The 144,179-nt window shown below is 29.8% G+C and overlaps 11 protein-coding genes, 2 long non-coding RNA genes and 1 pseudogene across 17 annotated transcripts; 6 read left to right on the top strand and 8 right to left on the bottom strand.

Annotated features, from left to right (window-relative positions):
- The first annotated feature begins 2,948 nt into the window (after positions 1 to 2,948).
- LOC133035551 (aspartyl protease family protein At5g10770-like) lies at positions 2,949 to 12,510 on the top strand. The gene is made up of 2 exons (XM_061111396.1): positions 2,949 to 3,225; positions 11,508 to 12,510. Exons 1-2 carry the CDS (start codon positions 2,949 to 2,951, stop codon positions 12,338 to 12,340), a joined length of 1,110 nt encoding a protein of 369 aa, XP_060967379.1. The 3' UTR covers positions 12,341 to 12,510.
- Positions 10,803 to 13,502, bottom strand: LOC133035577 (mitochondrial import inner membrane translocase subunit TIM22-1-like). 2 transcript variants are annotated; one of them, XR_009686715.1, is made up of 3 exons: positions 13,182 to 13,502; positions 11,512 to 12,705; positions 10,803 to 11,073 (listed from the first exon to the last, which is right to left on the bottom strand). XR_009686715.1 is itself a non-coding variant. In XM_061111500.1 (3 exons), the coding sequence occupies exons 1-2, from the start codon at positions 13,345 to 13,347 to the stop codon at positions 12,527 to 12,529; spliced, it is 345 nt and encodes a 114-aa protein (XP_060967483.1). In that variant the 5' UTR covers positions 13,348 to 13,502; the 3' UTR covers positions 10,803 to 11,073; positions 12,493 to 12,526. The 2 variants fall into 2 exon arrangements, 1 of the variants encoding a protein (XP_060967483.1); XM_061111500.1 differs by having other exon boundaries at positions 12,493 to 12,705.
- A 15,619-nt stretch (positions 13,503 to 29,121) lies between these two features.
- On the top strand, positions 29,122 to 30,421 carry LOC133035579 (uncharacterized). The gene is made up of 2 exons (XR_009686717.1): positions 29,122 to 29,412; positions 29,497 to 30,421. It is a non-coding gene; the product is annotated as an uncharacterized LOC133035579 (long non-coding RNA).
- Positions 30,422 to 31,218: 797 nt separating this feature from the next.
- On the bottom strand, positions 31,219 to 32,016 carry LOC133035578 (uncharacterized). Its single transcript, XR_009686716.1, has 2 exons — positions 31,847 to 32,016; positions 31,219 to 31,753 (listed from the first exon to the last, which is right to left on the bottom strand). It is a non-coding gene; the product is annotated as an uncharacterized LOC133035578 (long non-coding RNA).
- Positions 32,017 to 41,613: 9,597 nt separating this feature from the next.
- Positions 41,614 to 44,308, bottom strand: LOC115710209 (GTP-binding protein BRASSINAZOLE INSENSITIVE PALE GREEN 2, chloroplastic). The gene is made up of 4 exons (XM_061111503.1): positions 44,035 to 44,308; positions 42,599 to 43,942; positions 42,210 to 42,373; positions 41,614 to 42,113 (listed from the first exon to the last, which is right to left on the bottom strand). Exons 1-4 carry the CDS (start codon positions 44,135 to 44,137, stop codon positions 41,778 to 41,780), a joined length of 1,947 nt encoding a protein of 648 aa, XP_060967486.1. The 5' UTR covers positions 44,138 to 44,308; the 3' UTR covers positions 41,614 to 41,777.
- A 2,355-nt stretch (positions 44,309 to 46,663) lies between these two features.
- Positions 46,664 to 53,036, bottom strand: LOC115709126 (uncharacterized). The gene is given in 8 exon segments (XM_030637162.2): positions 46,664 to 47,253; positions 47,532 to 47,697; positions 47,774 to 47,962; positions 48,052 to 48,193; positions 51,483 to 51,942; positions 52,195 to 52,360; positions 52,479 to 52,667; positions 52,758 to 53,036. Coding segments are annotated over 8 exon segments (1,929 nt in total). The 5' UTR covers positions 52,971 to 53,036; the 3' UTR covers positions 46,664 to 46,849.
- A 4,269-nt stretch (positions 53,037 to 57,305) lies between these two features.
- Positions 57,306 to 59,067, bottom strand: LOC115711133 (agamous-like MADS-box protein AGL80). The gene has a single exon (XM_061111273.1). It carries the CDS (start codon positions 58,764 to 58,766, stop codon positions 58,041 to 58,043), a length of 726 nt encoding a protein of 241 aa, XP_060967256.1. The 5' UTR covers positions 58,767 to 59,067; the 3' UTR covers positions 57,306 to 58,040.
- A 14,454-nt stretch (positions 59,068 to 73,521) lies between these two features.
- Positions 73,522 to 74,588, bottom strand: LOC115711131 (agamous-like MADS-box protein AGL80). The gene has a single exon (XM_061111505.1). It carries the CDS (start codon positions 74,411 to 74,413, stop codon positions 73,781 to 73,783), a length of 633 nt encoding a protein of 210 aa, XP_060967488.1. The 5' UTR covers positions 74,414 to 74,588; the 3' UTR covers positions 73,522 to 73,780.
- Positions 74,589 to 76,570: 1,982 nt separating this feature from the next.
- LOC133035552 (agamous-like MADS-box protein AGL80) lies at positions 76,571 to 77,525 on the bottom strand (annotated as a pseudogene).
- Positions 77,526 to 83,794: 6,269 nt separating this feature from the next.
- On the bottom strand, positions 83,795 to 84,479 carry LOC115711138 (agamous-like MADS-box protein AGL80). Its single transcript, XM_061111504.1, has one exon. It carries the CDS (start codon positions 84,312 to 84,314, stop codon positions 83,940 to 83,942), a length of 375 nt encoding a protein of 124 aa, XP_060967487.1. The 5' UTR covers positions 84,315 to 84,479; the 3' UTR covers positions 83,795 to 83,939.
- Positions 84,480 to 94,240: 9,761 nt separating this feature from the next.
- Positions 94,241 to 95,389, top strand: LOC115711274 (probable F-box protein At5g04010). The gene has a single exon (XM_030639610.2). The coding sequence runs from the start codon at positions 94,458 to 94,460 to the stop codon at positions 95,196 to 95,198; it is 741 nt and encodes a 246-aa protein (XP_030495470.2). The 5' UTR covers positions 94,241 to 94,457; the 3' UTR covers positions 95,199 to 95,389.
- A 1,189-nt stretch (positions 95,390 to 96,578) lies between these two features.
- LOC115708982 (uncharacterized) lies at positions 96,579 to 101,233 on the top strand. 2 transcript variants are annotated; one of them, XM_030637000.2, is made up of 14 exons: positions 96,579 to 96,704; positions 96,789 to 96,890; positions 96,972 to 97,034; positions 97,119 to 97,216; positions 97,313 to 97,410; positions 97,520 to 97,571; positions 97,763 to 97,855; positions 98,212 to 98,322; positions 98,767 to 99,118; positions 99,413 to 99,930; positions 100,033 to 100,142; positions 100,481 to 100,539; positions 100,624 to 100,811; positions 100,903 to 101,233. In XM_030637000.2, the coding sequence occupies exons 1-14, from the start codon at positions 96,650 to 96,652 to the stop codon at positions 101,089 to 101,091; spliced, it is 2,088 nt and encodes a 695-aa protein (XP_030492860.2). In that variant the 5' UTR covers positions 96,579 to 96,649; the 3' UTR covers positions 101,092 to 101,233. The 2 variants fall into 2 exon arrangements, with proteins under 2 accessions (XP_030492860.2, XP_030492861.2); XM_030637001.2 differs by having other exon boundaries at positions 99,416 to 99,930.
- A 1,299-nt stretch (positions 101,234 to 102,532) lies between these two features.
- On the top strand, positions 102,533 to 106,404 carry LOC115711136 (peptide chain release factor PrfB3, chloroplastic-like). 2 transcript variants are annotated; one of them, XM_061111506.1, is made up of 6 exons: positions 102,533 to 102,896; positions 103,315 to 103,532; positions 103,939 to 104,136; positions 104,222 to 104,416; positions 105,491 to 105,668; positions 105,958 to 106,404. In XM_061111506.1, exons 1-6 carry the CDS (start codon positions 102,704 to 102,706, stop codon positions 106,245 to 106,247), a joined length of 1,272 nt encoding a protein of 423 aa, XP_060967489.1. In that variant the 5' UTR covers positions 102,533 to 102,703; the 3' UTR covers positions 106,248 to 106,404. The 2 variants fall into 2 exon arrangements, with proteins under 2 accessions (XP_060967489.1, XP_060967490.1); XM_061111507.1 differs by having other exon boundaries at positions 102,534 to 102,896; positions 105,855 to 106,404.
- Positions 106,405 to 133,440: 27,036 nt separating this feature from the next.
- LOC115709681 (folylpolyglutamate synthase) lies at positions 133,441 to 138,685 on the top strand. Of its 2 annotated transcripts, none has more exons than XM_061111509.1 (17): positions 133,441 to 133,720; positions 134,405 to 134,573; positions 134,684 to 134,895; positions 134,992 to 135,057; positions 135,287 to 135,396; positions 135,769 to 135,829; positions 135,994 to 136,077; positions 136,206 to 136,262; positions 136,423 to 136,483; positions 136,592 to 136,638; positions 136,796 to 136,873; positions 137,012 to 137,170; positions 137,259 to 137,582; positions 137,669 to 137,747; positions 137,847 to 138,002; positions 138,111 to 138,310; positions 138,387 to 138,685. In XM_061111509.1, exons 2-17 carry the CDS (start codon positions 134,432 to 134,434, stop codon positions 138,444 to 138,446), a joined length of 1,896 nt encoding a protein of 631 aa, XP_060967492.1. In that variant the 5' UTR covers positions 133,441 to 133,720; positions 134,405 to 134,431; the 3' UTR covers positions 138,447 to 138,685. The 2 variants fall into 2 exon arrangements, with proteins under 2 accessions (XP_060967492.1, XP_060967491.1); XM_061111508.1 differs by having other exon boundaries at positions 133,446 to 133,720; positions 134,417 to 134,573.
- Positions 138,686 to 144,179: the final 5,494 nt, after the last annotated feature.

Genomic DNA, 144,179 nt, shown 5'->3' on the forward strand with positions numbered 1-144,179 from the left:
ATACATTAACATGTGAAATAAAACCTTACCTTGATCTTTATTTTATACAATTCTTTTTTTTTACCACATTGTCTAATTATCTATTTTATGTATAATTTAGAAATTGTGTTTGATTTTTCTCGAAGATCCAATTTTGATAATTTGCACAATTTTATAACCAGAGTGTTTATTGGAGGAGAAAGGAGAGTGAAGTATTATTTGATGCTCGTAATAATCTCATTTAGCTTTGAATTTATTTGGTAATTATTTTGATTTGGCTTATATTATTTTATAAACTCTTATATAAGTGAGTGTTAAATATATAAAAGAGAAGAAAAATAGTTTCTTTGAATCTAAAACAATGTGGGACTAGAAAGCTTTCTTATAGAAAGAGTTTCTATTTTAGATAGAGAAGGAATTTTATGTCATCCAAGCCATTATTTTTTAAAATAATAAAATAATAATTATATACTTTATTTTACTTATTCTCACACATTAACTAGTTTCAACATCATATACCAAGTTATCTACTTGTGTCCTAATTAACTCATATAATAATAACTACAATTAACAAAATTGGACTTGATTTGGTGTAACTAAATTTTACTTGTTCTTGTGTCTTGGAACAAATGGTAGGAACTAGAAAGGAAACTTAATCTGTTGAAAAATAGAGTGGGAAAAGAAATTAAATATCAACTAATAAAACTAATAAATTCTTTTTTTAGGAGGGATTTACGGTAAAAATCCCTAAAAATGTCACTTTGATGCAGATTAGTCTCCAACATTTAAAAATAGTGGTAATAAAAATAATAGTCTCTTATGTCTGTCAGAACCCAATTTAACAACTCTGTTAAGTGCGGACAAAAATGCCACATGTCAAAAATTTATTAGTCCACATTATAATTTTTAATTAAAAATTAAAATTAAATAATAAAAATTACTAAAATAAATAAATAAAGCTTTAATTACATAATTTAAAGAGGTAAACGAAATGTAATTGGTTACCTAACATTATGTTTGGTAAAGGGGAGAAAAGGAAGGAGGGGAAGGGATAAAGGTATTGAAGATGAATCATGATCGCGAAGATCCGGTGGCGTGTGTTTGTGTTTTTTTTAACCCTACTTCCCAAGTTGGCAAGGTTGTGTGAATGAGCTCGATTTGTGAATTGAAGGAATCGTCATTGCAATTCATTTTTAAATAATGAATTGACAAATAAAAAGAAAAGTATATTTTTTTTTTGTTATTATTTTGCATTATTTTGTTATACTATGTTAAAAGTTACATGTTAATTTGTTTAGATAATGTATAATAATTTAATTAAATAAACAACTTTATGTAAAAAAAATGGTTAATATAAAGTAAGAAAAATAAAATATAATAGCATTTTTAAATATATATATATATAAATAATAGCATATATTATCTGAACATATTGTATTTTATGCTCTTACCTAATATTTCTGTTTTTTAAGAGCATCTTCAATCATAATTACTAAATATACTCCTTAACTAAAATAATGAGTGAGATTGATTTTAATCGTACCAAAAATAACTCTCGATGAATGAGCTCTCTCAATGTAAGTAGTTTCTACTATTTTATTAATTTTTTTTTTGATAGTATTTTAATTAAAAGTATTATTACTTTTTTATTATTTATTAAATTAAAAATTTAAACTATAAAATATTATTAAAATAATTAAATAAATATATAATTAGAACAATAATAATAAAAATGATTTTGTTTTAATTTTTCTTTTTTAATTAAAATTTGGAAAGTACACTTGGAGATAGGGGTGTTTATTGGATCACATTCAATATTTTTAGGCTCATCCAGATCCGATCCAATTATATATTAGATGTTAGATTTTACCATCCGATCCGATCCAATTGATTTCAGTCATCCAATCGATCTAACATCCATTGGATGTTGGATTGGATCGGTTGGATGTATTTCATATATATTTATTGGTTCAATTTGAATTTATTCAATATTTTAGACTAGTATTTTTGGATCGGATCGGATCCATCCAATATTTTAGATTCAATATGTATTGAATTAGATTGAATCCATCCTTTTATTTATTTATTACAATACCGACTGAAGGACAATATGTGGCCAATACCGACTGATTCAATTACAATCGAATCGACTGCTAAATATTAGAAATACAATTGTAATCGGATCAAATTTGATGTTATTTTACCTTTTATAGACTTAATTATTATTATATGATTTGTGAATAAATTTTTTTATACATATTATATGTTTATCGATTATAAATATTAATGAGTTGTATTAATTACGGAATATTATCTTTGGAAGAAATTAATAATATATATTTTTGTTGCTTTTCTTCTAATTTTGAATTTTGATCACTGCCTTTTATTTAGATTTAATTAATCTAATATATTAATATGTATCTCCAAAATTTAATGTCGGCAATTTTTTATTCTTTAATTTTTTAATCTGGTGATACGAATTCTGACTTCACTAAAATATCTTTTGGTCAATTTAATGAGAAAATATTTAAATTTTAATTAATATAATACAGATTTTATGTATTAATTTCATATAATTAATCTAATTTAGTATATAAAAGCCATATCTAATCATTTTTATTTATTTATTCATTTGAGAAAATCTCAAACGTAGTATTCTTTCAATTTAAATAAACTTAATTTAAAATGAAATATCAATAAAACTGAGAAAAATCCTATTTTTTTCAAATTTAAAAATAAAATAGGATTATCTTTTAATAAAATGATACATAATATAGAGAAAGTAGGGTTAATTTTCGTTCAAATTAGAATCCTAATCCTAATTCAATTAAGACAACTACAACTCTTTATATATTTACTTCATAATATTATTATAAGCCATCTATAACCTAACATCGATAATAGTATAATTTAATATTAAATCTCACATAATTTAATTAATTATTGTATTTGTTTTGGAGTACTTTGTAATGGATTTTTCAACAAATGATGAAGAAAACGATCCCGACCTTTTCGATAAGTTGATGACATTCGTGAGCAAAATGGTAGAAGCGCGAAATAGTCGTTTGGGTCGGTTAGAGAACTACTTGCTAGTTGTTCTAACGTACATAATCATGTGTTGGGGTTTGACATTTTTGTTAGTAACAATGGTGATTAAAGCTTTCAATAATGGTGGATTGGAGTTAAGTCATCAAGTGATTTTCGCTGTTCTTTTCATAATCTCAGCTACTTTATTTTTCGTCTCGGGTTTATTTTTGTTAGTTGAATTTTATAATAAGGTTAAAGATTGGGTTATTGAGAAAAATATTAATAAATATCATAATAATTTAGACATTGTCTAGATTATATTTATTCTTCTTTATTAATTTGTCAATTTAACAAAGAAGAATACTTTTATTTTTCATTATATTAATATGTAATTTTTTTTTATTAATTAACGTGTTTGATTGTAATATATTATATGTGTTTTTGGAGATTTCTTAAATAACTAAATCGGTTTTTTTTTTTTATTTGACTTTTTTATTTTTACACTTCAAACTACTTTTTTTTTGCATTTTTGCGAAATTCTACATAGAAACCCCTATTGCAACTAGCGCTGCAACCTAAATTGCAACAAAAAATCGTATAGAAACTCCTATTGCAACTAGCGCTGCAACTACTTTAGAAACCTAAACTGTAAATTTGAAAAAAAGTTAAAAAATAGTATATGTGGTATTTCCCCCTTTTTTTTTGGCTAATTAGTAATTTTTCCCTTTGAACTTTGACCTGTACTAAATCGTGCCTCCTGAACTTTTTTGGCCGTTAAAAACTCCCCCCGAACTATTGAGATTGTTAAATTTAAGGACTTTTGTCTAATTTCATTCAATTTTACTGTTTCAGTGATTGTTTATGTAGTAAACCATGCTCCACAGACTTTGATATCTACCAAATCATGCCCCTCAAACTTTGATATGTACTAAATCATGCCCCTTGAACTTTCATCCATGTTAGAATTTTTTTTTTACTAAAATTAGACAAAAGTCCTCAAATCTAACAATCTCAATTGTTCACGAGAAATTTTTAACGGCCAAAAAAGTTTAGAGAGCATGATTTGGTATATGTCAAAGTTCGGGGGAAAAAATTACTAATTAGCTTTTTTTTTTTTTTTGTTAAGTGAAAAAATAAAAAGAAAATAGATTAGTGACAATTCTTTTATAAAAATTTAGATTATTAAACGTTTAATTTAATTTTAGTATTTTATTGTAAGTTTTATCTTTAAAAATATACATTTTTAGTTTAATTATACATGTAGGAGTGATGTATAATGTTATATTACTACCCAATGTATCAAATTAGTATTTAGCCTAGTATATAAAACGGGTAATTTGTGGTCAAACTCTTAGACTATTAATTTAGTATGGTTTAACCATATTGAAAAAATTATAGCTAAACTTCATAACCATATATTGCACAATTTCATAAGTGTTTGTTGGAGGAGAAAGGAGAGTAAAGTATTATTTGATGCTCGTAATAATTTCATTTAGCTTTGAATTTATTTGGTAATTATTTTGATTTGGTTTATATTATTTTATAAACTCTTATATAAGTGAGTGTTAAATATATAAAAGAGAAGAAAAATAGTTTCTTTGAATCTAAACAATGTGGGACTAGAAAGCTTTCTTATAGAAAGAGTTTCTATTTTAGATAGAGAGGAATTTTATGTCATCCTTAAGCCATTATTTTTTAAAATAATAAAATAATAATTATATACTTTATTTTACTTATTCTCACACACTAACTAGTTTCAACATCATATACCAAGTTATCTACTTGTGTCCTAACTCATATAATAATAACTACAATTAACAAATTTGGACTTGATTTGGTGTAACTAAATTTTACTTGTTCTTGTGTCTTGGAACAAATGGTAGGAACTAGGGGTGTTCAACAAAATTTACAAACCGCTCAACCTGAATAAACCGTCCAAACCAAACTGAATAAACCGATAAAAAATACAACCTGAAATAATACAATGAAAATCTAAACCGTCCAATAAATATATTGGGTGGTTTACAAATTATTCTAAACCGCCCAATTAACCTGAATAAACTAAATTAAACCGATTAATATATTTTTTTTATAGAAGTGTATATATTATATCACATAAATTACATTTATTAGTTAAACTATTTTGTATTCAAAGTTTAGACATTTTAGTGTTTAACTTAAAACTTAGACTTTATAGTTAATAATTTTTATTGTATTTGGATATTGAAGTTAAAGTTTAAAATCTCTACCATATTTTATTACTTTTTCTAATCATTTTATTCAATTATTTTATGTTTACTCAATTATATTTATCTTATATTAAGGTTCTTAAAATTAATTTAAACTATAGTATTTTTTAACTTGAAATATGAATAATATATTTTTATTTTTTTAAAAATCTAATTATTTGAATAGTAGAAACTAACAATGATAATTATAAAAAAAAAAAGTGAAGAACGGTTTGGACGGGTTAACCCGACCAAATTGATGAATTCATTGGGCGGGTTGAACTTTCTCTAATTTTTGATTGCGCGGGTTACGATTAAATATTTGCAACCTGATATTTATATTAGGTTGATAAAAATATGCTATAACCCGACTAAACCGACCGACGTACACCCCTAGTAGGAGCTAGAAAGGAAACTTAATCTGTTGAAAAATAGAATGGGAAAAGAAATTAAATATCAACTAATAAAACTAATAAATTCTTTTTTTAGGAGGGATTTACGGTAAAAATCCCTAAAAATATCACTTTGATGCAGATTAGTCTCCAACATCCAGAAATAGTGGTAATAATAGTCTCCTATGTCTGTCAGAACCCAATTTAACAACTTTGTTAAGTGCTGACAAGAATGCCACATGTCAAAAATTTATTAATCCACATTATAATTTTAATTAAAAATTAAAATTAAATAATAAAAATTACTAAAATAAATAAATAAAGCTTTAATTACATAATTTAAAGAGGTAAACGAAATGTAATTGGTTACCTAACATTATGTTTGGTAAAGGGGAGAAAAGGAAGGAGGGGGAGGGATAAAGGTATTGAAGAATTCTTTTGTTCGACAAGAGGAAGAGGAGAGATGGAAGGAGAGAGTCTCCCTCTAAACACACAATTTTTAATCCCTTCTAATATGAGAAAATTCAAGAAAAAGATAAAAAATTATATAAAATATATTTTCTACAATTGAAAAAAAAATATATAATTGAATTAAAAATAATAAAACAACCATTTTAATATTTATTTTACTCTTCATTCTTCTACATATACTTAATACCAAACAGCATGAAGGAGAACAAACATCATCTCCATCCCTCTTACTCGTCATTCTTTCTATACTCTTCATCTATCCTACTCTTCCTCCTTCCTATCAAACATAAGCCTAAATTGTTATTCCCATATTTTTATTTTTATTATTTATTTTTTTTTAAAAAAAAATTCTTATTAATTATAAAATATGTAATTACACTATTTTATATTCTAACTCAATTACAAGGATTAATTTGTAGTTGATTTTATAGTTTTACATCATCTCATCATCTCCAAACGACAATCTCCTCTTTCAAAGATAGATCGTTTAACTGCAACACTAATTTCCACAATTGTCTTTCTAATTTCATCTCTTTCTTTCGAACCCATTAAATTAAAGCCCTAACACCTTTGCATGAGTGAAGTAACCAACTCCTATTTTTCTCTTTGACTCCACTCCATTACTTTACACCACTCCCACCTTAAGCAACTCTGTAAATTAGCAAACCATTCATGGGTTGATTAGAATGCATTGGAATGATCTTATGAAAAGAGTGGGAGGGTGAGGCTTCGACGATGTGGCTACTACAGACAAGGGCCGAAGATCACGATGTGGACTAATAAACCTTTGACACGTGATATTCTTGTCAGCACTTAATAGAACTGGTAAATTAAGTACTAACGTATTTACAAATGAAAAGTAACTAGTACTATTACTGTTATTTTTGAAGATTGAAAACTAATCGTGATATTTTAAAGATTTTTTGCCGCAAATTTCTTTCTTTTTTTTTACAAGTGATGAATCACAATAAGATAGATCATAAATGTAGATTTCGATCCAAAAAACTTATTTATTCGAAGATAGACATAATAAAATGCATATAAAAATTTAAGAGTAATTTACGGTATGAATACTTAAGTTTAACTCTGAGTTGCAGTTAAATATCTCTCATTTCTTAGCGATAAAAATACCTTCGGTTAGGGTCCTATAACTTCCATAAGTGTCAAGTCATTACGCACGTGGAACGTTGTGATTGATCCAGGTGGATTTATTTATTCTTTTTATTTTAAACAATCATCTAAAGATTAAAAATAAAAAAAATGTTTTTTACTTAAAAAAATTAAAAATAATACAAAAAAAAAAAAAAAAGAAACACTAATTTTGTATCCCTTCATTATTCCGATGAATCCCAACAATCTTCTTCTTCATTTATCAATGTCATCAGATTCAACAGAAGAAATAATGAACAACATTTTAAATTTGAGAAAAAGAACCTACAAATTATTTAATTTATTGTCCCAACAAATTTTTGTTTCACAAAATCTTTTACAAGGTCGAAATAATCTTCTGCAAATAATTTTATTTTATATATGATTTAGTTTGGTCATCATCATTTATGGGATAGTTATCAACAAGTGTTTTTATTTTATTTAATTAAAGCATGATCAACCAAAAAAATTCACAAAACAATTATCTCAAAAAGGAATACCCAAAAGAAAATCAAACCTAATTTTAGAGCTTCAATTTTGCTACTATTTATTCTGATTTTTTTTTAATTGTTGCTGAAATAACAAACAACTCCATTCGAGTCACCATAGGCCATAGACAGAGAGAGTAAAAGAAAAAAAATATTTATTATTTTTTTTTAAAAAAAACTTATGATTTAAAATTAATTTTTAAATTATTAAATAATAGTTTAAAATAAAATATAAAAATAAATTACTTAAGAATTAAATTTTAAATATTTACCCGCAAATTTCATAAAATTTAAATACATATTTTATAGATATAACATATAAATATATGTTTGATTATTTTTATTTTATTTAATTTTTTTTTAAAAAAAAAAAAACATAAAAGATAAAGTGAAAAATTGTGAAATCGTAAACTGAAATTAATTTATAATCTCTATATTCTAATTAGACTGAAATTAGAATAATGATAATAAATTAAAGATAATATATCTATTCTATATAAAGTGTGCCTATATAACTGAATTCTTAGTTTATGAGAAATTCATGGTGACTTTTTATTTATATTTAATAAAATAATAAAATATTATTTATATATAATAAAATAATAAAATAAAAATAAAACAAATTTCATTAATATTTGAACTGATATTTGATGCTAATCATTTATCTGTTTTATTTTTTAAAAAATACTTAAGCTTACCAAAATCTATAAGAACTAAACTAATGAACAAAATTTTAACAAAAAAAATGAACGAAGAAAAAAAGTGTCATAAACATTATTGAATAATGGCAATTGCCAACACAAGAATTTCAGCACAAAAAATTATACTTGATCCCTAGACAAGATTATCATCTTCCAATCATAATAATATAAATAATGAACAACACCTCATTAGTTATTCTAGGAGAATGACGCATGGTAATGTCAAAAAAATCATTAGATGATAATAATATTTCTTTAACAATGATACCCTAAGTAAGAACTAAGAAGTATTGTAGCGTTTTATTTTTAAGAGCATGAATAATATTAAGATAATTGGATTCTACAATCAAGCTCTTATTCTCCTATTAAAAAAAACACATTAATATACATGTAAATGATTCTTAGTTTTACAATAATAAATTATTAATAAACTCACAATTTCATAAAATTATAAAGTAGTAATTTCAATTAATTTTTAAAAATAATTTATAATTTTTTTTCAAAGTATTGGTTATAATTATTATTTTTAATTTTATAAAAAATTCATATAATTTTTTTTTTTTAAAAAAATAATTATTAAAAATTTGCCATAAAATGTTACTAGATTGTTACCTTATTAATTTTTTTTTTAGTGCCCATCAATGGGTATTACCCATTTAGAAGTGTTTCATATATATATATATATATATATATATATACTAGGTAGGAGTTACGTGCCGAGGCACGTAAAGATTAGTTTTAGGTAAAGTTTAGTTATTTTTTTTTATTTCTTCTTATTTAGATTGTATGTAAAGGTATGATCATACGAATAATTTGTTTTATCAAATTAATATTTGTGCTATTATAATTGGTTGGTAAAATATAATTAGGTATATATAAATCATAATAAAATAATACTTATTATTTACTTTTAGAAAATTGGGTATATGAAATACTTGCATACACTACTCCATGTAAATCCATAAATAACAAGTCAAGAGAAAGAAAAACAAGCTCAGCAGCAAGAAAAGTCTCAACACTAAATAAAATAAAATTACTGTAAAAAAAAAAAAAAAAGGTAACTTCTTCCTAATCTTCCATTGGTTCAACTACTTGAATGGTGAACTGATTGTACTTTGAAGTCATTGTTCGGTTTGCATCTAAGTTTTTTGGACAAACAACTTATGTTCGGTTTGCATCTACGTACAACTGAATTCTCCATTCTAAAAATATATACTTGTCGAGTATAATATTATTAAGTTATTGTTTAGACACACAAGGATATATATAGTTAATGGCCTAATTAATTAAGAGATTAATTATTAGATATATGTGAATATGAAATAAGAATGCGTAATGACCTTTCTTGAGAAAATTATTAAAAAGAAGATTAATTCAAGATTACGTATGATATGTATAGTTAATGGCTTAATTAATTAAGAGATTAATTATTAGATATATGTGAATATGAATGAGTTAATTAATAGAAGATCTGTGGAAAATTGAAAAACTAAAAATTAAGAGATGGGAAGAGAAGAAAGGGTACCTATGCAGTAAGAACAGCCTTTTGCTCAAAATCTTTAAGTTGGAAGAGACACTATAGTCGATGACTTACTGAGCTATATATATAGTAGACATACATATATGCTAGAGTATAGGATTAAACCATAGAGTATAATTGGGTAGACATACATATATGCTCGGCACGTAACCATAGAGTATAGTTTACTGAGCTATATATATTACTAACAGGAGTAGAAATAAATATCAGGTGATATTATATTAAAATATCAGGTGATATTATATTTATTTAATACAAAAAATATATATTTAATTCAAATTCATATTTAAACAAAAACAGAAAAACAGAAAAATCTATATCTTGTTACATAAAGTTGTTTCCTGAAAAATTTATATCTACTATCAAACCACGTATATTATAATTGGACAATGACAATTTAAAACCCAGCAAATCTCTTTACAAAATTCTGGGTAAGAAGTGCCAATGACTTTTCCCTTCTATTTTCTGCCAAGAACAAAAACTGTACTTAGTATAAGGAAAAAAATTACAAGTAAAACCCAAACTAAATGCAGTAATTGGCAATATCTATCAATCTTTGATTCAACTCATATGAATCTACGGGTGAAATATATTAATTAATCCTTTAGACATGACTAATAGTACATAGCCAATTTCCAACCAGCTTATTCAAAAGTGTAAAATATTGTGTAGTAATATACAAAATATAGCTTCATCAATAAAAATGAAAAGCATATGTATGTATAAAATTAAAATTACGGAATTACCAACTATTGTTAATGTCTTGTTAGTTAAAACATAATTAGTGTACTTAATCAAATATCTACATTAACATTTCAAGGAAAATATTAAGAAAAACAAGAAACAATTCATCATCAAACTGTTTTCAGAGCATGAACGCATTATAAAGCCCTAATCATAGTCCATTACAGCTATATTAACTCTGTTTGGTTGCTAAGAAAATACATATTTTCCTGGAAAACCAAAGACAGCCTTGAACTCAAAAATATATTTATACAAAAACATATATGTATGTGTGTTGGAGCTCTTACACTTCCAAAACGGGCCATAACTCGATGAAGAAGAGGTGGAGCCTCCTAAACTTCAATAAACCTCAATCTGAACAGAGTAACCAATAATAAAAACACGATAAGGATCAATAGGGCAACAATACTACAAGAAATTCAACAAAATAACAAAATCACAACACAGAACTCTACAAAAACAAATATACTGGTCTAGGATCGATAGCAATTTTCCAAAGCCCCTCTAAACAGCTAACTTCACCACATTGTTGATTTGCAAATAAAAAAAATTCCACATCTCTTTTACCAAGCTCCTCTATCGAAAGCTCGGCACCAATTTTCTCCCAAAATAAGATAAGGAACAATGCCAAAGAACTTCAAAGTACACAACTCCTAATTACTTGCTACTGTAAATAGTATCAGTAAAGCATATCAAGCAATTACTAACTCTGGCAGATGAAAACCAAAGTATTGAAGGAAAAAAAAATACACAATGTGTAAGTTTTTACTGTAAATTGCACAACCAAGATACCTTGGTTAGCTATGGCGATGGATCATACACAAGTGGTGAAATTGGTAGTGAACATCTCAAACTCGGAACAACTCCTGTAAATGGCTTTGTTTTCGGGTGTGGTAGAAACAACAAGGGCTTGTTTGGTGGAGCCTCAGGACTAATGGGGTTAGGAAGAAGTGATCTCTCATTAATTTCTCAAACTGATTCATTGTTTAAAGGAGTTTTCTCTTATTGTTTACCTTCAAGTACAGAGCCTAATGCTTCAGGCTCATTAGTTATGGGATTTGACTCATCTACTTACAAAAATTCAACACCAATTTTATTTACCAAAATGGTACAAAATCCACAACTGCCCACTTTCTATTTTCTCAACATGACTGGAATTAGTGTTGGTGGAGTGGCATTATCACTTTCAAATTCTTCTTCTAATAATTCTTTTGGTAAAGGTGGGATTTTGATTGATTCTGGTACAGTCATAACAAGGCTAGCTCCATCAGTTTACAAGATTGTGAAAGAAGAGTTTGTGAAACAATTTTCTGGGTTTCCTTCAGCACCTGGATTTTCAATATTGGACACGTGTTTCAATCTGAGTGGGTATGATCAAATCAACCTTCCAACATTGAAAATGCAGTTTGATGGAAATGCTGCTGAGTTGAGTATTGATGTGACTGGTGTTTTGTATATGGTTAAAACTGATGCTTCTCAGATTTGTTTGGCTTTGGCAAGTTTGGCTTATGAAGAAGAAATTGGTATTATTGGAAATTATCAACAGAAGAATCAAAGGGTTATTTATGATACTAAAGGCTCTAAACTTGGATTTGCAGAAGAGATTTGTAGTTTTAATTAAATATCATACATTTTCATTTAGATAATTTGGTTGGGTTTTGTGTATATATTATTTTGTTGTTGTGAAAGAGAAAAATAAAAAGAATAAATGGGTTACACAGTATATGCAATTTGTGAATTGTGATTATCTTTTTTTTTTGTGTAATGAATTACTTTTCTCTTGCTAAGTTTATATTGTAAAGTTTGCTTATCTAGACGCAGAGAAAACAAATCCCATAACAGCAAATGCCTTTGCAGAACTCCAGCTCCTGCGCCCCATCTGCTTTGCCTGATAAACAAATTGCTGCTTACCACTCATCTCATCTCGAGTTATAGGATTATCTAGAGAACCTATAAACAAACCCATGGCCAACCCAAGAGCGCCACCTACAAAATTTACACCATCCAACATAATTAAGTAAATCTAACTTACTGAGTACAATGTTCTTCAATTAACAGAATCAAATAATACACAAAAATTGACATGTTAGCAGAAAAAAATAAACAAATTGAGGTTCCAACATGAATCAAATTCTTGATTGTCACGAGTTTGTAAAAGCTAAAGTTACAAAACAAGGTTTTGCAAGCATTGTTGATAAATCTAATTCCACAAACCATAACAAAACTTGAAAAGGGAACATACTCCTGGTGTTTAACAATGGTATTAATTTTTTTACATCTTTTAATAATTGTACATAGTTTAAGACACCAATATAACACCGAATACAGATTCGGCTACAGTGAGATCAAACAAGCCAAACTTTTCCAGGTAATGAAAGCATAAAGAAGTATAAAACTGAAACAAAGGAGCAAATAAACAAAAACAGATTAGAAGAAGAAAAAGGGTTTATTTTGGGGCATACCCATGACTCCACTAAAGACACTACGAACAGCACAGTTGTTCCAAATGTCTTGGCCGCGAATTTCCTCAACAGTGGGCAACCTTATGGGCTCAATCGGAGGCTTCTCTACTTCTTTGGGGATGGGAGAAGCGTTGGGAACTTCATTATCGGGAGTAGAAGTAGCCATTAGAATACGAAGGAGTCAAATATGGCATCAAAGGAAAACCCAAGTCAAGAATAATATCAGAATTCAAAAGAAAAGGAGGGTTTTGGAGTTGGCCGCCAGTGAAAGTGAATGGTAATAATGAGTACTGTGTGTGTGGATCTCTAATCTCTTCTCTTTATAAGGAGGGTTTTGGAGTTGGCCGCCAGTGAAGGGTTTTAAACGTGGACGATTATTTTTAGGGTTAAATTTAATTATTTTTGGGATTAAATTTAACAGAATATTCTTTTATTTGTAAAGCATATTCTGTTAAACCAATAATTGCCGTTACATAGGCACTTTTAATATATAAAGATATAAAGTATTTTAACTAAAATATTTCACATTATAATTTGTGAAAAAAAGATTTTTTATCTACAATTTTAGATAGATGTTATCTTCAATAATCAATAATTTAGAGATTGATTTTTAATTTTTTTTTTATTTCGCACACATTTAAGTTGTGTTTTCTTTAGTATTTGAACATAAATTTTTAGTTTATTTTTGGATTATCTTAGGAACATATTACACTTAAATTATCAAGTTTTCTTAAACACTATAATATATTACATCATGTATTTACTTTTAATTGTCAAAATTATAAATTACATTATTTAGATATACATAATAATAATCTCACCTAATAAGTAATAATATTTTTTCTTTAATTGTTAATTATATCTTTTAAATAAAGTAAAAAATACATAACATAAAATTAGTATACGTGCATCGCACGTAACTTTTTACTAGTATATATATATATGTATATCTTAGTAGGATTAGGATTAAAGGCATATAAAATTTAAATATATATTTCATAAATATAACGTATAAATATATATTTAATTATCATTTTTTTAAAAAAAAAGATAAAGTGAAAAATTCTGAAATCGTATAAACACATACTTACGGATTAGCAATTTATTTATAATCTATTTTCTAATTAGACTCAAATTAGAATAACGATAATAAATTAAAGATAATATATATCTATAAATCTTAGTAGGATTAGGATTAAAGTAGGGTTATATAAATGCCCAGCTAATCTTCGATTTCATTACTCACATTACAACTCACTTCACTTTGGAATAAAAACAATTGATTCAAATTTTCCATCAATTATTTTTTTTTCTTTTTTTGTTCAGAGATTAGATATGAAGATTTTAGTTAGAAGTTTTTTCAATAAGTTGAATACACTAACAGGTAAAATAAAAATTTTATTTTAATCTTTATTTTATACCATTCTTTTTTCACATATTCTAATTATTTGTTTCATCTCTAATTTAGGAATTATGTTTGATTTATTCCAAAGATCCAATTTCGATAAGTTGAGGAATTTCATCACCAAAGTATTTATTGGAGAAAGGAACAATTCCAATACTCGTCTGGATAATTATTGGTTAAGATTTTTTCGGTATTTCACCATGTATTATTGTTGTTCAGTATTTTTATTAACAATAATATGTGAAGCATTGTGGAGGATTGGAGTAGAGATAACTGATGTAAAATATTATTCTATGCTCGTAATAATTGCATGGATTGTGTTATGGGTTTCAGCTATAATGATTCGAATCGAATTGGAGAAGAATGGAGTTAAAATACCCTACTTAAGTAGTGAAGATAACAACAATAATAATGTTAATGTTAGACCTCGAAATTACTTAAATGTATAAAATAGGAGAATAATTCGAACAATTTCTTTATATAATTTAGTTTTTTTTTTCCTAACTATCTTTAATTTAGAGTATGTTTTATTGTTATTTTAATACTTAGTATAATCATAAATCAATTTAAGAATGTATGTTATCAATAATTTTGTTTAGTAGAGTTTATTTTTCGTCTCGGGTTTATTTTTGTTAGTTGATGAATTTTATAATAAGGTTAAAAATTGGGTTATTGAGAAGAATATTAATAAATCTCACAATAATTTAGATATTGTCTAGATTATATTTATTCTTCTTTATTAATTTGTCAATTTAACAAAGAAGAATACTTTTATTTTTCATTATATTAATATGTAATTTTTTTTTTTTTTTTATGAATTCACCTGTTTGATTGTAATATATATTATGTGTTTTCGGAGATTTCTTAAATAACTAAATCGTTTTTTTTGGTTAAGTGAAAAAATAAAAAGAAAATAGATTAGTGACAATTCTTTTATAATAATTTAGATTATTAAACATTTAATTTAATTTTAGTATTTTATTGTAAATAGGAGCGATGTATAATGTTATATTACTACCCAATGTATCAAATTAGTATTTAGCCTAATATATAAAACGAGTAATTTGTGATCAAACTCTTAGATTTTTAAATTTAGTATGGTTTAACCATTATATTAGAAATATTATGGCTAAACTTCTTAATCTCCATAATCGTTTTGATCAACACTCCTTCCGTTAATTTTTAGCTGTTAAGTGCCAAATAAATCTGCCAATGTGCCAAGGAGCTTTTAATTTTTTCAAAAACTATACCAGCCCGTATTGTACCATTTAATTTGATTTACAGCAAAGACAAATATGGCTTGACTATCACTCCATAGTCCATTCCAAATATCTCCATTAATTTAAATTTCATTCATAATGAAATAGCATCACAAAGAAATTATTCCCTTTAGAAACTTTAAAACACTAGTGAAAAAAATAACATTAAAAGTTATTAATAATTTGAAAAAAAAAAAAAGTTCTATTCAATAATATGAATTTTGAACAAAAAAGACTGAATATTCACTTTGTTACAATTGTATTAACATTTTCCTTTAATTTAAGTCCCACAACCATTGCCGATAGTTTGAGGTTCTGTAATTGAAATTCACTAATTTTAATATTTTATATTATGTAGACACATAGACAAAAAGAAAAGGAAAAAAAACTAAAAAAATATAAATATCAAGGGACCTAAAAATAAATATTAATTGCTAAGAAAATTTTATTTAATATGTTGAATAAAAAATAATAATTTATTTTAAATATTGCATAATTAATTATTAATTTAATTTTATAAATAGAATTTTTTTTTAATAATCACCTATTACAACTCATTGTAGAAAAATGTATTTACATTTTGAAGGTAACCATGGAAACCTCTAACTATATATTATATATATAAATATTTACAAAGCTACAATATTTTTTTAATTATCTAGGGTTAATAATAAATTACTCTTAACAGCTATTGAATTCTATTTATTTTGCCATTAATTTTTTTATTTTAAGAGATCGGTTATGGAGATTTCAATTAGAAGTTTTTTCAATAGGTTGGATACATTAACATGTGAAATAAAACCTTACCTTGATCTTTATTTTATACAATTCTTTTTTTTAACCACATTTTCTAATTATCTATTTTATGTATAATTTAGAAATTGTGTTTGATTTTTCTTGAAGATCCAATTTTTGATAATTTGCACAATTTTATAACCAGAGTGTTTATTGGAGGAGAAAGGAGAGTGAAGTATTATTTGATGCTCGTAATAATCTCATTTAGCTTCGAATTTATTTGGTAATTATTTTGATTTGGCTTATATTATTTTATAAACTCTTACATAAGTGAGTGTTAAATATATAAAAGAGAAGAAAAATAGTTTCTTTGAATCTAAAACAATGTGGGACTAGAAAGCTTTCTTATAGAAAGAGTTTCTATTTTAGATAGAGAAGGAATTTTATGTCATCCAAGCCATTATTTTTTAAAATAATAAAATAATAATTATATACTTTATTTTACTTATTCTCACACATTAACTAGTTTCAACATCATATACCAAGTTATCTACTTGTGTCCTAACTCATATAATAATAACTACAATTAACAAAATTGGACTTGATTTGGTGTAACTAAATTTTACTTGTTCTTGTGTCTTGGAACAAATGGTAGGAACTAGAAAGGAAACTTAATCTGTTGAAAAATAGAGTGGGAAAAGAAATTAAATATCAACTAATAAAACTGATAAATTCTTTTTTTAGGAGGGATTTACGGTAAAAATCCCTAAAAATGTCACTTTGATGCAGATTAGTCTCCAACATCCAAAAATAGTGGTAATAAAAATAATAGTCTCTTATGTCTGTCGGAACCCAATTTAACAACTCTGTTAAGTGCTGACAAGAATGCCACATGTCAAAAATTTATTAGTCCACATTATAATTATAATTTTAATTAAAAATTAAAATTAAATAATAAAAATTACTAAAATAAATAAATAAAGCTTTAATTACATAATTTAAAGAGGTAAGCGGAAGGTAATTGGTTACCTAACATTATGTTTGGTAAAGGGGAGAAAAGGAAGGAGGGGGAGGGATAAAGGTATTGAAGAATTCTTTTGTTCGATAAGAGGAAGAGGAGAGATGGAATGAGAGAGTCTCCCTCTAAACACACAATTTTTAATCCCTTCTAATATGAGAAAATTCAAGAAAAAGACAAAAAATTATATAAAATATATTTTCTACAATTGAAAAAAAAATATATAATTGAATTAAAAATAATAAAACAGTCATTTTAATATTTATTTTACTCTTCATTCTTCTACATATACTTAATACCAAACAACATGAAGAAGAACAAACATCATCTCTATCCCTCTTACTCGCCACTCTTTCTATACTCTCCATCCATCCTACTCTTTCTCCTTCCTATCAAAAATAGCCTAAATTATTATTTCCATACTTTTATTTTTATTATTTATTTTTTTAAAAAAACTTTCTTATTAAGTATAAAATATGTAATTACCACTATTTTATATTCTAACTCAATCATAGTGGGAGGGTGAGGCTTCGACGATATGGCTACTACAGACAAGGGCCGAAGTTCACGATGTGGACTAATAAATCTTTGACACGTGATATTCTTGTAAGCACTTAATAGAATTGTTAAATTAAGTACTAACGTATTTACAAAAGAAATGTAACTAGTACTATTATTGTTATTTTTGGAGACTGAAAACTAATCTATATCAAAGTGATATTTTTAAGATTTTTTGCCGCAAATTTCTTTCGTTTTTTTTACAAGTGATGGATCACAATAAGATAGATCATAAATGTAGATTTATATCCAAAAAACTTATTTATTCAAAAATAGACATAATAAAATGCATATAAAAATTTAAGAGTAATTTACGGTATGAATACTTAAGTTTAATTCTGAGTTGCAGTTAAATATTTCTCATTTTTTTAGCGATAGGCTCCTATAACTTCCATAAGTGCCTAACTGAACGCTGTGATTGATCCAGGTGAATTTATTTATTTTTTTTATTTTAAACAATCATTTAAAGATTAAAAATAAAAAGAAAATGTTTTTTACTTAAAAAAATTAAAAATAATAATAATAATAAAAAAAACACTAATTCTATATCCTTTCATTATTCCGATGATTCCCAACAATCTTCTTCTTCACTTTATATATGTCGTCAGATTCAACAGAAGAAATAATGAACAACATTTTAGATTTGAGAAAAAGAACCTACAAATAATTGTATTTATTGTCCCAACAAATTTTTGTTTCACAAAATCTTTTACAAGGTTGAAATAATTTTCTGCAAATAATTTTATTTTATATATGATTTAGTTTGGTCATCATCATTTATGGGATAGTTATCAACAAGTGTTTTTATTTTATTTAATTAAAGCATGATGAACCAATTAAAAAATTTACAAAACAATTATCTCAAAAAGAATACCCAAAAGAGAATCAAACTTAATTTTAGAGCTTCAATTTTGCTACTCTTTTATTCTGATTTTTTTTAATTGTTGCTGAAATAACGAACAACTCCATTTGAGTCACCATAGACCATAGATGGTGGGAAAAAGTTCATCTGTCTAGAAGAAAGAGAAGACGAAAAGATAGAGAGTAAAAGAAAAAAATATTTATTATTATTTTTTTAAATTTTTTATGATTTAAAATTAATTCTTAAAATATTAAATAATAGTTTAAAATAAGATATAAAAATAAATTACTTAAAAATTAAACTTTAGATATTTACGCCTCAAATTTCATAAAATTTAAATATATATTTCATAGATATAACATATAAATATATGTTTAATTGTTTTTTTTTTTCGAAAACATAAAAGATAAAGTGAAAAATTGTGAAATCGTAAACTGAAATTAATTTATAATCTATATTCTAATTAGACTGAAATTAGAATAATGATAATAAATTAAAGATAATATATATATGTATATCTTAGTAGGATTAGGATTAAAGGCATATAAAATTTAAATATATATTTAATAAATATAACGTATAAATATATATTTAATTATCATTTTTTTTTTAAAAAAAAAAAGATAAAGTGAAAAATTGTGAAATCGTATAAACACATACTTACGGATTAGCAATTTATTTATAATCTATTTTCTAATTAGACTCAAATTAGAATAACGATAATAAATTAAAGATAATATATATCTATAAATCTTAGTAGGATTAGGATTAAAGTAGGGTTATATAAATGCCCAGCTAATCTTCGATTGCATTACTCACATTACAACTCACTTCACTTTGGAATAAAAACAATTGATTCAAATTTTCCATCAATTATTTTTTTTTCTTTTTTTTCAGAGATTAGATATGAAGATTTTAGTTATAAGTTTTTTCAATAAGTTGAATACACTAACAGGTAAAATAAAAATTTTATTTTAATCTTTATTTTATACCATTTTTTTTTTCACATATTCTAATTATTTGTTTTATCTCTAATTTAGGAATTATGTTTGATTTATTCCAAAGATCCAATTTCGATAAGTTGAGGAATTTCATCACCAAAGTATTTATTGGAGAAAGGAACAATTCCAATACTCGTCTGGATAATTATTGGTTAAGATTTTTTCGATATTTCACCATGTATTATTGTTGTTCAGTATTTCTATTAACAATAATATGTGAAGCATTGTGGAGGATTGGAGTAGAGATAACTGATGTAAAATATTATTCTATGCTCGTAATAATTGCATGGATTGTGTTATGGGTTTCAGCTATAATGATTCGGATCGAATTGGAGAAGAATGGAGTTAAAATACCCTACTTAAGTAGTGAAGATAACAACAATAATAATGTTAATGTTTGTAACGTTCCCGCTTCAAGCCTCCATTGGGCCCTTACACCCACGGAATAAATGGCTCTTATACACGAGTACGTCACTCTGGCTGCTTCCTGGATCGATGACTGACCCTACAGACCAACACGAGTGTTTCCAGCGTGCTTTGTCCTCACTCGCACGCTTCCTGGGAAAACTTCCCAGGAGGTCACCCATCTTGAAATTGCTCCCAGGTCAAGCACGCTTAACTGTGGAGTTTTTTCGTGATGGGCTACCGAAAAACAAGATGCACCTTGTTGACATAGGTAGTACAAATCAATCCATTTAAGCTCTCTTCAACTGTGTAGTCCCATACCTACACAGTCTCAGAATCATCCCGCTTGACCTTCCCTAGGCGGTGTGGGATTGTACAGCTTACCCGGTGTTTCCCCTTACGGATCACGGGACTACTGACTGTCACAATCACCCCCCCTTACGGGGTCCGACGTCCTCGTCGACCACACTTCCGGCTGGGTCAAGGCTCTGATACCATTTGTAACGTCCCCGTTTCAAGCCTCCATTGGGTCCTTACACCCACGGAATGAATGACTCTTATACACGAGTACGCCACTCTGGCTGCTTCCTGGATTGATGACTGGCCCTACAGACCAACACGAGTGTTTCCAGCGTGCTTTGTCCTCACTCGCACGCTTCCTGGGAAAACTTCCCAGGAGGTCACCCATCCTTAAATTACTCCAGGCCAAGCACGCTTAACTGTGGAGTTCTTTCGTGATGGGCTACCGAAAAACAAGATGCACCTTGTTGACATAGGTAGTACCAATCAATTCATTTAAGCCCTCTTCAACTATGTAGTCCCATACCTACACAGTCTCAGAATCATCCCAATTGACCTTCCCCAGGCGGTGTGGGATTGCACAGCTTACCCGGTGTTTCCCCTTACGGATCACGGGACTACTGACTGTCACAATCACCCCCCCTTACGGGGTCCGACGTCCTCGTCAACCACACTTCCGGCTGGGTCAAGGCTCTGATACCATTTGTAACGTCCCCGCTTCAAGCCTCCATTGGGCCCTTACACCCACGGAATGAATGGCTCTTATACACGAGTACGTCACTCTGCTGCTTCCTGGATCGATGACTGACCCTACAGACCAACACGAGTGTTTCCAGCGTGCTTTGTCCTCACTCGCACGCTTCCTGGGAAAACTTCCCAGGAGGTCACCCATCTTGAAATTGCTCCCAGGTCAAGCACGCTTAACTGTGGAGTTTTTTCGTGATGGGCTACCGAAAAACAAGATGCACCTTGTTGACATAGGTAGTACCAATCAATCCATTTAAGCTCTCTTCAACTGTGTAGTCCCATACCTACACAGTCTCAGAATCATCCCGCTTGACCTTCCCTAGGCGGTGTGGGATTGTACAGCTTACCCGGTGTTTCCCCTTACGGATCACGGGACTACTGACTATCACAATCACCCCCCCTTACGGGGTCCGACGTCCTCGTCGACCACACTTCCGGCTGGGTCAAGGCTCTGATACCATTTGTAACGTTCCCGCTTCAAGCCTCCATTGGGCCCTTACACCCACGGAATAAATGGCTCTTATACACGAGTACGTCACTCTGGCTGCTTCCTGGATCGATGACTGACCCTACAGACCAACACGAGTGTTTCCAGCGTGCTTTGTCCTCACTCGCACGCTTCCTGGGAAAACTTCCCAGGAGGTCACCCATCTTGAAATTGCTCCCAGGTCAAGCACGCTTAACTGTGAAGTTCTTTCGAGATGGGCTACCGAAAAACAAGATGCACCTTGTTGACATAGGTAGTACCAATCAATCCATTTAAGCTCTCTTCAACTGTGTAGTCCCATACCTACACAGTCTCAGAATCATCCCGCTTGACCTTCCCTAGGCGGTGTGGGATTGTACAGCTTACCCGGTGTTTCCCCTTACGGATCACGGGACTACTGACTGTCACAATCACCCCCCCTTACGGGGTCCGACGTCCTCGTCGACCACACTTCCGGCTGGGTCAAGGCTCTGATACCATTTGTAACGTTCCCGCTTCAAGCCTCCATTGGGCCCTTACACCCACGGAATAAATGGCTCTTATACACGAGTACGTCACTCTGGCTGCTTCCTGGATCGATGACTGACCCTACAGACCAACACGAGTGTTTCCAGCGTGCTTTGTCCTCACTCGCACGCTTCCTGGGAAAACTTCCCAGGAGGTCACCCATCTTGAAATTGCTCCCAGGTCAAGCACGCTTAACTGTGGAGTTTTTTCGTGATGGGCTACCGAAAAACAAGATGCACCTTGTTGACATAGGTAGTACCAATCAATCCATTTAAGCTCTCTTCAACTGTGTAGTCCCATACCTACACAGTCTCAGAATCATCCCGCTTGACCTTCCCTAGGCGGTGTGGGATTGTACAGCTTACCCGGTGTTTCCCCTTACGGATCACGGGACTACTGACTGTCACAATGTTAGACCTCGAAATTACTTAAATGTATAAAATAAGAGAATAATTCGAACAATTTCTTTATATAATTTAGTTTTTTTTTCCTTACTATCTTTAATTTAGAGTATGTTTTATTGTTATTTTAATACTTAGTATAATCATAAATCAATTTAAGAATGTATGTTATTGTTATCAATAATTTTGTTTAGTGGAGTTTTATATATTTAAAATAATTACTTAGTAATTATACTGATTATACTGTGTAATTACTAATTGATAAACTATTCTATTTTTTAAATATTAATTATTGAACAATGTTAATTTTTAGTGCAATTACTAATGGGAAATTTCATTTTTAATGCTTAAAAAAACACTCGCTAACAAAATTTAGACTCCTAATTAATTTATACAATCAAATGCTATTATTTTCAATTTTTACCCAAACTACCCTCCCTTTCATTTTCCTTCTCTCTCTCTGTCTCTTTCTCTTCCTCACTCTATCTTCTTCTTCCTCGCACCACCGAGACCAACCAGACCCAGGCACCAAGACCACCCAACCACCACTACCGAACATCCTTTCCTCCACCACCGAACCTCTTCATCTATCCAAAAACCCAGACGAAACCCAGAGGCCCAAGACTGGTCGGACCTCCATAGCACTCAAGCATCGAAAAACCCAGAGGCCCCGAACCTCTGTCTCCCTCTTCATCTTCGTGTTTATTTTTTTTATTGGATTTTTTTTATTACATTTATCGATAGGTTATCGATAGGTTTGAGATTTATCGATAGGTTATCGATAGTATATCGATGACATTTATCGATAAGTTGTCGATAGGTTATCGATGGGTTATCGATGATTTCTGTTTGCACACAAAAAAAGCAGTGCGCAGACAAAACCATCGATAAACTATCGACAAAGTATCGATAACCTATCGATAATTCCATTTTGGCCAGAAAATCATACCCTCCACCACCATCTAATGTCTCAAACAAATACGAATTCAATGAGCTTCTGATTAGGGGAGGGTTAAGTGGGCGGTGGTGAATGGCGATGGTGGTTGAGAGAAGTCGAGGAGGAGGAAGAGAAAAAGATTTGGGTAGGTGAGATTTGGGGGTTGTTGGATTAAGTTTTGGGTAGATGAGGAGGTTCGGTGGTGGAGGAGAAGAGGTTCAGTGGTGGTGGTTGGTGGTCTGCCTGAGTTTGAGGGAAAGAGAGTGAGGAAGAGAAAGAGACAAAGAGAGAAGGAAAATGAAAGGGGGGCCTTTTAGGTAAAAATTGAAAACAATAGCATTAAATTGTATAAATTAATTATGAGTCTAAATTTTGTTAAAAGGTATTTTTTTAAGCATTAAAAATGAAATTTCCCTTACTAATTAGGAGAAAAAAGATAATATGAATTTATATGCAATTACCACAAATTAATCAATTTTTAAATACTAAAATAGTCAAAATTTACAATCAAATATTATGAAATTAAATAACTGTTGAAACACCTAAAATTGGTATGAAGTTGATCTTGGGAAGTGTCTTTCACTGTGTATGAAGAAAACTTTATATTATAAAGTGATGGTTTCAAGTGTTGGACAGCATTTCCTCTTGAAGTTTTTTCTGTTGAGCTTCAAGCTTAGATTGATAACCGATCGCCTCGGAAATAGCCTTAGGAAGCCAAAAACCAGGTCTTTCAAGGAACCGTGCTCGGTCAAGAACTAACGGCTCTCTTTGAGTTATTTCGATGCCATCGAATGTCCACAGTTTCAAGGTTGCTTCACCTTTGAGACCCAAAGACAACCAACCTAGCCCGGCCAGCGATACATCGAGGCTGTTTGTGCCCCAACTTGTTCCAGATTCTTTAAGGTCTCTGCCTTCCAAGCTGCCTATCTCGGTTGCACGCTCAGCGCCAATAGGAGGCTGCAACCAACAAATAGAACTAAACAATTTGACTCTATCTTAAACCAAATTAAGCACACAACACAAGTACTTCTTTCATTTCGGAATTTTTACCTGGAGCCTAATGCCATATATTACACAATTTCATAAGTGTTTATTGGAGGAGAATAATGCCATATATTACACAATTTCATAAGTGTTTATTGGAGGAGAAAGGAGAGTAAAGTATTATTTGATGCTCGTAATAATTTCATTTAGCTTTGAATTTATTTGGTAATTATTTTAATTTGGTTTATATTATTTTATAAACTCTTATATAAGTGAGTGTTAAATATATAAAAGAGAAGAAAAATAGTTTCTTTGAATCTAAACAATGTGGGACTAGAAAGCTTTCTTATAGAAAGAGTTTCTATTTTAGATAGAGAGGAATTTTATGTCATCCTTAAGCCATTATTTTTTAAAATAATAAAATAATAATTATATACTTTATTTTACTTATTCTCACACACTAACTAGTTTCAATATCATATACCAAGTTATCTACTTGTGTCCTAACTCATATAATAATAACTACAATTAACAAATTTGGACTTGATTTGGTGTAACTAAATTTTACTAGTTCTTGTGTCTTGGAACAAATGGTAGGAATTAGGGGTGTTCAACAAAATTTACAAACCACTCAACTTGAATAAACCGCCCAAACCAAACCGAATAAACCGATAAAAAATACAACCTGAAATAATACAATGGAATCTAAACCGCCCAATAAATATATTGGGTGGTTTACAAATTATTCTAAACCGCCCAATTAACCCGAATAAACCAAATTAAACCGATTAATATATTTTTTTTTTATAGAAGTGTATATATTATATCACATAAATTTCATTTATTAGTTAAACTATTTTGTATTTAAAGTTTAGACATTTTAGTATTTAACTTAAAACTTAGACTTTATAGTTAATAATTTTTATTGTATTTGGATATTGAAGTTAAAGTTTAAAATCTCTACCATATTTTATTACTTTTTCTAATTATTTTATTCAATTATTTTATGTTTACTCAATTATATTTATCTTATATTAAGGTTCTTAAAATTAATTTAAACTATAGTATTTTTTAACTTGAAATATAAATAATATATTTTTATTTTTTTAAAAATCTAATTATTTGAATAGTAGAAACTAACAATGATAATTATATAAAAAAAAGTGAAGAACGGTTTGGACGGGTTAACCCGACCAAATTGATGAATTCATTGGGCGGGTTGAACTTTCTCTAATTTTTGATTGCGCGGGTTACGATTAAATATTTGCAACCCGATGTTTATATTAGGTTGATAAAAATATGCTATAACCCGACTAAACCGACCGACGTACATCCCTAGTAGGAACTAGAAAGGAAACTTAATTTGTTGAAAATAGAATGGGAAAAGAAATTAAATATCAACTAATAAAACTAATAAATTCTTTTTTTAGGAGGGATTTACGGTAAAAATCCCTAAAAATATCACTTTGATGCAGATTAGTCTCCAACATCCAGAAATAGTGGTAATAATAGTCTCCTATGTCTGTCAGAACCCAATTTAACAACTCTGTTAAGTGCTGACAAGAATGCCACATGTCAAAAATTTATTAGTTCACATTATAATTTTAATTAAAAATTAAAATTAAATAATAAAAATTACTAAAATAAATAAATAAATCTTTAATTACATAATTTAAAGAGGTAAGCAGAAGGTAATTGGTTACCTAACATTATGTTTGGTAAAGGAGAGAAAAGGAAGGAGGGGGAGGGATAAAGGTATTGAAGAATTCTTTTGTTCGACAAGAGGAAGAGGAGAGATGGAAGGAGAGAGTCTCCCTCTAAATACACAATTTTTAATCCCTTCTAATATGAGAAAATTCAAGAAAAAGACAAAAATTATATAAAATATATTTTCTACAATTGAAAAAAAAAATATATAATTGAATTAAAAATAATAAAACAACCATTTTAATATTTATTTTACTCTTCATTCTTCTACATATACTTGATACCAAACAGCATGAAGGAGAACAAACATCATCTCCATCCCTCTTACTCGTCATTCTTTCTATACTCTTCATCTATCCTACTCTTCCTCCTTCCTATCAAACATAAGCCTAAATTGTTATTCCCATATTTTTATTTTTATTATTTATTTTTTTTAAAAAAAAACATTCTTATTAAGTATAAAATATGTAATTACACTATTTTATATTCTAACTCAATTACAAGGATTAATTTGTAGTTGATTTTATAGTTTTGCATCATCTCATCATCTCCAAACGACAATCTCCTCCTTCAAAGATAGATCGTTTAACTGCAACACTAATTTCCACAATTGTCTTTCTAATTTCATCTCCTTCTTTCGAACCCATTAAATTAAAGCCCTAACACCTTTGCTGATCATCGATGAGTGAAGTAACCAACTCCTATTTTTCTCTTTGACTCCATTCCATTACTTTACACCACTCCCACCTTAAGCAACTCTGTAAATTAACAAACCATTCATGGGTTGATTAGAATGCATGGAATGATCTTATGAAAAGAGTGGGAGGGTGAGGCTTCGACGATGTGGCTACAACAGACAAGGGCCGAAGATCACGATGTGGACTAATAAACCTTTGACACGTGATATTCTTGTTAGCACTTAATAGAACTGTTAAATTAAATACTAACGTATTTACAAAAGAAAAGTAACTAGTACTATTACTGTTATTTTTGAAGATTGAAAACTAATCTATATCAAAGTGATATTTTTAAGATTTTTTGCCGCAAATTTCTTTCTTTTTCTTTTTTTTACAAGTGATGAATCACAATAAGATAGATCATAAATGTAGATTTCGATCCAAAAAACTTTATTTATTCAAAGATAGACATAATAAAATGCATATAAAAATTTAAGAGTAATTTACGGTACGAATACTTAAGTTTAACTCTGAGTTGCAGTTAAATATCTCTCATTTTTTTAGCGATAAAAATACCTTCGGTTAGGGTCCTATAACTTCCATAAGTGTCTAACTGTTAAGTGTCAGGTCAGTACGCACGTGGAACGTTGTGGTTGATCCAACTGGATTTATTTATTCTTTTTATTTTAAACAATCATCTAAAGATTAAAAATAAAAAGTAAATGTTTTTTATTTAAAAAAATTAAAAATAATACAAAAAAAAAAAAAAAACACTAATTTTGTATCCCTTCATTATTCCGATGAATCTCAACAATCCTCTTTTTCACTTTATCAATGTCATCAGATTCAACAAAAGAAATAATGAACAACATTTTAGATTTGAGAAAAAGAACCTACAAATTATTTAATTTATTGTCCCAACAAATTTTTGTTTCACAAAATCTTTTACAAGGTCGAAATAATCTTCTGCAAATAATTTTATTTTATATATGATTTAGTTAGGTCATCATCATTTATGGGATAGTTATCAACAAGTGTTTTTATTTTATTTAATTAAAGCATGATCAACCAAAAAAATTCACAAAACAATTATCTCAAAAAGGAATACCCAAAAGATAGAGAGAGTAAAAGAAAAAATATTTATTATTTTTTTTTTAATTTTTTATGATTTAAAATTAATATTAAAATTATTAAATGATAGTTTAAAATAAAATATAAAAATAAATTACTTAAGAATTAAATTTTAAATATTTACCCGCAAATTTCATAAAATTTAAATATATATTTTATAGATATAACATATAAATATATGTTTGATTATTTTTATTTTATTTAATTTTTTTTTTTAAAAAAAAAACATAAAAGATAAGGCAGTGAAAAATTGTGAAATCGTAAACTGAAATTAATTTATAATCTATATTCTAATTAGACTGAAATTAGAATAATGATAATAAATTAAAGATAATATATATGTATATCTTAGTAGGATTAGGATTAAAGGCATATAAAATTTAAATATAGATTTAATAAATATAACGTATAAATATATATTTAATTATCATTTTTTTTTAAAAAAAAAAAAAAAAGATAAAGTGAAAAATTCTGAAATCGTATAAACACATACTTAGAGCATGTTTGGTATTGTTTTCTGTTTTTTGTTTTAAAAAATTATTTTTAGAAATGAGAACAAAAAATAGTTTTTAAAGTTTTTAAAACACAAGTCACGTTTGGTTAGTGATTTTTAAAAACAATATGGACCAAAAGTGAATTGGTTTTTAAAACAGAAAACAACATTTTGTTGTTTTCAAAATTCTTGTTTTTTGTAACTTTGTTTCCTGAAAACTGTTTTTAAAAAGCAAGGCCAAACAAGCCAAATTGTTTTTAAAAACAATTTTCTGTTTTTAAAAACAAAAAACAGTTTTTTAGTTATGATGCCAAACATGCACTTACGGATTTGCAATTAATTTATAATCTATTTTCTAATTAGACTCAAATTAGAATAACGATAATAAATTAAAGATAATATATATCTATAAATCTTAGTAGGATTAGGATTAAAGTAGGGTTATATAAATGCCCAGCTAATCTTCGATTTCATTACTCACATTACAACTCACTTCACTTTGGAATAAAAACAATTGATTCAAATTTTCCATCAATTTTTATTTTTCTTTTTTTTTCAGAGATTAGATATGAAGATTTTAGTTAGAGGTTTTTTCAATAAGTTGAATACACTAACAGGTAAAATAAAAATTTTATTTTAATCTTTATTTTATACCATTCTTTTTTCACATATTCTAATTATTTGTTTTATCTCTAATTTAGGAATTATGTTTGATTTATTCCAAAGATCCAATTTCGATAAGTTGAGGAATTTCATCACCAAAGTATTTATTGGAGAAAGGAACAATTCCAATACTCGTCTGGATAATTATTGGTTAAGATTTTTTCGGTATTTCACCATGTATTATTGTTGTTCAGTATTTCTATTAACAATAATATGTGAAGCATTGTGGAGGATTGGAGTAGAGATAACTGATGTAAAATATTATTCTATGCTCGTAATAATTGCATGGATTGTGTTATGGGTTTCAGCTATAATGATTCGAATCGAATTGGAGAAGAATGGAGTTAAAATACCCTACTTAAGTAGTGAAGATAACAACAATAATAATGTTAATGTTAGACCTCGAAATTACTTAAATGTATAAAATAGGAGAATAATTCGAACAATTTCTTTATATAATTTAGTTTTTTTTTCCTTACTATCTTTAATTTAGAGTATGTTTTATTGTTATTTTAATACTTAGTATAATCATAAATCAATTTAAGAATGTATGTTATTGTTATCAATAATTTTGTTTAGTGGAGTTTTATATATTTAAAATAATTACTTAGTAATTATACTGATTATACTGTGTAATTACTAATTGATAAACTATTCTATTTTTTAAATATTAATTATTGAACAATGTTAATTTTTAGTGCAATTACTAATGGGAAATTTCATTTTTAATGCTTAAAAAAACACCCTCTAACAAAATTTAGACTCCTAATTAATTTATACAATCAAATGCTATTATTTTCAATTTTTACCCAAACTACCCTCCCTTTCATTTTCCTTCTCTCTCTCTGTCTCTTTCTCTTCCTCACTCTATCTTCTTCTTCCTCGCACCACCGAGACCAACCAGACCCAGGCACCAAGACCACCCAACCACCACTACCGAACATCCTTTCCTCCACCACCGAACCTCTTCATCTATCCAAAAACCCAGACGAAACCCAGAGGCCCAAGACTGGTCGGACCTCCATAGCACTCAAGCATCGAAAAACCCAGAGGCCCCGAACCTCTGTCTCCCTCTTCATCTTCGTGTTTATTTTTTTTATTGGATTTTTTTTATTACATTTATCGATAGGTTATCGATAGGTTATCGATAGTTTATCGATGAGATTTATCGATAGGTTATCGATAGTATATTGATGACATTTTTCGATAAGTTGTCGATAGGTTATCGATGGGTTATCGATGATTTCTGTTTGCACACAAAAAAAGCAGTGCGCAGACAAAACCATCGATAAACTATCGACAAAGTATCGATAACCTATCGATAATTCCATTTTGGCCAGAAAATCATACCCTCCACCACCATCTAATGTCTCAAACAAATACGAATTCAATGAGCTTCTGATTAGGGGAGGGTTAAGTGGGCGGTGGTGAATGGCGATGGTGGTTGAGAGAAGTCGAGGAGGAGGAAGAGAAAAAGATTTGGGTAGGTGAGATTTGGGGGTTGTTGGATTAAGTTTTGGGTAGATGAGGAGGTTCGGTGGTGGAGGAGAAGAGGTTCAGTGGTGGTGGTTGGTGGTCTGCCTGAGTTTGAGGGAAAGAGAGTGAGGAAGAGAAAGAGACAAAGAGAGAAGGAAAATGAAAGGGGGGCCTTTTAGGTAAAAATTGAAAACAATAGCATTAAATTGTATAAATTAATTATGAGTCTAAATTTTGTTAAAAGGTATTTTTTTAAGCATTAAAAATGAAATTTCCCTTACTAATTAGGAGAAAAAAGATAATATGAATTTATATGCAATTACCACAAATTAATCAATTTTTAAATACTAAAATAGTCAAAATTTACAATCAAATATTATGAAATTAAATAACTGTTGAAACACCTAAAATTGGTATGAAGTTGATCTTGGGAAGTGTCTTTCACTGTGTATGAAGAAAACTTTATATTATAAAGTGATGGTTTCAAGTGTTGGACAACATTTCCTCTTGAAGATTTTTCTGTTGAGCTTCAAGCTTAGATTGATAACCGATCGCCTCGGAAATAGCCTTAGGAAGCCAAAAACCAGGTCTTTCAAGGAACCGTGCTCGGTCAAGAACTAACGGCTCTCTTTGAGTTATTTTGATGCCATCGAATGTCCACAGTTTCAAGGTTGCTTCACCTTTGAGACCCAAAGACAACCAACCTAGCCCGGCCAGCGATACATCGAGGCTGTTTGTGCCCCAACTTGTTCCAGAAACTTTAAGGTCTCTGCCTTCCAAGCTGCCTATCTCGGTTGCACGCTCAGCGCCAATAGGAGGCTGCAACCAACAAATAGAACTAAACAATTTGACTCTATCTTAAACCAAATTAAGCACAGAACACAAGTACTTCTTTCATTTCGGAATTTTTACGTGGAGCCTAATGCCATATATTACACAATTTCATAAGTGTTTATTGGAGGAGAAAGGAGAGTAAAGTATTATTTGATGCTCGTAATAATTTCATTTAGCTTTGAATTTATTTGGTAATTATTTTGATTTGGTTTATATTATTTTATAAACTCTTATATAAGTGAGTGTTAAATATATAAAAGAGAAGAAAAATAGTTTCTTTGAATCTAAACAATGTGGGACTAGAAAGCTTTCTTATAGAAAGAGTTTCTATTTTAGATAGAGAGGAATTTTATGTCATCCTTAAGCCATTATTTTTTAAAATAATAAAATAATAATTATATACTTTATTTTACTTATTCTCACACACTAACTAGTTTCAACATCATATACCAAGTTATCTACTTGTGTCCTAACTCATATAATAATAACTACAATTAACAAATTTGGACTTGATTTGGTGTAACTAAATTTTACTAGTTCTTGTGTCTTGGAACAAATGGTAGGAATTAGGGGTGTTCAACAAAATTTACAAACCACTCAACTTGAATAAACCGCCCAAACCAAACCGAATAAACCGATAAAAAATACAACCTGAAATAATACAATGGAAATCTAAACCGCCCAATAAATATATTGGGTGGTTTACAAATTATTCTAAACCGCCCAATTAACCCGAATAAACCAAATTAAACCGATTAATATATTTTTTTTTATAGAAGTGTATATATTATATCACATAAATTTCATTTATTAGTTAAACTATTTTGTATTTAAAGTTTAGACATTTTAGTATTTAACTTAAAACTTAGACTTTATAGTTAATAATTTTTATTGTATTTGGATATTGAAGTTAAAGTTTAAAATCTCTACCATATTTTATTACTTTTTCTAATTATTTTATTCAATTATTTTATGTTTACTCAATTATATTTATCTTATATTAAGGTTCTTAAAATTAATTTAAACTATAGTATTTTTTAACTTGAAATATAAATAATATATTTTTATTTTTTTAAAAATCTAATTATTTGAATAGTAAAAACTAACAATGATAATTATATAAAAAAAAGTGAAGAACGGTTTGGACGGGTTAACCCGACCAAATTGATGAATTCATTGGGCGGGTTGAACTTTCTCTAATTTTTGATTGCGCGGGTTACGATTAAATATTTGCAACCCGATGTTTATATTAGGTTGATAAAAATATGCTATAACCCGACTAAACCGACCGACGTACATCCCTAGTAGGAACTAGAAAGGAAACTTAATTTGTTGAAAAATAGAATGGGAAAAGAAATTAAATATCAACTAATAAAACTAATAAATTCTTTTTTTAGGAGGGATTTACGGTAAAAATCCCTAAAAATATCACTTTGATGCAGATTAGTCTCCAACATCCAGAAATAGTGGTAATAATAGTCTCCTATGTCTGTCAGAACCCAATTTAACAACTCTGTTAAGTGCTGACAAGAATGCCACATGTCAAAAATTTATTAGTCCACATTATAATTTTAATTAAAAATTAAAATTAAATAATAAAAATTACTAAAATAAATAAATAAATCTTTAATTACATAATTTAAAGAGGTAAGCGGAAGGTAATTGGTTACCTAACATTATGTTTGGTAAAGGAGAGAAAAGGAAGGAGGGGGAGGGATAAAGGTATTGAAGAATTCTTTTGTTCGACAAGAGGAAGAGGAGAGATGGAAGGAGAGAGTCTCCCTCTAAATACACAATTTTTAATCCCTTCTAATATGAGAAAATTCAAGAAAAAGACAAAAATTATATAAAATATATTTTCTACAATTGAAAAAAAAAATATATAATTGAATTAAAAATAATAAAACAACCATTTTAATATTTATTTTACTCTTCATTCTTCTACATATACTTAATACCAAACAACATGAAGGAGAACAAACATCATCTCCATCCCTCTTACTCGTCATTCTTTCTATACTCTTCATCTATCCTACTCTTCCTCCTTCCTATCAAACATAAGCCTAAATTGTTATTCCTATATTTTTATTTTTATTATTTATTTTTTTTTTTAAAAAAACATTCTTATTAAATATAAAATATGTAATTACACTATTTTATATTCTAACTCAATTACAAGGATTAATTTGTAGTTGATTTTATAGTTTTACATCATCTCATCATCTCCAAACGACAATCTCCTCCTTCAAAGATAGATCGTTTCACTACAACACTAATTTCCACAATTGTCTTCCTAATTTCATCTCCTTCTTTCGAACCCATTAAATTAAAGCCCTAACACCTTTGCTGATCATCGATGAGTGAAGTAACCAACTCCTATTTTTCTCTGTAAATTAAGAAACAATTCATGGGTTGATTAGAATGCATTGGAATGATCTTATGAAAAGAGTGGGAGGGTGAGGCTTCGACGATGTGGCTACAACAGACAAGGGCCGAAGATCACGATGTGGACTAATAAATCTTTGACACGTGATATTCTTGTTAGCACTTAATAGAACTGTTAAATTAAATACTAACGTATTTACAAAAGAAAAGTAACTAGTACTATTACTGTTATTTTTGAAGATTGAAAACTAATCTATATCAAAGTGATATTTTTAAGACTTTTTGCCGCAAATTTCTTTCTTTTTCTTTTTTTTACAAGTGATGAATCACAATAAGATAGATCATAAATGTAGATTTCGATCCAAAAAAACTTTATTTATTCAAAGATAGACATAATAAAATGCATATAAAAATTTAAGAGTAATTTACGGTACGAATACTTAAGTTTAACTCTGAGTTGCAGTTAAATATCTCTCATTTTTTTAGCGATAAAAATACCTTCGGTTAGGGTCCTATAGCTTCCATAAGTGTCTAACTGTTAAGTGTCAGGTCAGTACGCACGTGGAACGTTGTGGTTGATCCTACTGGATTTATTTATTCTTTTTATTTTAAACAATCATCTAAAGATTAAAAATAAAAAGTAAATGTTTTTTATTTAAAAAAATTAAAAATAATACAAAAAAAAAAAAAAGAAAAGAAAAAGAAACACTAATTTTGTATCCCTTCATTATTCCGATGAATCTCAACAATCCTCTTCTTCACTTTATCAATGTCATCAGATTCAACAGAAGAAATAATGAACAACATTTTAAATTTGAGAAAAAGAACCTACAAATTATTTAATTTATTGTCCCAACAAATTTTTGTTTCACAAAATCTTTTACAAGGTCGAAATAATCTTCTGCAAATAATTTTATTTTATATATGATTTAGTTTGGTCATCATCATTTATGGGATAGTTATCAACAAGTGTTTTTATTTTATTTAATTAAAGCATGATCAACCAAAAAAATTCACAAAACAATTATCTCAAAAAGGAATACCCAAAAGAAAATCAAACCTAATTTTAGAGCTTCAATATGGCTACTCTTTACTCTGTTTTTTTTTAATTGTTGCTGAAATAACAAACAACTCCATTCGAGTCACCATAGGCCATAGACAAAGAGAGTAAAAGAAAAAAATATTATTATTTTTTTAAAAAAACCTTATGATTTAAAATTAATTTTTAAATTATTAAATAATAGTTTAAAATAAAATATAAAAATAAATTACTTAAGAATTAAATTTTAAATATTTACCCGCAAATTTCATAAAATTTAAATACATATTTTATAGATATAACATATAAATATATGTTTGATTATTTTTATTTTATTTAATTTTTTTTTTTAAAAAAAAAAACATAAAAGATAAAGTGAAAAATTGTGAAATCGTAAACTGAAATTAATTTATAATCTCTATATTCTAATTAGACTGAAATTAGAATAATGATAATAAATTAAAGATAATATATATATATATATGTATATCTTAGTAGGATTACGATTAAAGGCATATAAAATTTAAATATATATTTCATAAATATAACGTATAAATATATATTTAATTATCTTTTTTTTTTTTAAAAAAAAAAAAAAGATAAAGTGAAAAATTCTGAAATCGTATAAACACATACTTACGGATTAGCAATTAATTTATAATCTATTTTCTAATTAGACTCAAATTAGAATAACGATAATAAATTAAAAATAATATATATCTATAAATCTTAGTAGGATTAGGATTAAAGTAGGGTTATATAAATGCCCAGCAAATCTTCGATTTCATTACTCACATTACAACTCACTTCACTTTGGAATAAAAACAATTGATTCAAATTTTCCATCAATTATTTTTTTTTCTTTTTTTTCAGAGATTAGATATGAAGATTTTAGTTAGAAGTTTTTTCAATAAGTTGAATGCACTAACAGGTAAAATAAAAATTTTATTTTAATCTTTATTTTATACCATTCTTTTTTCACATATTCTAATTATTTGTTTCATCTCTAATTTAGGAATTATGTTTGATTTATTCCAAAGATCCAATTTCGATAAGTTGAGGAATTTCATCACCAAAGTATTTATTGGAGAAAGGAACAATTCCAATACTCGTCTGGATAATTATTGGTTAAGATTTTTTCGGTATTTCACCATGTATTATTGTTGTTCAGTATTTTTATTAACAATAATATGTGAAGCATTGTGGAGGATTGGAGTAGAGATAACTGATGTAAAATATTATTCTATGCTCGTAATAATCGCATGGATTGTGTTATGGGTTTCAGCTATAATGATTCGGATCGAATTGGAGAAGAATGGAGTTAAAATACCCTACTTAAGTAGTGAAGATAACAACAATAATAATGTTAATGTTAGACCTCGAAATTACTTAAATGTATAAAATAGGAGAATAATTCGAACAATTTCTTTATATAATTTAGTTTTTTTTTCCTTACTATCTTTAATTTAGAGTATGTTTTATTGTTATTTTAATACTTAGTATAATCATAAATCAATTTAAGAATGTATGTTATTGTTATCAATAATTTTGTTTAGTGGAGTTTTATATATTTAAAATAATTACTTAGTAATTATACTGATTATACTGTGTAATTACTAATTGATAAACTATTCTATTTTTTAAATATTAATTATTGAACAATGTTAATTTTTAGTGCAATTACTAATGGGAAATTTCATTTTTAATGCTTAAAAAAACACCCGCTAACAAAATTTAGACTCCTAATTAATTTATACAATCAAATGCTATTATTTTCAATTTTTACCCAAACTACCCTCCCTTTCATTTTCCTTCTCTCTCTCTGTCTCTTTCTCTTCCTCACTCTATCTTCTTCTTCCTCGCACCACCGAGACCAACCAGACCCAGGCACCAAGACCACCCAACCACCACTACCGAACATCCTTTCCTCCACCACCGAACCTCTTCATCTATCCAAAAACCCAGACGAAACCCAGAGGCCCAAGACTGGTCGGACCTCCATAGCACTCAAGCATCGAAAAACCCAGAGGCCCCGAACCTCTGTCTCCCTCTTCATCTTCGTGTTTATTTTTTTTATTGGATTTTTTTTATTACATTTATCGATAGGTTATCGATAGGTTTGAGATTTATCGATAGGTTATCGATAGTATATTGATGACATTTTTCGATAAGTTGTCGATAGGTTATCGATGGGTTATCGATGATTTCTGTTTGCACACAAAAAAAGCAGTGCGCAGACAAAACCATCGATAAACTATCGACAAAGTATCGATAACCTATCGATAATTCCATTTTGGCCAGAAAATCATACCCTCCACCACCATCTAATGTCTCAAACAAATACGAATTCAATGAGCTTCTGATTAGGGGAGGGTTAAGTGGGCGGTGGTGAATGGCGATGGTGGTTGAGAGAAGTCGAGGAGGAGGAAGAGAAAAAGATTTGGGTAGGTGAGATTTGGGGGTTGTTGGATTAAGTTTTGGGTAGATGAGGAGGTTCGGTGGTGGAGGAGAAGAGGTTCAGTGGTGGTGGTTGGTGGTCTGCCTGAGTTTGAGGGAAAGAGAGTGAGGAAGAGAAAGAGACAAAGAGAGAAGGAAAATGAAAGGGGGGCCTTTTAGGTAAAAATTGAAAACAATAGCATTAAATTGTATAAATTAATTATGAGTCTAAATTTTTATTTTACCTGTTAGTGCATTCAACTTATTGAAAAAACTTATAACTAAAATCTTCATATCTAATCTCTGAAAAAAAAGAAAAAAAAATAATTGATGGAAAATTTGAATCAATTGTTTTTATTCCAAAGTGAAGTGAGTTGTAATGTGAGTAATGAAATCGAAGATTTGCTGGGCATTTATATAACCCTACTTGAATCAATTGTTTTTATTCCAAAGTGAAGATTTGGGGGTTGTTGGATTAAGTTTTGGGTAGATGAGGAGGTTCGGTGGTGGAGTTTTAATTTGGTTTATTCGGGTTAATTGGGCGGTTTAGAATAATTTGTAAACCACCCAATATATTTATTGGGCGGTTTAGATTCCATTGTATTATTTCAGGTTGTATTTTTTATCGGTTTATTCGGTTTGGTTTGGGCGGTTTATTCAAGTTGAGTGGTTTGTAAATTTTGTTGAACACCCCAAATTCCTACCATTTGTTCCAAGACACAAGAACTAGTAAAATTTAGTTACACCAAATCAAGTCCAAATTTGTTAATTGTAGTTATTATTATATGAGTTAGGACACAAGTAGATAACTTGGTATATGATATTGAAACTAGTTAGTGTGTGAGAATAAGTAAAATAAAGTATATAATTATTATTTTATTATTTTAAAAAATAATGGCTTAAGGATGACATAAAATTCCTCTCTATCTAAAATAGAAACTCTTTCTATAAGAAAGCTTTCTAGTCCCACATTGTTTAGATTCAAAGAAACTATTTTTCTTCTCTTTTATATATTTAACACTCACTTATATAAGAGTTTATAAAATAATATAAACCAAATTAAAATAATTACCAAATAAATTCAAAGCTAAATGAAATTATTACGAGCATCAAATAATACTTTACTCTCCTTTCTCCTCCAATAAACACTTATGAAATTGTGTAATATATGGCATTATTCTCCTCCAATAAACACTTATGAAATTGTGTAATATATGGCATTAGGCTCCAGGTAAAAATTCTGAAATGAAAGAAGTACTTGTGTTGTGTGCTTAATTTGGTTTAAGATAGAGTCAAATTGATAACCTATCGATAATTCCATTTTGGCCAGAAAATCATACCCTCCACCACCATCTAATGTCTCAAACAAATACGAATTCAATGAGCTTCTGATTAGGGGAGGGTTAAGTGGGCGGTGGTGAATGGCGATGGTGGTTGAGAGAAGTCGAGGAGGAGGAAGAGAAAAAGATTTGGGTAGGTGAGATTTGGGGGTTGTTGGATTAAGTTTTGGGTAGATGAGGAGGTTCGGTGGTGGAGGAGAAGAGGTTCAGTGGTGGTGGTTGGTGGTCTGCCTGAGTTTGAGGGAAAGAGAGTGAGGAAGAGAAAGAGACAAAGAGAGAAGGAAAATGAAAGGGGGGCCTTTTAGGTAAAAATTGAAAACAATAGCATTAAATTGTATAAATTAATTATGAGTCTAAATTTTGTTAAAAGGTATTTTTTTAAGCATTAAAAATGAAATTAAATAACTGTTGAAACACCTAAAATTGGTATGAAGTTGATCTTGGGAAGTGTCTTTCACTGTGTATGAAGAAAACTTTATATTATAAAGTGATGGTTTCAAGTGTTGGACAGCATTTCCTCTTGAAGTTTTTTCTGTTGAGCTTCAAGCTTAGATTGATAACCGATCGCCTCGGAAATAGCCTTAGGAAGCCAAAAACCAGGTCTTTCAAGGAACCGTGCTCGGTCAAGAACTAACGGCTCTCTTTGAGTTATTTCGATGCCATCGAATGTCCACAGTTTCAAGGTTGCTTCACCTTTGAGACCCAAAGACAACCAACCTAGCCCGGCCAGCGATACATCGAGGCTGTTTGTGCCCCAACTTGTTCCAGATTCTTTAAGGTCTCTGCCTTCCAAGCTGCCTATCTCGGTTGCACGCTCAGCGCCAATAGGAGGCTGCAACCAACAAATAGAACTAAACAATTTGACTCTATCTTAAACCAAATTAAGCACACAACACAAGTACTTCTTTCATTTCGGAATTTTTACCTCGAGCCTAATGCCATATATTACACAATTTCATAAGTGTTTATTGGAGGAGAATAATGCCATATATTACACAATTTCATAAGTGTTTATTGGAGGAGAAAGGAGAGTAAAGTATTATTTGATGCTCGTAATAATTTCATTTAGCTTTGAATTTATTTGGTAATTATTTTAATTTGGTTTATATTATTTTATAAACTCTTATATAAGTGAGTGTTAAATATATAAAAGAGAAGAAAAATAGTTTCTTTGAATCTAAACAATGTGGGACTAGAAAGCTTTCTTATAGAAAGAGTTTCTATTTTAGATAGAGAGGAATTTTATGTCATCCTTAAGCCATTATTTTTTAAAATAATAAAATAATAATTATATACTTTATTTTACTTATTCTCACACACTAACTAGTTTCAATATCATATACCAAGTTATCTACTTGTGTCCTAACTCATATAATAATAACTACAATTAACAAATTTGGACTTGATTTGGTGTAACTAAATTTTACTAGTTCTTGTGTCTTGGAACAAATGGTAGGAATTAGGGGTGTTCAACAAAATTTACAAACCACTCAACTTGAATAAACCGCCCAAACCAAACCGAATAAACCGATAAAAAATACAACCTGAAATAATACAATGGAATCTAAACCGCCCAATAAATATATTGGGTGGTTTACAAATTATTCTAAACCGCCCAATTAACCCGAATAAACCAAATTAAAACTCCACCACCGAACCTCCTCATCTACCCAAAACTTAATCCAACAACCCCCAAGTCTAACATTACAACTCACTTCACTTTGGAATAAAAACAATTGATTCAAATTTTCCATCAATTATTTTTTTTTCTTTTTTTTCAGAGATTAGATATGAAGATTTTAGTTAGAAGTTTTTTCAATAAGTTGAATGCACTAACAGGTAAAATAAAAATTTTATTTTAATCTTTATTTTATACCATTCTTTTTTCACATATTCTAATTATTTGTTTCATCTCTAATTTAGGAATTATGTTTGATTTATTCCAAAGATCCAATTTCGATAAGTTGAGGAATTTCATCACCAAAGTATTTATTGGAGAAAGGAACAATTCCAATACTCGTCTGGATAATTATTGGTTAAGATTTTTTCGGTATTTCACCATGTATTATTGTTGTTCAGTATTTTTATTAACAATAATATGTGAAGCATTGTGGAGGATTGGAGTAGAGATAACTGATGTAAAATATTATTCTATGCTCGTAATAATCGCATGGATTGTGTTATGGGTTTCAGCTATAATGATTCGGATCGAATTGGAGAAGAATGGAGTTAAAATACCCTACTTAAGTAGTGAAGATAACAACAATAATAATGTTAATGTTAGACCTCGAAATTACTTAAATGTATAAAATAGGAGAATAATTCGAACAATTTCTTTATATAATTTAGTTTTTTTTTCCTTACTATCTTTAATTTAGAGTATGTTTTATTGTTATTTTAATACTTAGTATAATCATAAATCAATTTAAGAATGTATGTTATCAATAATTTTGTTTAGTGGAGTTTTATATATTTAAAATAATTACTTAATTTGTGTTTGTTTGATGGTATTTAAAGATTCTAATTATACTCTGTAATTACTAATTGATAACTATTCTATTTTTTAAATATTAATTATTGAACAATGTTAATTTTTAGTGTAATTACTAATTACGAGAAAAAAGATAATATGAATTTATATGCAATTACCACAAATTAATCAATTTTTAAATACTAAAATAGTCAAAATTTACAATCAAATATTATGAAATTAAATAACTGTTGAAACACCTAAACTTGGTATGAAGTTGATCTTGGGAAGTGTCTTTCACTGTGTATGAAGAAAACTTTATATTATAAAGTAATGGTTTCAAGTGTTGGACAACATTTCCTCTTGAAGCTTTTTCTGTTGAGCTTCAAGCTTAGATTGATAACCGATCGCCTCGGAAATAGCCTTAGGAAGCCAAAAACCGGGTCTTTCAAGGAACCGTGCTCGGTCAAGAACTAACGGCTCTCTTTGAGTTATTTCGATGCCATCGAATGTCCATAGTTTCAAGGTTGCTTCACCTTTGAGACCCAAAGACAACCAACCTAGCCCGGCCAGCGATACATCGAGGCTGTTTGTGTCCCAACTTGTTCCAGAAACTTTAAGGTCTCTCCCTTCCAAGCTGCCTATCTCGGTTGCACGCTCAGCGCCAATAGGAGGCTGCAACCAACAAATATATGACTAAGAAATTTGACTCTATGTTAAACCAAATTAAGCACACAACACAAGTACTTCTTTTCATTTCGGAATTTTTACCTGGAGCCTAATGCCAAGGTGTTTATTCCAAGTTTCTTCAGCATTTTCGGTCTTTCCCATGTGCAAAGACACATTTGGTGATGCCCAAATGGTTACATAAATTGTTTGTACATTGGCTTCAACAAGGTCAAGTCTCATTAAACCACCAACATGTATGGTTTGCCCTGCCTGAACATACAAAAACATGTTTGAATTTAAAAACACTCTAATCTCTTTACAATATAATCACCATTACTATAACCATTCCATTACACCAAACCAAATGCGACCTTAGTGTCCGAAATTTGATGAGATAGAACATGTTTGTTATTGAAAGGAGTTTCAGGTAACAAACTATGTTAACAAACTATTCATGAAATGATTAAAAAGCAAAGAGGGTATTGAACAACTTGCCTTCATTCTGTAAGTTCGAGCTTTTAGCTCCTTCCGAATCTCAACCATTTTCTGCTCCTCCCTATTCAATCTCATGGACACCAAATAAGGATGTAGAAGTCCCGGAGTATCAAACAATTTCGCCTTGGCAGGCAAAATCCCTCCTATTCTTATGATCCCGAGAGTTGTCCCGGGAACAGGAGCTTCTGTTAGCTTTTTAACTTTTGCACTTTCTTTCTTTGCAAGCGCGTTTATTAAAGTAGATTTGCCAGCATTCTGAGCCCCAATAACCCATACATTCCCTCGAGGACCGGCTAACTCTTTGATGAAGGAAAGCAAATTCCTCACTCCCAAATCCTTACGAGAGCTAACCAAATAAACCCCGCTTAGTTTAGGCGCCCCTGCAGCCCGAGCACGATGCCTAACCCATCTATCTAACCTAGTAGGCGAAATTTGTGATGGTAAAAGATCAACCTTTGTAGCAACAAGAACAAGCTTTGGTAACCTTTTTTTAAGCTTTGGATCATCTTTGTTCCCTTCTAAAGCCTTAAACAGCGATTTAGCCGCTCGTTTTGGGAATGAACCATCAAAATCAACACAATCAACAACCATAACAACAACTGTGGAATTAGAATTCCCAGATGGTTTCACCAACCTGGTAGAAATCAACCTATCGAAATCAAAATCGGGTATTAAGTTCTCAACTGCTTGATTCTTCACCTGCCCATAATTTCTCAAAGAATGACATCTAGCACAAACTGTAACCTCCTCTTTCTCCTTAATAGCTTCTTCCCTAACTTTCCTCTTCTTCTCCGATTTCGATATCTTCTCCTTCTTCAACTTCTTCAAAAAATCCTCAGTAATGTTACCATAACCAACCCCTGGTGGAGTAAATCCATCCAAATCCAATGAATTACCTTCTTCCTCCTCACCCAATAACTTAGCTTCCCATTCATCAGAATCCCAATCAAGCTCATCATCCTCACTACCCAATTCACTTTCTTCAACATCACTTCCCTCAATTTCATCCAAAAACTCTTCTTCTTCATCATCATAATCTTCTTCAATTTCATCAAACACCTCAAGTTCACCCTCAACATCCTCAATTTCTGATTTAACTACCTCCTTTTTTTGAAAAAAACCAGGAAGATTTGAGTCCTTATCTTGCATAAAAACCCCACAACCAGGACAAATAGGAGCATAGCTCTCATCCTCATCTCTACCCTCACTCAAAACCCTACTCCCACCACCTTTCCTTTGTCTAATTTTCCCATCAATTTTCTCACTTTCTTGGATTTTAACACCACAACTAACAACTAATGACTTCTTATTATTAAGCTTGTTTTTGCCAAAACTAATTCCTGATAAAATAAATAACAAATAACAATAACTACTGTAAAGTTCAAAACTTTAAAAGGATAATGGAAAATGAATAGTGGAATTAATTAGTTACCTGTTGAAGAAGGGGAAATTGATGGTGGGTTTTCTCTTTTGCCGCCATTGTTGGAAAATTTGAAGCTCAATTTGGTGGCTGTTGCAGATAAGAAAACTGCCATTGATTCTATTTTGGGATTTTTACAGTGAACTATTTTGGGGTTTTCTTATTGTGCTTGGTTTTGCAAGGATTATCATCTCACTGAAGTATTTAGTGATGGAATTGAAGAACTTTTCAGAAAGAACATATCTTTATGAATATTTTTTGAATCAGACATTAATGGGAGAAAGATGGAAATGGATTAATGAAAATGGAGACGAGAGAGCGTGGAAGAGAGTTGGGCTTCGACTTGGGCTTGGGCTTGGGCTTTGTGTTATATTTATTGGGCATTTTACAAAAATACTGCATTTGGGGTAATTGTTTTCAATTTTACTGCCACACGGCAGAATTAACATTTATACTGTCCTCCCCTTTTTTTTTTCTTTTATACTGTCAACAACAAAACAAAAGTATGAGGCCTCCATCTTTGACAATCACAGACATAACCACCACAACAACACCAGGACACCGGAAAATAACCATTAATTCCGACAAGAATAAACAAAAGCAGTAAAATCGACGTCAATAAATAATCATAGCAAAACAACAGTAAAACAACACTAAAACAATCAAACAAAACAAAAGAAAAAAATGATTAAAAAAAAACAAACAATCTGCTGCACAACCTCCACACCAGATGCAAAATCAACTATATTTGCAAGTCTATACCTAGAAAATTATAAAAAAAAAACTACTAAAACAACACTGAAACAACACAAAAACAAATGAAGCAAAATATAACTACTTAGAAAAATATAAAAGAAACACACACCTCAAAACTCTCTTGTGAGTGAGCTCGTCAAATATATTGATCATGAAAAACAACAGTAAAACAATACTAAAACAATACTAAAACAAATAAAACAATAAAAGAAAAAAATGATCAAAAATTAACTATGTTGTGCACATCCTCAATACTAAATGCACTATATTTGCAAGAAAGATCTGGAAAATTAGAACAAAAAAAACCACACTAACTCTTATATTTTAAAAAAAACGTAACTAAGAACTTCAAAAAATTAAAAAAAAAAAAAAGAAGAAAAGAAAAGAAGATGAAGAAGAAGAACTGAACATGAAAAAAAAATAAAAAAGTTATATGTTGATGGAGAGAAATAGAGAGAACTTGAGGAAGTAGAGAGTGAAAAAAATGAAGAAGATGATGAATAGTAAGAGAGAATAATGGAGAAGAGAGATTGGTAAACACATAAGAAGAGAGAATAACCACAAAAAATTTGACCCTAAGACAAAAACTGGATGTGTTTTTTTTTAAAAAAAAAAAAGAAGAAGAAGAAGAAGAAGAAGAACATAAGAAGAAGAAGATGAATAATTAAATGGGATAGTAGGTATAAAAACGTGGTGTGAAAGAGAGTAATTGTATTGATATGATGATTAAATTGAATTAAAAGAAAAGAAAAAAAAAAAAAAAAGCCGCCAATGATGTGACAATTCCCAGTCACATCATTTTTTTATCACTTAAAATAAAAAAAAATAAATAAATAAGCTAAAGTTTTAAAGGCAAAGAACCGCCAAAAAAAAAAAAAAAAAACAACAGTAAAAATGTTGTATTTGCCGTACAACAGTATAAAAGTAATAAATTGGGAAAAAACAGTAGTGGGTGTAAATTTCCCTATTTATTTTCATAAATACCTAAACATATAAGTTGATTTTTTTTAATATTGAGATGCATATGTAAATTCTTGATATATAATTATAACGTTAACCAAAAAAAATATGAATAATTACACTGAAATTTTTAACTTTTATATTGTGGGGCAGAATCTTTTCAAAAATACTGTATTTTTTCTAAAAAAATATTGTGTAGTGTGCTAAATTTTCAATGTTGTTTAACGGTTATTTTTAGTTGTTCTGTTTTATGTTCTACTATTATTTTATAAAAATACAGTGTATTTGAAAAAAATTTGTGAAACAATATTTTTATAAAAGTTAATTTAAATTCTAATTTTTTTTTTGCAAGTTTTCAAAAAAAATATATGTACGTATATAAATATTATTATTATTATTTGATGAAAAGAGAACATTAAATCAAGCCAAATTACAAACAAAGCTCAACAAGGAGTTTAACTATAATTAGGGGTCAACTTTCTCTTACTAAAACTCCTAAATCTAGTCTTAATATCATGTTTGATTAATTAATTAAAGACATTCAAACACACAAACATCTTGAATAAAATAGTAGACAACAACAGCCATGATAGCAGCAAAAATTTTATTATGCAAACCCTTCACTAACTTTCTTATCCAACTTTTCTAATCCAAAAAAGAAATTGGCCAAGTAGTAAAATCAAGAGAAATAATACATTATCTTCTCGTTATATATTGATGCAATTAAGTATTGAATTCTATATAATTTAAATTAATAACTTTAATAGAATATCATTAACTATTTACAAAACGGTACCTCTAAATAGTCTTAAGCACTAATAGTGTGTGTTAATTAATATAAAATCAATTTAATAAGTAATATTGAAAATTAAAAACCAACACTACCATTAATTTATTGAGTAAATAGCTAAAAAAAAAAGTGTAATTTGGAAATAAAATCTCTATTAATATTGACTTTTTATTCTTATCACCACATCAACTAAAATCATGAATACTTACTACAATTTATTCAAAAGATGAAATGAAAACAACACACAAACACTCAAAGATCATTTCACAAATCAAAGATAAACTTAAGACTTTCAAGTTCAAACATATACATATCACCATTCTAAGAATTGACAGCCCAACACTTCTTCCTGATCTCACCAGCAGTGCCAGTGAGGACCTCAATGGCTCCCATCTTCTTCATGGACAATGCAAATTCAAGAAAGAAATCATTCTGATGAACCAACTCTTGAACGGTGTTACGAGCAACCTTGTTGGTAACAAGTGCGGCGTCTGAGGTGAAAAGGCCCTTATGCTTAAGTACAACGCCGTAGTAACTACTGTCGAATTTGAGAGCACTGCCTGGGTCCATTTGCACTGTTGTGTTTTTGTCATTTGGAGGGCATTTGGTTTTCAAAAGCTTAGCATAGTTTTTGTCTAATGAAGGGTCTTGGTCTCCTTTTCCAGTGAAGTTATAGAGCCTGTTGTTGAATGCACTACAATGTCCCACACCGATTGTGTGTGCTCCTTTAAACATATATATAAATACTATGATTAGTGATAACAATTAACGCTATAAAATTATACTGCAAAAAATCTTATTTTTAGTCACAATAAAATTTGTGATTAAAACTAAATTAGTGACAACTTGTGTCTAAATATTATGTTTTAGTCACAAGTAACTTTTTGTTGTGACTAAAAGTCACATTTAGTTACAAAAAATTTATGTTGTGACTAAAAAATTGTCACTAAAAGTAGTTGTAGTAGTGCTACTTATTTTGTTCAGTAATTATTTAATTTTGCACCTGATAATACGACGAGGTCATACACAGAAAGACCTTTGGTGGCAAAGTTTTGCTTGAGTCGGGAGAAGTTGAAGGAGGGTGGTGGAATGTTTTGTTGTGCTTCGTTCTTTCTCGACACTTTCCCATCTCTTCTACCAGTAGGCACTTCCCACATCGATTTCTTAAACTGAATATATACACGTATTACTATTAAACTGAATATAGATGACATTAAATTTTGTTATATGTAAATTTGAGCATACCGAGTAGGATACAGAGTCCCTTGCTGCCAAAGCGAGAATATCAGCGCATGAAACGACTCCTGGACATTTTTTCTCAACTTGTGCTTTGATATCATCAATTACATCGAACCCCAACAACGTTTGATTTGGAACTGCATCCTTTTCGGCATCTTTCTTTGTTGAGTTCAAAAGTACCGATCCATCACATCCCTAAAAGAATAACACATGCATACACTTTAACATTTTTTTTTCATATCAATGCACTTAAAAGAAAAGTGCGTGTTATGAAAATGACTTACTCTAACAAAACAATCGTGAAAATGCATTCTGAGCAAGCGTGCAGGCACAGCCGGATTACTAGCCACATGTTTTTCGGTGGCCTTCTTTACAATAGTTTCGGCTTCTTCACAACTATGTTTGTAAAAATTCGGTGTGAGTTTACTTCCTTTAGAGGCCCCCAAGAGGCCAATTAGAACAACAAACACCAAGATAAGAGTGTTGATTTTCATCATCATAATATTTGTCTATTAATTTATATAAGAACTATCTTTGTATTTATGAGCAAAGATTACTTTGTAATGTTTGATAGTACTTGGTATGAATGAACATGAACATGGCTCATTCTTATATAGGCATAGAAATTATATGAAGGTGTGGTTCACTTTTTAATAATAATATTGATCAAAATTATAAACAATATTTAAGATAATGTTGCTAACTAAACTGATATGACTTTCTGTGTACTTTTGCTAGCTTGACAAATATTTATATTGAATTATGTAATGTAATATATATTTTAGTTACTAATGGGTTGTGAATTGTGATTATCTTATACATGCTAACAATTTTAAAATTGACCATTAATTAATTGATGATTTGTAATAACATGCATAGAAGAGTTTTTTAATATTTGTAACCGAAGCAATTGTTTATTATTATAAAGTTGACTTGTAACAAAATTAATCATATATTTGGTAATATGATTTGTTGTCCAGTCAAAATATTCTTTATACATAAATTGTATGATTCTTAAATACAATGCCTCTCTTTAATTATTTTCTATATTAACTATTTCTTAGAATCAAATTCACCTATATATATTTATAATTGAAAATGACCATTTAATATAGTTGTTACAATTAAAATCCGTTAATTATATAAAAATAAAATATAAAAAGTAATATTATATTCATTCAAAATATGTATTTTACAATATTATAGTAATAATTAAGTTAATAACATGATAATTTTTTTTAACTAATCATGTTTATTTAAATCAAAACACACTATATTATAAAATACTAACACATCACCGTGTGTAATATTATAGACGAGGCAATGTCTCACTTGTGCATTGCCTCGGTTGTACGAGCTTGCTCTTTTTTAAGAGTGACGAAGTTGTGCAATTGTAACTAAATTTGTTTCAAGTTTTTGATTATTTAGAGTTTTTAAAGATATATTATCTATTTTTTTAGGATAATTCTCCCTTACGTTAGTTATAATTTTATATTAACTCAGTAAATTAGTTTAACATAATTTTTACAATAATTTTTATTGACTTATTCTATATTGTATTTTTTTTTTTTACTTTTTAAAGTTTGTCCGACAGAAAAATAATTGTTAAAGAAAATAATAAAATAGTTTGGTAATAAAATTAAAATGGAACAATTTAACTAAAAATGGGGACAGTGTGAGACTGTCAATGTCATCTAACAATATTAGTTAGCAACAAATAATTAAATTTGTTTATATATATAGCAATAGCATTACAAAATGGAAGTTGGTAATTACATTGAATTTTTATTTAGAGTTAATAAATAATTAAGATTGTTAATTGTGTTTTTTGTTTGAAGTAGTGTCTTTTATAATTACTTAGATACCATAAGGATTGCTATCATAATATAGTGTCATTATGTGGTTGTTACAATAAAATATATGGTAATGATCCAAATAATTTCATTATTTGTATGTGTGTAACACTATTAAATTTTCTCAAAGCTGTTAGATGAATGCAACCCTTTACAAAATGAAAATACAGCAATTTCAAAACAATTTAATTAATTTATTTAATCTTTTCTTAATATATATCTCTAAGAAACATAAGAGCCTACACATCATTCATAATTTCATAGTCTTCGTGCCATTTCATCAGGAAAATATGTAATTATTATTTTTCTAAAAAAAAATTACATAATTTGTTTTTTTTAGCGTGAATGTGTGATCCGCCTAATTTATAATTAGTTATGATTGTTGAAAAATTGAGCAATCGTGATATCAATTAGTTAAAAATTTGTTTAATTGAATAAAAGATTAAGATATCAATTCGTTGCAAAATACAAAGCCTGAATTATCATTTAACAAAATATATAAGTCAATCGTTTATTCACATCGAACATAAAAGCCAAATAAGTATATTTCCTTTATTTTGAAAATAATTTATCATTAACTATTTATAAAATTTTAACAAGTTATTTGTAGTGCGTCAAAAGAAACCATCAGAGTCATTAGAGATGATGACATCGCTTTTGTTGGGTCGATCAATGTCTTGGCCATAAGACTGGACTTACTCGTAGGTCTAGCTCAAAAGCACAACATGATGTGACAACTGTACTTTCTTTCACTTTACCTAAGATTGAGGCGATAGAAGAGATGATGAAGCACATTAAAGTTTTCAATCTTAATATTTGTGGTATAGTTCCTCTAAATGAAAAAGTCTCCGCATTTGTTAGTTTTCTCGCGGTCCCGGAAGGAGTCTTGGAGAATGAAAGTCGGATCTGAAAGGGAGTTCTCGGATGACTTTCATGTCCACTCCGGGTCCAGTCTTCAGGATAGATAGCTTTTCTCTAAAAAGAAGTTCTAGCTAGCTAGTTATTGCTCTTGGACTGACAGTTCGGATAATCAACTTCATCAGATTTTTATCATGTCCGGAAGCGTCTTCAGTAAGGTTCGTGGCCCTCGTGTCTCGAAGCTTGTTTATGTTCCCAAAGGCCCTAGTTCTTACGCTGACGTGGAGTCTTTACTAAAAGAAGAGTTGCTTAAGTTAGTTGTTCCTAACTAATTTAACAATCTCGTTTCTTGCAAGCCATCAACTTTAAGATCTTGATCCTAAGACTATATATACCATCTTGACTCACATTTGGAGAGTTGATTGGAATTTTTAAAAGTTGGAGAACTTTGTTCAGACGAGATTGAGATTTTAAGAGAGAGAGAGAGAGAGAGAGAAAAAGAGAGAGGTGCAAAGAAAATTTTAACAAGTTATTTGTGGCGCCTCAAAAGAAACCATCATAGTCATTAGAGAGCTAATCAATTGTAAGTAATTTAGAATCAAAAGATGATGACATTGCTTTTGTTGGGTCGATCAATGTCTTGGCCATAAGACAAGACCTACTCGTAGGTCTAGCCCAAGTACAATATAATATGACAACTGTAATATAAGCAAACAAAAGTACTATAATTGTGGTCCAAACTGATTTTATACAATAATTAATTAAGCTAATTATTTAAATTTAACCCTTTCATATGTATCTAAATTCATATTTGTCAAATTTGATGTAAGGAGGCAGAAATGTATATTTTGGGAACAAAAGATTTCTTTTAATAATTGATATTAACTCTTTAACAAACTTGAAAATTCATGATCATCCACCACATTAATTAAAGCCATAAATACACTCCACTTGTTTTCAAAAGATAAAAGAAAAATTACAAACACACAAACTCAAAGACTTACATGTGAGAAACACTTAAGACATATTCCATGGTCACATATACAAATTAATGTTCTAATTAAGAATTGACAGCCCAACACTTCTTCCTAATCTCACCAGCAGTGCCAGTGAGGACCTCAATAGCTCCCATCTTCTTCATGGACAATGCAAATTCAAGAAAGAAATCATTCTGATGAACCAACTCTTGAACGATGTTACGAGCAACCTTGTTGGTAACAAGTGCGGCGTCTGAGGTAAAAAGGCCCTTATGCTTAAGTACAACGCCGTAGTAACTACTGTCGAATTTGAGAGCACTGCCTGGGTCCATTTGCACAGTTGTGTTTTTGTCATTTGGAGGGCATTTGGTTTTCAAAAGTTTAGCATAGTTTTTGTCTAATGAAGGGTCTTGGTCTCCTTTTCCAGTGAAGTTATAGAGCCTATTGTTGAATGCACTACAATGTCCCACACCGATTGTGTGTGCTCCTTTAAACATAGATGTATAAATACTATGATTAGTAACAATAATTAATGCTACAAAATTAAGAGTGTTCATATAATCTGCAATCACAAAATATAAATTATATTTGAACTAAACCAATCCATTTTAATTAATTTAGTTTTGAATTTTTAAAATTTTTTAATATTGGTTTGGTTTGAAAAAATTGAAAATTCGGATCAAACCAATCCCCCTATATAAAGCTACTTAATTTGTTCAGTAGTTATTTAATTTTGCACCTGATAATACGACGAGGTCATGCACAGAAAGGCCTTTGGTGGCAAAGTTTTGCTTGAGTCGGGAGAAGTTGAAGGAGGGTGGTGGAATGTTTTGTTGTGCTTCGTTTTTTCTCGACACTTTCCCATCTCTTCTACCCGTAGGCACTTCCCACATCGATTTCTTAAACTGAATATATACATATTATTGTTAAACTGAATATAGATGATAGGATTGTTTATCACCCGCACTATAAACACCCTTAATAGATGATATTAAATTTTGTTTTATGTATATTTGAGCATACCGAGTAAGATACAGAGTCCCTTGCTGCCAAAGCGAGAATATCAGCGCATGAAACGACTCCTGGACATTTCTTCTCAACTTGTGCTTTGATATCATCAATTACATCGAACCCCAACAAAGTTTGATTTGGAACTGCATCCTTTTCGGCATCTTTCTTTGTTGAGTTCAAAAGTACCGATCCATCACATCCCTAAAATAATAACAAATGCATACACTTAACATTTTTTTTTTTCATATCAATGCACTTAAAAGAAAAGTGTGTGTTATGAATATGGCTTACTCTAACAAAACAATCGTGGAAATGCATTCTGAGCAAACGTGCGGGCACAGCCGGATTACTAGCCACATGTTTTTCGGTGACCTTCTTTACAATAGTCTCCGCTTCTTCGCAACTATGTTTGTAGAAATTATTTGTGAGTTTGCTTCCTTGTGAGGCCCCCAAGAAGCTAATGAGAATACCAAACACTAATATATGAGTGTTGATTTTCATCATCTTAAAAATTGTTTACTAATTTCTTAGAAATTATCTTTGTATTTATGAGTAAAGATATTACTTGGTATGAATGAATGAAGCAATGTTTGCACATCCTTATATAGGCATATAAACTATATAGAGATATGAACGTAGTTCATTTAATATATCTTTCTAATAAAGTTTATAATAATAATAATAATGATTAAAATTATAAACAATATTGAAGATAATGTTGCTAACTAAACTGATATGACTTTCTATGTATCCTCTTGCAAACTTGTAAAATAACACTAGTTATGTATTATTTTAATATTATGTATTGTTATCATTTAACATTGGATATTGTTATAAGGTACAAATACTAAAACAAAAAAATATTATTATTGACAATTTTTCTGTTATAACATAGATTTTTTGTGACTAAATGTGACTTTTAGTCATAATGAAAAATTACTTGTGACTAAAACATAGTATTAATTAATAATTAGATACAAATTATTACTAATTTAATTTTAGTCACAACAAGTACTGTGATTAAAAATTCATTTAGTCACAACAAATTGTGATTTTTCTGACTAATACTTTTAATCACAAACTTTTAGTCACAACATAGGAATAATAATTTATAATTAGTTATAAATTTTTCACTTTTAGTAACAAGTTTTATTGTGAGTAAAAATAAATATTTTATAATGTAAAAATATCAAATATTATTATAAAGTAGCATCTTATGAGTAATTATTATCATGAGATGATATCTTTCAAACAGTTAGTAATTAATTGTTCGTAATTATTAAATTAATAGGTGAGCTCTAATAATTAATTAAACTAATAGTAATATAATAACTCGAGTGGTATATTAAACACTAATAATATCTTTTAATCTTTAATATTATAATCTTATGTTGAAATTATTGGTCTCTAAATTTAAAAAATATGCAATAAGATGAAGTTATTTTCTGATCAATTTCTAACTCATATATGAAGCAATGATTTATATTAAATTATTGAATACAATAATGATTAGTTGACTTCCACACATAATTAATCATATGTTTAAGTTAAAAATATTCTGTGTTGATATGAATATCACTTTCTTACTGTGTGTCCCTTTAATTATTATTTTCTATGTTAACCTTTTATTTTCAATTATTTATAACTCTTGGCCACTATATTAACTATTTGGATTTTTGCAACTTTTAATTTTTAATATTTGAGGAATTGTAAAAAAAGAAACAAAAAAAGGTCCAAAATCTTAAATTAAAATATACTAAAAAATAAATTGAAAAAAATTGTAAATATATATATATATATATAAAACATTATCGTAAATATAGAATTTATCTTTTTAATACAGACTACATTAAATATAGTTACAGGTTGTTACATAAATAATTGTTACAAATTGCTATTCATATATATTTCTATAATTTTTATAAAAGTTTGTATTTTACAATTTTCATTTTTTCAAAAAAAAAAATTAACATTGCTTATTTTATCTATTATTAACAAAATAATAATTATGAAAATAAAAACAAATATTAATATTTATAAGTAACTCTTCAAAATTTATACAAATGGAGGGAAATGAAAGTAAAATGTAGTAAGCAAATTTAATTATATATAAAAATAACTAAATGTATATACATAATTAATTTAACAGATTTTTTTCCCCAACAAACTTATAGTTTTGTTTTTTCTTTAATTTTTTTTAATTTCTTGTTTATATTTTTTTCTACTCCATTATTACAAAATGTCTTCCAACTATAATTAAAAAATATTTTAGCTTTAAAAGATAGAAATGGGAGGAGTCATTACAAAAAAATTTATTTTTAGTTACAAAAAAATTTGTAACTAAAAGTAAAAAAAATTGTGACTAATTATAAATCATCATTCTTATGTTATGATTAAAAAGTCTGTGACTAAAAGTATTAGTCACAAAAATCACAATTTATCGTGACTAAATATGTTTATAGTCACAATACATTTTGTAACTACAACTAAATTAGTAACAACTTGTATTTAAATATTATGTTTTACTCATAAGTAATTTTTTGTCTTGATTAAAAGTTATATTTAGTTACAAAAAAAAATATATTATGACTACAAAGTTATCACTAAAGATAATTTTTTTGTAATCAAGAGTTAAGTTTATTCATAGTTTAGCTACCATTACAAATGGAAGTTGGTAAATAATAATTTGAATTTTTATTCATAGTTGTATAGTTTTTATTTATAAGGAAGTTGTTTATTAATGATTAGTTAGTCCTTAATCAATTCATCTTAACTAAGACTTATTTTATCATTGATAATTGTCCCTTTTCATTTTGTTAGTTTCTTTTATAATTAGTATTAATATTATGATTGTTACAAGAGTGTCTTTACCTTGTAGTTATTATAAATTTATGGGTAAATACTATTTTAGACTCTATGTTTTATAAAAGTTACCAATTTAACCCTCTATTTTATTAAATGACAAAATTGACACTGTATTTTCTAAAATGGTAAAAAGAAAGGACCCTGAGCTTAATTTTTGACAACTTTTTTTTAATATAACTAACTTGAAGATAATTTTTAACACGAGGTTGCTTGAATCTTCATTATTTCTGATGATGGAAAACATCCATGTGGAACACTTTTTCGAGAATCTGATTGGAAAAGGCCCAGGTTGAAAATATATCAACCTAGGTTGGGTCCCAAATTTGGCCCCTTGGAAGTTCCGTTTGGTCCCCGAAAATAGTTGAATTTTATATCTTTGCTGAAAACAGAGAATATGCGTGAAAGAGTTCTCAGAAAATATTATCGAAATTGGCCCATGTTGACAAAATGTCAACCTAGGCACTGGGCTAGCCCCAGTGTCAACCTGGGGTTGGGTTTTGCTTCTAGCACCTATGAAGTGTTTTTTATTCCTTGGAAGCACTTGATCCCCTTTTTTGATGAAGACGAAGACTATGCAAAAGTTGGATCGTCAATCTGATACTTGGAAGTTGTCCAAATTGATAAATTGTCAACTTGAGTGCTGGGTGCCCAGGCACCGGATGCTCAAAAATGAACTCTCTCCAAATCTGATTCTCATGCCTTATATACGCTTGTGGTATTTCTAGTTCATTTCCCAATATATAAAGTTTTACCCATTTGTACTAAGACGGTCTCAAAAATTGAAACTCTAGTTAAGGATGTCAACCTGGGTGCTGGGTGAAACCCTAGGTGCCCATGTTGACTTTCGGGGTGTAGATTCATGTATTTTCAGCTCTCAAAGCTTGGATTTGCGGTTGCTCCATGTCTTCATATGGTACAAAATACTAAAAGATAGTGAGTTAGAAATGAGTTATCAGAGTTCAAACTTCCATTCCGGAGTTCCCGAAGTTAACCTGGGCGTAGGGCTAGGGGACCCTTCCCAGGTCGACTTGCTATGACTTGGGACTACTCAACTCCGAGATATCATCTTTCTTGTCATGTGTCAAACATTGAGGTCCACATCATCAGGGCTACTTCCGGTGTAAACAATATTCCAATAATATAATACATTGATCTTACTTTTTAGGTTATTTAAGATTTTTACCCCAAAAACTATGAGCTATGCATTATTGTATCCCTGAAACACATTAAAAATGTTTCCTGAACTATATCACAGTGTTGTAAAGTAGTCTTTTTTTGTGTTCTGTCAAGTTTTGTCACATGTGAAACAGAACGATAACGTGACTGTTTAGACAAGTGTCATACCAACGCTACATTTATAATTTAAAATTTAAAAAAAAATAAAAATAAAATATGCATTTGTAAATTATCAATAACTAAAAGTCAACTAATGAATACTTTTTTTAAAAAAAAAAATCAGATTAAAAAAATTACGTAAAATTAAATTAAAATTTTTTAAATTAATTATACATGTAGCATATGTGGTAATTATTTAAACATTTTTGTTATTATTATGTTTAACACGTGTAACAAAATTTAATAAAATAATTAATTTACAACACTGAATATAATTCCGGGACTATTTTTAATAAGATGAAATTAAGAAAGTATAATAATACTCAAGTCAAAGTCATAGCATAAATTCATTTAATAAAATATAATATTATCACATAGTTAATCTACAAATATACATTAGTAAATACATTTAAGAGAACAAAATAGGTATTAACTAATTAAAATTACCATATTTTGTGACTGTGTAATGAGTTGTCATTACTGTTATATGTGCATTAATATTTTGTGACTGTATAATGTGTTGGCATTACTGCTATATGTGCATTAAAATGTATCCAGTTGTCTCTAATTATTATAATTATGTTAATTATTTCAAAATGGGAAAAATAAGTTTTGAGGTGTGCTTCCTCGAAATTTCTTGATCAATATAAAATTGAATATTCTTTTTTCATTCAGTGAATTTTATTTATGGTAAATACCATTTTACATCATTTGTTTTGTAAAAATTATTAATTGAATTTTCTATTTTGTTAAATGACAAAATAGACCCATATTTTCTAAAATGCTAAAAATAGGACCCTGAGCTAAATTTTCAACAATTTTATTTTTTAATATAACCAACTTTAAGACAATTTCTAACACGAACAGATACAGAAAATGTAACCAGTTTTGTCATAACATCTCTAGATTGAATTATTATTAAGTTTTATTTTGATAAGAAATCAGTTCAAGGTCTTATTTGTACAATTTTAGAAAATACAGGGTCTATTTTATCATTTAACAAAACAAATGATTCAATTAATAACTTTCATAAAACACAGGGTTCAAAATAGTATTTACCCTTTTATTTATGTTTACAATAGCTTTGTGATTAAATATAATTTCATGAAATATATTAAATATATATAAAAAATTATAATAAAATAATAAAACCAAACAATCTAAACGAAACCCCAATTATTTTTAAAGAACAACATAAGAAAATAAAAAATAAAAACTCAAAACTTCATTGAAATAAAAACTACATAATACGAACATTAATTAAAACAACATAAAAATAATTTTAACCAACTTCAACAACAAGAGAATAAAAGGAAACACCAAACTAACACAATAACTCATAAACACAAAATAATCGCCACGATTAGATAATATTTAGTTAAAGTTCATGTTGTTGTTGTTGTTCCTCAATGGAAAAATCTCATCCCTTCCCCCAAACTTCATCGATTTATTGTTATTGTTACTATTAGCTTGATTTCGGGTGTTTGAGTCTCCCCTCTTTTGCATGCCCCTGCCACGACCATTGTTATCTGTCGTCGAAGTAGTAGCAAAAGCAGCCACATTAGCTTTCACTTTCCCATTTGGTGTTGCTGCAGCATCTGTCGTCATTCGAGCAATCTTAGTTTCCTTGGCTATTTTTTCCATTCTCTTATTAATATCCTTCAAATTTTGATCAATGAGCGAGCTGAGATCATTCAAATCTGTAACAGTCAAGCCTTGAAGGTTCATCTTACCAGAGAGATTGCCATACAAGAGTCGATTCATCTCTTCGTCGCGATTCTCTTTCTTCATCTTCTTCATCTGCTCGCTCACCTTGCCAATTTTTTGCTTCAGGAAAACTTCTTGGTTCATCATCTTCTTGCTCTGCTCGATCTCAGGCATCTTCTTGAACTTTTCCACTATACATTGTACCCCTGGTAAAGATGGGTACACCTCAGGCTGAGTGTTGAATGGACTATAGATGATTGCACACACATCTACACCGCACAATGTACTAAGCTCACTCACCTTCTTTATCAGACCTGTCTTTCTCTTCTTATAAGTGGCTTTTCGAGCGGTGTCATTGTTGATGTAAGCCAACTTCACCTTCTTTCTGGTCATAGTTTTAGCTTGTTGAGCTGAAAAAGAAAATAAAAACAAGAGTTATGTGAGAAACTAGCTAACTAGTGTGCCAAAATGGGAGACACCATATCCCAAATAATGCTTTGTGCTCTTCTTTAGTTCACTTTGTGGTACTATTTATTCACAAATTTCATAGAGAATGTGGTATTAGGGTTTTAATAGAGGAATAAATATCAAATATGGTAACTAATTAAATTTCTTTTTTGTTATTTGTAGGTTACATTACATGTATGGACGGTTATAACACGTGTTTCAAAGCATAATAAGACATTAATAGTTAAATCTTTTTTAGAGAAGAATAATAGAAAATATTTATGTAACGTTACATAATAAATATGAAAAATAAATGAAAATCTTGGAGAATAAAAAAAAAAGAAAAAGGAGAAAATTAAAAAAAAGTCAAATATATCTATAAAAAAAATCAAATAAAATTAAAGTGTACAGTAGAATTTATCCACAAACAGAAGAAAATCCAAACCTGTATCTAATAGGATTATGAAATCATCTTTTTTGGCCTTTTTATTACATTATATTATCAGTTACAAGACTATAAAAGGAATAAATGGATATTTTTATTAATACTTTTTTATATAAGATTTATTAATTATGATATATGACCATATTTGACTAAGACAGCTGGTGCTTACTATATTATCATGATTACCATGAGTGTAATAGTTGTGTTTTGAGTTATAATTACTAATATGTATTTATTGTTACTTACAAAAATAATATATATATAAAAATATTTAAATATTTTCGATATCAGCAAATAATTGAAAAAATATCATATATATTGAGTAATAGAAAAAAATTCTAATTATTTTGAATACTAAACATCTTTTGTAGAATTTTCATGAGAAATGTATTTTTTTAAAATGTATAAGATGTCCATACTCAATCAATTAAAATTTTGGCTATTAAGTCATTTTTTCATTAAAATATCTAATTATTAATATTTCTTGAAAAAATAATTTGCGACGCCATAAAAAGATTAAAAATAAAGATCTCAAAATATATTAGAACCTCTTAAATTTTTTATACTTTTACTGAATCACACAAAACAAAATTCATTTTCTTGACCATAAAATCTAATACTCAAAATTATTTCAAAGATAATTATGATAAAAAATAAATTAAAATGTGGACTTTATTTAATTAAAACTTAAAACAAAATTATTTCCAACACCATATAACATAAATTTGAACGATAACATAGTTTATTCTTGTCCCCATTCGGCAAAATCATGCCATTGACACTTAATTTTTAATATTATTGCCATTAACAACGACATTAGCTTTCACATCTTCATCATTCTCGTTTATTGCAGAAGCCTCAACCTTAGCCGCAACCGCCACTTGAGATGTCGAGTTGGTGTTATTATTCTTGGCAGCAATAGTCTCTATCCTCTTATTAATTTCTTCCAAATTCTTGTCAATGATACGAACGAGATCATTCAAATCTGTAACAGATAAGCCAACGAGATTAGCCTTACCGAATAGATTGGAGTACATGAGTGTTGGAATTTATTTTACCAGGATCTTAGATCTACTCACAAGTATGTTTATTAACATCCTAAATAAGAACTTTCTAAAACGATAAATTAAACACATATAAAGTTTAAGAAACCTTACATTGGGTGCAGCGGAATAATATGACTCCTTCCGTTCAGATATCTAGCCCTTGATTCCTTTCTGTAGCAGAGCATTATCAATATCTGAACCTGGATCTCTTTCTCTGAATCTTTTATGCTGAAACTCCTTTGCTGATGATCTTTCTTCACGATCTTCCTCACTATGATTGAGGTATCACTTGATGTGTGTGGGCACTACTGTAATCACTAAGGATTTCGAAATTCTCAAGAGGGAAGAGAAGAAGTGACAGCTAAAGATAGGGAGAGAGAAGGCTCAGGTTTTTCTCTGAAGGAAAAATAGAAAATTTAAGTGTAAATTTCCTGAAGCCTTCACTATCTATTTATAGCATTCCACTAGGGTTAGGTTTGAATTATTTGGCATTAAAATAATGAAAAAATCAGTTTAAATTTCCTACAAAAGTGGCTGGCCCTACACTTAGTGGATTGGGCCTTGCTTTTTGCAATTTTGCAATTTTAACACCTTTTGTATCTGATTTTCTCAAAAATACCAATTTCCTAATTCAACCATTTAAATGCCAATTCTAACTATTTAATAACTATAAATAATTATTAAATAATATTGTCATTTATCATATTTATTAATTGAACCATAGAAAGTATCATAATTAACAAATATGCCCCTATAAACTCTTTCTTTACAATTTCGCCCTTACTTAGTGAAAAATTCACAAATAGACATAGTCTAATTTGAGAATTATAATTGATTAATCAAAACCAATTACATGAGTCTTACAAGCAATATTATCTCAACTAGTGGGGGGACCATGGGTCTATATAACCGAGCTTCCAATAAGTAGATCAAGAATTTAGCACTAAAATTCACTAACTTATTAATTCTTCGTTGAATCCACGCATAGAACTTAGAATTGCACTCTCAGTATATAGAATGCTCTATATGTTCCACCATATAGACACATCATTAGTTATCCATTGTTATAATCCTAATGTGATCAATGATCCTCTATATGAATGATCTACACTGTAAAGGGATTAAATTACCGTTACACCCTACAATGTATTTATTCCTTAAAACACTTGACCCCGTATAAATGATATTTCAGCTAATGTGAAATGAGTACTCCACCATTTATGTTCGTTTGGTCAAGCTCGAAGGAGATCATCCTTTGCTTACTATTCGCCAGATAGAAGCTATAGATTCCATGTTTATGCTAGCGCTCCCACTCAATTGCACTACCGTGTTCCCAAAATGTACGTATCACCCTGACCTAAAAGTAGGCTTAACTAACAAATCAAAGAACACGAATAGCCTTTCAAGATTGAGCCTAATCATATCAGGATTAAGATCATTTGATCTAGGATCAACTTGGCGATATTGACTTGAATAGATATTACGGTAAGTTTAATAAATCTAAGTCAAAGTTCAATATCGGTCCCTTCCGATGCATACTCCATGCATCCAACCTAAGCTTTACTTTAACCAATGTTCTGGAAAGAACATAGTATTTCTCCAAATACAAGTAAACTCTTGTTGTAGATTATCATATCAGTAAAACCACCGTGTCCGATAAATCTAGGAAACTTTATTCACATAGTCATGTTTACTTTCCAATGTGTTGACGGCACAATAAAACGGGATCAAGTATGTGAAAAGGGTTTCGTATGAATTTATACATTATGTACATATAATCAAGAAATAAATCATGTGAACCATGCAACATTAAATGTTGTTTCGATCTATATTAATAAGTAAATTTGATTATATTGAAATGAGTTTTATTTAGGGCATTAAACCCAACAAACTCCCACTTGCACTAATATAAAACAAAAAGTGCGTTTCAAATAATCTCAACACCTTGATATACAAATCAAGTGTAGTAGTAGTAAACTCCTCGTAATAGGATCTGAAAGGTTGAATTAAACACAACCTTTTCTCCACCATTACTCTTCCTTAATCACAAAACCATTGATAATGTGAAATTCCTCTCTATATGTCTACTCTCTTGGGATACTGGATTCTATACCTTTGGCAACTACTTTTGGTTAATCAGAAATTAACACTAGTAGTTTAAGGCAATTTGGAATGGTGCCAAAGATGTATAGAACTTTCCTTAGACCGAATAAGTACCTTTCCCGCAGCTTTAACATTCGGTCTCTCTCTGGTAGACCTAGAGACTTCGGATAGGTTTTTACACTTCTCCGAAATCACTATTCCACCCAGAAGTAATCACCATCTTATCAGAAAGATTTACTAGCACAGAGGCAAATTTCGAAATCTGATATGGTGTAGTCTAAGAGTTTTAAACACACCCTTATTGACTAACATATAGTTCCTCTTCTTTATCTTAGGATTTACTTGATTGTCTTCCAATGTTCTTCTCCTGGATTAATCGATACCTACTCATTACTCCCACTCAACAACAGTGTACGGTCTAAGGCATACAAAAGCATATCTAAGACCTCTCACTTTGTTGATGTAAGAAATTCTTTCATGGTTTTATCTTTTACGGAATAGTTAAGACTTTTCCTTAGATAAATAAAATCTAGACCTAAGAAGTTGTGAAGCTTCTATAGATTGCCATTAGAAAGAAAATGCTTCAAAGCATCTTACTAAAGTAAGTTGCTTGCATTAGAGTAAGTAATTACCAGGTTTACCACAAGCCATAGGTTTAGATAAACTCAAACCTATAATACTAGGAACAGAAAGTTTTGTTAAGTCCATAGAATAGACTTATTAACGAAAATTTCCTTTTATGTCCTTGTAATAGAAAACTTTAGGTCATTCCATGTGAATGGATTAAACCATAGTTCTATTGGCTTTCTTCTTAGTTTCTTATCTTGACAATCCATTACTTGTTTAAACTCACAATGGATTTTAATCACTTGTGTCTCCCAAGTCATAAGAAGGTGAGTTCCTAGAAACTGCTCCCACTACGACAAGGTACCGTGAATTATGTCGAAGAAAACTAAATGGTATTGATCTCTTCGGTTGTGACAAGACAACGAGAGGCGGTGGGATCATCATATGTTATAAGATGATAGAACACTTTTGGAATCAAGAATAAATATCTCCTTTATTTGCTACTTGTTTTTCAGACTTAGTCATTTTCTTAGAAAAGTAGTATTTGTTTGAACAAACACTTTCTTATCTATTGACAATGGGATGGTCCACCCCTAATCACTTAGAAAAGCTAACAAACCATGGTTAACAGATTCTAGCCTTTCTTAAGATTTTGATTAGGTCATCCATGAATCTAGTAATGATTTACATTAAGTATACAACCATTACATCATTCGAAATTGTATTACCATAGAAGGATTTAGGCAACGACTAGTAACTAATCATCAACATGCAACTCGAAATTTACGGGAGGTAAGTTTGGATATAATTCAAAAATCAATTTAATGATCTTTGAACTCATATCTACTAACTATTTCTCCACCCCTATCGATTCGCAAGATCTTTAACCACTTACCTTAATGGTTTTAACCATTGCTAGAAATTTATGAAATTTTTCAAACATTTCAAATTTCTTTGCATAAGGTATAATCTAGAGTTATCGTTTTAAGAATACAACGAAAAACTCATATCCACCCCTGAATGTACATTCATCTGCGAATGAGATGAACTACTTTCAGTGGATACGAGCATATTAACTCTTTGCAGATTGATCTTGTCAAATCCACTATGAACAAGATACAAATGCCATAGATTAAGAAAATGTGGTAGTGTCTATGATGACATAGGTTTAGTTACATCAAAGAGTTCTTAGAATACTTCAAGTGGATCCTGGTCACAGAATACCTAACTCATATTCCATACAGTTTGAATCCATTAATAGAAGATGGATATTAAACACTTGAAAAAGTGTAACTGTATTGTATTCTGGAATTAGAAATATAAGAAAATTTCTATTTGGAATCTAAAATTAAAGTCAAAGACTTAAATTTATACCAAATATTATGAGTAATTCTATCTTGGACCAAAGACTACTAATACAAACTCTAAGTCGATTTGCCCATACAAGTAGGAGATTTCTAAGATTGAGGATTTATATCAATTGGGAATAGAATTTCGGGATTATAATCATATGCGTCATATAAAATGACATGAAATGATTTATAGACCATTCATCCAATGATATGTTTTGAAAGCTAATTCGAAATGAATAAGCTAAGAGGAATTAGGATAATTTCGTTTAAAATAAGAATCCAACGATGCTTCGATTAGCGAAAGTCAAAGTAATCTTATTTATATAATCTTCTTGTTTCATATCATAAAAATACTAGTCTAAGGTGTCATCAATGGATGAACAGCTAGATGTCGCATATACAATATTTATCTTTCGAGATCTAACACTATTATGTATGTCTAATGGTGAAAATCCACTAGGGATTTATCTCATTAGATAAACAAGCCAAGTTAGACCAACAATGAAGATTCGAAATTAAACTACAACTTAATAACAGAAAATAACATGGTTCAATATAAATTCATACACAATTCAGAAATTATAAGCATATAGCAAGTAGGAATGACAAGTGAAAATACTAAAACTTACAATCCTAAATAATTTCCAAGGTTTTCAACAAACCGATATCGGTTGTCCCGTTTAGGCGAGAGTCAAAGCTACCATTCATTGAATAGAGTTGTCAGCTCGTCTAAAATGTTAAACATTCTAGCAACCTTTTATTCGATCAAGATTGGAATTCAGCGTTGTCCCGTTTAGGCGAGAGTCAAGGCAATTCTATCTTATGAGCTTCCACCATTGTTTCATAATTTGCAAGTCAAGTATGGTCGCCACCATTAGGGTGATCCATACCATACAAAACACTTACAAACTACTTATCATGCGAGGTTAAACGGTGCGAAATTGCTAATGAACGTTCCTCCATTAGGGAGGATTACTCACTAAAACAAACGCGGTGTAAAACCCACAATGGAGATCGAATGTCTCTATAATAAAGCTCAATATTTGAAAAGAGTTGTATTTTCTTTTATTCTCTTTATTTATTCTATTTATTTTAAATATATATTTATTTAATTAAAATTTCCAATTTAGAATGAAAAATTCTAAATATAAATTTTAATTTAATATTTATAAATTTTACTTAGATGGATATGAAAATAACATGAATTATTTCCATCTTAGTAATAATTTCCAATAAATATTTAGAAAAAAAATATTTAAGTTGTTACAAAATTAATTTAAATTAATTTACAACTCAAATTTAATTTTCTATAAATATATATTGCATTTCGAAAAATTAAAGTATATAAGAATACAATTTTCGAAAAATGCATATTAAAATAAAAAATAAATCCTGGAAAAAATTATTCTAATTTAATGTTGGCCCAAAATTAATTAATAAAATTAATTTACAACAAAAAATATAATTTTCCTATTTAATTAAATATATAAGAAAAATTACAAATATTTAAGTATGATGATGAAAATCAACTTAAATATTAATTTTCTATTTAATTAAATACACTAGAAAAATACTTCAAGCAAAAATATCACCTATCTAGATTTTCCTTTGACTAATTAATTCTATTTCTAATAATATACTTTAATTCAATTTATTTTAAATTAATCAATAAATGAAAAAATCATTGATTTAAGTTGATCCAAGAATTAATTAAAATAATTAATTTACAACTTAATCTATTTTTCAAGATAAAATTCGAAATTCTAGCATTTAAGAAATGCAATTTCGAAAATTGATTAATAAAATAAAGAAAAAATATATTTTGAAAATTATTTAAATTTAGTTGAAAAAATAAATTTCAACTAAAAATAATTTTCTATTTAATTAAATGTCATGAAAAAGAAATATTTAAGTATGATGATAAAAATCAACTTAGATATTTAATTTTCAAATTAATTAAATGTATTAAATTCAAGAAATAAATAATTAAGTGTAGAGAAGGCTTAATTATTAATCTCTAGTTTAATACTAGGAAAAAATATACTTAAAATAAATTGTACCAAAATTAATTATTTAAATAATTAATTTCACAATGTATAATATTTTCCTATTTAATATTAGAAATAATAAGTAGTCTAGAAATAACTATCTAGAAAATATCTTATTTGACTAAGTATCTTTTCCACAAAATTTGAAAAAATATCTAATTTAAGTTGTATTAGAAAAAAATCTAGAACTTAAATATTTTTCAAATTTAAATTTAATTAAATATCAAAAATTAAGTTGTAACCACTTAATTTGAAAATATTCCATTTTAAGTTAATATTCGAAAAGATATTAACTTAAAAAATATCTAAAGAATCTTAATAACCAATGCCTAAAATTCCTCAACTTAATTTTGAAATTTTGAATTCAAAAGATATTCGCATTTAAGTTGGTTAGTTGAAGATAACTAAATATCAACTTAAATAGGAATATTTAATGAAAAATTTAAATTAAGTTCCAGAAAGAATCTAGATGGTTATAATTCTATATTTAATTAAATACAAGAAAATACACACAGTTTAGCTTAGAATAAAAAAAATTCTTTAAACTATGTTTTTCTTAAATTAATTTCAAAATAAATGAAATTAATTATGTTGCTAATCAATTTTTATTAGGTTAAACTAGTGTAATTAACCTAGTACAGTCATTCAAATCAGGCAAATGGGCCTTCACAATTGGGGTTGTTTGTGTGAGGTGGTGCTGGGTTCAGTATGTCGTACCCACTTCTATGGCTCCCAACTCTCACACAAGGCCCAAAAGAGAGGAATTTAACCTTAATAAGAACAACTGTTATTAATTGAATAAGCCCAATAACTAAATGGGCCTAAATAAATTCTATCAAGAACTATGATAATTTATTTTAGCAACAACAACCTATATGTATCTATAATCAAATTAAACACATAGGCTCACACAGGCACACTTTGGATGGGTCCTATCATGTTGCTAGGTCATACACAGATGAAAGAAGATTGTAAATATACCTGTTACAAATTATTATCTTGACCAAGGGAGCCATCAGATCATTAGATCTGGCAAAAAGTAACCATGGCTATTTGCAATCAAGTAATAATAGGTTTTGAAAACTTACAAACAAGCTAAAACACATACTCCTGCAACAGGGTTAGCTGGATAGTTGGAAGTAGGATTTATTTAATTTTAAATAAATAATTTCGAATAAATAAATAATTAAATTAAAAAAAAATTTAATATTCGAAAAATAATTTAAAAAAAAATTAATTTCGGAATTTAAAATTAAATTTCGAAAATAAAAAAAATTTAAAATTAAACCTACTTTTTATCTTATATCTATTTAAAATTACATGATTATAAATGTCTATTTTAAATTTAAATAAGGTCAAAATATCTTAAAAAGATTTAAAAAAAATCTTAAAAGATAAGATATTTTTAAATATCTTAAAAGATAAGATATTTTAAAATATCTTAAAAGATTTTATAAATATCTTAAAAGATATTTTTAAAATATCTTAAATATCTTAAAAGATATTATAAATATCTTAAAAGATATTATAAATATCTAAAAAATCTGACCTTAAATTTAAAAAAAATATAATCAAATTTAAAAATAAGATAGATTTTTAAGCAAAAAGACAAATACTAATTCTATTCGAATTCAAATTACACTAATATCTTGAATTAATTTAAAAAAAATTAAATTAATTCAAAATGATAATTAGAATTGAATTAGGAATAGTAATAGTATATATACAAAACCATACAAAAAATTGGAAGTTAATTCCATGAAAAAGTATGAAAAATTGAAGAAAAAGGAAAAATCCGAAACTGTACGGACAGTTCTCATGATCATGAGAAACTATCAAGACAAATTTCCGATTTTGTCAAATCTTCAAAAAATCATAACTAATTCAAATAAAATCCAAATTGAGTTCTGTAAAAGGCTAACTTGCTTAATTTTTTCCATACTATCCAATAAAAATAATTCCAGAAACGAAATCACAATTATTTTTCACGAAAATTTCACAAACATCAATCAATCATCAAATAACACTCAATACAACATGATACCATCCAAAGAACATACAAACAATCGTTTTAAAGTCCAAATTTCTTGCAAGTAAATCAATTACCATGGCTCTGAGGCCAGTTGTTGGAATTTATTTTACCAGGATCTTAGATCTACTCACAAGTATGTTTATTAACATCCTAAATAAGAACTTTCTAAAACGATAAATTAAACACATATAAAGTTTAAGAAACCTTACATTGGGTGCAGCGGAATAATATGACTCCTTCCGTTCAGATATCTAGCCCTTGATTCCTTTACGTAGCGAGCATTATCAATATCCGAACTGGATCTCTTTCTCGAATCTTTTATGCTGAAACTCCTTTGCTGATGATCTTTCTTCACGATCTTCCTCACTATGATTGAGGTATCACTTGATGTGTGTGGGCACTACTGTAATCACTAAGGATTTCGAAATTCTCAAGAGGGAAGAGAAGAAGTGACAGCTAAAGATAGGGAGAGAGAAGGCTCAGGTTTTTCTCTGAAGGAAAAATAGAAAATTTAAGTGTAAATTTCCTGAAGCCTTCACTATCTATTTATAGCATTCCACTAGGGTTAGGTTTGAATTATTTGGCATTAAAATAATGAAAAAATCAGTTTAAATTTCCTACAAAAGTGGCTGGCCCTACACTTAGTGGATTGGGCCTTGCTTTTTGCAATTTTGCAATTTTAACACCTTTTGTATCTGATTTTCTCAAAAATACCAATTTCCTAATTCAACCATTTAAATGCCAATTCTAACTATTTAATAACTATAAATAATTATTAAATAATATTGTCATTTATCATATTTATTAATTGAACCATAGAAAGTATCATAATTAACAAATATGCCCCTATAAACTCTTTCTTTACAATTTCGCACTTACTTAGTGAAAAATTCACAAATAGACATAGTCTAATTTGAGAATTATAATTGATTAATCAAAACCAATTACATGAGTCTTACAAGCAATATTATCTCAACTAGTGGGGGGACCATGGGTCTATATAACCGAGCTTCCAATAAGTAGATCAAGAATTTAGCACTAAAATTCACTAACTTATTAATTCTTCGTTGAATCCACGCATAGAACTTAGAATTGCACTCTCAGTATATAGAATGCTCTATATGTTCCACCATATAGACACATCATTAGTTATCCATTGTTATAATCCTAATGTGATCAATGATCCTCTATATGAATGATCTACACTGTAAAGGGATTAAATTACCGTTACACCCTACAATGTATTTATTCCTTAAAACACTTGACCCCGTATAAATGATATTTCAGCTAATGTGAAATGAGTACTCCACCATTTATGTTCGTTTGGTCAAGCTCGAAGGAGATCATCCTTTGCTTACTATTCGCCAGATAGAAGCTATAGATTCCATGTTTATGCTAGCGCTCCCACTCAATTGCACTACCGTGTTCCCAAAATGTACGTATCACCCTGACCTAAAAGTAGGCTTAACTAACAAATCAAAGAACACGAATAGCCTTTCAAGATTGAGCCTAATCATATCAGGATTAAGATCATTTGATCTAGGATCAACTTGGCGATATTGACTTGAATAGATATTACGGTAAGTTTAATAAATCTAAGTCAAAGTTCAATATCGGTCCCTTCCGATGCATACTCCATGCATCCAACCTAAGCTTTACTTTAACCAATGTTCTGGAAAGAACATAGTATTTCTCCAAATACAAGTAAACTCTTGTTGTAGATTATCATATCAGTAAAACCCTGTGTCTGATAAATCTAGGAAACTTTATTCACATAGTCATGTTTACTTTCCAATGTGTTGACGGCACAATAAACAGGATCAAGTATGTGAAAAGGGTTTCAGATGAATTTATACATTATGTACATATAATCAAGAAATAAATCATGTGAACCATGCAACATTAAATGTTGTTTCTGATCTATATTAATAAGTAAATTTGATTATATTGAAATGAGTTTTATTTAGGGCATTAAACCCAACAATGAGTTGGGTTAACTCCTTCTCACGATTCTCTTTCCTCAGCTTTTTCACCTGCTTGCTCACTTCGTTGATCCTTTTCCTAAGAAAAGCTTCTTGGTTCACCATCTTGTTGTTCTGCTCCATCTTCGAAATTTTATTGAACCTCTTTGGAACACGATTCAACCCACCGTCAAAGGGAACACCTCAGGTTGAGCTTCGTACGATTCAACCTACCCAACTCGCTCCCCTTCTTTACCAAATCTTTCTTCCTCTTTTTAGTTTGCTCTCTTATCGTTAGCTTTGTACCCCTATTTATACATAAATTTAATTAGGTATATGTGGTAGATGGGAATTTTTCCGTTAAATATTGCTAAAACGTGTCAATGTTTGCTCAAAATGGCATCGTTGTATATGGTATATATTTTGGTGTATTTTAGTATCATTTTCCATATATTTTAATTTAAAGTGTTAATATTTCAGTTCTTTTAAAGGTATTTAAAAGTTAACACCACATAAAGTGACACTTTATAAGTGAGTGGTTAGCAATTTTTATATTACATATTAAATTACAATATGTAAAATTGAAATTAAATTACACTAATATTATGATATATTATGATATGACACTTCATGTGGTATTGGAAATCCATTTAAAAAATATTAAATACCAATAATGTCCAGGATTAAAATTTTTAATATGGGCTCATATGTATATTAGTGTATTGCTATTTAAAATTTGACCTAAAATAAAGTGTTCATTTTAGTAATTATGGGTCATTGAGTATTAAAGTGTTATGGACTAAATGTGTAGATACCTTAAGAGATATTTTTAATTTATTGAGGGCTAAATTAGAAATACTTAAAATTATAGCCTAGCTATGAGGTTATATATTGGTAGTGGTCACCAAGAAACAAGAGTCACTCTATTCTCATCTTCCCCCATCAAGTGAGAAAACTAGAGAACCCTAAGTCTTGCATTTTAATTGGAAGATCATTACCCAAAACCACCATAAAGATCATCTCTATTAGATGGATTAGAACATTAGTATTTATAGATTAATGTATGCTTCCGATCGATATTTGAACTCTCTTTAAATCAACAAAAGTATTCTTTAAATTTATATTTATGCGCTTATAATAATATGTAATATATTTATCTCTTGAATTAAATCTTGTTATTGTATATTTTATGAGTGATAAAAAATAACAATAACAAGACCATACAAAAATGTCTTATGGGTGGTTAATTAACAATATTCTATATTTATTATTATTAAATTAAAAAAAAAAATAGTGGCACTAATGGGTAGTGCCACTCTCCCAAACATCATTAGTATTTTTTTAGCAATTATTTTAATTTGAACCCTTCATATTTGCCCCACACTACAAAAAGTAACATGCTATTATTGGTTCAATTTAATATTAAAACTATAAATTTTTTTTTAATAATTAACATTAAGTATTGTTAACTATTCGTAAAATATCAATACATGTACAATGCGCTTCAGAAATATTAAAATAATATATATGTGATTCAAAATAATAAATTATACTAATAATAATATTCACTTGTATTGAAAAACAAAATATGTTATAACTAATTAAATTCATTTTAAGAGATATTTGCGGTGAAATTCCTTTTACATATGTAGTTATTACACATGGCCCTAATTAAAAAGAGTAACAACAAAAGTACTTTATCTTTTTATTTTATTGAAGCCGCACTTTTAAAGTGGTAACTAAGCTCATTAAGTGTCAACTCAACAACTTAAAAATACGTACGTGACAACATATTAAATAAAAAACTTTTATAATCTTTTAAAAAAACAAATTCTATTTATTTATTGAAAAAATTAATAACTAATTTAGTTTTTTAATTTAATTTTATATATTTTTAATTAAAACATAGGATAAATTTGTAACAACTGTAAATGTTAAAGATTTTTTATTTTCACTTTTTGTTTTTCTTTTTATGATATTTTTACTTTTTGTTATTGTGGGCTAAACAATGGGCTGTTACATAATACATACATATATATATATACATGGTACATACTACATAGTACATGGTATATGATACATGGTATATGGTACACATATATATAATTAATGTTTCACATACAAATCATGTGAATGATTTTTTTTTTTTTTTGGGTTAAAATGTATTGTATGTTACAGTTACTCCATTAATAACATAGTCAATTAGTCAAAGTCTCCTAAAAAAATCAGTTATAAAAAGAAAAAAAAAAATCATAATATCATGTTAAGAAAAAAAAAATCTTTGAAAAACAAAAAATTACTTCAAAGCAAAAACTAAAAATTGTTATGTGTTATAATTGTAAAAAAAAGGCAATGGCAAATGAAGAAATAAAATCTTAGTTTGGAAATAATTGAGTAATTATTAGGTACGGTAATTATTAGGGTAATAATTACACAGTTTAGTAATTACATTATATTTTAAAATGTAAGGTGTATTTGGATATGAGGTGGTAATTACATATGAATTCTGAATATCTTGTTTGGCAAAATAGTTAGCAATTACATGAGAAAATAATATTTTTTAATAGCTAATGTTTAATATGAAAAGTTTTTAGTAATTACACAGTGTAATTACATTCAATTCTCATAAGGGGCCATGAGAATTGGAGAGTGTAATTGGAACCTCTCAATTACTTTTAATTACATAGTTACAGTGTAATTACATGGTCAGACAAACATGTCAAATTGTGTAATTAACTCTAATTACACACAAATCTAATTACATTGTGGCTTTCCAAACGCACCCTTAGTTATATAACACTTTTATTTTAGGTTTTTTTTAATAACCTTTTACTTATTCTTTGTAAAAAAAAATTTACTATAAATAGTAAATAAGTTACAACAAATCATGTAAAATTTTTTTTTTTAATTTAAATGAAAAAAAAAATCATTAGACTAAATCATATTAATTAACTTCAATGTATTTATTCTTATAACTACCATATATATTTGACTGAATTATAATTAACATTACCATATATATATATATATGATATAATTAACATTAATTTTGTAATGCCTAATTTAAAATATGAATATGTATTGTAGACAGTTGTAAAAATACATACATTACTTTTTCACAAATGTTGTCATTGAAATTAATTTTTTTAAGCACCTATGAAATCATTAAAAGATAAAAAAAATTCCACTTTCTTAAACACAAAACTCCAATTTTAGATTAAATTAAGTTAAGAACAACAACCAACAAGAAATTACATAAAGACTCAACACTTAATTGAAAATATGAAATTAAAGAAAAACACAAACATGAATAAGAACATAACCAACTAGAAGGAACAACTCCAAAACACAAATAATCCTAGGATTATTATTATGTAGGGTTGGCCAATTTTGCTTCTGTCGCCCATTAAAGACTCAGAGCAAGATTATTGCCACCATTGTTATCAAAGTTAGTCGCAACAACATCTAATATAGAAGTATTTCGGTCTCCAACAAGATTTTCAATTAGGTCTGGAGTTATTATAGGTGATGATGTTGTTGTTTCAGACATCTGAGTAGACATGGTATTGGCTATTTCATCAATCTTTTTGTTGATTTCTCCAATACTTTGGTCAATGAGCCTAGTGAGATCATTCAAATCCATGACACTCAAGCCTTGAAGGTTAGTGTTACCTACAAGATTGGCATACATGATTTGGATCAACTCTTTCTCACGATTGTCTCTTTTTAATTTTCTCACTTGCTCTTTCACCTTCTCAATCTTATTCCTTAGGTACTTTTCTTGGTTCAACATATTCTTACTTCGCTCGATCTCTGGCATACACTTGAACCTTGTTAACACACAATGAGCCTTTTCTGTCGATGGAAACACTTCTGGCTCACCACCATTTGGGCCATAGACGATTGCACATACGTCGACATCACACAATGTGCTTAGCTCAACAACTTGTTTTAGCATACCATTCTTTCTCTTCCTGAAAGTGGTTTTTCGAGAGGAGTCATCAGTGATGTACTCCAAATTTACTTTCTTTCTGGTCATGGTGGTTGGTAGAGAGAGATGAAGAAAAATATGTCAAAATTATAAAGAGACCAAATTGTATTTTGTGTTCTTTCTAGTTTGCTTTGTGTCTCTATTTATACAAAATTTTCATTGAAGGTGATGGTGGAGTTTTAATGGGGGTATTAATATGGGTAAATATTATTTTGGACCCTGAAATTTATAAAAGTTACCAAGTGGACTCTCTATATTGTTAAATGACAAAATAGACCATGTATTTTCTAAAATTGTACAAATAGAACCCTAAACTTATTTTTTGTCAAAATAAAACTTAATAATAATCTGATTTAGAGATGTTATGATAAAATTAGTTACATTTAATAGTATCTGTTCGTGTTAAAAATTATCTTAAAGTTGGTTATATTAAAAAATAAAATTGTTAAAATTGAGCTTAGGGCCCTATTTTTCCTATTTTAAGAAATATAGGGTCTATGTTGTCATTTAACAAAATAAATGTTCCAATTAGTAACTTTTACAAAACACAAAGTCTAAAATAGCATTACGATAAACATGAAAAATATGGTAACTTATTTGTTTTTGACATCTAGAGATATTTATTGTGTTAATTTGTTTGCGGGTTTAAACAATTGGTTCTTAGTAGTGAACATGTATAAATAAAATGTAGCTTAATTAAACAAGGATTAGCTTAGAGGAGCAAAAAGTATTAAATTATGTTTACATATGATAAACATAGTATATGTGTGATCAAATATTAGAGCATGTTTGGTATTGTTTTCTGTTTTTTGTTTTAAAAAATTGTTTTTAGAAATGAGAACAAAAAATAGCTTTTGAAGTTTTTAAAACACAAGTCATGTTTGGTTAGTGATTTTTAAAAACAATATTAACCAAAGGTAAATTGGTTTTTAGAACAGAAAACAACATTTTGTTGTTTTCAAAATTCTTGTTTTTTGTAACTTTGTTTTCTGAAAACTGTTTTTAAAAAATAAGGCCAAACAAGCCAAATTGTTTTTAAAAACAATTTTCTGTTTTTAAAAACAAAAAACTGTTTTTTAGTTATGATGCCAAACATGCACTTAATTATTTTAAGTAGTATATGAATCCATTGTATATTATTATTTTGACGACTTTTTAAGTATGGACTTTAACTTATTATATTAAGTGTTTTTCCGACAATTTTATCAGTATTAATGCCAATTTATTAGTATATTTTTTAAAGGGATAATTTCAAAAAAAAAATATATATATATATACAAAAACAATAAAGAAATTACAAAAATACAGTCTTTAAAGAGTTTTTTATATTTTTACGGGTTTTAAGATTTTATTTACAAAAAATATAGTATTTTAGTATAAATTTATATTGTATTTTTGTTATTTTGTTGTTAATTTTTTATTATTTGTATATTAATTTTTATGTTGTTTTGATGGTTTTTTTTATCACTTTGATGTAGTTTGTTTATTAAAATATACAATTATATTATTTTATTGGTGTATTCATCAACACTAAGTAATTCAACTAAAGATGAATTTTGAATTTAGAGGAATAATTTTTTTTTCGAAATATTTAGTATTAGAAATGGAATAAGAAAGATTGAAATAATAATAATAATAATAATAATAATAATAATAATATACTTTTATAATAAATGATAATAATAATATTACACCAAAATCATATTAAATTGTTTTTATTTTCAAATGAATAAAAAAAATCATTAAGCTAGTCCTCGTAATTGACTTCTATGTTTTTATTCTTATTATTCGAAATTATTTTTTTTTTCTTTTTTGTAAAAATCTAAAAGAACCAAACATTTTTCATGGTTTTCTTCAAGGATTTTAACTTATAATGACCTTGTCTAATTAAATTTATCTAATCAAATCTTGTTTTATTGGTGTTGGTCATTTAAGATGTTGGTTAAAATTAATTAAAGACGTTAAAAGTTTGAAAAATCTCTATGAAAATATTAAGACAAACAAAATCCACTTTCTTAAACACAACAACTCCAAATTTAAATTAAATTAAAATTAAGAACAACAATGAACAAGAAATTACATAAAGACTCAACACTTATATTAATTGAAAATATGAAACATTAAAGAAAAACACAAACAAAAATAAGAGCATAGAAAAATACAATACATAAATAATCACCATGATTCAGGGAAATTAAAGATGTCCTTATTCAAAGTATTGTTATCAAATGGAAAAGTCTATTTCCACCAAACCCAATGAATTATTGTTATTAAGGGTTGGCCAATTTTACTTGTGTCACCCTATTACTGACTCAAAGTGACATTAAAAAAAGACTTATCCAGACCTTTTTAACCTGTCGTGTAAACTTTTATCTTCTGTTCCTATAATCGACGCCTATGACACCAACACAAAACTTAATGAAGTAGGCACTCGCAAATCCTTTTTCAAGTCTCCCCTCTGCATGCCCCTGCCACCATTGTTATCCGTCGTAGAGGGAGCAACAAAAGTAGCCACATTAACTTTCACTTCCCCATTCCTAAGTGGAGGTGTTGATGTCATTCGAGCAATCTTAGTTTCATTCGCTATTGTTTCTATTTTCTTATTAATATCCTTCAAATTTTGGTTAATTTTTTGCTTTAGGAAAACTTCTTGGTTCATCATCTTCTTGCTCTGATCGATCTCGTGCATCTTCTTAAACTTTTTACTATACGTTGTACTCCTGCTAAAGAAGGCTACACCTCGGGCTGAGTGTCATACGAGTTATAGATGATTGCACATGCATACATTGCACAATGTGCTCAACTCGCTCACTTTTTTTTATCAAACTTTTCTTTCTCTTCTTTTAAGTGGCTTTTCGAGAGGTGTCTTAAATAATGTAAGCCAATTTCACCTTTTTTTTGTCATGGTTATGGCTTTCTGAGTCGAAAAAGAAAAAAAATAAGACTTAAGTTGAGAAACTAGCTAGTGTGCCAAAATGCTCTTCCTTAATTTACTTTGTGGTACTATTTATTCACAAATTTCATAAAAAAGATGGTATTAGGGTTTCAATGGCGGAATAATCAAATATGGTAACTAATTCAATTTTTTTTTGTTATTTGTGGGTTTCAAAATTGGACTCTTTTTATTAATACGGTTGTACTGAATTCTGTTAAAAATCATTATCAAATCTAGAATATGTTAGAATGTTTTACAATGTTCTAAGAAATTTGTAAGAAAAATCAAGAACACTCTAGAAAGTTTTAGAGAAAACTTAGAATCACTAGAACTAAGATTAGATAATTCTAGAGTTGTTTAGAAAATAGTAAGAAGTAATTAATTAGCTAGTAAATTAGAAAAATCTAGAAATCTTTAGATACATCCTTTGTAGCCTATAAATATAAGTGAGGTGTGTGCTTAAGATGCAAGTTTGAGCAAGAGAGTTCAAGTGTGAGAAAAAGAGTCTAAAGTGTGTGAGTTCTTAATAAGTGTCTAAAGACAAAGTATCCCAAAAGTGTGAGTTATACACAAGTGTGTAGTAAAGGTGTCTAGTGATAAAATAAAAGAGTGAGTGCTTAGTGTGTATTGTGGTCAAGTTAAAGTGTTCAAGTCTTGGTGTAATTGCTTTTACAATAATAAAGTAATTACGTTTTTCACGTGTTGTGGTGTCCAACAATTGGTATCAGAGCCGGATCGAGTTCGTTCCGAAAGAGTCCTTTGTTGAGTTTCTTAAAGTGATCGTGTGTGGTTTGGTACTATAGAGTTTGCACGATGGGTGACCTTCAAGTGGTCGGCGGAATTAAGAAACTTAACAACCAAAATTACAACACGTGGTCGATGCACATGGAGGCATATCTCCAAGGCCAAGACTTATGGGAGATCGTTGGTGGCAATGAAGTCACACAACCAGAGGATGCATCCGCTTTAAAGAAATGGAAGATTAAAGCGGGCAAAGCCATGTTTGCGATTCGGACCACAGTCGAAGATGAGATGTTGGAGCACATCAGGCCGGCGAAGACACCGAAGGAAGCATGGGATACCTTTGCATCGCTGTTCACCAAGAAGAATGATACAAGATTGCAGCTTCTGGAGAATGAGCTTCTCTCAATCAGGCAGCGCGACATGACGATCAACCAATACTTCACCAAGGTAAAATCTCTTTGTCGCGAAATCTCTGCATTAGACTCTGGTGCTGGCATGTCAGATGCTAGAATTAGAAGAATTATTATTCATGGATTAAGGCCAGAATATAGAACTTTTGTTGCTGCAATACAAGGTTGGCCAAGCCAACCTTCTCTTGTTGAGTTAGAAAACTTGCTAGCTGACCAAGAAGCGTTAGCTAAGCAAACGTCTGGAGTCTCATTAAAGAGTGATGAAGAAGCACTCTTTAGTATAGATAAGAAAGGACGATCCCGACCAAATACTAGTAGAAATACTAGAAAATATGATGACAAGGATAGTCATCATGGGAGCTCCCAAACAGGGGGAGCTCAGAATAAAGACAAATGGGGTGGTCAATCAAAGAATAACAATAAATTTGATGGAAAATGCTACAACTGTGGCAAGTATGGCCACATGGCTAAAAGTTGTTGGTTCAAGAAGAAAACTGCAGAAGGCAATGCAACCACATCAAATGCAGAAAGAACAAGCGATAAAGAATGGGACGCAGAAGCATCATTCGCAGTGGAGGAAGAAGAATTAGCTTTGACAGCTTCTGTTCCAGGAAAGATCGACTACAATAACGATTGGATAGTCGACTGCGTCGCTCAAATCATATGACAGGAGATGAAGAGAAGCTGCAAGATATGACAGAATATAAAGGTGGTCGCGTTGTGGTGACAGCCAACAACTCAAGATTACCGATCGCGCACATCGGTAAAACAACAATCATCCCGAGATTCAGCCCAAAAGAAGTTTCACTCCAGGATGTCTACCATGTACCTGGGATGAAGAAAAACTTGCTATCAGTGGCGCAACTTACGGCGACAGGTCACCATGTCGTATTCGGTCCTCAAGATGTCAAGATCTACCAAGATCTTGAAATCTCTGGAACACCGATGATGAGAGGACGACGCTTAGAGTCTGTCTATGTAATGTCAGCAGAGTCCGCTTATGTAGACAAGACTCGGAAGAATGGAACAACAGATTTGTGGCATGCAAGGCTAGGACATGTTAGTTATCATAAACTCAAGGTGATGATGAAGAAGTCTATGCTGAAAGGTCTTCCTCAACTTGAGGTCAGAACAGAGACTATATGTGCTGGCTGCCAATACGGTAAGGCGCATCAATTACCGTATGAAGATTCAAAGTTCAAAGCTAAAGCACCATTGGAGCTGGTCCATTCTGACGTGTTTGGGCGAGTCAAACAACCATCAATCAGCGGCATGCGGTACATGGTTACATTCATCGACGACTTCTCAAGGTACGTATGGGTTTTCTTTATGAAAGAAAAATCCGAAACTTTTTTAAAATTTAAAGAGTTTAAAGAAATAGTAGAAGGAGAAGTCGGCAAGAAGATCCAATGTCTCCGAACAGACAACGGTGGCGAATATACCTCAGATGAATTTTCTGAGTATCTTCGAGAATGCCGCATACGCCATCAATTCACATGTGCAAATACGCCACAACAGAATGGAATAGCCGAGAGGAAGAATCGCCATCTTGCAGAAACATGTCGAAGCATGCTACATGCAAAGAATGTTCCAGGGAGATTTTGGGCTGAAGGTATGAAGACAGCCGCTCATGTAATCAATAAGCTTCCCCAGGCTAAGTTAGGGTTCGTTTCACCCTTTGAAAAACTGTGGGGTTGTAAACCTGCAGTAAATCACTTTCGAGTATTTGGTTGTGTGTGCTACGTATTCGTGCCAAGCCACCTACGTAGCAAATTCGACAAGAAGGCGATACGATGTATCTTTGTGGGATACGATAGCCAACGGAAAGGGTGGAGATGTTGCGACCCTACAACTGGAAAGTGTTATACATCAAGGAATGTGGTCTTTGATGAGACATCATCATCGTGGTCATCGCAAAAGGAAGCATTACCAGATTCTAAAGAAATGGAAGATGAATTGCAGAAGAAAATGGGGGAGCAAATTGTTGAGTTACCTACAACTCAAGATACAGATGAAGAAGAAAACACCGAGGATGAGGCACCTCAGAATCCATGGCAAACGGGGGTGCATCAAAGAGAAGGAGATGATGATAGTCAACTAGAACTTCGGAGATCAACAAGAGCACGAAAGCCAAATCCGAAATATGCTAATGCGGCTGTAGCTGAAGAAGAAAAGTTCAGAGAACCAGAGTCATATGAATAGGCATACCAAAACTCCAAGTGACTAGGAGCTATGAAAGAAAAAGATTTGATAATGAGGGGGAGTGTTAAAAATCATTATCAAATCTAGAATATGTTAGAATGTTTTACAATGTTCTAAGAAATTTGTAAGAAAAATCAAGAACACTCTAGAAAGTTTTAGAGAAAACTTAGAATCACTAGAACTAAGATTAGATAATTCTAGAGTTGTTTAGAAAATAGTAAGAAGTAATTAATTAGCTAGTAAATTAGAAAAATCTAGAAATCTTTAGATAAATCCTTTGTAGCCTATAAATATAAGTGAGGTGTGTGCTTAAGATGCAAGTTTGAGCAAGAGAGTTCAAGTGTGAGAAAAAGAGTCTAAAGTGTGTGAGTTCTTAATAAGTGTCTAAAGACAAAGTATCCCAAAAGTGTGAGTTATACACAAGTGTGTAGTAAAGGTGTCTAGTGATAAAATAAAAGAGTGAGTGCTTAGTGTGTATTGTGGTCAAGTTAAAGTGTTCAAGTCTTGGTGTAATTGCTTTTACAATAATAAAGTAATTACGTTTTTCACGTGTTGTGGTGTCCAACAAATTCTACATGCACAAATACGATGTCTAATTAGCTAAATTAATCATATGGTATATAATATTCTTTTTACAAAATTACAGTGATCAATCAAAGAGGAATTAGAGGAAGAAGAAGAAATATTGTGATTTGGGTTGCAGCTCGGGTATAGTTTAGATTGCAATATGGTTTGATGGTAATTTAGAGTTGCAATTTAGATTGCGACTGACAATAGCTGAGAGATTGTAATATAGTTTGATGGTGATTTAGGTTGCTATTTGGGTTGCGATATCGGTTGCGACTTTAGTTTTGTTATGGAGATCAATTGATGCTTCACGTGGTGGTATCACCATTTAGGTTGCGACTGGGGCATGACTAAGATTGTTATATGGTTTGATGGTGATTTAGGATTGAGATATCGATTGCGACTTCAGTTTGTTTTGGAAATCAATAGATGCTTCATGTGGTGGTAGGTCTCGAACAATCACAAAGGGAGGATGAATAATTAAGAGGAGGAAGAAGAAGGGGATTGAGACTGCGATATGGTTTGATCGTGGTTTAGAGTTGTGATATGTGTTGCAATATCAATTTTAATTTTGGAAAAAAACCAAGCTTCAATTTCCTTGGTGGAGAATAACAGGGAGGAAGAAGAAGAAAGAATGACAAAAACTGTAAAAAAAATATATATTATCGCAAAAATGAATTAGAAAATATATCGTTAATGTAAAGTCAAAAAAGATAAAGTATAAAAATGAAAAAGAATAATTAAAGTCGTAAAAGGAGAAATATTTTGAAAAAAATACACACGGTGATTTTCCTTCAAAATTTAGTAAAATAAGATATTAATGGTATTTTTTTCTTTTTTGAATAAAAGTAAAACTTTTATTAAACCGAAACATCATTTATTACAATAACACGTAATTCAGGAGGCAAAGTATGCTCCTGACAAATACGACCTATGAAAAGCCAAGAACTACGCGTCAAACAGTGGACAACTTTATTTACAAATCGTTCAATAAACTGAATAATGACATTACTCAAAGATAGTAAAATAACATTGTAATCATCAATCAAGAGTCCAAACTCAAAAAGAATAATAAAATAAGACATTAATGGTTAATTTTTTTTTAAAAGAAGAATAATAAGAAATATTTGTGTAACGTTACATAATAAATATAAAAAAAATAATTGGAAATTTTGGAGAACCAAAAAAAGAAACAAAGTTAAATATAAATAACCAAATAAAATTAAAGTGTACAATGGAATTTTTAATTATCCACAAATAGAAGAAAATCCAAACCCTATATCTAATAGGATGAAATACTATCTTTTTTGGCCATTTTTATTACATTATATTATCAGTTACAAGACTATAACAGGAATAAATGGATATCTTTATTAATATTTATTTATATAAGACTTTCCTAAATAATAATAATTAATTATTTGGCTAAAGACTTTCCTAAATACATAATAATATTTATTATTAATTATGATATATGACTATATTTGACTAATACAGCTGGTGCTTACTATATGGTTTTTATTATTATCATGATTACCATGTGTGTCATAGCTGTATTGAGTTAATTATAATTACTATATATATATATGCATTTATTATAACCAAGTTTTATCTCATATTTATTACTTGCAAAAATAATATATATATTTTTACACAATAGTAATTGGTCTTAGAAAGTTTATTATATGAGACACTCAAGATAAATAAAACATTAATGTTATCGGAAATATAGGTAATATAAATTTATGGAAATATTTGAAATATTTTCAATATCAACAAATTATTTAAAAAATTATGAATATCATATATGTTTGACTTTTGAGTAATTGAAAAGAATTCTAAAACTACTTTAAAATATAAGGACAATTTGTGAATATTAAACATCCCTTGTAGAGTTTACATGACTAATGTATTTTTTCAAATGTTCAACTGATAAAAATTTTTATTTTTAAATTTACGTTTGAGTTTTTTGGGTAATTTTTTCAGTGACTTTTTTAACTTAAATTTTTGTGTTTTAAGTAACTTTTCCAACATATTATCTAATTATTGAATTTTTTTTTGGAAAAATTGGTAATATCATGTCATAAAAATATTAAAAAAAGGTTAATTAGTAATTTTCTCTCCTGAACTTTGACATATACTAAATCGTGCCCCCTGAACTTTTTTGGTCGTTAAAAATTCCTCCTGAACTATTGAGATTGTTAAATTTAAAGACTTTTGTCTAATTTCATTCAATTTTAATGTTTCAGTGATTGTTTATGTACTAAACCATGCTTCCCCGACTTTGATATCTACCAAATCATGCCCCTCAAACTTTGATATGTACTAAATCATGTCCCTTAACTTTCATCCATGTTAGAATTTTTTTAATAAAATTAGACAAAATTAGTTCATGTTAAAGTTTAAGGGAAAAATTACTAATTAACCTTAAAAAAAAACCTCAAAATATTAGAACCCCTCAAGTTTTTGATATTTTGAGTGGACCACACACAAAACAAAAGTCATTTTCTTAACCATAAAATCTAATAATCAAAATTATTTTAAGCATAATTATAACAAAAAATAAATAAAAATGGCGACTTTATTTAATTAAAACTTAAAACACATCATTACCAACGACAAAAGATAAATAATAACTCCATCACCATATAACATAAATATAAACGATAACATAATTTATTCTTGTCCCCATTTGGTAAAATCATAGCATTAACACTTAATTTTTAATATTATTGTCATTAACAGTGACATTAGTCTTCACATCTTCATCATCCTCATTCATTGCAGAAACCTCAACCTTAGCCGCAATCGCCACTTGAGACGTCGAGCTGGTGTTATTATTCTCGGCATCAATAGTCTCTATCCTCTTATTAATTTCTTCTAAATTCTTGTCAATGATACAAACGAGATCATTTAAATCTGTAGCAGATAAGCCAACGAGATTAGCCTTACCATATAGATTGGAGTACATGAGTTGGGTTAACTCCTTCTCACGATTCTCTTTTTTCAGCTTTTTCACCTGCTCGCTCACTTTGTTGATCCTTTTCCTAAGGAAAGCTTCTTGGTTCACCATCTTGTTGTTCTGCTCCATCTTAAAAGTACGATTCACCCCACCGTCAAAGGAAACACCTCAGGTTGAGCCTTGTACGAACCAAAGATTATTGTAAACACTCCTATAGCGCACAACCTGCGCAACTCACTCCCTTCTTTACCAAATCTTTCTTCCTCTTTTTAGTTATCTCTTATCGTCTACTTTGTGCCTCTATTTATAAAGAAATTTCCTTAGGTATATGTGATAAATGGGTATTTTTCCGTTAGATATTGCTAAAACTTATTAATGTTTGTTCAAAAACGCATCATTATATATGGTATATATTTTGGTGCATTTTAGTATCATATCTCATATATTTTAATTTAAAGTGTTAATATTTGGGTTCTTTAAGGCATTTAAAAGTAACACCACATAAATTGACACTTTTATAAGTGACTGGTTAGCATTTTTTATCTTACATATAAAATAAAGAAAAATTTACACCATGATACGTTATTTTGTTTTTATTTACGGAAATGGCCTTATACTATTTAATCCTATTTCATACCGTTATTAAATTTAAAAATGAGTGCCTCGTATACCGTTCTTTTTGTTCCATATTTTATGCGTGTATTACACGATTATAGGCTTTGAGATATATTTCAGCTATATTTTAGAAGCTACTTTCTCTCTCTCTTTCTCTCTCTCTCTCTCTCTCTCTCTCTCTCTCTCTGAAACGATAGTCACTTTCTTTCTTTTTCTATCTGATTACTTTTCTTTCTAGTCACTATTTAAGGTACTTTCTGAAGTGAGTTTCTCTCTCTCTCTCTCTATATAGATATTTATATATATATATCTTGTCATATGAACCAGCAAGATCATAATCTTTTCTTCTTTCTTTTTTATTTTTCTTTTATTTTCTCTGTTATACTTTAGCTTGTGTTTTGGGTTAGAGTGGATTTTAGGGTTTTGCATTTGTGAATAGTTGTTGAACGTGTTGCAATGGCGATTATGAGAAGCTCAGTTTCTCCATCACCTTCTGGTTCGTAGAGAAAAGGCAGTGAAGGTGGTGAAGTGGCGATGTCAGGAAAATGTATTTTGGTGATGAGAGGAGTGTCTGTTTGGTTTCTAAATAATTTTTGTTATCATTTTATATGTGGTTTCTTATTTTGTTTAGATTTAGTTTTTTTAGGATTTATGAGATTTTGTTGGTTTAGTTTCTTATTCTGTATTAGATGGGTGTTTGTATATTTTGTTTGTTAAAAGGTGTTGTTAGTTTAGAATTTGGGCTTTTTTAGATGTTTTTGTATGTTTTGTAATGATGTTGTATTTGTGTTTGGCAAGTTACATTTTAGTTTCTTACTATGCTTTTGTATCGTATGATTTGGTATTTCTTTTTTATTTAATATTTTAGTATAAAATGTAGGTTGTCAAACTGTGTGGTTAGTGTTTTGAGTGTTTGATGTTTATGGTGTAGTTCCATTGATTTGTTGTAGTTCTATAAGTTACTAATAATAAGTGATTTATTATGTTTTAGTGATTTGTTGTGTTTTATATATAATTTAGCGATTCACAGATCACCATATATGTATTATTTTAGTTTCTTATTTTGTGCTTGATTTTTTTCTCCTAAGTGTGTTTGCCTTTTTGTGTGTTTTTATGCACTGTGTGTTATAAGTTACTATTTTAGTTCATTTTTGATATATGTATGTATCAGCTTATGTATTGTATAAGTATTAGTTTATTGCTTTTGATTATGTTATGATATGTTATACTTCAGTTTCTAATTTATGTGTGTTTTTTGTGTGTTGCAGTTGTGTAAATATTGGGTCTTTTTTTTTTTTTTTCTATTGTGATAGAGGTATATATATACATGAGTTACTAAAGGTGTGTAATACGCATAATAGTTGTTCATTTTTTTAAGAATGAGTCAGTTGCTGAAGGCGATGGTTCCTGAACCGGAGAAGATGATGATTTTCTAATATAGTTTAGCAACAAGTCCCACGTGTATTACTTTCAATTTTCGGTATGGCCAAAAACGGTATATCACACAATTAAATGATGCACAAGATATCCGTAAATTTGCTATAATATAGGTATATTATTAAAAATTGCCCTAAAATAAAGGGTAAATATTATTTTGGACCTTATAGTTTACAAAAATTACCGATTTTGGATCTTGTATTTTGTAAAAGTTACTGATTGGACCATATATTTTGCAAATGTTACCACTTTGAATCATGTGTTTTGCAAAAGTTACCACAAAATGGACCTTGTATTTTCTAAAATGGTAAAAATAGAACCCTAAGCTCAAGTTTTGATAATTTTTTTAATATAACCAACTTGAAAGCAATTCTTTACACGAACAGATACAGAAAATGTAATCAGTTTTGTCGTAACACCTCTAGATCTTATTATTATTAAAAAAAAAATTGACAAAAAATCATCAGATCATGGACATAATTGTACCATTTTGAAAAAATACAGGGTTTATTTTATCATTTATCAAAATAGAAGGTCCAATTAATAATTTTTACAAAATAGAGGATCTAAAATAGTATTTATCCATTAAATATATATAATCAAAATAAAATTATACTAATATATAATAATATGACACTTTATGTGGTATTGAAAATCCTTTTTTAAAAAATATTAAATATCAATAATGGCCAATAAGACCATATGAAGGTATTTTATGAGTGGTTAACAGTCTTCTATAAATGGTCAAATTTGCTTGTGTCACCCCATTATTGACTGAAAAGCGACATTATTGCTACTATTATTATCAAAGTTAGTCGCAACAACTGTTGGAACTTAATTTACCATAATCTTTTTTACTATCATGTATGTTAATAATTAAATATAATTATTAACAACCTAAAACATACTTTTTTCTATAACGATAATTCAAACACATAAAAGTTAAGAATTCTCACATTGAGAATATACCAAAATTAATTAGCTCCTTCTATTTAATAACTCTAGCCTTTGAATCCCTTTCTGTAACAAGGTATTGTAAAGTGATGAACTTGGTTCTCTTTTTTTCTGAATTGCAAATTGATTTCTACAGAGTCTTTCATAATTTCTTGAGTATCACCTTCATTAGTGTGGGTTGAATACTCAATCACTAATGGATGTTATGATGGGAGAAATTGAGAAAGTGAAAAAAGCCTTTTGTGATCAGATTTTGGTTGTCTGACTTGTGATGATCTTTCTATATATATAGTCCTCTATTAGATTTAGATTTATAACTTTGATTTAAAAATATAATTTAAATCTTTTAATTAGTAATAAAAAATTATTATTTTTCTAATTAAATCTTACTAAATTAATTAATGAAATAACATAAGATAAATTGGCCCAAAAATCATGGGCATGGCCGAAGACACCATTTGGAGATCCATTTTGATTTTTGCTATTTTTTTTAAATCAAATCTTGATTAAAATAAATTTAAATGTTTATAATTTATTAATTTAATTTAATTTGAAACTATTTAAATACTAATTTCAATTTAGTAATTATCAATTAAATATAATTTAAATATATTTATTAATTTGACCCACAAAATGTCATAATTAACATATAAAACCTAATTTATTTAATCCTCTCAATTTAGCCCAACCTTAGTGAAAATTCTCAAACTTGGCATAATTAGTTTTCAAATTTAATTGATTAAATATATCAATTGATTGAGTCTTTAGGGGGACTATGGGCCTATGAAATCAATCTCTCAATGATTTGATCTAAAATTTACCGGGTACATTTCCTCACTTGTTAATTCCTCGTGACTCCACTATAGACTTCGAATATCACTCTTGATTACATAGAACATTCTATATTTCTAATATAGATACACTATAAATTATCTATTATCTTGACCTGAACAATCAATGATCATCTATAGATGGTCAACATCGAGTGGGGGGACCCCTCCATACATTTTATCATTTAAACACTTAGTTTCTTGTAAATGATATTTCAATAAACTAATATAATTATTAAAATGAGTACTCCACCATTTAACTCATTTACCAAGCTCAAAATAAACCATCATTTTACTTTTAAATAATCATAGAAACTATAAATGTTCATATCTATGATTACGCTCCCACTAAATTAAACTATCGAGCTCCCAATATGTAAGTATGAGCTAGACCGAGAAGTAAATTGGTAACGAATAAATCAAAGAATCATGTAACACAATTAGCTCAAAGCTTAACGATCTCAAAATTGATATCAAATCTATCTAATTTCAACTAATTAAGTGATATTGACTTAGAAAAGATATATAACAGTAAGTTTATGATATATCTTCCACTGTCAATATCAGTCTAGTCTAATGTAAACTCTATAAATCCAATACAAGTTTACTTTGCTAATGCCTTGGAAAAAATATTTCACTTATCCAAGTGTAAGTAAACTATATCGTTGGTTATCACGTCACTATAAATCAAGTGCACTGACAAATCTTGGGACTTAAATAGCTTGAAGCACATAATCACAATTATTTTCTACTGTAGTGATAATACTATAATTGTGAATATTTATATGATTAGAATTTAGCAGAAGTTATATATTAAATAATTAATCATGAAATAAACATGTGAAGAAAGCAATAGACAATAGTAAAAAATGCTCTCTGATCTTTTATTGATAAATATATAAGATTATATTGAAATTGAGTTTTATTTAGAGCACAAAACCCACAACAACATCAATCATAGTAGCATTTCCGTCTCCAACAAGATTTTCATAGGACTAGAGTTGTTATGGGTGTTGTTGCTGTTGTTGTCTCAAGCATCTGAGTAGACTTATTCTTGCTATTTCACTTTATCGATCTTATTCATTAGGTACTCTTCTTGATTCAACATCTTCTTAGTTTGCTCGATCTTTGTTATGCTTTGAAACCTTGTTAACACACAATGGGCTTCCTCCATCGACGAAAACACCTTTGGTGTGCTCTCCATCGTTCGGGCCTTAGAAAATTGCACATGCGTCGATATCACATAACGTGCTTAGCTCAACAACTTTTTTTTAGCATGCCATTCTTTCTCTTTCTGAAAGTATAGTTTTCAAGAGGAGTCATCAGTGATGTATAGCAAATTTACCTTCTTTCTGGTCATGATGGATTTTTTTTACTCAAATTGTTTGTCAATTATAATTAAATATACTTTGGTTTTAAATGTTAAAATGGTTAAAAAAATAATGGGGACAATCAATATCATCTAACAATAATATCTATCAGTTAGCCACAAATCAAATTTCATGTGCTAACTCAACCAATCCTAGTTTAGCTATCATTATAAAAATAGAAAAGTTGGTAAATAGTATTTTGAATAATTTTCATTCATAGTTAAATAGTGTCTTCTTTTTTCCTTAATTAATTCATCTTATTTTTTAAAGATTGTTAATTGTCCTTTTTCATTTAGTTAGTCTCTTTTAAAATTACTTAGGTACGTACCATAATGATTGTTACAAGAGTGTCATTATCTAGTAGTTATAACTATAATATATATATTTACATATATTAATTAATGATCATAATATGAAGGGAAGAGCTTCATCCTTTGTATATTCATATATGTACTATTAATTTTTCATAAAGTTGGTAGATGAATGCAACAGCTAATTTAAAATTAGAGAAATTTGCGGCAAAAATTCTCAAAATATTCACTTTGTTACAGATAGTCTTCAAACTCGAAAAATAGCAGCAATATATAGTCCTCAAGGTCAAACTTTTTATTTGTCCGTTAGTCCTAATTTTAACTGAGCCGTTTACTTTTTTAAAATATTATTCGTCCAAATTATTCTTTTAATTTTAATAAATAAATAAATAAATTATTTAAAAATAATTTCCTTTTTCTTTTTCTTTCTTTTCTTCTTCTTCTTATTGCCAGAAACAACCCCAAACCAGCACCACCACTAAAATAACTCCATTTATCCATGAATAAACATTAAACTCAGACATGAACCAAAAGAAAAAGAAAAAAAAAATTGAAGTCGCCCCAATCTAAAACCTGTACCCAAACCCCATGATTTGTGGTCTCCATTTCGGCCTGCAGTTACCGAAGCACCACCACTGTCGTGCACATCGAGAAGGAGAAAAGGAGAAAGATGGACAGGCAAGGGGCTCGAGGGTGGAAGGTCGGGTTTGGGTTTCGATTTTTCTGGGTTCATTTCAAGCTTGAAGGACCGAGAATGGCCGACGTCGGGTTTGGGCGTGGCTGTTCGACGAGAATAGATAAAGACGAGAGAGAGAGGGTGGGCTCACGAGATCGGGCTGGAGGGAAAACTGGGTTTTGAGACCTGGGGATTATGATATTTTGGTCTGGTACAAGCTGGTGTTGCAGGTTTATTTTTGGTAGAAAGAAACCCCAAAATAGGTGGGTGACGGCTGGAAAGTTATGAGTTTCTTTGGTATGAGATTCAATCGATTTTGGCCATGGTGGTTGTGGAGGTGCGTAGAAGGAAGAAGATGAAGGGGAAAGAGAAGAGAAAGGGTTAGGGTGATTTCCGGGGATTAAAAAGAAGAAAGGAAGAAGATGACTGAAAAAAAAAAGAAAATAAATAAAATAAAATAAATTTATAATTTTAAAATATTTTTTTTAGTTTTTATTTTATTTTTATTATTTTTAATTAAAATTATTATTTGGATCAATAAGGCTTCAACACTTGGCACTTTTGAATAAATTAACTGAGCAGTTAAAATTAGGACTAACGGATAAATAAAAAATTTAACCTTGAGGACTATTACCGCTATTTCTCGAGCTTGAGAACTAATTTGTAACAAAGTGAACATTTTAAAGACTTTTGCCGCAAATTTCCCTTAAAATTACTCAATTTACTTATTTATTTATTTCATGTGATATAATAAAGATTGTAGTTTGGTGTTGTAACATGGTCGAGTAATAGTTTTATACATTTTCTAAGGTCTTAAGTTTGACTATTCTCTCCAAATATATTTAAGAATATACTTTGGTACAATTCAAAATTGGAAAGAGAAAAATTATCTTATGTATTTCATGAAGATATTTAAACAATTGAATTCAGTTCGCATAATATAATATTAATCTACAAAGTATTTTATTATAAAAATACAATAGAGAAATAAATTTTAAGTATAAAAAAAGAAAATGAGATACACATTGGACAAAATAGGAGAGTGAGATTGACACACGAGTGGAGAGAGTAAAGCCATTTACTGTCGTGCACAGAACTACAATGTCAAAATATAGCAAGGACTCTACGGTTGCCACATGGCAGTTTGGACGAAGTGAACTTGGGCGTATAAGGTTATTTTTTTTTCAATGCAATAATTATGCAAAAATAACTAATTATCAACACAAAAACAACTTAACAACAATCAAATTTCAAAATAAATTTATTAAATATTAATATATTGCATTAACAAAATTAAAATTTATAAATGACACTACGACACCGTACAAAACTACTAATTGAACATATAAAAAATATTTATAAATTTATTGCAATAAATATAAAAAAAAAAAAATTGAAACACATAAACTAAAAAAATATAAAAATTACACCAAAATAATAATTTTTTTAAAAAAATAAAGTGACTAATTAAAAATATGTTCAATTAAAAATGAAGTAGAGAACAATATCAAATATATATATATATATATATATATAATGTAGACATAATTAACTTAAAGTATATTTGTAACGTCTTCACTTCAAGTTTTCATTGGACCTTTACACTTAAGGAATGAAGGCTCTTATACACGAGTACATCACTTTGGCTGCTTCATGGACTGACGACTGACCCTACAGACTAACACGAGTATTTTTAGCGTGGTTTGTCCTCACTCGCACGTTTTCTAGAAAAACTTCCCAGAATGTTACCCATCTTGAAATTACTCCAAGTCAAGCACGCTTAACTATAGAATTCTTTCATGATGGGTACTGAGTGAAAAACAAGATGTATCTTGTTTTCTGTTGATGTTCTCGAAACTCAACCAAATGGTTTGCTTAAATGATAATTTAAAGACTTATTTTTTAAAATGATGTAAAATAATATTCCAATCTCAATTTTTTATAATGTTTTCTAATATAACTAATATAAAATTAATTCTAGTAATTAAATTAATTTTATTATTTTGAGGATTCTTCTATTATTTTTTTAAAAATAATTTGCCTATGTAGTAGTTATGATGAGTCAAAAGTATAAAACTACAATACAATATCAGAGTTTATTTAACTAACTTAAACTATATAAAAGTCCAATTTATATTTATTGACATTAAACAAACATTACTCTAAGTTATAAATTTATATTTACATAATTTATCAGTAAATTATTTTTTATACATATATGATTTAGCATTAATTTATCACATTAATGCTAAATCATCAAACTACCTAGAAAAATAAATAAAATGCAACAGAGGTAGATTTGCAGTAATTACAATAATTTGAGATTTTCTTTTAATAGAATTGAATTAAAATTCTATAAAGATCATAGTTGGAGACAACAAAAAAATCTATCTATTTCTTTAATTAATAGTAATTTCAGCACATGAACTTTCAAAAAATGTGTTACCCACTTACAATTACATTCTTAATTCACATTAATAACTCGATTATTAATGTATTACTCATGGTTTGTCATTTCTAAATCACGAAAAAATATTGCCGTTTTGATAAAAAAGTTGTCGTTTATGAATTCTTTGTCTTGCACATTGTCGTATACTAATTTCAGCTCTGTATTTATTGTCGTACATCACTTACAAAAACTAGGAGGGACAATTTATGTCACGACATGCGAATTTGACACGAATACAACTCGAAATTTTACGAGTTCAATACTACACAAAATTTATGCGGGTTGTGTTCAAATTTATATTTTATAAATTTTTCGTATCACGGATTATGTTCGAGCCAACAAACTCTTTAATAAATTTAACACATCAACATAACCCGAACACAACATGTAGGACTGAGCATGAAATTCAAAAAACTAAAAAAATCATTCAATTTGACTTGGTGAACATTACAGAAACTGACAGAATTGAAAACTAAAAAAATCGCTAACGGTTAAAACTACGGTTAATTTTTTTTGAATAATAAACCGATCGAAAAAATCGAAACCCGACCGTTATACATATATATATATATTAATTTATTAAGTTTTTTTTGTTTTATGTATTATAGTTATTGATAATATATAGACCTTAACATAACCCGAAAACAACATGTAGGACTGAGCATGAAATTTAAAAAACTAAAGAAATCATTCAAACTGACTTGGTGAACATTACAGAAACTGACAGAATTGAAAACTAAAAAAATCGCTAACGGTTAAAACTACGGTCAATTTTTTTTGAATAATAAACCGATCGAAAAAATCGAAACCCGACCGTTATATATATATATATTAATTTATTAAGTTTTTTTATTTTATGTATTATAGTTATTGATAATATATAATGATAGTATATTATTATTTTATTAATATTAAAATTAAAAAAATAAGACAATTATTTTTTGAACAATTATTTTATATGTTATAGTTGTAAAATATACAATAATCTATTTATAAATTTATATTAAATCATATTTTAATGAAAAAAAATTCAATTTAAGTAGTTTAAAGCGATTAAATAGAAATTTAAGTAGTTTAAGACAAGGGGTAAGTTGAAAAATGCCTCTTTTATTCATCAATTAATCAAATTTACCTCTAATTTTATATTTATTTGAAACATACCTCTTTTTATATGTATTGTACCCAAAATATCCTTACATAAGAGAATTACATGGAGAGTATCTTGAAGTGACAGGGGCAAAATTGGTACAATATTTAAAAAAAGAGGTAAAAATGATAGATTTTAAAAAAGAAGGTAAAAATAAAAGAGGACAATATAAAAAGGGTATAGAGTGTAATTTCCTCTTAGGACAAATTATAGATTGATGGGTCAATTTTTAGATTAAACCAATCTAAATCCAAAACCAAATTCTAAATCAAACCCAAGTCCCAACAGAAATGATTACCCCAAAAACACATCAAAGACACGCCAAAGCCTCACGCCGCCACGTGTACTTCAACACTACCTCTTCACAAATCCCACGTGGCAACCAAACTCCATGCAATCTCCCCACTCCTGACACGTGTCATCAAACACACTCACACCCCCATTCTTTCTATATAAATCTTCAAAAATAGATTAAAAAAAAAAATGGAGACTGAAGAACAAGATTCTCCACCGCCATGGGAGATCCTCAACCTAATCTCTCAGTTCCTCGACCCAAAAACCCTAGCTATGGCTTCCTGCGTCTCCAAATCATGGTCAATTTTAATGTCTTCCAACAATTTATGGAAACCCATTTGCCAAACCCAATTCTCTTCTTCCCTATCAAATCTCCACACTCTAACCTCCGTACCCTACAAACGCCTCTACGCAATCTCACGCGCCGCCGTACTCCGCCGCCAACCGCCGTGTAAACCCCGTTTATCGCTGAAAGACCTAATCTTCACCGTCAATGTGAGGAAGAAAAATAACAAAGGAAAAGTTTTCGCCGCCGTATCGAAACCGATCGGCGGCGGGGACGGGGTTTTCAAATTCTCCGTCGACGTAGTCAACGGAGAAAAGTCAACGTTTACGGAGGCGGAGGAGGCGGTTGAGGTGGTTTGGAATGTGGTTTTGGAAGGGTGGAATGGGATTTTTACAATGATGGATTGTGAAGGGAAGATGGGATTTTTGGCAGGTTGTGAAGGGTGGTTCTCGGCGGAGTTGCCGTTGCCGGCGTGTTTTTCCGGTATAGTTGGGAGTGGGATTGTTGGGGATTTGAAGATTGGGTTTGGGAGTGGTGGGAGAGTTGAGAAAGTTTGTGTTGGGATTTTGAATGTGGTGAATTGGAGATATGTTAGTGTTGATGATGGTCTTAGATATTTGGATCATTTTCTTCTTCCTATTTGATGAGTTTGATATACATGTAATCTATGTAATTATGTATCTATATGTTTATATGTATAGGTTAGCTAGTTTTGGTGGTGTGTTTTTTTGGTTGTTGAGTCAAAGGTTTTGACTTGAGTTTTGTGATGTAGTTTTTTTTTTTGTGAAGTAGTTTAGTAGTGGAAATTACATAAATTATGTGTGTATTAATCTAGTTACATTGTTCTAATTTGATTTTATTTCTTGTTTAAACAAAAAAAAAATGTGCTCGTAATGGGTTGTTGTCGTGATTATATAGCAAATCTAAGGTCACCTTTGGTTTGGAGGTAATTAAATGAAATGGAATGAAAATGAAACAAATGAAATAATTTTCATTCCAAAAAAATCATTTAAATGTAATTTTAAAAAAATAATATATAATTTTTTATACATTTTTTATTTTATTTTATTTCATTTTTTTTTTTTTTTACACCAAATGCCACTAAGTGTCATATTGGAATTTTTAGCATAGGCTAAGGTTTCATACGAAGTTAATTAAAATTCAACCAAACCAATGAAACAATTAAATTAAATTCAAAAATAGATTAGTTTAGTTTGAAATTATAGTTATATTTGGTAGTTGTTGTAAATATTTTTTACAATAACTGTTAATTTTTTAATTATAATACATAAATAACAATAAAAAATTATTATGATAACAATATAACATCTTCATCTACTTATTCAAAATATCAATATTTTGTAAGAAAAAAATATATGTAAATAATTACACTTGAGATATTCATGTTAAATTATTAAATGGGAAAAATAATATACATTTGGTAATAATTACATAAGTGGAAAGAGTAAGAAGAGAAATCTGAAGATTGTTATTAATTATTTATTAAAATTTTGATGAGAAGATTCAAAATGGCTGGTTTTTTAATTAATTAATTGAATCAAATTCAGAAAATTATTATTCACTAATTAAAAGGAGTTTATAAGAGTTGCAATTTCTATTCTTTCTCCTTTTCCTTAAAAAAACATACAAAATTCCTATCTTTAGAAACCTAACTCATTTAACTGAAATTAAATTAACAATATATTTATTTAATAATTTTTTAAATAAAAATTAAAATATGAGTGTGTTATTAGTGTAAATTTTATATTATTAATTTAATAATTAATATTAATTGTGATTTGATCTGAAAATATTACTAATAATCAATAAAAAGTCAGTATAGTCTCAAATATAAATAAAAAAATTAGTAATGTTTCAAAAAAAAAAAAATTAGTATAAATTAAAGAATATTAGGAAGAAAAATACTTAATTAATTTCTATTTTTTCAGCTTCCCGCTAAAATATTCATTTATGGTAAATAGACAAAAGTATCCCCAGGAAATATAGATATTTACGATAATACCCCTCCTTTCCCACCTATATATAATCGTCTCCCTCCTTCCAAGATTTCATTTTCGAAAAATTTTAGTACGGAATGGCGCGAAGAAAGAAGACAGCTTTGGCAACATTTTCTTCCCCAATCTCAATCGGTAACCCTAGTTCTTTAAATCAATCGCGCTAATGGCGAAAATGAGTATTGTATAGTGACTTGGTTCTTTTGTTTTTGGTCGCAGGAGGTTGCGAGGTTACTGTGGAAGCAAAGAAATACACTTATGAATCCGATGAAAAGTGTCTCCTAATCTCAATTAATAGAAATGTTAAAGTTAGAATCGCGGGTAATGGTCGAGACTTGTTTTTAGTTGATGGTAATGGTGTTGATTTTGATTTTTGTTTATTGGGATTTTTGTGTGTTTCAGTTAGAGAAGATGAGAATGGGAACCAGGAGACTGATGGAAGGGCTTGTCAATCTGGCCAGGGAGGTAAATTTGTTTTTGATTAATGATCAAAGTTCTTTTCTTTTTGTAACTACAGTTTTTGAGATGTTGATTTTGGTTTTTTTTTAGAGGAGAATGTGGAGAGAGTTGTCTCTCATGAGGGTGAATTCTTATTTTTTCTTGTTAATCCGAAAGATGTTGATAACTCTAGTCGATCATATCTTCAGGTAAAGTTTGTTTATTGGGCATTAAGACTTCATTTTTGGTTGGTATTGAAGGTGAAAAGCTCATTTCTTGGGGAAAAAATTCATGGTTTTTTGCAGGATGTGCTTAAGATGTACATGACAGAGCTTCCTGCAATGAATTTTGCTGCAAATACTGGAAAACAATCGATGTTCTTGGAAAAATGTGTAACAAATGGGTAATGGGAGATTTCATTTTGTGTTTATAGACTACAACTGTTTCATTAGCCTTAACATAATTAAAACATGGTTTATTATGTACTGATCAATTCTAGCTCTTTACTACAGGAAATATTGCTCGCTGCTTTTGATTCTTGTGTCTGTAGGAGGCCTTCGAGAGGTAAATTTACTACACATGTTTCTAGCTTATGGGGTAAAACATTTTTCTTAGTAGAAAGCTAGGTGTTTTTTGTTTGCTTTTAGTATTTGCTTCAGTAAACATTTAGCTTGATGGAATACTAATTTTGACATTAGTTGCAGTTGTGAGTTGTAACAATTGTGTTCTTTCCTCGCTGCTCCCTCTAAATACAGATTATAGCTGCAATTACGTATCAGATAGTTCCGGCTGACACTCAATATGCTGAAATTCCTCTTGCTGCTGTTAGTTCAGCCCACCAACGAAAGGTCTTTACTATCACCATTTCCTTGCTCCTGGCATTGTAATTTCTGTCTGTGTGTGTTCTAATATCTTTTTCTCATTTGCATTACAACTGTATTTTGTTCATACTGTTTTCTGATACTCTTGATAAAAGGGGATCATCTAAATTATTTCTTGTACATAAGAATAATGTCAGGATCTATGAATGGTGACGTGATGAGATACCTGTAATGAAAAATACATATCATTTCATATTTTCTTGCTGCTTTGCCGTTTATCACTGAATGGGTTTATCTACTTCTAGTTTTACTATCACTGAGATTTTTAGTTCATTACTGGAATATTCTTGTTGGGATAACAGAATTAACTTAATCATTTGCAGGGATTTGGTCGTCTTCTGTTTATGGAGTTAAGGAAGAGGCTTCAGAGTGTAGGTGTTTGCTCAATATTGTGTTGGGGAGACGAGGAATCTGAAGGATTTTGGCATAAGCAGGTGGTTTAACTTTTCTTTTTAAATTTTTTCAAATAATTATCATTTATATTTTTATTTTTTTAATGAAATTAATTAGCAAGAACATGTTTGCCAAATGCAATTTAGTGAACCAATAACGTAAAACGACAGAAACATTTGGTGTCAATCCGTTATGACCAATCAGAATATTGGGTAGGTACGCAGATTCACTACAGTTATTTTGAGATACCTCACCAACAGAATCCCTAGTTTACAAAGTCACACCTCTCTCTTCAAGTGTTTATCTCCTTGAAAGTCACAATTGTAAACATAACCAGCTGAATTTACTAATTTTGTCTTCATTGGTGCTTTTGGTTTGGTATAATACCCTGATACTTTCTATATCATGTGCTTCAATAAGAAAACATTTATCACATTTTCTTTGATTATATTTTTTTGCTCTATATAATTTTGTTGAAACTTCAGGGTTTTGTATCGGTCGCAGAGGTTGATGTAAAGGGTAGAGCTCGAAGGAGGTTACCTATTAAAGCTGACGTTCGCAAAGCATTATGTTTACCTGGTGGTTCAACACTTATGGTTTCACATCTTAAGCAGGAAGCTTCAGATCACTCTGCGGACCCTTTGCAGTTGACTTTTCCATTACATCCCATTGGAAATTCATCTTCGGCTGCTTGTGATAAAGCCCCGTCAGAAGTTCCAATGGAGGGCAACAATATTCTGAATCCAATAAAGCAGATTGCTTCCAGAATTGAAACTTCCCAGCCTGAATTGCTAGTAAACGATGAGGAACGTCCAGGAGAAGATAATAAGTTACTTGGTAGGTAGCATTGACAATGTGTCATTTCGAAATTTCTTATTTTTTTTCTTGCATTGTTTTCCTGAGCATGAGGATCATTATGAAGAACATACTCAAGGTAGCCAACCTTTAAACCTTTGTTTATTAGATGTAATTATTAAAGCTGACCTTGTAATGTTTTGTTACCATTGTAGGGCATAATTACTCTAGTGTCTGTTTTTTTATTTATTTTTATGTGGCTTCCCATGTAAAGCAAATTTTCCAAGCCATTGTTTACAATCAGAGTTATTTTTAAACTTGGATCTTTCTTGACAGGAGATTCTCAGTGGCAGGTTGAAACACGAGGGTGTTACAAAGAATCACCACTTTTCTCTAGACAGGAGCCAAAAATATCAAGCAAATTGGTTTGTGTTAAGAAGTTATTCAAAACAGGAGACAATGGTGATGTGAACCACTGTTCTTGTTCGACACAAGGTTCTGGAGCAAAGAGGATTTGGGAAGCTTCATTATCTTCCTTGAAGTCAAAGAAAGTAAAGGGAAGCCATCCAGTTGGCTGCCAGTTATCTTCCAGCTCAGATTTAGCTTTAGGAAGTAGCAGAAATGATTGTTCTTACCAAACATGCCCTTTGGCTGCTTCAAAAGGTAAATCTTTGGACGAACCTCCTTCAAATTATTCTACTTGTGGTCGCAAGGAGGATATTGCTGAAGGTTCTGCAATGGGTAAAACTATATCAGAAGCTTGTGTTGTGAAAGAAGTTCATCCACACAGAGAAGGCTTTAAAATAATTTTGATGAATATTGCTGATGACAGTAAGAAGGCACAGCTTGGAAAGGTACACAACTTATGAAATCATTTACTTAATATTGGGAATACTTATTTGAATTCTACTGTTTTTCATATCACTATGCTGTGTTGAAACTCTTATTTGGTATAGGTAATAGCAGACCTTGGTGGTGTCGTTACATCTGATGGAAGTGCAAGCACTCACATTATCACCGGAAAAGTTAGAAAGACATTAAATTTCTGCACTGCTCTCTGCTCGGGGTTAGTGGTTGTCCGGTTCTTCATATTTGTACCAATCATCTCACAAAATTTTCCCGATTCATTCGCTTATCAAGTTCATTAGATATAAATTATAATCTTATTTATATCATGTAACTGGGCATATTACTGAAACAATTGCTGTCTCAGTTTCTTTTTCACTTGGAGTCAGAATGTGTAAATCCACAGGCTTTGTTTTAGTTAGAAATGTGGGAAGTCTATAGGGGCAATCATATTTTCAAGTTCTCTTTTTTATTTTGTCATCTTTGTCTGCCTCTCAACATATTATTATCCAGCTCTATATCATAGTTACTAACTACAGTACACTATCCATTGTTCAGAGCTTGGATAGTCTCACCCAACTGGTTAAAAGAAAGCTGCCGACAAGGAAGATTTATAGGTGAGTCTCGGGACTTGGTAGTTTTTAGTTTCAAATGCTCAAAATATTGATTTTAGCACCACTAAAAAGCATCTTAACTTGCAGATGAAGTGCCTTACATATTAAACGACGAAGAATATGTACTGAAATACAGAACCGAATTGAAAAGTGCAGTTCTTAGAGCAAAAGCTAACCCGGGAAGCTTGCTTAAGGGGTATGACGTATGCATGGCTACCCATGTTGAACCCTCAGCGAAATGCCTATCCACCATTGTCAGGTCTGCTGGCGCAAATGTATGTTCAAATTCTCATACTCAACCTTGCTCTGATTACTTCAGTTGAGATGGTTGTTACATTTATCATTATAATTTTGTGAAAAATACAGGTTATTAGTAGGTTGAGCCAAGTAAAGGGAACTTCGAAAACGATATTCGTGGCATGTGAAGAAGACATGGAAGAGACAATATTAGCTGCAAAGAAAGGTTTGAGGACATTCAGTAGTGATTGGCTAATGAACTGTATTATGAGACAAGAGCTGGACTTGGAGGCTCCCCAGTTTGCAGAGTCCTTGTAAGAAAAGATTTTAAGGTTATTAATTTATAAATGTAATATTCATTTTGAGAATGATACAATGTTAGCTAAGCTGCACATAACCATTTTACTACAATTTGTATATGTTTATATATATTCTAATTGAGAAACTTTCTCAAGGAAAAGTTGTTGCCATCATGCTATGATGGATTTATAATCAAAATACTAATGTGAAATTTATTTTGGGCAAAGCATCAAATTTCCATAGAATTTTGAGTAAACTATCGAACTAAATTCCATCAAAATTAACTTAGAAACACAATTTGTGTAAACCATGGAAACAAATGTAATCATTTGTCTTTCTAACAAATGCATCTAACCCCAACTCTCGGCCAAGACTTTGTCTTGGACTTGGATTGCGGCCTCGATCTATAATTGGACCACGATATTGGACACTGTCTGGCTCTTTGCTAGTACCCTAAGCTTTGTTTAGGGGTGTTCATAAAATATCCAATCTCCACGATTTAATCTAATTAAATTCGCAGAGTGCGGATATTTGTATTTGTGTAGATTGGATGTTGATTGACGTGTAAAAGTAACCGATCTAATTTAATTAAATTTCGAACTTCGACCCATATCTTGGACCTTGGACCTTAGTCCCCAAATCCTAGACTTTAGACCCCAATCTACATCAGAATCGTGTAAACCATGAAAAACTTCTAACATTAATTGAAATTTTACTATTTTATTTTTAAAATGGTACAAAATAGTACTGAGTTTAAATGGTACCGGACAAATTCCAGAAATATAAATTAAGTATTATTACACAAAAAATTAAACTTAGTACTTGTAAATAGTTGTTACATAAAAATAAAAGAAATGACTTTATCGAATTAAAATCTGAGTTGAGTCGCGGATTAGGTCGCTCTTTAAGATGTTTGTAGCACTGTCCAGAATTGTGCAAACAGACTATTAGCCTCGTCGTCCCCAAGATAAAATAGCCCAGTCGAAAACACGATATCAGAGCTCTATTATACGATAGAGAACCGTCGAAATACCACACTCAATAATCGTACTACTGCCTGAAATACATATTTAATATAATCGTATATATTGTATATTTTTTTTGTGTAATAGATGTATTTCTTATATCATATTTATGTATTATATAGGCAATGCACAGAATGTAGTAACAAGAAGAGAGAAACGTTAGAATATAAGATCGTGTGAACAATGCTGAAAATTAAGGAAAGAAAAAAATTTTATTTGCTAATTAATTAAACACGTTTAAAAATTATTTTAATAAATTAAATAAATAATAATAATTTAATAAATAATTTTTTTTTGAAAAAATTTACTCACACTCTTCACTTCTCTTTTTGTAAAATTTCACAAAGTTCCAATAGTATTTAACTCCCAAAATTAAACTTAGATATTTACAATACAAATTACACTTAAAAAAAAAAAAAAGAAAAAAACTAGTGTGATTTAAGCATAGGAAAGAAGATAAGGCACAAGAGACGCAGAAAGAGGAAGAAAAGAAAAAGGAGTGGAAGTGGAGCTCTTTACGTGGTTTTCTTTCTCTAACTCTCCTCAACTCTCAACTCTATTCTACTCATGAAGTTTCTCCCTTTCTTCTTCTTCATCTTCTTCTTATGTTAAGCATGGCAGCAGAACCCGCTTTTGTAAGAAAATCAACTGCTTCAGCCACATTGCTAACTTCAAAATGCAGTAAACAATTCAAACGCAAGACTTGCTCTTCTTATATTCAACTCCCTTTACTTTATTCTGCTGCCAGAGCTTCATATTCAATCGATGATGACAAGAACAAGGTCTACAAACAACTGGGTCAGCTCCACTTTCTCTGTTTAATGGGTTTGTTTTGATGTTAGAATTGTGGGTTTTTATTAGGTGCCTATCACCTGTTTGAGATTATTTCTCATTCATTATTCTCTGTGTTTAGAACAAATTCACATGTCAGAGTTTTGTTGAATCACCATGTATTTTTAGAACCTGATGAACAAGTGTAAAGAAATGTAATCAGTGGTCAGGTTATTATTAAGTTTTATTTCGACGAAAAATGAACTAGTATTATTTAGTATCATTTTTTTAAAATGTAAGGTTTGAATTGTTATTCAATGAAACAGAATACAGTGTTTACAATTTTATTTACCTTATACAGAATGTTCTTTGGTGGTTATATTTGGTTGTGTTGATTATCGATTTCTGAGTTGTGTAATGGGATGTTTTTGGTAATTTGTTTTAGGATTATTTGCATTGAAAAGGAAGATTGAAGAGGCTGTTTTGAGAGCTGAAATGCTGGCCCCTGCTGCACTTGAACGTGAAGAAGCAAAACGAAATAAACAGGAAGAAATGATAAGAGCTTATGACCTTTGGGATGATCCAGCTAAATCTGATGTCATTCTTGCCAAATTGGCTGATAGTGCAAAAATTGTTGATGCCCTTAAGGATTTAACATATAAGGTGATAATTCATGCATAGGATTTTTCATACATGTTATGATTTTTGTCAATAAAACAGTCTTTAGAACTTGTCCACGTGAGTTGGTGAACTCTCTTATATGTTAATTTGTATACACTTGTTGTCCTGATTTTCTGTTTTTGGTAGCAATACTTTACATTTTTTTTGCAAATTTGAGGCATTAGTTAAATCCCACCGTTAAATGCTGATTGGATTGTCACTGTGTACACCTATGTATACGTGGCATGTTTTTATTGGCTTCAAAATTTTAGTGCCACATGTGCACAGGTGTACACTAGCAATCCCAATTGACATTTAACGCCTCAAATTCGCCGTTAATTACCATTTTTACTCTGTTAGATGGAATGATTATGTTTATTGATTCTTATTTAATATATTATGTGTGCAGGCTGAAGAGGCAAAGTTAATAACTCAATTGGCTGAGATAGATGCTATCAATTATGGGCTTTTTAAGCAAGCATATAGTGCTTCTTTAGATGTAAGCAAGATTTTGGATCAGTATGAGATGTCCAAGCTTCTAAAGGGGCCATATGACATTGAGGGAGCATGTGTAGTTATTAAAGCTGGATCTGAAGCTCACTCTGAGGTTTGATAATCTTTTATGTATGATCTTGACATGATTTTTCTGTAAAAGTTCAACAAAATGATTATTGTTTCTCCTGTGCTTTCAGATATGGGCAAGTCAACTGTTGAGAATGTATACGAAATGGGGCAAAAAACAAGGACGAAAAGGGAGAGTGGTCGACAAGCGTCGTTCGATGAATGGTGGGATTAAGTCAGCAACTATAGAATTTGAATTTAAGTATGCATATGGATATCTTTCAGGAGAAAGGGGTGTCCACTTCATGATTAGAGGTCTTAATGAGGTACAACTTCTGTTTTGCTATTAATCTCTGCCCAATTATTTTGAATCAGTTGCTTATTTCTAAAGTTTTCTTCCATGTCTTATTTTGATAGAAATATTCTCTTTTGCTATACCTTATTAAGTGTAGTTCTTCAGCCAATACATACATATATGCTTATACTTTTTCTCCATTTCTAAACCATTAACATTTGTGAAATGCTAAAAAGGACCAGTGGTCCCTAGCACCCTCCTCGGTGTCATATCGCTACTGATACAATTAAGTATCGGATCCTATATAACTTAAGATAATAATTTTTTAGGAATATCGCTAACTAATCATAAGGTGCCACCTCTAGGTGTTGCTAGGCACCACTAATACCTAATAACAATGCTCTTAAGATTTCGCAGGTGCCTTTAGCTATTTCTTTTCACTTCCCTTTATTGATGTGTATTGTTTCTTCTGTTTATTTACTCTCTTGACTAAGATATGATTCTAATGTGTTGTGTGAAGAGTAATTTCACTGTTTGTTCCATTGTGCTTTATATTCCAATTTAGTTCTCATTCCAATATAGAACAATGCAGTCTGGTTTTTCTTCCACATTCTAAATAATATAATTGTAAGAGACAAGACAATGGTTCCATATATTGTCATGTCTCTGATAAGACCCGAGAACTCTAAACTCAAGCACACAATGAAACAATAGCAAATAGCTAAAAATAGCAGCAATAGTAACAAGAGAACAGTAGCAAAATAGTAGCCAAACACGTATGTATTATATGTATGAGGACAGCAATTACAATTGGTGGGAGCCCTTAGGCCCCTTTGATGCAAAGAGTGATTTACTCAATACATTGCATATCCTTTCTACTATCTTACTCACCTATATATACTATTGTATTCCCTCCTAAACACTACCCTCAATACAAAGACTCAAATACTCTTTTATTTAATATATACTAGCACACCATATTAATCCTAGGGCCTAACAGTCTCATAGCTCTATAATCTATTCTCAAAGTATTACAGCTAAGTTTAGATTCTATTCATCTTGACCGAAAATTTCACTGCTTAACATGTTTGTGGAAATCATGCAGAGTAGCTCAGCAAGCGTAGACGTTGTTCCCCTGTTCCTTGAAAACAGTTACAACCTTCAAATTGACGAAACCGATTTGAATATCACATCCTCCTCCATGCTTGAAGAAGAACATAGTAGAACTAGACCTTCAGTCTGCATTCAGCACATCCCAACTGGCATAAGTGTCCAATCAGCAGGTGATATATTCATATTTATACATCTAATTATAATCATTTCTCATGTTTACATGACAATATGATCCAATCCTATAAACAAAATCCTCCTCATACCTATTTCATCTATGTAATGAGTAACTAAGAGTTCAAACCAAAGACACTGGTTTTCTCCCACAAGGTCTAATAATCGAGTCTCGCTTGTTATAGGTTCCTGGTCCCCAAATATTGTAAAGTTAGGCGGGCGATCATATCAGCATTTTCAGTGCCATTAGTTTCTGTATTATGCTTCAATCCACTTCTTCATTTGCAGGGGAGAGAAACCAATTCTCGAATCGAATCAAAGCCCTTAATCGGTTGATGGCAAAGCTTCTTGTGATTGCATGGGAACAAGGAGTGTCCGATGTAAGTGACATCGATAGTGAGGCCATTGTGGATGTCTGGCAAAAGGAGACTAGGAAGTACAAGTCTCAACCCCATAAGCTAGTAGAGGATCTAAAAACCGGTATCCAACTTCCCGGTCTAAATTATGTATTAGATGGAAATCTTGAACCTTTCATTGGGGCTCTTATAATTTTAAGACAGTCAACTGATAAGTTTTAGTTGAGTTTGCTTGCACATAGTTCATCTTTTGAGCTTCCATGGAAATTGCACTAATTTTGTTCAAAACCCGTTAGAAAAATAACATCTCAACAACAAAAGGCGCTAATTATGGTACGGCCAAGAATGGAATGGCAAATGAATTTGTTTGCTGATTCAATTTGATTTTGCTCATCACAAAGTTGCAGATTCAAGCCAAGTTCTTATTTGTCTATTGTGCCACAAGTGTATGATATTTTTTTTTCCTAGCACTTGGTTGACCTTGACACAAGTCAAAATGTTCAAAGGGAAAATTTGAAGAACAACAATTGCACCAACTAAACCAATATGTTGTATTTTATTTATTTTTTATGATTAATATATAGGCTAAAGGATTATCATTTTTGCCAATATCATTAGGTTTTTTTTATTGGGAAAATTACGTAAACTATTACATTTTGTAGAAAAAAAAAAATCACTTACGTTCAAAATAATAACAATAAAACAACAACAAAATAATAAAAAAAGAAATAAAAAATAAAAAACAAAATAACAAGAGTACAATAGAATAATATATCAAAAGATTGTATTTTTACTTTATGTAAATAAAATCTTAAAAATCGTAAAATGTATAAAATTTCATACAAATGTATTTTTATAATTTTTTTTTGTTGTTTTGTATTTTTTTTTTTTTAAATAATCCCATCTGTATTTTTGGTACTTGAAGAAATTGTAACTTAATTTTAGGGAGGAATTAGAAAATGGGTGCAAACTGCAAACAAATTAATTTAAGGTGCAAATTGATAATAACTATATAAATATATATATATATATATCTTACATACAAAATTAGGGCTCTTTTTTCTTTTTCGGGATATATAATAATAATTCTTTTTCTAGGGTTATTAACTTATTATTAATATTATTGTCTTTGATTTCTTATACATTATATAACTTATTACTCGAATTTTAGATTAACTTAAAACATATATCAATCTATGTAAGGATATGAATTTATATTATATTTCTGACAAGGTCATGTTATTATTCTCTCTTTAATTAATTCTTCAACGTATTATTAATAGTAATAATACACTCAACGGATTTAGAATAAAATAGAATAACTAAACAAAAAAGTCATATGATAAAGAGAAATTAGTTAAATTAATATTATGAAATTAAGAATTACAATTATGCTCTCGTCTTGGTTATTATAATATCGAGGTGTAGAGGGACTGTCAAGTTGTAACGAAACTTGTAAATAAAAAAGAAACTTGTCTAGCAATTTAAAGTTAAGTTTTACAAGATATTTATTTAGTTTGTAATTCACTAATGTTTCTAACATTTTATTTTGTAATTGCTCTGCGAATTTTATTGTCCATAACCTTGTTAAACAGGCTCTTTCTCTTGGTGAGACAAGAGTTTGGTGGCTAGAGTTACCCGAGTTTTCGTAAGATTTTGGTTTTGTTTTGGTTTTGGCCTAATGATAATTATCTTTCATTCAAAAAAAAAAATTAAAAAATTAAGAGGATAAAACAATTAATAAACAATAGATGATAACTCAAACACTAATACAAATGAATAAAAAAAACATTAAATACAATAATAATGATATTAAGAATAAAGCTATGAATATTAGAACTCTAGTCTTCTTCTAACATTAGGGAACAATTTGTTTGAGGAGGACAACGATGAACATCCGTTTTTTTCTTCATTTAATTTGACTTTAGTAAGATCATTATCATCATTCGGTGAATAAGTAATGTTGAGATCCATAGCAAAAACCACCCTTTTACCTGATGATTGTGAATTAGGGAACATTTTGTTTGAGGGCGACAACAATGAATATCCTTCAACAAGATCATTATCATCACTAGGAGTATAAGTAGGAGAATAAGTAATGTTGAGATCCATAGCATTATCATCACTAGGAGTATAAGTAGGAGAATAAGTAGTGTTGAGATCCATATCATTATCATCACTAGGAGTATAAGTAGGAGAATAAGTAATGTTGCGATCCATAGCAAAAACCACCCTTTTACCTAATGATTGTGAATTAGGGAACATTTTGTTTGAGGGCGACAACAATGAATATCCTTCAGCAGGATCATTATCATCACTAGGAGTATAAGTAGGAGAATAATTAATGTTGAGATCCATAGCATTATCATCACTAGGAGTATAAGTAGGAGAACTAGGAGTATAAGTAGGAGAATAAGTAGTGTTGAGATCCATATCATTATCATCACTAGGAGTATAAGTAGGAGAATAAGTAGGAGAATAAGTAATGTTGAGATCCATAGCATTATCATCACTAGGAGTATAAGTAGGAGAACTAGGAGTATAAGTAGGAGAATAAGTAGTGTTGAGATCCATATCATTATCATCACTAGGAGTATAAGTAGGAGAATAAGTAGGAGAATAAGTAATGTTGAGATCCATAGCATTATCATCACTAGGAGTATAAGTAGGAGAACTAGGAGTATAAGTAGGAGAATAAGTAGTGTTGAGATCCATAGCATTATCATCACTAGGAGTATAAGTAGGAGAATAAGTAATGTTGCGATCCATAGCAAAAACCACCCTTTTACCTAATGATTGTGAATTAGGGAACATTTTGTTTGAGGGCGACAACGATGAATATCCTTCTTTTTCTTTAGCAAGATCATTATCATCACTAGGAGTATAAGTAGGAGAATAAGTAATGTTGCGATCCATAGCAAAAACCATCCTTTCACCTAATGATTGTGACGATGATGATGCTGAAGTAGCTAGTTTTTTAATAGCCACTTCATCATCATCATCATCATCATGTTTGTTATTTTTTCTTGGACGTTTTGATGATAAGATGTCATCTTTAACAAGATGTTCAATATCAGATTGTTGCGGTGGTGCTGGTGGTAGTGATGGTGGTGCAATGCCTTCTCGAGTCCAATTTTTATGAACTCTCACGTGTTTGTGAAGAGTAATACTCTTTTTTCGAGAGAAATATCTCTTGCAAAAGTAAAACTTATAAAGAGTTGATGATGGTGATATCATCAGTGGTATGTTATGAGTTCGCCTATGAACGAGCCCTTTACCATTGTTGAAAGTAGTCTTCTTAAATTTTGAACACTTAAACATCATTGTTACTTCTTTCTTACTAATAACCCTAATTTTTAAAAGTGATGAATAATGAACTAATGAAAGTTTATGGCATATAATAATTCATCGGTAGTGATGATCAATATATATATATTTTCAAATCTTTATTATATTAGGATTAGGATTAGTTACATATTTTAGATTTTTTTTAGTGGATATTTTAGATTATATCTATATATTATTAATTTAAAGAATAATTCAAAATATACATCAGATTCTTTATACGTTTATTTTTTTTTTAATAAAAAATCAAATATATAGATATTTTTTTTTGAATACACAGTAATTAATAAATTAATAAAAAAAAAATCAACTCCTAATAATTAGCTATTTCTAGTCACATTTTTTAAGGGAATCTAGTCAAAAAATTTAAATACAATTTATTTTATAGATTTGCAATCGGATTAATTAGTTTAAAAATATTATTTGTAATCTTTTTGATCTTAATTAAACATACATATTCTTTATCTTTTTTAATTTTATTTTAAAATAAAATACGTTCTTATAAAAATCCACTTTTTTATATTACATATAATTTAACTAATTACAAAAATCACAAGAGTACTTATGCTTACATTTTTTATAACTAAATTATGACAATTGTGTTCAATTTGCCCTAAAATGGAAAGAAAGATTATGAAAAGAAAAACAAGGTTTGGAATTGCAACTTACAAAATGACTACAAAATTAAGACATAAAAGTATAAAACTTAACCTAATTTTTCACAACATTAATTAAAAAAACTATGCAAATACTGAATTTTGTTATAGTAAAAATGCATTTTGTTCTTCTTACATTCTCGTAGATTAATAGTCACCAAATCACTTAATGTAAAGATGATTTTCGATTCTACTTAACTAATTACAGAAACGATTCTATATCTTTTTGCTTTCGCTTCTCTCTAAATTTACAGTGATAAATCTTGATTTATTTAATCATTAATTACCAATTCTTAAGCACATTAAATACACTTATAACAAAATTTAATTAGCCGAGAATGATTTTTTTTTTTTTTTTAAACTAGTTAATATACAGTATTTAGATAAAATTCTATTTTTTTATAACAATTTTGGAGATGAATGTTTATAAATTATTAGAGCTTAAATACATGATGTTAAATTAAGAATATATTAATATAGGAATTTTAAAAAAATTATTAATAAAGAATGAGTACGACCGACTCTAGGTTAAGACGAGCTAAGCTGACGAGCTAAGCTGACGAGCTAAGCCGATATTAGGGGCCTAAATAAAAAGCATCTTTTAAAAAATATATAATTTTTAAAAATATTATTTATTTTTATAATAAATCTAATTTTTTTAAGGTCTATTTAAATTTAGGGTTCATCCTCGCCAGAGACGGACCTACTCTTATAGCCCCCACTAACAAAAATATTGCCTTTTAAAAAATTAAATGTATTTTTTTTTAATTTGATAATTATAAACCAAAATAATAAAAGAGTCCCCATAAAATTAAATAAATATAGTAAGAATAATTATAATATAAGTATAAATATTTTTTAATGAGAAATAAGCCCCACAAACTAAAAATTCTAGGTCTGATCCTCGCAATGAAATGCGTTATAAATTAAAAATACAAATTATTAAAAAAAAAAACCATATTTTAGTGCAATGCATGTGTTGCGAGTGTGTTCTCACTTGTACTCTATAATCTTTATTATTTATAAATAACCTATATATTTATATAATATTAAGACCTTACATCATGTGACTAATTATTTAAATTTAATTAAGTAATCAAAAGAATATTCTCTCTTGCAAGTGAGCCTAAACTTTTGTTCTTTTTTTTTTTATTTTTTTTGTAAGATCCTTTAGTTTTTTTCTTTTTAAGATAGCCCATCTTAGAAGATTAAAAGGGGTAATATGGTACTTAAACACCAGTTATATCAGAATATATGTATTTGTTTAATTAATTTTTTTTGGACAGTAGTTTTGTTAAATTAATTTTAGATCCATTTTGTATGGAATAAATAAGATTTTTACTATCTCAACTATAACACTTCTAAGGTTTCGTACATTGAATTATTTTTTTTTTATTAATCGGGAGATTTATTAATTATTTTTTAATTCTTTTAAACTATGTAAATAATTGCTCATTTGATTGTATTTGGTTTATTTTTTGAGATAATTTATTAATGTGATCACGAGACATAATATGAGTGCTTATTTAATTAATTTAAATTAGTTGGAATTAAGTATAATAACTTAAAATATTTAAATATTAACTTAAAAATTACAAATACTAAGTCTTAAATTTAATTATTAGTACAATCAAGGGGAAGCCGGGGAGATGTGGCTTTTGCTGCAGCGACTGTGATGCAGTAGGAGCTGACTCCAATTGTGGCGGAACTGCTGGCCATTCAAGGGGGACTACGGGCAGGTATTCAAAGGGGCTTGAGGCGGTTTGCACTTGAAACAGATTGTCTTGGAGCGGTTCAATTAATTAAAGATACGAAAGAAGGATGTCGGGACATTGACGGGCTGTTATTTTAAATTAAAGAACTGCTTTTGCACCCCTCCGTTATAGGTTTGTCTTTTATTTTTAGAGAGGCCAATTATGTGGCTCACATTTTAGCCAATCAAGCTTTGTTATCCAAAGTTAGCGCTATGTGGATTGGGGTTTCTCCCCCTTGTGTTCGTCATGCTCTTCGAGCTGAGGAGCCATTTCCTTTGTAATCATTTGGATTTATAAATGAATATCTTTTCAAAAAAAAAAAATTAATTATTAGAGTTCTATTTATGAAATAATTTTTTACTTAAATTCTCCAATTATAATATAGGGTTATTTGCGGCGAAACCCCCTAAGTGGCCATGTTTTTACAACTAACCCCCAATTCTAAAATTTTGGTGGTAAAACCTCCTAAACTCGTGTTCTGTTAACACTTAGGCCTTTCCATCCATTTTTGGCTGTTAACTGCCATGGTGGAATGTCCACATGTACACAGTGTACACGTGGCACAATTTTATTGGTCCACGTAAAATAAATATTTAAAAAAATAAAAAAATTATTTTTCTTTAAAAATTAAAAAAAACAATTTAAAAAAAAAAACCTAACCCCCTAATTCCCATATTCCCTCACGCCCTTCTTCTTCTCCTTCTTCTTCTTCTTCTTCTCTGCTAAAATAAACCCTAGCCTAAAGTCTCACTATTCTCTCCAGACCCATTTCCATGGTCTGAAACTCCAACCTGTTCTGCTTCTTCTTCGGGTCCGATAACAACCTCCAGGCTTCGAGAAGAAGACTGTAGGCCTCCGAAGAACATCAGCGACGGTTGTTCTTGAGGTGACGCTCCGACACGTGGAGAACATCAGCGACGGCAAGGACTTGGCTAGCGTTGGCTCTGATGTTTGGGTCGGACTCTTGGGCTTTGACGGCGTAGTTGCGGCAGCCCAAGAAATCTCGCCGGGACAGGCATTGTAGAGAATGATGAAGGAGCAGTGAGTTTGAGGGTAGAGGTGAAACGTTGCTGTGTGAGTCCAAATTAAACCCATACTTAGTCTCATCCAAATCAAACCCAAATTTCACTAAGTATGGGTTTGATTTGAGTTTATTTGTTTTGGTGAAATTTGAATTTAGTGTTTAGGTTTCTTTGATTGTGTTTGGATTTGAAAAAAAATATTGAGGTGGTGGTGGTGGGCAGTTGTGGTTTTGTTGAGGTTGATGGTGGTGATGCTAGAAGAAGAAGGAGGAGGAGGAGGAGGAGGAGGAGTGCGTGAGTCAAGATAGAAGAAAAGAAAAAAGAAAAGAAAAGGAAAAAGAATTAGGGTTTTTTTTTATTTTTATTTTTTTAAAATTATTTTTTTAATTTTTAAAGAAAAATTAATTTTTTTATTTTTTATTTTTAAAATAATTAATTTTTTATTTTAATTTTAAATATTTATTATGTGGACGAATGAAATTGTGCCACGTGTACACTGTGTACATGTGGACATTCCACCATGGCAGTTAACAGCAAAAAATGGATGGAAAGGGCTAAGTGTTAACAGAACACGAGTTTAGGAGGTTTTACCACTAAAATTTTAGAATTGGGGGTTAGTTGCAAAAACTTAGCCACTTAAGGAGGTTTTGCCGCAAATAAGCCTATAATATATTAACCCTAGATCAATTTTACATTAAGATAATGTTAGAAAAAAAAAATGAATGAGAATGCAACCGAAAGAATAAATTTATAATTATTTTTATAATTCAATCAAGGGGTATTTCAAAAAAAAAAAAAATTAGGGGGCAAAACTCTGTAGGCTCGTTTGGAACGTCATATTAGGTTGTATTGTATTGTATTATATTGTATTGGATTATATATTATATTTTTATATAATACTATGTCAAACTTTAATTTATACTAATATATTATATATTTAGGTGTCCATAAAAGTTAATAACACATATAGTTTCACATAAAAATATTGCATAAAATACAATTCAATATAATACAATACAATACGATCTAATACGACGTTTCAAACGAGCCATAAGTGTTACATTAAATGGAGTAAAAAATTAAAAATCCTATTTATTCAATAGTAATTTGTAAGGAGTGTTATCGTCAACCTCCTATTATAATCTCTTAATCAATCTTTGTGTTCGAAAACACATTCTGAAATATATTTTTTTCACGACAGTATTCGTTATAATTACAACATCATTTCTGTAAATTTTTTTTAAAAATTAAAATAGCTTACCATGTCAAAAATAAATTTGAAACACGCGTAATTTACTAGAATAACATAAATTATGTTTTTGATATTGTAAATTTTTAAAAAAATCTCAGAAAAATTACCAAAATGATATTATAACTATAATAAGTAGTTAAGTACTGCTATAATTTTTTTTTTTTTTAAAAAAATACTCACATATAATTTGGCATGTAAAATTTAACTAACAGATTATAAATAACATTCCTTTTCTCATTTGTAAAAAAAAAAATAAAAAATAAAAAAAAAAACCTAATATTATGTTGAAGTCAAAAAAGACACACCTTTAATGATAGTAAAAAAATTTCATCAAAAAAAAAATGATAGTAAAAAATTAATTGTTTTTTTTTTTTTTGTTTGGAAGAAATAATAACTGGTAAAAAAAATCAGTTGGTACGATTTTCATTCCTTAAAAAAAAAAAAAAAAACCCTGAAAGTATGTGATAGTGCAATTGATAAGAGTAGAAGACGAATCTACATAGTTTCGTGTGTTTGTGTGGTTGGAGTTGTACGTACAGTCACCCCTTCAAGCTGTATTACCACCGCCTCCATTACACCATTAACACACCACCATGACCCTTCTTCCCTTTCGTTACTCTGTAAGTATTTTTTCATTGGGTTTTGCTTTTGTCTTTTTCTTTATTCTGGATCTTCAACTTTCATGATTTTAATGGTATGTGAGATTTGGGAGAAAAAAAAAAAGTCTTTTTTCTCTCTTGGGTAGTTGGGTTGGTGAGGAATGAAAATGGGTTGGTGTAAGTTCAAGGTGTTTGACTCTTTTTTGGGATTGAGCTTCAGTTATGGTTTTTGGTTTGTTTGAAATCAATGGCTTAGATTTATCAACCCTTTGAGTAAAGATTGAATCTTGATTTGGTTCTCCATGTTATAACCTTGAATTGATACTCATTTCTTCTTTTTGTTATTGTATATTTTTCAATGAAATAGCAAACTAGTGTCCATAATTAGAATTTATACAAGCAAATTTTCTTATGGAATTAGTTAGTTTTGGGAGATGTTAGAAGTAGCAATTGGTTCTGGTTTAAATTACCATATGAGAGGGAAGTACAATCTGAAGTCCCTAAATGATTTTCCCTTTGAATTATATATTGGTTTAAAGTGATAAGGAGGAACATAATTGTTGTAACTCGATTAGTGTCTGTTGTGATAAGGTTGCCTCTATCCTTATCTTCATGATGTTCTGCTTTTTCTCACAACTCATTCAGCCTCAAGATGTCACTTGATGTTGTTTGATAATTTGGTATTTTAAGGTTGAGAATTTTGTAGTATATTTTGCAGGTTTGATAATTAATTCTTCAACGTATTATTAATAGTAATAATACACTCAACAGATTTAGAATAAAATAGAATATAAAGAGAAATTAGTTAAATTAATATTATGAAATTAAGAATTACAATTATGCTCTCGTCTTGGTTATTATAATATCGAGGTGTAGAGCGACTGTCAAGTTGTAACGAAACTTGTAAATAAAAAAGAAACTTGTCTAGCAATTTAAAGTTAAGTTTTACAAGATATTTATTTAGTTTGTAATTCACTTAATGTTTCTAACATTTTATTTTGTAATTGCTCTGCGAATTTTATTGTCCATAACCTTGTTAAACAGGCTCTTTCTCTTGGTGAGACAAGAGTTTGGTGGCTCGAGTTGCCCGAGTTTTCGTAAGATTTTGGTTTTGTTTTGGTTTTGGCCTAATGATAATTATCTTTCATTCAAAAAAAAATTAAAAAATTAAGAGGATAAAACAATTAATAAACAACAGATGATAACTCAAACAGTAATACAAATGAATAAAAAAAACATTAAATACAATAATAATGATATTAAGAATAAAGCTATGAATATTAGAACTCTAGTCTTCTTCTAACATTAGGGAACAATTTGTTTGAGGAGGACAACGATGAACATCCGTTTTTTTCTTCATTTAATTTGACTTTAGTAAGATCATTATCATCATTCGGTGAATAAGTAATGTTGAGATCCATAGCAAAAACCACCCTTTTACCTGATGATTGTGAATTAGAGAACATTTTGTTTGAGGGCGATAACAATGAATATCCTTCAGCAAGATCATTATCATCACTAGGAGTATAAGTAGGAGAATAAGTAGGAGAATAAGTAATGTTGAGATCCATAGCATTATCATCACTAGGAGTATAAGTAGGAGAACTAGGAGTATAAGTAGGAGAATAAGTAGTGTTGAGATCCATATCATTATCATCACTAGGAGTATAAGTAGGAGAATAAGTAATGTTGCGATCCATAGCAAAAACCACCCTTTTACCTAATGATTGTGAATTAGGGAACATTTTGTTTGAGGGCGACAACAATGAATATCCTTCAGCAGGATCATTATCATCACTAGGAGTATAAGTAGGAGAATAATTAATGTTGAGATCCATAGCATTATCATCACTAGGAGTATAAGTAGGAGAACTAGGAGTATAAGTAGGAGAATAAGTAGTGTTGAGATCCATATCATTATCATCACTAGGAGTATAAGTAGGAGAATAAGTAGGAGAATAAGTAATGTTGAGATCCATAGCATTATCATCACTAGGAGTATAAGTAGGAGAACTAGGAGTATAAGTAGGAGAATAAGTAGTGTTGAGATCCATATCATTATCATCACTAGGAGTATAAGTAGGAGAATAAGTAGGAGAATAAGTAATGTTGAGATCCATAGCATTATCATCACTAGGAGTATAAGTAGGAGAACTAGGAGTATAAGTAGGAGAATAAGTAGTGTTGAGATCCATAGCATTATCATCACTAGGAGTATAAGTAGGAGAATAAGTAATGTTGCGATCCATAGCAAAAACCACCCTTTTACCTAATGATTGTGAATTAGGGAACATTTTGTTTGAGGGCGACAACGATGAATATCCTTCTTTTTCTTTAGCAAGATCATTATCATCACTAGGAGTATAAGTAGGAGAATAAGTAATGTTGCGATCCATAGCAAAAACCATCCTTTCACCTAATGATTGTGACGATGATGATGCTGAAGTAGCTAGTTTTTTAATAGCCACTTCATCATCATCATCATCATCATGTTTGTTATTTTTTCTTGGACGTTTTGATGATAAGATGTCATCTTTAACAAGATGTTCAATATCAGATTGTTGCGGTGGTGCTGGTGGTAGTGATGGTGGTGCAATGCCTTCTCGAGTCCAATTTTTATGAACTCTCATGTGTTTGTGAAGAGTACTACTCTTTTTTCGAGAGAAATATCTCTTGCAAAAGTAAAACTTATAAAGAGTTGATGATGGTGATATCATCAGTGGTATGTTATGAGTTCGCCTATGAACGAGCCCTTTACCATGGTTGAAAGTAGTCTTCTTAAATTTTGAACACTTAAACATCATTGTTACTTCTTTCTTACTAATAACCCTAATTTTGAAAATTGATGAATAATGAACTAATGAAAGTTTATGGTAGACGATGATGGCATATGATAATTCGTTGGTAGTGATGATCAATATATATATATATTTTTTCAAATCTTTATTATATTAGGATTAGGATTAGTTACATATTTTAGATTTTTTTTAGTGGATATTTTAGATTATATCTATATATCATTAATTTAAAGAATAATTAAAAATATACATCAGATTCTTTATACGTTTATTTTTTTTTTTTTTTAAAAAAAAAAAATCAAATATATAGATATTTTTTTTGAATACACAGTAATTAATAAATTAATAAAAAAAAAAAAATCAACTCCTGATAATTAGCTATTTCTAGTCACATTTTTTAAGGGAATCTAGTCAAAAAAAATTAAATACAATTTATTTGATAGATTTGCAATCGGATTAATTAGTTTAAAAAGATTATTTGTAATCTTTTTGATCTTAATTAAACATACATATTCTTTATTTTTTTAATTTTATTTTAAAATAAAATACGTTCTTATAAAAATCCACTTTCTTATATTACATATAATTTAACTAATTACAAAAATCACAAGAGTACTTATGCTTACATTTTTTATAACTTAATTATGACAATTGTGTTCAATTTGCCCTAAAATGGAAAGAAAGATTATGAAAAGAAAAACAAGGTTTGGAATTGCAACTTACAAAATGACTACAAAATTAAGACATAAAAGTATAAAACTTAACCTAATTTTTCACAACATTAAAAAAACTATGCAAATACTGAATTTTGTTATAGTAAAAATGTATTTTATTCTTCTTACATTCTCGTAGATTAATAGTCACCAAATCACTTAATGTAAAGATGATTTTCGATTCTACTTAACTAATTACCTTTTTGCTTTCGCTTCTCTCTAAATTTACAGTGATAAATCTTGATTTATTTCATCATTAATTACCAATTCTCAAGCACATTAAATACACTTATAAGAACATTTAATTAGCCGAGAATGATTTTTTTTTTTTTTTAAAACTAGTTAATATACAGTATTTAGATAAAATTCTATTTTTTTATAACAATTTTGGAGATGAATGTTTATAAATTATTAGAGCTTAAAAAAAAAAATATGAATAGCTTTCCCAACGACGGGAAAATGTCGTTATTGATACCCTCATTTTCAATGAGGACTTTTAGGCGTTGGTAATAGTGGCGTTGGTATTAACCATAATTCTTGTAGTGTGATGTTAAATTAAGAATATATTAATATAGGAATTTTAAAAAAAATTATTAATAAGGAATGAGTACGACCGACTCTAGGTTAAGACGAGCTAAGCCGACGAGCTAAGCCGATATTAGGGGCCTAAATAAAAAGCATCTTTTAAAAAATAGATAATTTTTAAAAATATTATTTATTTTTATAATAAATCTAATTTTTTTAAGGTCTATTTAAATTTAGGCTCCATCCTCGCCAGAGACGGACCTACTCTCATAGCCCCCATTAACAAAAATATTGTCTTTAAAAAATTAAATGTATTTTTTTTTAATTTGATAATTATAAACCAAAATAATAAAAAAAGTCCCCATAAAATTAAATAAATATAGTAAGAGTGATTATAATATAAGTATAAATATTTTTTAATGATAAATAAGTTCCCACAAACTAAAAATTTTAGGTCTGTCACTGATCCTCGCAATGAAATGCGTTATAAATTAAAAATACAAATTATTAAAAAAAAAAAACCATATTTTAGTGCAATGCATGTGTTGCGAGTGTGTTCTCACTTGTACTCTATAATCTTTATTATTTATATATAACCTATATATTTATATAATATTAAGACCTTACATCATGTGACTAATTATTTAAATTTAATTAAGTAATCAAAAGAATATTCTCTCTTGCAAGTGAGCCTAAACTTTTGTTCTTTTTAATGATAGCCCATCTTAGAAGATTAAAAGGGGTAATATGGTACTTAAACACCAGTTATATCAGAATATGTGTATTTGTTTAATTAATTTTTGTTTGGACAGTAGTTTTGTTAAATTAATTTTAGATCCATTTTGTATGGAATAAATAAGATTTTTACTATCTCAACTATAACACTTCTAAGATTTCGTACATTGAATTATTATTATTTTTTTTGATTAATCGGGAGATTTATTAATTATTTTTTAATTCCTTTAAACTATGTAAATAATTGCTCATTTGATTGTATTTGGTTTATTTTTTGAGATAATTTATTAATGTGATCACGAGACATAATATGAGTGCTTATTTAATTAATTTAAATTAGTTGGAATTAAGTGTAATAACTTAAAATATTTAAATATTAACTTAAAAATTACAAATACTAAGTCTTAAATTTAATTATTAGTACAATCAAGGGGAAGCCGGGAAGATGTGGCTTTTGCTGCAGCGACTGTGATGCAGCAGGAGCTGACTCCAATTGTGGCGGAAGGGCTGGCCATTCAAGGGAGACTACAGGCAGGTATTCAAAGGGGCTTGAGGCGGTTTACACTTGAAACAGATTGTCTTGGAGCGGTTCAATTGATTAAAGACACGAAAGAAGGATGTCGGGACATTGACGGGCTGTTATTTTAAATTAAAGAACTGCTTTTGCACCCCTCCGTTATGGGTTTGTCTTTTATTTTTAGAGAGGCCAATTATGTGGCTGACATTTTAGCCAATCAAGCTTTGTTATCCAAAGTTAGCGCTATGTGGATTGGGGTTTCTCCCCCTTGTGTTCGTCATGCTCTTCGAGCTGAGGAGCCATTTCCTTTTTAATCATTTGGATTTATAAATGAATTCCTTTTCAAAAAAGAAAAAAAAAAATAATTATTAGAGTTCTATTTATGAAATAATTTTTTACTTAAATTCTCCAATTATAATATAGGGTTATTTGCGGCGAAACCCCCTTAAGTGGCCATGTTTTTACAACTAACCCCCAATTCTAAAATTTTGGTGGTAAAACCTCCTAAACTCGTGTTCTGTTAACACTTAGGCCTTTCCATCCATTTTTGGCTGTTAACTGCCATGGTGGAATGTCCACGTGTACACAGTGTACACGTGGCACAATTTTATTGGTCCACGTAAAATAAATATTTAAAAAAATAAAAAAAAATTATTTTTCTTTAAAAATTAAAAAATTAAAAATTAAAAAAAACAATTTAAAAAAAAACTAAAAAAAAAAACCTAACCCCCTAATTCCCATATTCCCTCACGCCCTTCTTCTTCTTCTTCTTCTTCTTCTTCTTCTTCTTCTTCTTCTTCTTCTTCTTCTTCTCTGCTAAAATAAACCCTAGCCTAAAGTCTCACTATTCTCTCCAGACCCATTTCCATGGTCTGAAACTCCAACCTGTTCTGCTTCTTCTTCGGGTCCGATAACAACCTCCAGGCTTCGAGAAGAAGACTGTAGGCCTCCGAAGAACATCAGCGACGGTTGTTCTTGAGGTGACGCTCCGACGCGTGGAGAACATCAGCGACGACAAGGACTTGGCTAGCGTTGGCTCTGATGTTTGGGTCGGACTCTTGGGCTTTGACGGCGTAGTTGCGGCAGCCCAAGAAATCTCGCCGGGACAGGTGTTGTGATAAATCCAACACGCAAGTATACGTATCGTTTTAACAAGTAATACTCAGGTAAGTGAGATCGTTCCCACGAGGACTGTAGCTAAGTACCAATCAATTGAATTCTTGTTTCTATTTGGCAGAATCAATAATAAGGTCGAATAATTAAATAACTAAAAATTAAAAAGCAGGATAATAATAATAAAAAGTGTAATTAATTATGGATGAATATTTAGGGAAAAGAATCCTGTTGATTTAATTACCCAATTGTTAATGCTAATTACTATTCTCTTTCTCAATGTGAATGACAGATTATAAAAATTAACCTAACTCTTTTCAGATCTTTTAGGTCCTAAATCACATGTTATCTAATCATCTCTGGGATAGATTAACATATAACCAGCATTAAGCAATAATCTAAATGTCACAAAGGCTATGCAAATACTTTCGTTTCACATCAAAACCTAGTTTATCCAATTTTAGCATTCCCAATTCTCACTTTTCAGATTTTGAATTAGGATCATAGAACATGAAGAAGGTGATCAATCTTAAACATGTAATTAAACACAAATATGGATAAATTCACAATCAAGAAAGGAGAAATAGCAATTATCATTAACCAAAAGTAATTTCAATCAACATTCATCATCTCCCTAAATAGGAGTTTAGTTCATAAAATCCATAATAACATCCATAATCAAAACTAAAACAGAAATTAACATAGAAACTAAGAGTTTAAGAAAGAACTAGTTGGTGATTGCATTCCGGATCGCCACAATTGCTTCCTTTGCCTCCTTCTTCATCTCTAGGGTTTTATTTCTGCCTCCTTTCCTTCTAAAACATGAGCCCCTTAAATAGAAATTAGGGTTGTTACCTCTTTGAAAAAGTCAAAAACTGCCCAAAAATCTCGTTTTTCGCCTCTAGTCGCGACTACATAAAGTCTAGTCGCGACCATAGGCAAAATACGAAAAAAAGCTCGCTGTTTGGCTCCTAGTCGCGACCATGGTCGCGACCATGAAAAAGGGTCGCGACCATGGAAAGTGGTGGTCGCGACTACTGGAGCAAAAATTTGACAGCTTCAGCATCTTTCAGTAAAATATGCATAACTTTCACATACAAACTCCAAATGAGTTGATTCAAGATGCGTTGGAAAGAAGAAAAAGAAATCTAAAACTTTTATGTTTTGACTTTTTCCAAAATCTGATTAGAACATAGTCAAATTTAAGCTTGAAGTTTCAGCTTTATTTTCTTGCAGAATTTTCTCTATTCTATAGCTTGCTATTTTCCGAAATTTGATCAATTGATATATTCCAAGTGTGAAACCTGAAATCAAAGAAAACAAGCGTAATTCTATTCCAAAAAGAATAACAAAGAAGGAAAACAACTATAAAAAGTGACCCAAAATGTAGGCTAAAAATAGCCTAACAACAGGCATTGTAGAGAATGATGAAGGAGCAGTGAGTTTGAGGGTAGAGGTGAAACGTTGCTGTGTGAGTCCAAATTAAACCCATACTTAGTCTCATCCAAATCAAACCCAAATTTCACTAAGTATGGGTTTGATTTGAGTTTATTTATTTTGGTGAAATTTGAATTTAGTGTTTAGGTTTCTTTGATTGTGTTTGGATTTGAAAAAAAATATTGAGGTGGTGGTGGTGGGCAGTTGTGGTTTTGTTGAGGTTGATGGTGGTGATGCTAGAAGAAGAAGAAGGAAGAGGAGGAGGAGGAGGAGTGCGTGAGTCAAGATAGAAGAAAAGAAAAAAGAAAAGAAAAGGAAAAAGAATTAGGGTTTTTTTTTTTATTTTTATTTTTTTAAAATTATTTTTTTTAATTTTTAAAGAAAAATTAATTTTTTTTATTTTTTATTTTTGAAATAATTAATTTTTTATTTTAATTTTAAATATTTATTATGTGGACGAATGAAATTGTGCCATGTGTACACTGAGTACATGTGGACATTTCCACCATGGCAGTTAACAGCCAAAAATGGATGGAAAGGGCTAAATGTTAACAGAACACGAGTTTAGGAGGTTTTACCACCAAAATTTTAGAATTGGGGGTTAGTTGCAAAAACTTAGCCACTTAAGGAGGTTTTGCCGCAAATAAGCCTATAATATATTAACCCTAGATCAATTTTACATTAAGATAATGTTAGAAAAAAAAAATGAATGAGAATGCAACCGAAAGAACAAATTTATAATTATTTTTATAATTCAATCAAGGGGTATTTCAAAAAAAAAAAAAAAAAAATTAGGGGGCAAAATTCTGTAGGCTCGTTTGGAACGTCATATTAGGTCGTATTGTATTGTATTATATTGTATTGGATTATATATTATATTTTTATATAATACTATGTCAAACTTTAATTTATACTAATATATTATATATTTTGGTGTCCATAAAAGTTAATAACACATATAGTTTTACATAAAAATATTGCATAAAATACAATTCAATATAATACAATTCAATACAATACGACTTAATACAACGTTCCAAACGAGCCATAAGTGTTACATTAAATGGAGTAAATAATTAAAAATCCTATTTATTCAATAGTAATTTGTAAGGAGTGTTATCGTCAACCTCCTATTACAATCTCTTAATCAATCTTTGTGTTCGAAAACACATTCTGAAATATATTTTTTTCATGACAGTATTCGTTATAATTACAACATCATCTCTGTAAATTTTTTAAAAAAATTAAAATAGCTTACCATGTCAAAAATAAATTTGAAACACGCGTAATTTACTAGAATAACATAAATTATGTTTTTGATATTATAAATTATTTAAAAAAATTTCAGAAAAATTACCAAGATGATATTATAACTATAATAAGTAGTTAAGTAATGCTATAATTTTTTTTTTAAAAAAAAATACTCACATATAATTTCGCTTGTAAAATTTAACTAAAAGATTATAAATAACATTCCTCTTCTCATTTGTTATAAAAAGAAAAAAAAAAAAACTAAAATCATGCCGAGTCAAAAAAAGACACACCTTTTTTTTTTTTTTTTTTTTTTTGAAACAGAATTCATTTAATTAAAAACATTACAATGGATATGGCGAATCTCGCCGAATAGCTTGACTCGCACAAAAGGGAACAACCCCTACCCACATGGCACTAGCTTTGTTAATCAAAGCATCATTGGCTAAAACATGAGCAACTTGATTTGCTTCTCTAAATACAAAACACACCCCAGCCTCTCGGTCATGTTGCAGCAGCTCTTTGATCTGCGCAACGAGCCCATCAACATCTCGACATCCTTCCTCCTCTTTCATCACTAGATTAACAGCTTGAAGGCAATCGGATTCAACAGAAAAAGACGGCAGGTTGCGTTGTAAACCAGTCTGAATACCCAGCAGAATTGCTTGCAATTCTCCCTGCAACGGCGAAGTCTTCTTCTCCACAAATCTGGTAGCAGCCACTATAACCCGCCCATCATGATCCCGCACGACAGAGCTAAGCCCAGCCAAGTTTTCCCCTGCCTTAATCCCTGCATCCACATTAACTTTAAAAGATCCTCGCCTTGGTGGAGTCCACTTTGCTTCTTCTCTCCGTTGTCCAACCTGAACCGCCACATTATTCTCCCTAAACTCATGAAGGAACTTGCTGCACCAATCCAAAATTGCACTAGCTTGAGGTTTGTGTCCCCCATGATTAACCGAATTGCGAATATACCAAAGGTTCCAAGATAAAATCAGAAAAAATTCAAATTCATCCTTAGTGAACAAGCTTGAAACTCTCATAAGAAACGCAAGCACATCCTCACGTCCTTGTCGCTGTAATCTACCATAAAACCCAGCTCCATTCCAAACCTCCCGGTTAACTCGACATCCCCATAGTGCATGAAAAACATTTTCATACGCACCTGTAGAACACCGCTTACAATAAGGTTCTACCTGAATATGTCGATGAGCAAGCGCCGAGTTAGTAGGAATCCATGAGTGAGCCATCTTCCAAACAAAGTGTTTCACTTTCGGTGGGATTTTAAGCTTCCAAAGCTTGCTCCACCACTTCTCAGCAGCTTGTGTATCGGACTGCACATCTCGCACTTGTAAGGCAGCCGCCATACGATATCCACTACGAACAGAATACTCCCCATTCTTACTATAATGCCATAATATTTTATCTTCAATATCCCATTCAGTAGTAGCCATTCCCAAAATTAAATCAGCATCAGTTGGATTGAAGACAGCTCTAATAAACTCCTCATCCCATTCCCCATTACCTTTCTTCAAATCAATGACATACAACTGGTCTGGTAGAGGCGGTTTATCATATATCTTAAAGGTAACCGGGCGAGGTAACCAAGGATCTTCAATGACTCGAACAGAGTTGCCATTACCAATGCGCCATCGGTACCCAAAAAGACACACCTTTAATGATAGTAAAAAAATTTCATCAAAAAAAAAAAATGATAGTAAAAAATTAATTGTTTTTTTTTTTTTTGTTTGGAAGAAATAATAACTGGTAAAAAAAATCAGTTGGTACGATTTTCATTGCTTAAAAAAAAAAAAAAAAAAAACCCTGAAATTATGTGATAGTGCAATTGATAAGAGTAGAAGACGAATCTACATAGTTTCGTGTGATTGAGTTTGTGTGGTTGGAGTTGTACGTACAGTCACCCCTTCAAGCTGTATTACCACCGCCTCCATTACACCATTAACACACCACCATGACCCTTCTTCCCTTTCGTTACTCTGTAAGTATTTTTTCATTGGGTTTTGCTTTTGTCTTTTTCTTTATTCTGGATCTTCAACTTTCATGATTTTAATGGTATGTGAGATTTGGGAGAAAAAAAAAAAGTCTTTTTTCTCTCTTGGGTAGTTGGGTTGGTGAGGAATGAAAATGGGTTGGTGTAAGTTCAAGGTGTTTGACTCTTTTTTGGGATTGAGCTTCAGTTATGGTTTTTGGTTTGTTTGAAATCAATGGCTTAGATTTATCAACCCTTTGAGTAAAGATTGAATCTTGATTTGGTTCTCCATGTTATAACCTTGAATTGATACTCATTTCTTCTTTTTGTTATTGTATATTTTTCAATGAAATAGCAAACTAGTGTCCATAATTAGAATTTATACAAGCAAATTTTCTTATGGAATTAGTTAGTTTTGGGAGATGTTAGAAGTAGCAATTGGTTCTGGTTTAAATTACCATATAAGAGGGAAGTACAATCTGAAGTCCCTAAATGATTGTGAATAAGTAATGTTGAGATCCATAGCAAAAACCACCCTTTTACCTGATGATTGTGAATTAGAGAACATTTTGTTTGAGGGCGATAACAATGAATATCCTTCAGCAAGATCATTATCATCACTAGGAGTATAAGTAGGAGAATAAGTAGGAGAATAAGTAATGTTGAGATCCATAGCATTATCATCACTAGGAGTATAAGTAGGAGAACTAGGAGTATAAGTAGGAGAATAAGTAGTGTTGAGATCCATATCATTATCATCACTAGGAGTATAAGTAGGAGAATAAGTAATGTTGCGATCCATAGCAAAAACCACCCTTTTACCTAATGATTGTGAATTAGGGAACATTTTGTTTGAGGGCGACAACAATGAATATCCTTCAGCAGGATCATTATCATCACTAGGAGTATAAGTAGGAGAATAATTAATGTTGAGATCCATAGCATTATCATCACTAGGAGTATAAGTAGGAGAACTAGGAGTATAAGTAGGAGAATAAGTAGTGTTGAGATCCATATCATTATCATCACTAGGAGTATAAGTAGGAGAATAAGTAGGAGAATAAGTAATGTTGAGATCCATAGCATTATCATCACTAGGAGTATAAGTAGGAGAACTAGGAGTATAAGTAGGAGAATAAGTAGTGTTGAGATCCATATCATTATCATCACTAGGAGTATAAGTAGGAGAATAAGTAGGAGAATAAGTAATGTTGAGATCCATAGCATTATCATCACTAGGAGTATAAGTAGGAGAACTAGGAGTATAAGTAGGAGAATAAGTAGTGTTGAGATCCATAGCATTATCATCACTAGGAGTATAAGTAGGAGAATAAGTAATGTTGCGATCCATAGCAAAAACCACCCTTTTACCTAATGATTGTGAATTAGGGAACATTTTGTTTGAGGGCGACAACGATGAATATCCTTCTTTTTCTTTAGCAAGATCATTATCATCACTAGGAGTATAAGTAGGAGAATAAGTAATGTTGCGATCCATAGCAAAAACCATCCTTTCACCCAATGATTGTGACGATGATGATGCTGAAGTAGCTAGTTTTTTAATAGCCACTTCATCATCATCATCATCATCATGTTTGTTATTTTTTCTTGGACGTTTTGATGATAAGATGTCATCTTTAACAAGATGTTCAATATCAGATTGTTGCGGTGGTGCTGGTGGTAGTGATGGTGGTGCAATGCCTTCTCGAGTCCAATTTTTATGAACTCTCATGTGTTTGTGAAGAGTACTACTCTTTTTTCGAGAGAAATATCTCTTGCAAAAGTAAAACTTATAAAGAGTTGATGATGGTGATATCATCAGTGGTATGTTATGAGTTCGCCTATGAACGAGCCCTTTACCATTGTTGAAAGTAGTCTTCTTAAATTTTGAACACTTAAACATCATTGTTACTTCTTTCTTACTAATAACCCTAATTTTTAAAAGTGATGAATAATGAACTAATGAAAGTTTATGGCATATAATAATTCATCGGTAGTGATGATCAATATATATATATATATATTTTCAAATCTTTATTATATTAGGATTAGGATTAGTTACATATTTTAGATTTTTTTTAGTGGATATTTTAGATTATATCTATATATTATTAATTTAAAGAATAATTCAAAATATACATCAGATTCTTTATACGTTTTTTTTTTTTTTTTAATAAAAAATCAAATATATAGATATTTTTTTTTGAATACACAGTAATTAATAAATTAATAAAAAAAAAAAATCAACTCCTAATAATTAGCTATTTCTAGTCACATTTTTTAAGGGAATCTAGTCAAAAAATTTAAATACAATTTATTTTATAGATTTGCAATCGGATTAATTAGTTTAAAAATATTATTTGTAATCTTTTTGATCTTAATTAAACATACATATTCTTTATCTTTTTTAATTTTATTTTAAAATAAAATACGTTCTTATAAAAATCCACTTTTTTATATTACATATAATTTAACTAATTACAAAAATCACAAGAGTACTTATGCTTACATTTTTTATAACTTAATTATGACAATTGTGTTCAATTTGCCCTAAAATGGAAAGAAAGATTATGAAAAGAAAAACAAGGTTTGGAATTGCAACTTACAAAATGACTGCAAAATTAAGACATAAAAGTATAAAACTTAACCTAATTTTTCACAACATTAAAAAAACTATGCAAATACTGAATTTTGTTATACTAAAAATGCATTTTATTCTTCTTACATTCTCGTAGATTAATAGTCACCAAATCACTTAATGTAAAGATGATTTTCGATTCTACTTAACTAATTACAAAAACGATTCTATATCTTTTTGCTTTCGCTTCTCTCTAAATTTACAGTAATAAATCTTGATTTATTTAATCATTAATTACCAATTCTCAAGCACATTAAATACACTTATAACAAAATTTAATTAGCCGAGAATGATTTTTTTTTTTTTTAAACTAGTTAATATACAGTATTTAGATAAAATTCTATTTTTTTATAACAATTTTGGAGATGAATGTTTATAAATTATTAGAGCTTAAATACATGATGTTAAATTAAGAATATATTAATATAGGAATTTTAAAAAAATTATTAATAAGGAATGAGTACGACCGACTCTAGGTTAAGACGAGCTAAGCCGACGAGCTAAGCCGATATTAGGGGCCTAAATAAAAAGCATCTTTTAAAAAATAGATAATTTTTAAAAATATTATTTATTTTTATAATAAATCTAATTTTTTTAAGGTCTATTTAAATTTAGGGTCCATCCTCGCCAGAGACGGACCTACTCTCATAGCCCCCACTAACAAAAAATATTGTCTTTTAAAAAATTAAATGTATTTTTTTTTTTAATTTGATAATTATAAACCAAAATAATAAAAAAGCCCCCATAAAATTAAATAAATATAGTAAGAGTGATTATAATATAAGTATAAATATTTTTTAATGATAAATAAACTCCCACAAACTAAAAATTCTAGGTCCATCACTGATCCTCGCAATGAAATGCGTTATAAATTAAAAATACAAATTATTAAAAAAAAAAAAACCAATGCATGTGTTGCGAGTGTGTTCTCACTTGTACTCTATAATCTTTATTATTTATATATAACCTATATATTTATATAATATTAAGACCTTACATCATGTGACTAATTATTTATATTTAATTAAGTAATCAAAAGAATATTCTCTCTTGCAAGTGAGCCTAAACTTTTGTTTTTTGTTTTTTTTTTGTAAGATCCTTTAGTTTTTTTCTTTTTAATGATAGCCCATCTTAGAAGATTAAAAGGGGTAATATGGTACTTAAACACCAGTTATATCAGAATATGTGTATTTGTTTAATTAATTTTTGTTTGGACAGTAGTTTTGTTAAATTAATTTTAGATCCATTTTGTATGGAATAAATAAGATTTTTACTATCTCAACTATAACACTTCTAAGATTTCGTACATTGAATTATTATTATTTTTTTTGATTAATCGGGAGATTTATTAATTATTTTTTAATTCCTTTAAACTATGTAAATAATTGCTCATTTGATTGTATTTGGTTTATTTTTTGAGATAATTTATTAATGTGATCCCGAGACATAATATGAGTGCTTATTTAATTAATTTAAATTAGTTGGAATTAAGTGTAATAACTTAAAATATTTAAATATTAACTTAAAAATTACAAATACTAAGTCTTAAATTTAATTATTAGTACAATCAAGGGGAAGCCGGGGAGAGGTGGCTTTTGCTGCAACGACTGTGGTGCAGCAGGAGCTAACTCCAATTGTGGTGGAACTGCTGGCCATTCAAGGGGGACTACGGGCAGGTATTCAAAGGGGCTTGAGGCGGTTTACACTTGAAACAGATTGTCTTGGAGCGGTTCAATTGATTAAAGACACGAAAGAAGGATGTCGGGACATTGACGGGCTGTTATTTTAAATTAAAGAACTGCTTTTGCACCCCTCCGTTATGGGTTTGTCTTTTATTTTTAGAGAGGCCAATTATGTGGCTGACATTTTAGCCAATCAAGCTTTGTTATCCAAAGTTAGCGCTATGTGGATTGGGGTTTATCCCCCTTGTGTTCGTCATGCTCTTCGAGCTGAGGAGCCATTTCCTTTGTAATCATTTGGATTTATAAATGAATTCCTTTTCAAAAAAAAAAAAAAAATTAATTATTAGAGTTCTATTTATGAAATAATTTTTTACTTAAATTCTCCAATTATAATATAGGGTTATTTGCGGCGAAACCCCCTTAAGTGGCCATATTTTTACAACTAACCCCCAATTCTAAAATTTTGGTGGTAAAACCTCCTAAACTCGTGTTCTGTTAACACTTAGGCCTTTCCATCCATTTTTGGCTGTTAACTGCCATGGTGGAATGTCCACGTGTACACAGTGTACACGTGGCACAATTTTATTGGTCCACGTAAAATAAATATTTAAAAAAATAAAAAAAATTATTTTTCTTTAAAAATTAAAAAATTAAAAATTAAAAAAAAAACAATTTAAAAAAAAAAAACTAAAAAAAAAAACCTAACCCCCTAATTCCCATATTCCCTCACGCCCTTCTTCTTCTTCTTCTCTGCTAAAATAAACCCTAGCCTAAAGTCTCACTATTCTCTCCAGACCCATTTCCATGGTCTGAAACTCCAACCTGTTCTGCTTCTTCTTCGGGTTCGATAACAACCTCCAGGCTTCGAGAAGAAGACTGTAGGCCTCCGAAGAACATCAGCGACGGTTGTTCTTGAGGTGACGCTCCGACGCGTGGAGAACATCAGCGACGGCAAGGACTTGGCTAGCGTTGGCTCTGATGTTTGGGTCGGACTCTTGGGCTTTGACGGCGTAGTTGCGGCAGCCCAAGAAATCTCGCCGGGACAGGCATTGTAGAGAATGATGAAGGAGCAGTGAGTTTGAGGGTAGAGGTGAAACGTTGTTGTGTGAGTCCTAATTAAACCCATACTTAGTCTCATCCAAATCAAACCCAAATTTCACTAAGTATGGGTTTGATTTGAGTTTATTTGTTTTGGTGAAATTTGAATTTAGTGTTTAGGTTTCTTTGATTGTGTTTGGATTTGAAAAAAAATATTGAGGTGGTGGTGGTGGGCAGTTGTGGTTTTGTTGAGGTTGATGGTGGTGATGCTAGAAGAAGAAGAAGGAGGAGGAGGAGGAGGAGGAGTGCGTGAGTCAAGATAGAAGAAAAGAAAAAAGAAAAGAAAAGGAAAAAGAATTAGGGTAGGGTTTTATTTTAATTTTTAAAATAATTAATTTTTTATTTTAATTTTAAATATTTATTATGTGACGAATGAAATTGTGCCACGTGTACACTGTGTACATGTGGACATTCTACCATGGCAGTTAACAGCCAAAAATGAATGGAAAGGGCTAAGTGTTAACAGAACACGAGTTTAGGAGGTTTTACCACCAAAATTTTAGAATTGGGGATTAGTTGCAAAAACTTAGCCAGGAGGTTTTGCCGCAAATAAGCCTATAATATAGTAACCCTAGATCAATTTTACATTAAGATAATGTTAGAAAAAAAAAAAATGAATGACAATGCAACCGAAAGAATAAATTTATAATTATTTTTATAATTCAATCAATTCAAAAAAAAAAAAAAAAAAAAAAATTAGGGGGCAAAACTCTGTAGGCTCGTTTGGAACGTCATATTAGGTCGTATTGTATTGTATTATATTGTATTGGATTATATATTATATTTTTATATAATACTATGTCAAACTTTAATTTATACTAATATATTATATATTTAGGTGTCCATAAAAGTTAATAACACGTATAGTTTCACATAAAAATATTGCATAAAATACAATTCAATATAATACAATACAATACGACCTAATACGACGTTTCAAACGAGCCATAAGTGTTACATTAAATGGAGTAAAAAATTAAAAATCCTATTTATTCAATAGTAATTTGTAAGGAGTGTTATCGTCAACCTCCTATTACAATCTCTTAATCAACCTTTGTGTTCGAAAATACATGCTGAAATATTTTTTTTCATAACAGTATTCGTTATAGTTACAACATCATCTCTGTAAATTTTTTTAAAAAATTAAAATAGCTTACCATGTCAAAAATAAATTTGAAACACGCGTAGTTTACTAGAATAACATAAACTAGTTTTCGATATTGTAAACTATTCAAAAAATTTCAAAAAAATTACCAAGATGATATTATAACTATAATAAGTAGTTAAGTACTGCTATATATATATACTAGGTGATTGTTACGTGCCAAGCCACGTAGTGTTAGTTTTATTTAATATTTTAGTTTTTTATTTTAATTAATAATTAAAATAGTATAATTATTTGAACGATTTGTTTTATAAAAATAAAATATGTGTCAGTATATTTAGTAAGTAAAACATAGTTGTGTTATAATAATGTATGTTATTAATAGTAAAATGTACATTAATCTTCTAATTGAAAAAAGTTCTATTATCTCATTTCATATCTAATAATAGCTACACAACTATATATTTATAGACTTTCACATTCTTTGTAAATTACTAATAAGCACCAATAATATTTTCATATTCTAATATTTTTCAACCTTCTCCTCTTGGTGGTAAAATTAAAAATAAAACTAAAAATAAGCACAAACATATAAGGTAAATACTAATTACAGCCCATTTCATCTTTTTTTTTTATTATTTTTTTAAGCCCAAGCCCAAAAATCTCTAAGCCAACACAATCAATCTTCTTTTATATTATTTTTTCTAGATATTTTATCTATATTTTTCTTTCTTAAAAAATAAATAAAAAAATTATTAATATTCTCCCAAGATAGGTTTGTTAGAGAGATATGTGGTTAAGATGATTTTTTTTAATTTAAAAAGAGATTATTAATATTTAAAAGATTATTTATTTAAAAGATTGTTTAATTTTTTGGGTTTAATTATTGGGTTTATTTTTTAACGAGAGATCAAACCTTTAAATTTAACAGAATATTCTTTTATTTTTTAGGTATATTCTGTTAACCAAGAAATGCCGTTAGATAGGCACTTTTAATATATATATAAAGATATATTTTTTTTTTTAAATACTCACATATAATTTCTCATGTAAAATTTAACTAAAAGATTATAAATAACATTCCTCTTCTCATTTGTTAAAAAAAAAAACCTAAAATCATGTTGAAGTCAAAAAAGACACACCTTTAATGATAGTAAAAAAATTTCATCAAAAAAAAAAAATGATAGTAAAAAATTAATTGTTTTTTTTTTTTTTGTTTGGAAGAAATAATAACTGGTAAAAAAATCAGTTGGTACGATTTTCATTCCTTAAAAAAAAAAAAAAAAAAAAAACCCTGAAATTATGTGATAGTGCAATTGATAAGAGTAGAAGACGAATCTACATAGTTTCGTGTGATTGAGTTTGTGTGGTTGGAGTTGTACAGTCACCCCTTCAAGCTGTATTACCACCGCCTCCATTACACCATTAACACACCACCATGACCCTTCTTCCCTTTCGTTACTCTGTAAGTATTTTTTCATTGGGTTTTGCTTTTGTCTTTTTCTTTATTCTGGATCTTCAACTTTCATGATTTTTATGGTATGTGAGATTTTGACAAAAAAAAAAAGTCTTTTTTCTCTCTTGGGTAGTTGGGTTGGTGAGGAATGAAAATGGGTTGGTGTAAGTTCAAGGTGTTTGACTCTTTTTTGGGATTGAGCTTCAGTTATGGTTTTTGGTTTGTTTGAAATCAATGGCTTAGATTTATCAACCCTTTGAGTAAAGATTGAATCTTGATTTGGTTCTCCATATTATAACCTTGAATTGATACTCATTTCTTCTTTTTGTTATTGTATATTTTTCAATGAAATAGCAAACTAGTGTCCATAATTAGAATTTATACAAGCAAATTTTCTTATGGAATTAGTTAGTTTTGGGAGATGTTAGAAGTAGCAATTGGTTCTGGTTTAAATTACCATATGAGAGGGAAGTACAATCTGAAGTCCCTAAATGATTTTCCCTTTGAATTATATATTGGTTTAAAGTGATAAGGAGGAACATAATTGTTGTAACTCGATTAGTGTCTGTTGTGATAAGGTTGCCTCTATCCTTATCTTCATGATGTTCTGCTTTTTCTCACAACTCATTCAGCCTCAAGATGTCACTTGATGTTGTTTGATAATTTGGTATTTTAAGGTTGAGAATTTTGTAGTATATTGTGCAGGTTTGACATTTCCTGATGCACATTAATACGAACACATACCCAACGAGTGGAGTTTTCGAAGTTTCATACTTGAATAGGAGAAAACATAGCTCAATATATGAAATTACATGGAGGGCAACTGCTTCCCTAAGTTTAGATAATCTCAAAGGGTGTTGTAGTAAGTTCATTATAGAAACTCAAACTATTGTTAATATTGATAACTCACTAGTAATGTTTATATCAATAAGGAGAGCTTGCTAATCGTTATTCGTTTATGTCATTGTTTAGGTGTTAGATATCGAAAGGTATCAACTCAAGTTATGGAAAAAATTGATAGCAATGGCATTACCAAAGAGCATGTTGATGATTTGCAACTTCCATCTTCTTATGAGTCTGCTATGGAAGCACTTTCTTCTCTCATTTCTGGTCATAAACGAGGACAGAAACCGCTTATGCCTAGTAAATATGATAAATTGGAACGAATGAGAATGTATCTAAAGGTAATAGCAGTTTTTTTTCTCCACAATTTTTATCTACATCCACATCTGTTTCTTGCTTCCTTGATATTTAAATGTGTAAATTCGATTTGTTTGTAGATACTTGGCTTGGAAGAACATATAGCGGGACTCAAAATTATTCATGTGGCGGGAACAAAGGGGAAGGTATTCTGCTTATTATATTTATATAAACATATTTGTTTTGAGAATTCAATTTGAACATTTCAAATAGTTATTAGCCATCCCTTTGACTTAAATGAGAATTCATTCTTGTTGTTGATATCTCTAATGACTTCATTTTCCTTCATTTGATGCTGTGGATACTTAAAATAGTCAAAGATGATTGTGTTCTGTCCTAATTTGTATTTGTTTCGTTTTGTAATGAACATTTTAGGGTTCAACCTGCACATTCTGTGAAGCCATTCTACGCGAATGTGGTGTACGAACTGGACTCTTCACTTCTCCTCACCTAATTGATGTGAGGGAAAGATTCCGAATAAATGGGTAATTTTTTTGTCAATTATGTTTTGTTTTAGACCTTTATCTCAACATGTTTTAGACTCTATTTTTTTTAATATGTTGAAAGTGGCCCATAATAGGATATGGTGTTCTTAAGTATTATTAAACCATCTTAATTGTTCATGTAAGGGAGACCAATCTACCGAAATGCCCGATGCATTGATATTCAAAACTGTTGTTGCAATGCAACACAAAAAATTTAGCATCCATCATGTAAGGGATGCAAGATGTAATGTTAAAGAGTGAAAAAAAAAGAAAAGAAGAACCTTATTGCTACTAAATCTACATAGGAAACTATATAGCTCCAATTTTTGTCTTTCCTCGTTTTAGTTCTGATTTCTTAACTTGTATTTTTAGGTTGGAGATCACAGAAGATAGGTTTCTACAGCATTTTTGGGAATGCTGGCACAAGCTGGAGGTAATAGGCTTTATTTTGTTAGCACACAGCATATGATTATCATCACGACGAAGCTCGCTTGTTCGTTTCTCAAGTTAAAACAGCTAAAGAAATATTTAATGTTTTAGTGCTCTTTTATGTCTCCCATAACAATTAATTTATCAGCTCTAAAATTGAATTTGCAGGAAAATATAACAGAGGACCTACCAATGCCTCCATTATTTCAGTTCCTCACTGTATTGGCTTTCAAAATCTTTACTTCTGAACAGGTATGCTGTGTATTGAGGCGTTTACGTATTCGTTCTTTACAGTTTTCCATTTGATGCTTTCTATCTCACCTTGTTTTTCACCCATATTTTAGATAGAGTATTATGGCTTAAAACAGTTTGTTTTATAGGTTGATGTTGCTATTGTCGAAGTTGGTATTGGCGGAAAAAATGATTCTACAAATGTGGTATGTATCTAATTACATTACTATGTAAATTCCTTAAAAGTTTCAAATTTTAAAACAGTTATCTTTCTTTGACAAGATGATACCATGAAGTATATTTGATTAAAATCTAATTATGAGATAGAAATGATGATGATGGTGATGGAATTTTTAAACCATGCAGATCAAAGAACCTGTTGTGTGTGGCATTACTTCTTTGGGAATGGATCATACAGAGACTTTAGGTCTGTGTTTCATCAGTTTGCTCGGATGAGGACTTAGCGAATGAATGATCTTAATTTGTACATTTTTATTTGTATGCTGCTTAACCAACATACTTTGATAATTTTCAGGAAATACCCTTTCGGAGATAGCATCCCACAAAGCTGGAATTTTTAAGGTATAAGTGTCCTATGTAAGCTACTCAACTAGCATGAATAAGAATTTCATTGAAAATGAGTTATTTATTGCATTATTTCTGTTTTGATTACTCAAATTGGCAGTTTTCATTTTCAAGTAGTTTCTGAATTGGATTGATGTCTTCCCTGCTCATGAAGCCTAAAATTCCAGCGTTCACGGTATCCCAACTTTCAGAAGCAATGGAGGTCATTCAGGAAAGAGCAAACGAGCTCGAGGTAATTAAATCACCTTTGTCTTTAGAGGTTTTTGCTTATAGAAATTCCTAGCTTGACCTTGTCTGATAGTGCCCGTGTTTAGCTGTTTCTTTCGGGCATGCACATTGGTATTGATCTCTCTTTTAATGTCTGCTGCAGGTTCCATTGGAAGTAACCCCAGCACTTGACCCGAAGAAGTTGGAGGGCTTAAAGCTTAGCTTGTCTGGCGATCATCAGTTAATTAACGCCGGTCTTGCTGTTTCCCTTTGTAAATGCTGGCTTCAAAGAACAGGAAACTGGGAAAAGCTTACGAAAAATGTTAGTTAAAAACACCAAAGCTGCACATCCTAAAAACCTTAACTTTTTCGAAACTGTTCTAACTTTTGTGAATTACAAATTTCATCAGGATGATTTAGAAGCTGCTGATTTACCACATGCCTTTCGTAGAGGTTTGGCAAGTGCGCACATTTCTGGAAGAGCTCAGATAATTCATGATGCTTCTTCAAACTCTAATGCCACCGAAGGCTCACGTGGAGATTTGATATTCTATTTAGATGGAGCGCATAGCCCAGAAAGCGTTGAAGCTTGTGCTAACTGGTTCTCTAGTTCAATTAAAGAAAATGAAAACTCTTCTGTTTCTAATTTTAAGCTTGATAAGATGAATGGTGTTCCAACAAATGGTCACTTTCAACGTGAGAAAGAGGTCGGTTCTTGCAAAATATCAAAGCAGGTAAAGTTGATGAGAAGCCGAAATAGCAAGATTTCATTTTTATATGTTAATTGGCTTCTCATTCAGTGTCCTATTCCCTGTTTTAGATTCTTTTATTCAATTGCATGGACTTGAGAGACCCTCAAATTTTGCTTCCCCGGCTCGCTAATACATGTGCTTCCTCAGGTATAAAGTAACATAAATTAGCTTTCATCATTCCTCACCGAAATTTAATTTCCAAACATAGCCTAACGCTTTGAGATTAACTATAATCTTTCCAATTAGGTACCTATTTTTCTAAGGCCTTGTTTGTCCCAAGTATGTCTGCGTATAACAAAGTTACATCCGGTGCCTCGGCCATTCCTACCGACATCTCTAAAAAAGACTTATCGTGGCAATTCAACCTACAAAGAATTTGGGAAAAGATTGTCCAGGGAAAGGGTAATATATACTCTCATCTCATCTTCCCCGAAAGAATATTATTATTTGTTTTGCTATTCTTAGTTACTCTATTAAGATCTTCACTAAATCTTTTTGTTTCGAAAGCAGAACTTGATTCTAGTAGCGAGAAAGGCTTCAATATCGATAATGCAAAAACTTTATCACACGAGTTTATTTACCAGGACGCTTCTCGTCGCAACACTACAACAGATAACTATATCGGTTCAAGTGCAGTAATGCCTTCTCTACCACTGGCAATCAAATGGTTAAGAGATTGTGTTAAGGAAAACCCTTCAATAAGACTTCAGGTAAGAATGGATTGCATTTTCTCAATGATGAATTTATAGTTATTTAAGTCCTAAATTTGTATTGAAATTAATACAGGTACTTGTGACTGGATCATTGCATTTGGTGGGAGATGTATTAAAGGTATTAAGAAGATGATAGTGATACAATTACAAACTCACAACAACAGATCATTCATTATTATTGATTACAGATTGTCTGCTTAAAACATTCTTTTAAGTTCATTTTCTTCTTTCAATCCAATGTTTTACATTTATTGTCACTCTAAAACATGGCTTGAATATTATTTTCTCAGTGGAATTCTGATACACTTTAGTTTGTGATGTTATTTGTTGTTGTAATATGAGTAAAAGAAACCATATTGGACATCTTTTTTTTTTTTTTTTTTTGTTTAATAGGAATCCTTGTTTTTTTTTTCTCATAATTTGCATTTTTGCTATCTCTTCTTTCATCGTTTAAGGATAATTTAAATTTCAATTTGCGCAATTAAATAATCAATCATTCGATGAGATCGTTGATGCAAAAAATATTTAAATACCAAATTTGCCTTATATAAGCTCTGGGTATTCATCAAACTGTTCATATTGTATAAACTGCTCGCACCACACTATACTGTATACAAAATGCAGTTTGAAATTCTTTGCGCTGTAGTTGTGGTTTGTATTTTTATCAAACTGCACGGTGCAGTGCAGTTTGCGGTTTTGAATTTAATAATTACGGTTCGAATTGCACTACAAAGTTGTTAATTTTTAAAATATGATTTTTATTTTATTTTTTCATATAAGAATAAATATATTTAATATATGTGTATATTATATTATTTTTTAGAGATAATTTAATATAATAACTTGATTAGTATATGTGTTATGATGTTAAAATTTTAATAATATTTTTTTTGTATTTTTTAAACTTTATTAGATTAGTTTTTAAATTTTTATTATAATGCTTGTTAATAATGATAGTGTAAAATGTTCAAACCACAAAAAATAAAAAAAATAAAAATTCTTTAAACATAAAAATATAATCTTTTTACAAAAAATGATGCCTTATGTAATTATCTTTTATTTTTAAATGAATTGATTATTGGGTGTAACGTAAAGTGTATTTTGATATACATAAATTTTTAATTTTGAAAAATAGCGGCAATAGTTCTCGTGTTTGAGATTCTTGTAAGTTCGTTGGTCCTCTTTTTAACAGACCTGTTAATTCTTCCTTAAAATATCCCGTGTTGATATTAAATTGCGGCATAAGTTCTCAAAAAAATTATTTTGATTTAAATAAATCTCCAAAAAATTTATTTTGATGCAGATAAGTCCTAATATCGAAAAATTGTGGTTATAGTCTCTAAGCTCGACATTCTTGTTAGTTTGTAGGTACCCAATTTATCAGCTCTATTTGTAATTCTTAAAATTTCCACGTGTCAAAAGTTTATTGGTTCACAACATAAAAATTATTTAAGTAATAAAAAAATTAATCAAAACTTCAATAATTTTTTTTTTTCATTTTCTTTTATTAAATATTAAACAAAATTATGTATATATAACTTCTACAATTCTCCACCCACCCTTTTCGGTGGTGGAGGCTTGCCGCTAATCGACAAGTGTCATCCCTTCATCTCCACTTTCTTCCTCGTCCCGTGCAGAAAACTCAGAAAAGTAATTAAGCAATAAAAAAAAAAAAAAACCCAAAACTTTAAATAGCTGGACCTTGCTCCGACCCCTCCTTGAATCTATTCCGTCAGTTCCCATCTCCAGTGGGTGGTGGGTTTTGGTAGCCTTTTTTTATCTTAGCTTTTTTAGTTTAAATTTTACTTATATTTTTTTAGAACAACCCCTTTTGCTAATACAAATTGGAGAATTTTAGTAGAGTAGACCATAATTAGGGACGTTGAGCTCAGAAAAAAAAAAAGGTTAATGAATTAGTTTTTAAAATTATTTATTTATTTATTTGTTTATCTTAAATTAATTTTAATTAAATTATAATTTGGACCAATAAAAAATTAACACGTGGTATTTATTTGGAAAAGCAAATTGAGAAGTTAAATTAGGTACCGACGGACTAATAAGAATCTTGAGCTTGGGGCTGTTGTCACAATTTTTTGAGATTAGAGACTTATATGCATCAAAATGAATTTTTTAGGGACTTATGCCACAATTTAATTTCAACACGTGATAATTTAATAAGGAATTAATGGATCTGTTAAAAAAAGAACCAACGAACTTACAAGAATCTCGAACTTGGAGACTATTGCTGCTATTTTTCAAAATTGTGGACTTTTCTGCATTAAATTAAACTTTTGGAGACTTTTCTTGCAATTTTTCCTAACATAAATATCACATTCCATGTAGGGATGCACACGGGACGGACAATTTACGAGAAATGCTCCTCCCGTCCCTATCCCCGTTAAGGATGTTAATCCCTATCTGTTGGAAATTATTTTACCAGGATCTTAGATCTACTCACAAGTATGTTGATTAACACCCTAAATATGAACTTTCTAAAACGATAAATTAAACACATATAAAGTTTAAGAAACCTTACATTGGGCGCAGCGGAATATAATGACTCCTTCCGTTCAGATATCTAGCCCTTGATTCCTTTCTGTAGCAGAGCATTATCAATATCTGAACCTGGATCTCTTTCTCTGAATCTTTGATGCTGAAACTCCTTTGCTGATGATCTTTCTTCACGATCTTCCTCACTATGATTGAGGTATCACTTGATGTGTGTGGGCACTACTCATACACTAAGGATTTCGAAATATTGAAGAAGAAGAGAGAGAGTGGTCAGCTAAAGATAGGGAGAGAGAAGGCTCAGTTTTTCTGAATAGAAAAAGTCAGAAGAAAAGTGTGTAATTTTCCTGAAGCCTTCACTATCTATTTATAGCATTCCACTAGGGTTTGATTTGAATTATTTGTCATTAAAATAATGAAAAAATCAGTTTAAATTTCCTACAAAAGTGGCTGGCCCTACACTTAGTGGATTGGGCCTTGCTTTTTGCAATTTTGCAATTTTAACACCTTTTGTATCTGATTTTCTCAAAAATGCCAATTTCCTAATTCAACCATTTAAATGCCAATTCTAACTATTTAATAACTATAAATAATTATTAAATAATATTGTCATTTATCATATTTATTAATTGAACCATACAAAGTATCATAATTAACAAATATGCCCCTATAAACTCTTTCTTTACAATTTCGCCCTTACTTAGTGAAAAAATTCACAAATAGACATAGTCTAATTTGAGAATTATAATTGATTAATCAAAACCAATTACATGAGTCTTACAAGCAATATTATCTCAACTAGTGGGGGGACCATGGGTCTATATAACCGAGCTTCCAATAAGTAGATCAAGAATTTAGCACTAAAATTCACTAACTTATTAATTCTTCGTTGAATCCACGCATAGAACTTAGAATTGCACTCTCAGTATATAGAATGCTCTATATGTTCCACAATATAGACACATCATTAGTTATCCATTGTTATAATCCTAATTTGATCAATGATCCTCTATATGAATGATCTACACTGTAAAGGGATTCAATTACCGTTACACCCTACAATGTATTTATTCCTTAAAACACTTGACCCTGTATAAATGATATTTCAGCTTATGTGAAATGAGTACTCCACCATTTATGTTCGTTTGGTCAAGCTCGAAGGAGATCATCCTTTGCTTACTATTCGCCAGATAGAAGCTATAGATTCCATGTTTATGATAGCGCTCCCACTCAATTGCACTACCGTGTTCCCAAAATGTACGTATCACCCTGACCTAAAAGTAGGCTTAACTAACAAATCAAAGAACACGAATAGCCTTTCAAGATTGAGCCTAATCATATCAGGATTAAGATCATTTGATCTAGGATCAACTAGGCGATATTGACTTGAATAGATATTACGGTAAGTTTAATAAATCTAAATCAAAGTTCAATATCGGTCCCTTCCGATGCATACTCCATGCATCCAACCTGAGCTTTACTTTAACCAATGTTCTGGAAAGAACATAGTATTTCTCCAAATACAAGTAAACTCTTGTTGTAGATTATCATATCAGTAAAACCCTGTGTCTGATAAATCTAGGAAACTTTATTCACATAGTCATGTTTACTTTCCAATGTGTTGACGGCACAATAAACAGGATCAAGTATGTGAAAAGGGTTTCGTATGAATTTATACATTATGTACATATAATCATGAAATAAATCATGTGAACCATGCAACATTAAATGTTATTTACGATCTATATTAATAAGTAAATCTGATTATATTGAAATGAGTTTTATTTAGGGCATAAAACCCAACAAACTCCCACTTGCACTAATATAAAACAAAAAGTGCGTTTCAAATAATCTCAACACCTTGATATACAAATCAAGTGTAGTAGTAGTAAACTCCTCGTAATAGGATCTGAAAGGTTGAATTAACCACAACCTTTTCTCCACTATTACTCTTCCTTAATCACAAAATCATTGATAATGTGAAATTCCTCTCTATATGTTTACTCTCTTGGGATACTGGATTCTATACCTTTGGCAACTACTTTTGGTGAATCAGGAAATTAACACTAGTAGTTTAAGGCAATTTGGAATGGTGCCAAAGATGTATAGAACTTTCCTTAGACTGAATAAGTACCTTTCCTGCAGCTTTAACATTCAGTCTCTCTCGAGTAGACCTAGAGACTTCGGATAGGTTTTTACACTTCTCCAAAATCACTATTCCACCCCCGCAGTAATCACCATCTTATCAGAAAGATTTTCTAGCACAAAGGCAAATTTCGAAATCTGATATGGTGTAGTCTAAGAGTTTTAAACACACCCTTATAGACTAACATATAGTTCCTCTTCTTAATCTTAAAATTTACTTGATTGTCTTCCAATGTTCTTCTCCTGGATTAATCTGATACCTACTCATTACTCCCACTCAACAGCAGGTGTCTGGTCTAAGGCATACAAAAGCATATCTAAGACCTCTCACTGTTGATGTAAGAAATTCTTTCATGGCTTTATCTTTTCTGGAATAGTTAAGACTTTTCCTTAGATAAATAAAATCTATACCTAAGAAGTTGTGAAGCTTCTATAGATTGCCATTAGAAAGAAAATGCTTCAGCATCTTACTAAAGTAAGTTGCTTGCATTAGAGTAAGTAATTACCAGGTATACCACAAGCCATAGATTTAGATAAACTCAAACCTATAATACTAGGAACAGGAAGTTTTGTTAAGTCCATTGAATGGACTTATAAACGTAAATTTCCTTTTATGTCCTTGTAATAGAAAACTTAAGGTTACTCCATGTGAATGGATTAAACCATAGTTCTATTGGCTTTTCTTCTTAGTTTCTTATCTTGACAATCCATTACTTGTTTAAACTCACAATGGATTTTAATCACTAGTGTCTCCCAAGTCATAAGAAGGTGAGTTCCTAGAAACTCTCCCACTACGACAAGGTACCGTGAATTATGTCAAAGAAAACTAAATGGTATTAACCTCTTTGGTTGTGACAAGACAACAGAGGCAGTGGGATCATCATATATCAAATAAGATGATAGAACACTTTTGGAATCAAGAATTAAATATCTCCTTTATTTGCTACTTGTTTTTCAGACTTAGTCATTTTCTTAGAAAAGTAGTATTTGTTTGAACAAACACTTTCTTATCTATTGACATTGGGATGGTCCACCCCTAATCACTTAGAATAGCTAAGAAACCATGGTTAACAGTTCTAGCTTTTCTTAAGATTTTGATTAGGTCATCCATGAATCTAGTAATGATTTACATTAAGTATACAACCATTACATCATTCTGAAATTGTATTACCATAGAAGGATTTAGGCAACGACTAGTAACTAATCATCAACA

The sequence above is a fragment of the Cannabis sativa genome, chromosome 3 (assembly GCF_029168945.1).
Source record: "Cannabis sativa cultivar Pink pepper isolate KNU-18-1 chromosome 3, ASM2916894v1, whole genome shotgun sequence".
Lineage (NCBI taxonomy): Eukaryota > Viridiplantae > Streptophyta > Magnoliopsida > Rosales > Cannabaceae > Cannabis > Cannabis sativa.

Excerpts from the sequence above, each read along its gene's own strand:
- LOC115711274 (XM_030639610.2), top strand. The coding sequence starts at position 94,458 with ATGGAGACTGAAGAACAAGATTCTCCACCGCCATGGGAGATCCTCAAC.
- LOC115711138 (XM_061111504.1), bottom strand. The coding sequence starts at position 84,314 with ATGGAGCAGAACAACAAGATGGTGAACCAAGAAGCTTTCCTTAGGAAA.
- LOC115711131 (XM_061111505.1), bottom strand. The coding sequence starts at position 74,413 with ATGACCAGAAAGAAAGTAAATTTGGAGTACATCACTGATGACTCCTCT.
- LOC115709681 (XM_061111509.1), top strand. The coding sequence starts at position 134,432 with ATGCACATTAATACGAACACATACCCAACGAGTGGAGTTTTCGAAGTT. Across the intron at positions 134,896-134,991 it reads GAATGAGAATGTATCTAAAG|ATACTTGGCTTGGAAGAACA; the intron begins GTAATAGCAGTT and ends ATTTGTTTGTAG. Across the intron at positions 137,583-137,668 it reads CTTGCAAAATATCAAAGCAG|ATTCTTTTATTCAATTGCAT; the intron begins GTAAAGTTGATG and ends TCCCTGTTTTAG.
- LOC115708982 (XM_030637000.2), top strand. The coding sequence starts at position 96,650 with ATGGCGCGAAGAAAGAAGACAGCTTTGGCAACATTTTCTTCCCCAATC. Across the intron at positions 96,705-96,788 it reads TTCTTCCCCAATCTCAATCG|GAGGTTGCGAGGTTACTGTG; the intron begins GTAACCCTAGTT and ends TTTTGGTCGCAG. Across the intron at positions 96,891-96,971 it reads TGTTAAAGTTAGAATCGCGG|TTAGAGAAGATGAGAATGGG; the intron begins GTAATGGTCGAG and ends TGTGTGTTTCAG.
- LOC115710209 (XM_061111503.1), bottom strand. The coding sequence starts at position 44,137 with ATGGCAGTTTTCTTATCTGCAACAGCCACCAAATTGAGCTTCAAATTT. Across the intron at positions 42,374-42,598 it reads AACTTACAGAATGAAGGCAA|GGCAAACCATACATGTTGGT; the intron begins GTTGTTCAATAC and ends ATGTTCAGGCAG. Across the intron at positions 42,114-42,209 it reads ACCTTGGCATTAGGCTCCAG|CCTCCTATTGGCGCTGAGCG; the intron begins GTAAAAATTCCG and ends TGTTGGTTGCAG.
- LOC133035577 (XM_061111500.1), bottom strand. The coding sequence starts at position 13,347 with ATGGCTACTTCTACTCCCGATAATGAAGTTCCCAACGCTTCTCCCATC. Across the intron at positions 12,706-13,181 it reads TGTCTTTAGTGGAGTCATGG|GTGGCGCTCTTGGGTTGGCC; the intron begins GTATGCCCCAAA and ends TAAATTTTGTAG.
- LOC133035551 (XM_061111396.1), top strand. The coding sequence starts at position 2,949 with ATGGATTTTTCAACAAATGATGAAGAAAACGATCCCGACCTTTTCGAT. Across the intron at positions 3,226-11,507 it reads TACTTTATTTTTCGTCTCGG|ATACCTTGGTTAGCTATGGC; the intron begins GTTTATTTTTGT and ends TGCACAACCAAG.
- LOC115711136 (XM_061111506.1), top strand. The coding sequence starts at position 102,704 with ATGTTAAGCATGGCAGCAGAACCCGCTTTTGTAAGAAAATCAACTGCT. Across the intron at positions 102,897-103,314 it reads CAAGGTCTACAAACAACTGG|GATTATTTGCATTGAAAAGG; the intron begins GTCAGCTCCACT and ends AATTTGTTTTAG. Across the intron at positions 104,417-105,490 it reads TGATTAGAGGTCTTAATGAG|AGTAGCTCAGCAAGCGTAGA; the intron begins GTACAACTTCTG and ends GAAATCATGCAG.
- LOC115711133 (XM_061111273.1), bottom strand. The coding sequence starts at position 58,766 with ATGACCAGAAAGAAGGTGAAGTTGGCTTACATCAACAATGACACCGCT.